Here is a 144,179-nt window from a genome sequence, read left to right as displayed (position 1 = left end):
TGAAAATAAAGAACCAATTCTCAGGCCTATTCTCTTGATCTCATGTGTTGAGTACATCAAGTAGAATCACAAATAAACTATCATTCATTCTCTAAGTGCCCACACATTTCTTGAGGTGTAGAGAACGCTTTGGAAGATCTTGGTGTGAGTACGTGGGAGCGGTTTGGATAGGAAGATCGTTCCAAATACGGAAAGATAGCAAGGACACTTGATAGGCTTCAAGAGGTATGAATTCTATCCTTACCTTGTTTATGATTAATGTATGTATATTAATGGATCCGCATATTTAAAGGTAGTTTAAATATGTTACAAAATTTTTGTTGTACACTGAGCCAACCATACCACCATTCCGCTGCGTATTAGGAAACTTGTTCCTAACAATTGGTACTAGAGCGGTCATTAATCTCTGCATACATTAATTATTGTGTGGGCATAATATGCATTCTTATGTTATTGTAATATATGTGAATGGATGGATGTATGTATGATGATAGTTTATTCTTAAGGGTCGTTAATTATATGGTGTTTTGGGTTTAGGAAATGTTCTTAAAATTCTAGATGAAAAATGTAAGCCATTTTGGGGCATATGAATTTTTGTAATTTTAATTTTCAATGTTAAAATTATTTGAAAAATTCTGTAAGGCCCGAGCCCCGGGTTCCGAGCCCTGAAGCCCGAGCCTCACCCAGCTGGACTGCTGCGTGCTGCCTGCCCAGGGTGCCCCGCGCCCCTGCGCGGCCCTGCGCACCTGCCCAACGCCTCGTCCAGCAGCTCACCCAGTCCGCGCCCCTGCCCAGCCTGTGCGCCTGATGCTGCTGCACCCCAGCCGCATGTCCCATGCCGAGCCACCATATGCAGCCGCCCCTAGGGTTTTCTAAACCCTAGGGCTTGCATCCAAAAATTGTCCATTTAAATTATGGGCTTAAATAAGTTAACCCATAATTAAAAATTCTTTTATTTTGAATTAATTGTATGAGCCCAAATTCAAATCCGGGCCTAATAACTTATCGGGAATTAAACCCAAGTTAATTATTCTTAAAATTTGTTTAAGATAATTAAAAGTTATTTTAATTCAAAATTAAATGGATAAGTGGCTTAATGGATCAAGACTACTTATGAAGGCCCTAAGTAATAGATAGAGATCTATTTAGGTCTTATTTAGTTTCTTACATTTTTGTGTATATTTTTGCAAGTGTTGTAATTTTTCTAGAAATACCCAAGATACCCGACCCCGCATTTATTTATTTATTTAGCTAGTATTTATTTACTTAAATGTTTGAATGTGATTAAATTGTTTAATACTTTATCATGAATTTTTTGTATGCCATACATATAACCCACACAGTATTTAAAATTGTGCATGCATCTCATATGAGTAGAAACATGCCTTAGGATTGTCCTATGTGATTATATGCTGGTCCATATAATAATAAATCTAGTTTTTAACTAGTTCAAGAGTGGAAATAGATTTTAAAAGTTGTTTAATTTCTAGTATTTAATAAAATTGTTTTGTTAACTTATAAATGATATTCTTAGTAATTATGGCAAAATAAAATTGAACTAATTAGGGCATAGTTCTATAATTTTAATTTTGCTTAATTTGATTAGTAATTATTAGAATATCATTTGGTAAAAATAGATCACTTTATTTTTACAACCAATTAAAAAGCATAGGATGTTTTGAGAAAACACATGTTCTAAAATAGTGAGTGGGAGAGGGAGTTATGACAATATGTCCCATGGTCTCCATTATTAGTTAGCACCGAGGTAACATGGAGAGGGCCTCGCGGCACCATTGCTTGTGTCCCCCTAAGGAAGGCTTCCGACTGTGTTATTCTCAAGGAAAACTTCTTTTTCAAGAATAAGATTTAATGATGTATTTCAAGTTTAACTGACCCTAAGGCACACTCTTGAGTTAAGTCATTAATCTAAATTAATGGGTTACACTCACAAGGTACATTAGGCTTTCAAGCGGACTAATGTATTCTTGACCAAACAAGCGGTTGTTTATAAGTCAAAAGAGAAATATTGATTTAAGTTTTAACTTATAAATTTGAGAGCTTGTCTCAAAATTAATTTGGAATAAGTCTAACCTACCCTAAGGCTGGTCCATTAACGTTCAAATTAATTAATCGTGGAATTAGTAATTAATTTTTATGTGTTTTTTGTTGCATTCATGCATCACATTTACTATTATGAAAATAACTGCTATTTATTATATGCATAGATTCATTTTGTTTATTTATTTATTTTCAGCAATTATGTCTAGCTCAAATCCTGTATTTTCTTTACTTGCTAATGAAAAGTTGACTGGTGAAAACTACATGAAATGGAAATCAAACTTGAGCGTTGCATTAATATGTGAGAAGCCTAAAAAAGTCATCCAAAAGCAAAGAGAACAAGAACACTAAAACCTCCAAAAGGAAGACCCCAAAAGGGACTTTCATTGTGGAGAAAATGGTCACTGGATGAGAAATTGTTCAAAGTATCTAACTGACCTCAAAGAGAAAAATACAAGTAAATTTGATTTACTTGTGTTAGAAGCTTGTTTAGTGGAAGATAATTCCTCATCCTGGATAGTAGATTCAGGAGCCACTAACCATGTCTGCTTTTCTCTTCCGATTCTTAGTTCAACGAGGAAGCTTACCGATGGAGAGGTGACTATGAGGGTAGGCAGTGGTCAGATTGTCTCAGCAGCAGCAGTTGGAACAGTCCGTTTGGAATTTGATAATAATAAATTTCTTGTTTTAGAAAATGTTTATTATATTCCTGGATTTTCTAGAAACTTAATTTCTGTTTCTATGTTGCATGAACAAAATTTTAAAATATCTTTTAATAATAATTCGATTGTTATTTCAAGATATGGTTTTAAGATATGTTTTGCAAAATCTATCGATGGGCTTTATAAACTGCAAGCTAAAGAGAAATCTGTAAATAATTCAGAATGATTTAAAACAGCCAATCCAAGATCTATTAAACGACAAAAGACTGATTCCGATAGTGATACATATCTGTGACACTTGAGATTGGGCCATATTGGTCTAGACAGAATAAATAGGCTTGTAAAGGATGGTCCTTTAAGAGAACTATCTATTGGATCTCTCCCTATTTGCGAATCCTGTCTAGAAGGCAAAATGACCAAGAGACCTTTCTCTGCCAAAGGTTCAAGAGCCACAGAACCACTTCAGCTAGTACATACGGATGTTTGCGGTCCACTTAATGTACAAGCAAGAGGAGGTTATGAATACTTTGTCACTTTTATTGACAATTATTCAATATATGGTTACCTATATTTAATACAAAGAAAATCTGAAACTTTTGGAAAGTTCAAAGAATTTCAAGCAGAAGCTGAAAATCAATTAGGTAAGTCACTAAAAGTTCTTCGATCTGATCGAGGAGGAGAGTACTTGGATTTTGAATTCAAGGACCATATGTGTGAGCATGGCATTCAATCCCAACTCACAGCACCTGGAACGCCACAGCAAAATGGTGTTTCGGAAAGACGGAACAGAACGTTATTAGATATGGTTAGATCAATGATGAGTTTCTCATCATTACCACTATCATTCTGGGGCTATGCAATTCAATGTGCTCTATACATATTAAATGTTGTTCCATCTAAGTCTATCCAAAAGACACCCATAGAATTATGGAATGGTTGTAAACCTAGTTTACATCATTTTCAAATTTGGGGGTGTCCTGCACACGTGCTTAAAGGAAAGCCCGGGAAGTTGGAATCACGCTCTGAAGTGTGCATGTTTGTGGGTTATTCCAAAGAGACCAGAGGTGGAATTTTCTATACTCCAAAAGAAAATAAAACATTTGTATCGACAAATGCAACTTTTCTTGAACATGACTATGTGAATAACCACAAACCTCGCAGTAAGATTGTTCTGGAGGAGATGGTCTCAAATGAAGTTGCAAAGTCACCAGCAACAACCAATGAAAAACGGCAAGAGGAAACTGCTAGTTCTAGTCAGAATAGTATTGAACCTCATCGTAGTGGGAGGGTTAGCAAGCAACCCACACGCTATGAACACGAAGTTCAAATGCTTGTGTTTGACACAAACAAAGACGATCCATTGACATTTAGAGATGCAATGAATGATTTTGACAAGGACAAATGGCAAGATGCCGTGAACCAAGAAATGGAATCGATGTATTCCAATTCTGTCTGGGTTCTTGAAGATCCACCTGAGAATATGAAACCCATTGGTTGCAAGTGGATATTCAAGAAGAAAAGAGGATCGGATGGGAAAGTAGAGACTTTCAAAGCAAGGCTTGTAGCCAAAGGTTACACACAGAAAGAAGGGGTTGACTATGAAGAAACTTTTTCTCCTGTAGCCATGCTAAAATCCATTCGTATACTCTTGTCCATAGCTGCGTGCATGGATTATGAGATTTGGCAAATGGATGTCAAAACAGCTTTTCTAAATGGCTACCTTGACGAAACCATTTACATGTCTCAACCAGAAGGGTTCGAGTTAAAAGGTCAAGAGCAAAAGGTTTGCAAGCTTCTTAGATCCATTTATGGACTCAAACAAGCTTCTAGATCTTGGAATCTTAGATTTGATGACACAATTAAAACGTTTGGTTTTGAACAAAACGTTGACGAACCTTGTGTCTATAAACAAATCAAAGATGGTGTAGTAGTATTCCTCGTTCTTTATGTTGATGATATATTACTAATTGGAAATGACATAACAGCATTATCAAAAGTAAAGAACTGGTTAGTTAAACAATTCCAAATGAAAGATTTGGGAGAAGCCAAGTATGTTCTGGGCATTAAGATTCTTAGAGATAGACAGAACAAAACTTTGGCATTGTCTCAAGCAACTTATATTGATAAGGTGCTAGAACGCTTTAATATGCAAAACTCCAAAAAGGGTGATATGCCAACCTGTTCTGGAGTATTCCTTTCCAAAGAGCAGTGTCCCAAAACACCTCAGGAAGAGGAAGACATGAGACAATATCCCTATGCCTCAGCAGTAGGCAGTCTAATGTACGCCATGTTGTGTACAAGACCTGACATTTGTTATGCAGTAGGGATAGTCAGCTGTTATCAATCCAATCCTGGATTGAGTCATTGGACTGCAGTAAAGAATATTCTCAAGTATCTTAGAAATACTAGAGATTATATGCTTGTATATTCAGGTGGAGACCTGAACCCTACTGGTTACACTGATTCTAATTTTCAATCAGACAGAGATAGTCAGAAATCGACTTCTGGATCAGTGTTTACTCTCGGAGGAGGAGCGGTAGTCTGACAAAGTATTAAACAAACCAGCATTGCAGACTCCACCATGGAAGCCGAGTATATAGCGGCTTGTGAAGCAGCTAAGGAGGCTGTGTGGCTCAAAAAGTTCTATTCCGATCTGGAAGTTGTACCAGGTGTGGATAAGCCACTAGTCCTATACTGTGACAACAGTGGGGCAGTAGCTAACTCAAAGGAACCACGGAGTCACAAGAGGGGAAAGCACATCGAGAGGAAGTATCACTTGCTAAGAGAGATAGTTCATCGAGGAGATGTTGCAGTTATGAAGGTAGCTTCTGTAACGCCCTACTACCTTAGAGCCGTTACTAAGTGAGTTTAAAATTTTCAATTAACTCGCTCAGCGAGGTTTTTAGAACAAAAGTGTGATTAAACAAAAAAAACAAGGCTGTAATCTTTAAAAGTACTCCATTTCACTAAAAGTTCCAGTAGTTTAACATTTGGGATCCCAAAACGAGGTTTGTAAACTATTTACAACTCAAAATATATACATAGTTGAAAAATTATCAAAAATAGAGTTTAGTACAGCCATTTCTCAAAAATGCCCCCAACCAAAGCAGTCGGGTAAGCCAAACATGTACGCGCCGCCCCCACGCTCTCCGTACTCATGGCTGGTTGACTTTCTCTTTGCCCTTACCTGCAACACAGAGCACCCGTGAGCCGAAGCTCAGCAAGAAAACTCACACAGCACATAACATATGCCTAATATACAGTCACTATAGCAGATAGCTCATATTTAGTCAGACAGTCCATAAAATCTAAACACACATACGACCATGCCGTCCTAGAAGCGTTACCAAAGCCTGGGATCTCGGTCTTCACCGTAAGGATATCCCATGTATCCATTAGGGTCTCACCCTAACCACAAGCACTCCATGTGCTAAGTGGTATTCCCGGCCCCACTGCCGTTCTTGGCCTTCGCCGTTCTCAGCCCTTCGCCATTCCCGGCCCCTTTGCCGTTCACTCTGCCATTACCACATTTAGCATTCTCAAATAGCAAGCAAATATATAACCATTCAATTAAAGCTACATTCTAGCAATGATACAAACTAGGGCTGCACCCTGCAACAATACTATGGGCCCAAGCCCTGCTCTACGGGTGCTACAGTTTTCTTACCTGTATCCCGAGCTTTCCGATGCACCAAGGCCGCGAGCACGGTCCTCTAACCCGAGCCTCTCCAGAGACCTAGTCACAACACATATAAAACATCCTTTAATACTAACCAATCCAAAACCACTTCCCGGGACCAATCCCACACTCTCGAAATCCCCAAATTCCTAAAACAATTCATCGGAAACATCCCCCGAACCCTCGGAGCAAAGCTCAAAATTGCAAAATTCCATGTTCTGAAGCTAGCCTAGCGCCGCGGTGCTGCCCTAGAGGGCCGCGGTGCCCAGCAAGTCAGAAAGCCCTCCCCTGTCCTAAAGTAGCCACGCGCCGCGGCGCCCAAGAACAGGGCCGCGGCGCTCCTTCGCGAACCCAGAAATCTGAGTTTTCCTCTGCATTTTCCCTGAGCCAAAACACTCCCAATTCAACCCAAACACATACCTAAACCCCAAAATCAGTTTAAAACCCCAAATAAACCATTTAACAACCTATAAACATCATAAACCAGCTCAATCATAAGAATCACACCCCAAAATCCACCCTTTGGTTTCAAATTTCAGAAACTCAAACCAAAACTTGAAAAACTTAACCCGTGCTTCAATATACTCAAACCACACCAGAAACGAAAATTCAAAGGTGAAAAAAACTCTTACCTCGATCAATAACTCAGCTTGAGCTTCTTCCAATCCCAACTTTAGACCAACTCCTCTTGATTATCAAGCTGAATTCTCATAAAAACCAGCCATAACCATCCTTAAATTTCCATTCTTACTTTCTAAAATCAAGCTTAAAACTCAGTAAAAGAGAAGCAATTCTTACCTCAGAACAAATCTTGATTCTTATTTGACTTCAATTACTTCAACCCACGTTAATTCCTCTCCTAAATCTCATAATTCCCAACTCCCTTTCTTTCTTCCTTTTCTTCTCTTTTCCTCTAGGTTTCTCCCAATTTCAGCATAAACAAAGCATATGACTAAGTGTAAGACATATCCCCTTTTTCCTTCAGCTAAAGTAATCTAAATCCCTGCCAAATTACTATCCTATCCTCCCATAGTTATCCTCTCCTAACTAAACCTCAAGGGCACTCTTGTCCTTTCACTTATATTACAATTCTACCATTTTTCCATCTAAACTTGTTACTCTCAGCAGTTACTAATGGTTACTCAGGTTACCCAATCACCAATAACCATTAACCACAAATTCACAACTCAACTCATGAAATTCACCAAAGTACCCCTAGGCTCCTCCCGAGCCAGGTATAAAATCCCGTTGTGACTTTTGAGTTATTAAGCTCTCTAGGACCGTCTCGGCACGTGCATCACAATAATATCACCACACTCACGTGGTACAAATCACATAACGCAATTATCACATTTATGCCCTCATCGGGCTAAAATTACCAATTTACCCCTAGCATACAAACGGGGTCCACATGAATATTTATACCACCTAAACATGCATTCTAATCACATACTCATTCAAATTCATATATTAACATGTTAATTCACTTATTGCCCTCCAAGCATGCTAATCAAGGTCCTAAACCTTATTAGCAAGTTGGGGTATTACAGCTTCAGAGCATAATCTTCCAGATCCTTTCACAAAGACTTTATCAATAAAATCTTTTAAGGAGCATGTAAGAAACATGGGAATGAGAGAGATGCATCATTTGCTTTAGGGCAAGTGGGAGATTGTTGGAAATGTGCCCTGAAAGCATATGTAGTAGACATTGCTTTTATGAAATAAATAAATTAATTAAATTTGTTATGCATATATTTTATGGACTATTCTATGATAATATTATGTAAATATCAGGAAAATTCCTAAGTTCATATATGTGATCTCAAACACGTATTAGTACGGGAGGATTGTGTTTGAGATAAATGAGCTTGAATAGTTCGCAGTAAAATAAAGTTATGGAATCTTTAGATTAATTACTGCAAGTACGGTCCACTAGTATTATGAATACATGTGATCTAGATCCGGATCACTAGTGTGGTAGGACACTTTAGTGGAGGTGCTTTATATATTAGAGAATATATAGAACTGGACCAGATATGTTTATTAATACTTAGTTAAATACCGTTCGAAGTATTAATTAAATATATCAACTGATGATCATATACAAATAGATCTTAATCCTGAAGTTACTATGAACTCCTGTATATGTTATATGAGTTCTTTGATTCACTTGTTAGGGTCTGTCAGAATGATCAGGCTAGAAACTTTTGTTTTGGGAACTCATTAATATAGATGGTTGGGGACATAGTAGACAGATATGGAATCTATACCTTCTCACAAGAGATTGAATGATGGTTCTCTTAAGGGTTGACTTTTGGGAGTGAAAGGTTATTGAGCTCAAATTCATAATTTAGTTATGAATTAACCTTCACTAGTAGAGTCAATGGTACTTAAGGAAACAAGAGATAATTAAAAGGGCAAAACGATAATTTTATTCCCGATTAATTATGAACCATTATTAGAGGGTTAAGTTGTATGCAATGATTATATCAATGGACGCTTTATGATTATAAAGTACTCAGTAAATGAAATGTCTATAATTACAAGAGTGCAGTCTCATATTTATAGTGGAATAATCATGAGATTAATAAATTAAGATTATTTAATTAAAGAGTTTAATTAATAATCTCAAATTTATTGGAGCTTGGAATTATAGGTCCATAGGTACCCATAACGGCTCTATCAACACTGTTCAAGGTAAGAGTTGATATGAAGGGAAAATAGTTTAAAGACATATTTAAGAAGAAATTTGTTCTTCAGGCCAAATATGCAATTATATGATAATAGTGATTAATTAATTAATTACAAATTAGTTGTAGTTAATAAAATTAATTAATATTTAATTATTGTATAATTTTTGAAATTATATTAAATAATTAAATTAATTTTGAAATTTAATTAAATATTTAATTAATTATAATTTTTGAAATTATAATAAATTAAATATTTATTTTCGAAAATTTGGATTTAATTAATTGGTAGAATTAATTAAATATCTTTATTTGAGTGGGAGATAATAATCTGATAAGTTCAAATTGGATTTGAATTTAAAAGATTAATGTTTATTCAAATAATTAATTATATTTGATAATTAATTAAAAAGATAATTAATTTGAATTCAAATTTGAATTAGTTATCAGGTTGTTAGATCTTATCTGACAAAGTAATTTGAATAAATAATTAAATAAAATTTGAAAAACCAATATCCCTAGAAATTAGGAAGCTACACGTTCACACACAGTCCATGGACTATGTGTGGCGTGTAGGGCCATCATTTTCAAGGATGGGATTTTCAATTTTATTTATTTAATTAATTAATTAATGGATAATTCAAAAATTATTTTTTTGGATTTTTTCATTAATAGAATAATTAATTAATTAAAAAGTAAATTGTAAAATGGTTACATTTTTTTTTTTTAAATTTGAATATTTTCTTTTAAGTATGACTAATCAGAAAATTATTCAGATAAGTGTGTGTGAGACAACTCAGACTATTTGCTCTGTGAAAAATAGAACGATAGTTTTCTCTCCCTGAAAATAAAGAACCAATTCTCAGGCCTATTCTCTTGATCTCATGTGTTGAGTACATCAAGTAGAATCACAAATAAACTATCATTCATTCTCTAAGTAGTGCCCACACATTTCTTGAGGTGTAGAGAACGCTTTGGAAGATCTTGGTGTGAGTACGTGGGAGTGGTTTGGATAGGAAGATCGTTCAAAATACGGAAAGATAGCAAGGACACTTGATAGGCTTCAAGAGGTATGAATTCTATCCTTACCTTGTTTATGATTAATGTATGTATATTAATGGATCCGCATATTTAAAGGTAGTTTAAATATGTTACAAATTTTTTGTTGTACACTGGGCCAACCATACCACCATTCCGCTGCATATTAGGAAACTCGTTCCTAACAGATTGCTGCATAGAAAAATAAATTTCATGTCAAGACGCTAAACATCATTTCTCAGAATTTGTTACATAGTAACGACCAAGCACCTCACCTAAGTAGGTCGTTTGAGTTAGAACCAAAATTCAGTTATGTTTGTCCCTGGTGATTTGGATACCAAGAACACGACTTGCTACAATGAAATCTAGAATTTTGTTTCCAGCTAGTTCTTTATGTCTTATAATTCTTGACATTGTTTCCAATGAGTAAGATATCATCTACATAAAGTATTAAGAACACCACAATGTATTTTCCCTAAGTGGTTAAACACAAGGGTCAAATACATTTTGTTCAAAACCATAGGTCTTAATGTTTCCATTTAACATTAAGTTCTAGGAGCGCGAAGCTTGTTTAAGTTAATAGATTGCCTACTCAGCTTGCCGACTTTCATGTCAAACGACTTTAAATCCTTCTGATTGATCCTTGTTAATGGTCTCATCAAGATAGTAATTAAAAATGCTTCTTTGATGTCAATTTTCCTTATCTATTAATCAAGAGTTGTGGCTATGGATAAGAGTATACTAAATGAATTCTAAGATGACTACCAGAGAAAAAGTTTTCTCTTGGTCAACTTTCTCTCTCTGCCACAAGTCAAGCCTTTAATGTCTCGAGCGTTCCATCAGCTCCTCTATTCTTCTTATAGATCCACTTGCACCCCATGGGCCTAAAGTCAAATGGAAAATCTACAAGATCTCAGACAAATTAAGAGTACTTAGACTCTATTTCCTGGTACTTGGCTTCGAGTCAAAGATCCCTTTCAGACTTACCCATTGCCTGTTTAAAGGCCAACAGATCATTGTTACTTGTGTCCCTAACCAACTTGTGGGTTTCACTATCCATATCATAGGTAGCAAGTTCTGAGAAACCCTCCAACTATGATGAGGCACCGTAACTTTCTGACTTGGATTAGTGGTTTTTATATCTACCTTGTTTTCATCGACTTGCATCGGTGGAGATGGAACAATAGTTTATCATTTTTCCATCTAATACTATTTTTCTACGATAATTGAAATTCATTATGTAGTCGTTATCCAGAAAAGTAGCATTTGTATAGCCAAACACTTTCTTGTCTACTGGACTATAAAACAGACCACCCTGAGTACCTTTAGAATAGCCAACAAACAAGAAAACCTCAGTTCGTTGTTCTAACTTTCCTACCTTTTTCCTCAGGACATAAACAGGACACCCCCAAATTCCAAAATGACCTAAACCAGGATTAGGACCATTCCATAATTCTAGTGGTGTCTTGGAGACAACTTTGAGATGGCACAACATTTAAAAAAAGTCACATGTGATCTAGGTAGTATGTCTCCATAAAATATATGGGTAAGAATTCTGTACAGTTGAATAGCTTATCATAAAACACATATTTTAAAAAACGCTCGATTCATGCCGCTCAGCAACACCGTTCTGTTGCAGAGTCATTGGGGCAGTTGCTTTAGACAATTCTCCAAGTTCAATTAAATGATCTTGGTTCTGATTATCCAAATATCCTCCACCCCTATCAGATCGCAAGATCTTTAACATTTTACTTAATTTGGTTTTAAAGCCATAGCAATGAATTCTTTGAATTTCTTAACAAATTCTCACAATTCCTATGATTTAGGTACTTACATGAGTCTCTAGAGCAATCGTCAATGAAGGTGATGAAATACTCATAACCACCCATTGCTTGAACATTCATTTGTCCTTTGGCCCTTTCTCCTATCACGGAGAATGGACAGTTTGTCATTATGCCCTGGAGACTAGATTCACAAACAGGTAGGTCACACTAGGTAAGTTCCTTCAAAGGCCCAACCTTTGTTAGTCTTTGAATCCTATCATAGCAAATATGACCAAAGTGAAGATGCCAAAGGTACATCATTTCTAACGTTATTGACCTTTTGTCATTTAATGGTCCTAAATTTAGCTATCTTAAACAACCCATTATTTAGAACATAAGGTTCGTTTAGTTGCAATAGGTATAGCCCATTTTTCATACATCCACCCCACAATCCACATCCATTTAAAGAAATAGGATTTTATTACTTGTGAAAGTAACTACAAATTGTTGTCGATGTAATAAGAAAAACTGAAATTAAAAATTTTCATTGAAAATCATAATAAAATAAACATTGTCTTATAATAATATATTTATTTCCAAAATTCATTCAAGCTTATCATTTTTCCTTGTTTGATATGAACAACCCTTGATGGATTCCAAGTTGTGGCTTTTTATCCTTCATGGCTTTCCTATTGCTAAAAGGTTGTAAAAAGGACATGCATGTTTAGTAGATCCTGATTCATTGATCCAAAACTGAAGTATCATCCTCTAAAATCACATGCATCTAAGAAAAAATTCATTATCTTGGGTTCTAAATGCCTTGAGTGCCAGGAAATCTTGTTCCAATTCTCAATCTCCTTGCAGTTGGAAACACTCCCCTTTAGTGTACTTATTATCAGACCTTGCTCCAAGATGTTTTGCAGCATTTGGTGCCTTGCCAATGGACTTCTTTTTTTTTTTTTAATTTCTTCCTCATTTTCTCTTCAAAGAAGAAGCTTAAAGCAGCTTCTCCTTGAGCTTGTTTAGTAGTATTTGCCTTCTTTCCTTTCCTTGAACCACCATTAAAAATCCTCTTTGAAGGATTTGGTGATCGTTGCAAAAGAAAAATAGGAATATCTTTGATTATCACGAACTCGATGTTGTCCATGATCAACACCATGTTGATGTTGGACAAACATTTTGTGAGGTTCTCACCATTGAGTAACCTTTTAGAGATTAGAGAGAGCATGGGGTGGGAAGCCAAGAGCTGCGATTATCAACTAAGTAGAAATCAACGCATTGCTTGACAAATATTTATTCATCAAATTTTAGAAATATCAGAACATACAAAGTGTTTTGAGATAAGTAAAATACTAAAAATACTAAAACGCATATCTTTTATTTCTTAGGTACTTTAACTAGCCATGAATCAATGTGTCTAGGTATGCGAGAGTCACATATAATCACTTAGTTAAGTAGAGAAACATCTCAATTAATAAAACACCATAGACTTTTATTAACTACCTATCCATCCAATCAAAGTCACGAAAACTCATGTGTCCCAGTAGACGAGAGTCACAAATATTTCTTACTTTATGAGTTTGACCCATGATTTCGATTATTATAGACTTAATTCCTATAGTCACCGTAGGGATGACTCTATGGAAGGTTCATCTATAACCATCTATTCCAAAGAAATTTAACCATGTTAAGAAGTCTAGTGAACACCTTCCGTAGGGAGACGAAATCAAAGCGCCATGAGGCACCCACTGAACTCTAACCTTGTGTAGAGTCCAAGAACTTTACTTAGCTAATTGTTTAGTAGTATTATAGTATGTTTAGTGTTATCTTTGTGACTGTGGATTTTTGGTTCAGACCGGGAATTATTTGGACACTCATAGTAGTACTTATAGATTTTCTAAGTTTAACCTATAGTTTAAGAATATTAATTTTAACCTAAGGTTGATTAATATGACTGATATTAAGGATTATATTTATTATACTATAAGGTTTAGATATCAACCAATAGGATTTTAAGCACATGTTATGAATGAGTAATTAAAGATTAAGTATTTTTGAGGCTTAAATTAAATAAGGGTAAAGTTTGAATGTTATAGGGTCAGTCAGCAGCTTTGAATACGTTGAAGGCTTAGTCAAGGCTGTTTACTCCATTCAAACTTAGCTAAAAATGTGTAATTTCGTGTTTAAATATTCAGCGTGTGCCGATATATCGCAGCTATAGGGGGCGATATATCGCAGCACGTAGATACGGAAAACACGAGACGATGCACGGTCGCCTCAGGCATACTGGCCCAGGCGATATATCGCCTACAGGGGGCGATATATTGCCTCCTCCAGCATAAATTCAAACATTTTTGAATTCTTTTCCTTTCAGCCATTCAAACTTCTTCATAAGTCCAGCATCTTTTGAACGATTCTTCAGCCTCTGCTGAACGATTATTCAAATGATTTTCACCTAAAAAGCCATTATTTTTATTCAAGTAAAATCAAGATACTTTCATTCCCAAACTCTATAAATAGGACCTAGTACCCAGCCATTATTCACCTTTTACTCTAAGTTCAGAAGCTGCTAGTGCTAAGTGAGTGTGAGAGTGTAAACACCTGGGTTGGGAAATCATAAGCTTAAACATCATAAGCTTATCAAACACTTTGGGAAGTAAGGTTCTTTAGTGTAGAGTCCAAGAACTTTACTTAGCTAATTGTTTAGTAGTATTATAGTATGTTTAGTGTTATCATTGTTACTTTGGATTTTTGGTTCAGACCGGGAGTTATTTGGACACTCATAGTAGTACTTATAGATTTTCTAAGTTTAACCTATAGTTTAAGAATATTAAGTATAACCTAAGGTTTGATTAATGTGACTGATATTAAGGATTATATTATTATATTATAAGGTTTAGACATCAACCAATAAGATTTTAAGCACATGTTTTGAATGGTAATTAAGGATTAAGTATTTTTGAGGATTAAATTAAATAAGGGTAAAAGTTTGAATGTATAGGGTCAGTCAGCAGCTTTGAGCACGTTGAGGGCTTAGTCAAGGCTGTTTACTCCATTCAAACTCAGCTAAAAATGTGTAAATTCGTGTTTAAATATTCAGCGTATGCCGATATATCGCAGCTATAGGGGGCGATATATCGCAGCACATAGATACGGAAAACACGAATCGATGCACGGTCGCCTCGGGAACAAAGGTCCAGGCGATATATCGCCTATAGGGGGCGATATATCGCCTCCACCAGCATGTTTTCAAATACATTTGAATTCTTTTCCCTTCAGCCATTCAAACTCCTTCAACAGTCCAGCATCTTCTGAACGAGTCTTCAGCCTCTGCTGAACGATTATTCAAATGATTTTCACCTAAAAAGCCATTATTTTTATTCAAGTAAAATCAAGATATTTTCATTCCCAAACTCTATAAATAGGACCTAGTACCCAGCCATTATTCACCATTTGCTCTAAGTTCAGAGGCTGCTAGTGTTAAGTGAGTGTGAGAGTGTAAACACTTGGTTTGGGGAAAAACTATAAGCTTAAACATCATAAGCTTATCAAACACTTTGGGAAGTGAGTGCTATAGTATTTCGGTGGATGTTAGATTGGTCTTGCAATCTTTGAGGTAAACCCAAAACTATAGTTCTTTTCTGTATTTTTATGTTATTTCCTTTCTCAAAACCTTCTACTCAGTCCCCTAATCTTATTCTTATTTTGGTTAGGGAATCCAAGCTTTTAAGCATATAAGTCGGTAAGTATGTTTTCTATGGTTTAGTCTTTCCATCTCTTTCATTTCATCTCCTTTCTTTAGACTTACTCTTTCTTATGGTTTTAGGAGTGTTCCAACAATCCCAACTCAGTCCATAATCTCGGTAACTTTGGTAAGGAAATAGGCTAGAATCAACATGTTATGTGATTATGTTATCTATATGTTTTATGTTATTAAAAGTGTTATGATATATGTGTATGTTTGTAGGCTTGGGCATATGACCCATATGACTAACAAGACCCCAAATGGGTTATGGGCATATGACCTACTTAGCTAGTAGGACCCCACTAATCCCATGGGCATATGCTTGTTTAGTCTATGGGACCCCAAGTAATAATGGCCATTATAATAAGTGTATGTTATATGTGTTATGTTAAGTCTTTATGTTTTCTTATGAATTTATGTATATGATTTTGTGTTAGATTTTCCTTACTGGGCATTAGGCTCACTCCTTTCTGTTTATGTGCAGGAAAATAAGTTTAGAGGCGGAAAGATTCGTGACGCTTGGAGAATGTGTATCGATGATGAATGGAGTCAAGGGGCCGAACGTTATTCGATTCGAGGATATAGTCTCCTTTTATGTTTTTATGGTTTTTATGTGTATTTTCCGCATTATTATGTAATGTCTTTTATTTTAAATCTTGTTTTGTTTTAAAGACAATGGGATCCCAAAATCCTTCTTAGTATTCTGTTTATTTGTAAATAACTCTTATTTTCAAGTTACTCAATAAATTATGGTATTTTCGTAAAAATGTAAGTTTTATGTATAGTTTCGATAATGGTCCAATTAGTCTAGATTAGTGGGTCATTACATTTAGTATTTCGGTTGTGGATAGATTGGTCTTGCAAGTCTTTGAGGTAAACCCGAAACTCTATTTCATTTGCTTCATGTTGTTTTCTTTCTCAAAGCCTTCTACTCAGTCCCCTAACCTCATTCTTATTTTGGTTAGGGAATCCAAGTTCTTAAGCACATAAGTTGTGGTAAGCATATTTCTCAATGGTTTAGTCTTCCTATTCATTTTCATTTCTTCTTCTTCATAAGACTCACTCTTTCTCATATGGTTTTAGGAGTGTTCCAAAAGTCCCAACTCAGTCCATCATATCCCGGTAACTTTGGTAAGGAAAATAGGATAGAATCTATATGTTCATTGCTTATGTTATCTTATGTGTTATGTTATGAAATATGATATGTTATGAATATGTTATGAATGTGTATGTTTGTAGGCTTGGGCTTATGCCCTATTTGACTAACAAGACCCCAAAAAGATTATGGGCATATGCCTACTTAGCTAGTAGGACCCCACTAATCTCATGGGCATAAGCTTGTTTAGTCTATGGGACCCCAAGTAATAATGACCATTATAATAAGTGTATGTATTAAGTGTTATGGTATGTCTTTACGTTTATTATGAAATTATGTTTATGACTATGTGTTAGATTTTCCTTGCTGGGCATTAGGCTCATTCCTTTTTGTTTTGTGTGCAGGAAAATAGCTTTAGAGGCGGTAAGATTCGTGACGCTTAGAGGATGTGTATCGATGGTGAATGGAGTCAAGGGGCCGAGCGTTATTCGATTCGAGGATGTAGTCTTATTTTTACCTTTTTATGGTTTTATATGTATTTTCCGCATTTCTTATGTAATTCTTTTCATTTAAATCATGTTTTTGTTTTTAAAGACAATGGAATCTCATATCCTTCTTAGTATTTTATTTTGTAAGTAACTCTTATTTTTACAAGTTACTCAATAAAATTATGGTATTTCCGCAAAAATGTAAGTTTATGTATAGTTTCGTTAATGGTCCAAAAGTCTAGATTAGTGGGTCATTACACCTTGTTAAATCAACGGTGGAGATCGAATTCAAATTTTTAAAACTCACTATTAAATCTTTTAGTATTTTATTATTTTTGAAAAATACCAACTTAGATTTGCCAAATTATTAAAATAATTAATAAACCAACTTAGGTTTGACAAATTATTAAAATAATCAATAAACCATAGTTTATATTTTTCCCATTAATTCTAAAATTACTATTGAAAATTAATCATAAAAAAAATTAATTTGTTTCTAATCAATTATTAGGTCCACCTAAAAAGAATAACCTAATACAATTAAGTCCAACTTAGGTAAATGGGCCTTAACAATTCGAGCTTTCATGGAGGAGAGTTGGGTTCAGTATGTCGGACTCACTACTAAGGCTCCCTAACTTCCACATAAAGCCCCAAAAGACAAGAATTTGAACCTTTGTTTTATTAATTGTTATTCAATTGATTATACTCAATCTAGTAATGCAAAGCAAATGAGCTTTCACAAGTGGAACCACCCACAAGAGAGGAGTTTAAACTTGGATTTATATATATATATATATGGGGATTTTAAAGGCCATTTTTTAAAATCTGGGAAAATAAGTAAATTTTTTAAAATATGGAATTCTAATTAAAAGTTACTATGTATGGCAAATTTAAATTGGGACTAAATAATGAATTTCAATAATTGGCAACCAAGAAAATCTCTTCCAACGATAGCGCCATTTTCTCATGCCGATCCAAATTTGAATGCTTCCATTTTCTTTGGCCAAGACCACCATTTTTTCCAGTTGTTTTCTGGTGAAATGTTCAGTTGAAGCGAATCGGATATAGAGCAATCCTCAAGATCACCACATCATTTCTCTTTCTTAATTAGGACTGATTGGGAATAATATAATTTTTGTTGATTTATTTTGTTATGATATAACTCGAATTACTTTATCATTAGATTTTATATATTTCCTAATCATCGGAATTCCACATTCCAGAATATCTGCATTTTAAATTCTATTTTGCTAGGGCTTCAGTTTTTTCTTAAAAAGTAACTTGGAACTTTATTCCCTCCATTTTATTTAGTTTTCTGGAGTAACATGATATCTGCCTTCCTTATGTTGAAATAATTTCATTTGCTTACTTTGAATTTTGACAAAAGTAGCCTAAAAGGTGGAAACGTAACCTGAAACTGTATTCCCTGCATTTCATTTAGTTTTATAGAGTAACCGGGTAACTGCATTCCTTATGTTGACATAATTCTATTAGCTTACTTTGAATTTTGAGAAAAGTAGCTTGAAAGATGGAAAAGTAACCTGGAACTTTATTCCCTGTTTTTTATTTAGTTTGATGAATTAACCTGGTACCTATATTCCTTATGTTGACATAATTTCATTAGCTTACTTTGAATTTTGAAAAAAAATAGCCTGAAAGATGGAAAGTAACTCGGAACTTTATTCCTTGCTTTTTATTTAGTTTGCTAGAGTAGCTTGTTACTTGCATTCCTTATGTTGACATAATTTCATTAGCTTACTTTGAATTTTGAGAAAAGTAGCCTGAAAGGTGGAAACGTAACCTGAAACTTTATTCCCTACATTTTATTTAGTTTTCTGGAGTAACTTGGTACCTGCATTCCTTATGCTGACATAATTTCATCAGCTTACTTTGAACTTTGAGAAAAGTAGCCTGGAAGGTGGAAACGTAACATGAAACTTTATTCACTGCATTTTATTTAGTTTTTTGGAGTAACCTGGTACCTGCATTCCTTATGTTGACATAATTTCATTATTTTACTTTGAATTTTGAGAAAAACATTTGAAATACATAAAACTGACGTGATATTTGAATCCTTCAATTTGTTTTAAATTTGATTGTGGAACCTAGTACATGATTGCTTTAATATGGTATAATTTTATGGATTATCTTTGGTTTTGTGTAAAGTAGCTTGAAAAACATTAAAAGTAACCTCTAATTGAATCCTTGCATATTTTTTAAGTTGTATTGTGTAACCTGGTACCTACAATCTGCTCTATGTTTTCAGGAATGGATTTCATTAAAAGATTCATTATGGAGGAAAATGGGATGAAAACAACTGTTACTCAAATTATGAAGTGGCTGGAGTACATATTCCACCAAATTGTTCGCTTCAACATCTCAAAAACTTGATAAAAAATAGATAAAAGTGATCGACCAATCAAGTTATCAACTGACAACTCTATGATTTTTTATATGGACATGAAGAGAAGTTACAACTTTATAACTCAGTTACCATTGTGTATACAAGAGTGTAATCATACTTCATCCCAAAATGTGGCAACCATTTTACATTTATTCTTGTAAATTTATTTTATATTGCCAATAAAAAACATAGCTATTTTTTTGTACCAGGTTTCTACACAATCGTTGGTCCAAACACATGGACAACTTTCGGCAAAGCCCCAAGGCTTAATACATAATATGGGAGTTGATTTCTTGCTACTCCAACAAAGCACAAAAGAAGGAAATGGATGATCCCATTTGAAGTAGGAAGCTCAAGTAATCAAAATTGTTCTTTGCCATCTATTACTGAATATGCCAATGAAGTTGATGAATTTATTTTAGAAGAAATTAATAGAAACAAAAGAAAAAATGAGGAACAAAGGACACTCATTGCAACTCACAAGGTACAAATAAGAGAAGAATGACAATTTTTCAAAGACATGAGAATGTTTAAATCTGCACTAAGCTATTATGCCATGTTGAACAACTTCTAGTTTAAAACGAAGAGATCATAAAGTAACCAGGTCTGTAAGAAAGAAACCTGAAACCTGTGAGACATTAGTTTATTTGAATATTGATATAACCTGACTATTGATTAATTTCATTTCATACCCTACAAATGTAACCTAGTACTTGACATTTCTTGTTCATTCAATAAAAGTAACTTGGTACTTGACCTTTGTTGTTCACTCAATATCTTACGAAAGTAACGTGACATTTGAAATTTGAATTTGAATTACTTATTGAAGTAACTAGGTACTAGAATAATTCATTTTCTAGACACCAAAGTTTTTAAAGTTTCTAAAATAATTCATTACCTGTTTAAAGTTTTTAAAATGTAACCTAAAATATTCATCTATTAATTTTATGCAATTGTTTTGCTTTTAAAAAAAACATGGAGCTTGTGAATACTCATATAATCTCAAAATTATATGAAAACTACATACTTAATATATACATGACTTTGAAAATGTTCTGTTGACGGTGAGAACTCGTCAACAAAGTTAAGTTAGAAGAATCTGAGTCTATTGCTTATCAATGAAGAACTTCAACTATGTAATCAGAAACTTAGAAACTTAGAAAATAGTTGCAGATGAAAAATGGGGAAAACAACTTGTATTCCTTTGTTGCCTCAAGCTACAGTGTTTTTTCCAAAACCCCTTCCATGTGGAAGTGGGGTTCCCTTTATAGTGGGCTCTAATGGCGCCTAATACATTATGGTCCCGGGGACCAAATTGTACACAAGTACGGTACCAGGAGAGTGGTATCAGGTGTAGTGGTGTTAGCTTCAGTACATGGTCAGAGTCTGTTGGAGCACCTCCACTTTAGTACACGATGGTGCCTCCACTACCCTGTTGGGGTTTTATGCCCTAATTAAAACCCAAATTCCTTGTAATCTCATTTTATTATCAATAAAAGAATAGAAATCATTTTTTGACTTGGTTAGTCACTTTGCTCACATGTTTTATTTTCATGATTATTTGTTTAATATAAACATCTATTAAATCCCGAGCATATAGCTAATCTTATTTATAGTGACGTAATCACAGTGGAATATAAATATGATTATATGTTCAAAATAAGTTAGTCCTATGATTAGTCAGTGCACCAGATTTACGCTGACTTGCCAATCTACAATATGATCTACTTACACATTACAATGTTATGTTCTTTCCAGAACATTATCAAAGTAGATAAGATCGGATGTATTTGTTACATCGGACAGGACCGATACTGACAGTTGATAAGATAAGTAAAGATATCGTTATTATCTATTCTAGTCATATCATATAGTTGACCATAGGTCAATTCAATCTCAATTTTGAGTGGTTAGTATTCTAACTGATTGTATATTTTGAGTTCTTTGACTTGTTCGTTATCAGCTTACCCTACGGACTAGCCCATACTTACATCTTGGGAACTCGGTAGTATAATTGAGTGGGAGTGTTAATCATAGATATGAACATCTATAGCTTCTGATGAAGAAGTGAAACGATGGTTTACTTTTAGTTTGGTTCAAGGTGTTAAATGATAGAGATCTCATTTCAGTAATTAAATTAGTTTATTGAAATATCATTTACAAGGAACTAAGTGCTTTAAGGATAAAATACAATGAGGGTTAAAACAATATTTTAGTCCTATCTCATTGTAGACCATCTATAGATGATTGAGTGACAATTATGGTTGTAACAATGGATAATTAATAGCGTATCTATATTTTTTATAGAGCATTCTATTAATTCAAAGTGCAATTCCGAGTCTATGATGGAGTCACGAGGAATTAATAAGATAGTAAATCTATTTGTTAGATTTATGATAACTTATTGGAGCTTGATTTCATAAACCCATGGTCCCCATTGTACCTTGGATAAAATCATCTAGAGAGTCTCAATTAATTGATTTAATCATCAATTGGAATTATCAAAGTTGACCAGGTCAATTTTGGATAGTTTCACAGAGTTGTGTAATTTTGAGAAGAAAAGAGAAATTATGGCAGATTTATTAATTAAGATAAATTGGTATCTAAATTAATAAATAAGTTTAAATCAAAGGTTCAAATTATAAATAATTAATTTTATAAAGGATTTAAATAATAATTTAATTAATTAAATCAATAAAAAATAATGTAGGCCTTGATTTTAAGTCCAATGGGCATATAATCAAATGGAAAATTTCACGGGCCAAAAGCCCATGATAATTTCGACCTAGGGCATTAAAATGGCTATTATTTTATTTATTTTTAATTAAATTAAATGGTCTAATTGAGTCTATAAAAAGGGTGCTTCGAGAGAAGTCATCAGTTAAGATTTCTGAGATGACAAATAAGTTTAATCACTGGTTTTCGATAGTTTTAGATTCTCTATAAACACAAGTCCTTTTCTAAGCCCCTTTGATTATTTTCTCTTCTTCTTCTCTGTATCTATCTCATATGTTGAGAATTTCCCACACTAGTCTAGGTGATTCTAAGGATACATTGGAAGGTTGTGAAGAAAATAGAAGATCGGTTCAGTTTCTTGATAATACTCTACGACAAAGAGGATACAAGAGTTAGAGAAACTAAAGGAAGGACTCTTTCATTCCGCTGCGTATACTGTAAGTATTCTATTCTTTGTTTCTCTTTGAATTCAATTTTAGAAACATGTTTTAGGCTATCTCGTATTAATTTGTTTAATACTAGATATACATGAAAATAAATAAAGATCATGTAAAAGAAATTCCTAACAACTGGCCTCAGAGTCTTTGGTAATCTTTATTTTCATGCATGGACATGTTAAAAATTGGATTATTTGATGTGTTTGAATAATTGGATGGTTTTCATGTTTTTATGATGCATATTGATTTTATGTGATTATTAGCAATTTTTAGGTTATTTTTTTGTGTTTTATATGATATTAATTTTTATATATGCTTTATTTTGTGTAAAATGTGTTAAAAATTAATTAGAAAATGGTTTTGGTTTGAAAAATTGCTCAAATTGTTTTTTGGAAAAATTTGGCCTGGCTCCCCATGCACGCCTTCGCGCCCAGCCACGTTGAACAGTACCCACATGTACTATTCATCCAAATTTTTTTAATTTTTTTAATTTTTTTTAAATTAAAGAAAATTAAAATTGTGGATATTTATTATTTATAATCAAAGCCAAAAATATCAGATTTGTTTTGTATTTAAAATTGTTTTTTAAAAATAAGATATTTTTGTTAGTTGAGATTTAAATAATTAGATATTTTCTACAAAGATTCAAATTCAAATTTAAAAATAGACTAACAACTTAATTTTAAATATTTTAATATATTAAAATATTAGAATTATGATATCAGATATTTCAGATATTTTCATTTAAATTCTTGATTTTTTTTATTAAATCTTTATTTGAAAATATAAATATCTTTTTTATTCTATAGTTTTTAATATTTAAATTATTTGAAATTTGAATATTGTTAGTTAGATATTTTTATGGATATTTGAATTTGTTATAATTATTTTGAGATATTTTAGGGTTGTTATAACTATTTATATATATATATTTTTTAAATGGTTAAAATATTAGCTAATAATTGTAACAACACAAGATATTTTTGGAAAATAATTAAGATATTGATTTTAAAATTTAAAATTGGTTAAATTTTGAAAAATATCATTTTTTTCAGCCAATTAATAAAATATTTTTTTTAATAAATGGGAATATTAACTTTGGTTAATTGTTGATAAATCCTATTTAAATTAAATTAATAATTTTTTTTTCAAATTAACCTAAAACCAAGTTGATTGTTGATAAATGAAATTTAAATTAACTATTGTTAATTGTTGATAAATTTCATTTAAATTGACTTACTTTTTATAAAAATTTAATTAATTTGAATTTTTTTTATAAATTCTAGATAATTAATTGTGGTATTTTTGCAAATGAAATCAATTGTGGTTTTTTTTGCATAAATTCATAGAATTGCTCATATAGTAACATGATTAGGCCCATCTAATTATAGCATGTCTGTTTGCACTATATGCGGTATTTTTGCAATTGGGCTTAGATGCATATAGTGGCCCATATGTTTGTTAGATATATGGTATTTTTGCCAAATAAAATATTCATAAAATGATAGGTTTTATTTTGACCCATTAGAAAATGTAAAGTTTAAATTCTTCTCTTGTGGGTGATTCCACTTATGAAGGCCCATTTGTTTTGCATGACTATAGTGGACCTAATCAATTAATAAAACGAATGTTTAAATTCCTGTCTTTTGGACCTTGTATGGAAGATAGGGGGCCTTTGTAGTGGGAACGATATACTGAACCCAGCCCTCCTCCATACAAGCTCAATTGTTAAGACTCATTTACCTGAGTTGGACTTAATTGTATAAGTTCATTATATTAGTTAAACATAAATATTGATTAGCAACAAATTAATTCTAAATTAATTGAATTTGTTTCAATGTGAAACTTTAGAATTAATAGGAAATTATAGGGGGCTTTTATAGTGGGAACGATATACTGAACCCAGCCCTCCTCCATACAAGTCCAATTGTTAAGGCTCATTTACCTGAGTTGGACTTAATTGTATAAGTTCATTATATTAGTTAAACATAAATATTGATTAGCAACAAATTAATTCTAAATTAATTGAATTTGTTTCAATGTGAAACTTTAGAATTAATAGGAAATTATAAGACTTTGGTTTTAAAAAATTTAATTTTTTTAATTTTTTTTTTGGAAAACCATAGTCATTAATTTTCTAAAAATACATAATAAAAATAATATTTTTAATTTTATAATGAGCTTATTTTAAGAATTTAATTCGATCTCCACCGTTGGTTTAACATAGTCAATAGCTTAATGGGGCCTCGAGGCGCTTTGATTCGCCCCCCTACGGAAGGTGTTCATTAGTTATTTTGACAAGGTTAGATTTTGAAAGATAGATAATTATAGGTCAAATTCTACTAGACTCTCCCCTACGGTGACTACTAGGACTAAATCTATGATTATTGAAACCGTGGGTCTAGCTCATAAAATAAGAGATTTTATTTTCTTATTTTGATCGAATAGTAGGTTGTTAATGGTGGTGTCCATTATTAAATGAGTTTACAACTCTATTTAACTAGTGGTATTTTTGACTCTCGCCAACCGGGACAAGGATATCATAGATTTGTTAAAAACCTAAAGAAATAGAGATATGATTGTTTTTGGTATTTTTTCTCATATCTTACATATTTTGGTATATATTGTGCTATTTCTTGAAATTTGTGTGAATAGAAGTTTTATTGAGCAAATGTGATTGATTTCTATTTTATTGATAATTTGTAGTTTTAAGCTAAGTAGTATCTGTGTCTACTCCCATCCTTTCTCAAAATTCGATGGAGAAACTCACCGGAGAAAACTTCCTTAATTGGAAGCAGAATATCAACATAGAGTTGATTGGTGACAACTCTGAATTCGTCATGATTGAGGAATCCCCAGAACGAGCATTGTGTCCGCACGTTTGTGATGGCACCGTCAATGCTCGTGATGGCACCGTAAATGCTTGGATATCACTATCTCTGCACATTCATGATGGCATTGTAAATTCTCGGATGGCACCGTGTCTGCATGTTCATGCTCAACTCAACTATGGTCTAACGCAGCTCATGAACGAGCTTCAGATTATTGAACCTGTCATGGTGGACCTAGTAAAGGAGGAGAAAATAAGACTACTAATGTTGCTGTTGATCTAGCTAAGGCTGAAGCTAACCCAGTTTCATCTTTGAAAGCTAGAAACAAGAGGAAAGGTGGACCAAACAACAACCCCAAGCCTGCAAAGGCTGCAAAGACGAGTGCACAACCACGTGCACAGACTCCTAAGGGGAAGAACATGAAAAAGAAGAAAGGTAAAGATAAATGTTTTCACTGCAAAGAGAATGGGCTTTGGAAACGAGATTGCCCCAAGTTTCTAGTAGCGAAAAACAAAGGTAATGATGACAGTTCATTTATCTTAGAAACATGTGTTTTAGAGAATGATAAATCTGTTTGGATTATTGATTCTGGATCTACTAGTTTGTAACCCTTTACAACTTCTTGAATCATGGGAGGAAGTGGACGAAGGTGGCTTAAAGCTTAGAGTTGGGAACGGAGCGTTCGTTAAGGTCCAAGCTAAAGGAATAGCTCATTTGAAGTTCGGAAATAAATACTTAATTTTAAAAGATGTATTTTTTATTCTGGATTTTAGTAGAAATTTAATTTCAGTTTCCATGTTGCAATTAGAACAATTTGTTATGACTTTCACAAGTTCTAATATATCTATTTCCTTCAATGGATCACAATTGTGTATTGCATGTTTGGAAAACAGGCTTAATATTCTGCGACCTAACGAACCTCTTGCTCTTAACAATGATTTATTCAAAGTAGCTAAACCTAGGACAAATAAAAGTCAAAAGACCGATAACGATAATATGACATATTTATGGCACTTGAGACTAGGTCACATTGGCTATGATAAGATTCAAAGACTTACAAAGGATAGACCTTTGAGGGAACTCACCTTAGGTGAATTACCTATCTATGAATCTTGTCTAGAAGGTAAACTGACCAAGTGTCCATTCTATGCAAAGGGTGATAGGGCCAAAGAACCACTTGGTCTTGTGCATTCAAATGTTTGTGGACATTTAAATGTACAAGCCAAGGGTGGTTTTGAGTATTTTGCCACTTTCATTAATGATTACACGAGGAATTAATAAGTTAGTAAATTTATTTGTTATATTTATGATAACTTATTGGAGCTTGATTTCATAGGCCCATGGTCCCCATTGTACCTTGGATAAAATCATCTAGATAGTCTCAATTAATTGATTTAATCATCAATTAGAATTATCAAAGTTGACCAGGTCAATTTTGGATAGTTTCACAGAGTTGTGTAATTTTGAGAAGAAAAGAGAAATTATGGCAGATTTATTAATTAAGATAAATTGGTATCTAAATTAATAAATAATTTTAAATCAAAGGTTCAAATTATAAATAATTAATTTTATAAAGGATTTAAATAATAATTTAATTAATTACATCAATAAAAAATAATGCAGGACTTGATTTTAAGTCCAATGGGCTTATAATCAAATGGGAAATTTTACGGGCCTAAAGCCCATGATAATTTCGACCTAGGGCTTTAAAATGGCTATTATTTTATTGATTTTTTAATTAAATTAAATGGTCTAATTGAGTCTATAAAAAGGGTGCTTAGAGAGAAGTCTTCAGTTAAGATTTCTGAGAGGACAGATAAGTTTAATCATTGGTTTTCTGATAGTTTTACATTCTCTCTAAACACAAGTCCTTTTCTAAGCCTCTTTGATTGTTTTCTCTTCTTCTTCTCTATATCTATCTCATGTGTTGAGAATTTCCCACACTAGTCTAGGTGATTCTAAGGATACATTGGAAGGCTGTGAAGAAAATAGAAGATCGGTTCAGTTTCTTGATAATACTCTGCGACAGAGAGGATACAAGAGTTAGAGAAACTGAAGGAAGGACTCTTTCATTCCGCTGCGTATACTGTAAGTATTCTATTCTTTGTTTCTCTTTGAATTCAATTTTAGAAATATGTTTTAGGATATCTCGCATTAATTTGTTTAATATTAGATATACAAGAAAATAAATAAAGATCCTGTATAAGCTAATCCAACATACCCGCCTAGTACGAGTGTCAAAGATGGATTGCTAAGAATCGTAACAGCTACCTCACTTGTACGACCACTACTTGTCTGGCATGGATGTTGTCCTTGTATTCAAATGCCTCTTGATTGGTATGTACATTACGTACTCTTATGTGTACCCTGCACCTATTGGATGCTTTCACCTTCCGAAGATGTGCATGTTGATCTAGCCCCTCCATGTCTATCTAAGCATCTGATTGCTTATTGACTGGACAGGATACATACAGGAGGTAAGCTTTGTTTGTTGGATAAAAGAGGCAAGGTGTGAGAGGTCCCATGGGGTGCTCAAGCACAAGGCCAGCTCATAGGTAAGCTTGGGTGCGAAGCCGTCTCACAGGGTCTTACGCACGAGGCTATGCAAGGTGTGCTCCTCCTGGGCAGGAGACACACTCCCCATGTGCGCGAGGCGAGGCCATCTCTCGCGAGGCCCCTCGGCTATCTGGGCAGGCACGGGGCGTGCGAGATGCCCCTTCTCGTGAGGTATGGCTATGGCGAGGTGAGGTCATCTCTTGCGAGGCCTTAGTGGCACAGTTATGGCGAGGCGAGGCCATCTCTCGTGAGGCCCCTCAGCCATCTGGGCAGGCACGGGGCATGCGAGATGCCCCTTCTCCCGAGGCGTGGCTGTGAGAGGCGAGGCCGTCTCTCGCGAGGCTTTAGTGGCGTAGCTGTGGCAAGGCGAGGCGAGGCCATCTCTCGCGAGGCCCCTCGGCCATCTGGTCAGGCACGGGGCGTGCGAGACGCCCCTTCTCACGAGGCGTTAGGTGCGGGACAGCGGTCTCGCGAGGCGTGGCTTCGCTATGTGCGCCAAGGGGAGGTAGGTGCGTGTCTCGCGAGGAGCGAGACGATGGTCCTGCCAAGGTTCATGGGTGCTAGGCACGCCGAGGTTAGCCTCATGTGCCTCTCCGCGAGACGATGGTGGCCTGAGGGCCTCGCGGCACAGGCATGTATTTAGGCGTTTATGGGACCTTAGCGTGTGCTTTAGACCTTTTCAAGCATGGGATTTCGAGCATCCACACTTGCCCCCCAGTCTAGGAGAGGGCCTTCAGGCGCTCTTGTAGACTTTTCGATATGGTGTCTTGAAAGCATGGGTGGTGTTAGTGGTGATCCTTGTGATTTCTTAAGATTGATTGTGAGCCTATCGTCTTGCTTCGTGGATCCCAATCTAAATGCCAAGCTCCCTTCTTGGCCATTGATCAATCTTTAGGTTCGATGGTCAAGATGAGCCTATGGCTCCTATAAATAAGCCTTCACATCTAGCCTATTATTTACACCTTACCTCTTCAGCTTATTGGTTTTGAGATCCTTGCTCCTTTCAAGAGGTAAGTGCCCTATTTCCACCTCACCTTTTTCTTTTGGTTATGTAGATATGCCGAAGAGAGCACGGCGACAGGTGACCGCTGAGGATCAAGACACTGGCCCCCTATTGGCATCCACCCTAGTGTCCCATGTGTCTAAAAATAAATTGTTGGAATTAATGGGGAACTACCGTGTTAGCCTGGAGTATAAATTATACGTTCCTTCGAACAAGTGTCGGGCTGATCGCCCAAGTCCGGGTTATGTGGCCATGAGCGAGCATATCTTGAAAGCGGGTTGCACAATCCCATTACACCCATTTTTCATCATGGTTCTCAACCATTTTGAACTTGCTCTGCTCCTGTTGCCGCCCAACAGCTGGCTGACCTTGAGTTGCCTCTTTATTGCGTATATGGAACGCTTCGGGTGTGCTCCCACGGCCCAAGAGGTGCATTTCATGTACAACCTCATGCCCTCTCCTAAATCCAAAGGCTTTTATTTCCTGCAAAAAGCCAATACTTCGATCTCCTTGGTAGAGGGTTCTGTATCCAACCCAGGGTCTTGGAAGCAGGAGTTCTTCTTTGTGAAGGGTCCCCTCTCTGTTCGTGAGCACTTTCGTTCAACTCCTAGTAAGTACTTCAAGTTTTTTTTTATTATTATTTTTTGGAACTTACTGTTTTGGAACTTATGTTCGTGTCGGCAACTGTGTTGATTGTGCAGAGAATTTCATCGTGCCTGAAGTTCTCGGGTCGGAGGGGGATCCAATGGATAAATTTCTCGAGGCTGACCCTGCCGAAAAAATGGTTGTACGTGATGAGGACACCAAAACTAAAGATCCAAGTCTAGTTCCAGTTGGTCTGGTGACGAGGGCGCGAGCCAAAAGACTCAGTTTAGGAGCTTGATGAGTCTTATTGTATTTTGTCATCTTGTATTTTTTATTTAGTCTTTGTTTATTTTGTGAAAAGTCAAACACTTGACTTGTGTGAGTCCAAGAGTCCTTTTGTCTTTAATTTCGGTTTTCATTAGGAAGACAAAAGGCTTGTTTTCTTTAATTTCGGTTTTCATTAGGAAGACAAAAGGCTTGTTTTCTTTAATTTTGATTTTCATTAGGAAGACAAAAGGCTTGTTTTTAAATTTCGGTTTTGCTTTAGGAAGACAAAGGGGCTTGTCTTGATGTAATTTTCGCCTATATTAGGCCTTGAAAACATTTGGAAAGATCAGATTATGTTGAATGAAATTGTGAGTTTATTTCTTCTTGAGTTCTTGAAGAAACTTTTGAACTTATCAAGGAGATTCCTTGTGGCGTTCATCCTGACTTATCATACGGATTCCATCCCCGTTTGTGGCGTCTTCCTCATACCAAGGTTCGTGCTTGGCTAAGCATTGGGTCGCGGTTCCATTCCAATCTCGTATGTTCTTGGTGGCTGTTCCATATTTGGTGTCGGGTTTCATCACAGTGTTGGTGTGGTTCGTATCAGTACGTCTCTTCACCGTGACCAACCTCAACTATCACAAGCTGTCCCCAGTTTCGGAGCCTGAGTTGTTGAGGACTATTTCTGGAACGCGGAAGAAAAAGGCTGTTTTGGTTGAACCTCACCCGAACGGGGGTGAGGCAGAGTGTGTGCCAGAGTGGGTCTCCCCAGGACATAGGCAACCCCACCGACAATCTTTGTCTCCCAGGGGGTGCCCTCCTTTAGCCCCTACAGATCATGACATGGCCTCCCACTCCCACGATCAACAGGCCATGCCGAGGGGCTTCTTCTATCCCTATTGTGAGGACTTCGATGCTTTCCCTCAGGCTTCCCTTGATCCTGGTCCATCGGGAGCTCATTTTTCCGATCTTCTGGCGCCCTCTCCTGGTCCATCGGGGGCTCATTTTTCTGATCTTCCTGTGCCCCCTCCTGGTCCATCGGGGGCTCATTTTTCCGATCTTCCTGCACCCCCTCCTCCTTCGACGAGCGGGTCATCTATCCCTACCCAGCCAAGCGCCCTTGGCTCGGAAGGGGCACTCTGGGTGGGCCACATGGCGGCCTCTTATGGGAAACGGTATGTCCAGGTCGCCACGGATCTTCCTGAGGCTAATTGGAGAGGTCTTGGGCTTTTTTTCCATGTCGGATCTCGGGGAGACTCTTGTGCGCTCCGCCACTTAGGTGAGTTCATGCATCTTACGACGGCCTTATCCTTTTTCTCTCTCTTTTTTTTTTGCTTATCATCATTATTGTTATTTTTCTTGTGCATACCTATACAGTGGCTCATCGATTTTTCGACTCGACTCAGGACCTTTCCGCGTCGAATGTTGAAAGGGACCATCTTACAGCCCAAGTCTAGGGGCTTGAGAGGGAGCTTGCAGAAACCAAACTTAAGCTGGAGAAGGCTCTGGTGAAGGCCTCTTCATCATTAAAAAAGAAGAAGAGGGTGATTGGCAAGGCTGTGATGCTGCAGGAGAAAGTCACTTGCTTGGAGGCTGACCTTGAGGGTGCAAAGGCTACCATCGCAACGTTGCAAGGGAGGGTCGCTTCCTTAGAGGCGGATAAGTCTGATATTGAATATAGATCCATAAAGCGCAACCTGTATGGAGTATGGAGGCAAAATCCAAACTTCGATTTTTCCTCCTTTGGTGAGCATGCCGTTGCCAGGGCGGCTGAGTGGAACGCCTATGGCAGAAGGCCTTGAGATTATCATTCTGCGATTTTTGCCGTTTCAGTCGAATGTGGTTTTATGCTCATTTGAGCCTTATTTTGCTTGTAATTTCTCCAAGTCCTGTTACATTATCAAAACTCTCTTTTATATATATATATACGTATGTGATCATTCATCTTTATTCCTCTATGTTAGAGGTCCTTTTGAGCCCGCACAATGGGGTTCGATAGGTTCTCTTTTTTACTTATCAGGCTTAAGGTCCTTTGGAGCCCATGCGAAGGGGTTCAATAGGTCCCTCTTTGGTGCCTCCTGATTGTACCTATAAGGATATATTGACCCCTTGGGTTCTAGTTATCCTTTTATATATTTTTGCGCGCGCTTATTATCTTTTGCGAGAAGCGTCCTTCTCGTCATTATTCATAGTACTATTTTTGCAAGGGTCTCTTTTAGGACCCTTTTTGGCTAGACGGCATGGTGGCCGTTCTAGGCTTATTGGTGGGTGCTTCTCCTGAGGCACTTCCTCTTGCGGAAGCATTTTTATCTTATTAGGATGCTTTTCTTGTAAGACCTTTCGACCTCCTTGATGTTCATAAGGGTAGCTAATCCTTGTGAACTCAAGCGATGTCTTACAAGGTCTTCTTCTTTATTTGTAAGGGGGGGGTCCTTTTAGGATCCTGATATAAGGGGTCCTTTTAGGGTCCTGATATAAGGGGTCCCTTTAGGATCCTCCTGATATAAAGGGTCTTTTTAGGATCCTCCTGATAAGTGGTCCTCTTAGGATGAGGAGTCCTTTTAGGACCCTCCCGATAGAGGGGGCCCTTTTAGGATGAGGGGTCCTTTTAGGACCCTCCTCTTTGCTATATATTCTGCCCCTAAGTGATTGGTGAGATTTATCTTGGCAAGCACTTTGATCATTCTATTCACACATCTCGATAATCATCTTGGTTAAATAAGAACTTTTGCTACACGTTTGTCTAATGTCACATCATATTCATTGGAAGCATGTAAAATACATGGTAATTTAATGCGACTTCATCCTTACAACATACTAAGTAATCTAATTTAGCCTCCTATGGCATAGCTATTACATTAGACTTGCACGCTAGAATAATAACACTCTTGCCTCAGACATGGGGGTCTCATTGATAATATTTTTTTAGATGCTCCACGTTCCATGCTCTAGGTACCATGGTATCATCCAAGCGTGCGAGCTTGTAGGTGTTAGGGGGCACAACCTGAGCAACTTGATAAGGCCCTTCCCAGTTTGCTCCTAACACACCCGCGCTCGAATCTCGAGTGTTGGGCAGGACTTTTCGCAACATGAGGTCTCCAACTCTGAATGCTCTCTCTCGCACCCTCGAATTATAGTATCTCGCGGCTTGTTGCTGATATGTGGCTAGCCTCAGTTGTGCCCAGTCTCTCTTAGTTTCCAACAGGTCCAAATTCCCGGCCAATGCTGCGATATTGGCCTGGTCATCATACGCTTTAGTGCGGATGGAGTTAATCTTCATTTCTATTGGAAGGACAGCCTCACAGCCGTAGGCAAAGGAAAAAGGCGTCTCCCCCGTGGTGGAACGAGGTGTGGTCCTGTAGGCCCAAAGCACATTGGGGAGTTCTTCGACCTAGGCCCCTTTCAACTTTTCCAACTTTGTTTTCAAATTCCTTTTTAGGATCTTGTTGATGGCCTCCACTTGTCCATTGGCTTGTGGGTGTACCACAGCGGAGAAACTCCTCTTGGTTCTTTTTTCCCTGCAATATTCCTCGAATACTCCTCCTTCAAATTGCGTCCCAATGTCGGAGACTGTCTTGTAGGGTACTCCAAACCTGCAAACAATAAATTTGTTGACGAAGGTGGTGATTTGCTTAGCCGTTATGTTGACTAGAGGTTCTGCTTCCACCCACTTAGTAAAATAATCGACTGCTACCACCGCGTATTTTGCTCCTCCTCTTCCTGCCGGCAACGGTCCAATCAAGTCAATCCCCCACACAACAAAGGGCCACAGACTGGTCATGCTCACCAGCTCATTTGGTGGCTGTCTGGGGTAGTTTGCACGCCTCTGGCACTTGTCACACCTTTTTTTGAAATCGCTCGCATCCTTTTCCATGGTAGGCCAATAGTACCCCTAGCGGATGGCCTTTTTTGCCATGGACTACCCCCCAGCATGATTTCCACATTGCCCCTCACGAATCTCTTGCAGAATTTTTAAAGCCTCTCCCTTATTTACGCATCATTGGAGCGGGGTAGAGAAGCCTCTCTTATATAAGACCCCGTCTACTAGGGTGTATTGGGCAGCTTTGTAAGTTACCCTACGGGCATCTTTTTTTTCCAAAGGCAAGACCCTGTCAGTTATGTACTTCGTGATGGGTGCAAACCATGACTCCCCCGGGCTATTGACCATATGGATCATTTCTTCAGCTATGCTCGGCTTGGAGAGGTATTCGACCGGGATGGACTCAAGCATGTCTTCGTCTCGAGTAGAGACGAGTTTTGCAAGCGCATCAGCATTTGTGTTTTGCTCCCTTGGGATCTATTCTATGGTGCATTTTTCGAACTGATCCAAATACCCCTTCACCTTGGCGAGATATGCAGCCATTTTTGGGCCTCTTGCTTGATATTCACCTTTCACCTGGAACACCACAAGCTGTGAGTCGCTAAAGACATGCAAATGGGTTACCTTTAACTCCCTAGCTAGCCGTAGGCCAGCCAACAGTGCCTCGTACTCTGCTTCATTGTTGGAAGCTTCGAATTCGAATCTCAAGGCACAATACATATTGTGCCCCTTAGGTCCCGTCATTTCTATGCCAGTGCCGGCTCCTCCTTCGTTAGATGCCCCGTCTACATGGTGGCTCCATTCTTCAGGGTGCTTTTCCTCTTCATGCGTCGGTTCATTCCCTTCTATTTCTCCCTCCTCACGGGGTCGGTCTGCAAACTCAACTATAAAGTCTGCAAGTACCTGCCCGTTGATTGAGGTCCTTGGGGTGTAAGTGATGTCAAATTGACTTAATTCAATCGACCACTTTAACAATCTTCCTGAAGTTTCTGGCTTGTGCAAGACTTGATGTAAAGGGGTATTGGTGAGCACCTCCATGGCATGAGCATGAAAATAGGGTCTCAGCTTTCTAGAAGCCACTATCAAGGCATATGCTAACTTCTCTATTTCTGGGTATCGGGCTTCTGCGTCTACCAGCAGTTTGCTCGCATAGTACACAGGCTGCTGATGCTTCTTTTCTCCTTTGGCCAAGGCGGCACTTATAGCATACTCTGATACAACTAGATACAAATACAACATCTCCCCTTTTTCTGGCTTGGCCAAAAGAGGTGGTTTTCCAAGGTGTTCCTTTAGCTTGGTGAAGGCATCCTAGCATTCATCATCCCAAGGGAACTTTTTGCTCCCTTTTAGGATGTTGAAGAAAGGGAGGCATTTGTCAGTGGACCTGAGAACTTTGTATTGGTGGACGGGGATGAAGGGTGATGTAACAGAGTAGCCAAGTGTCTGATGTGTCAGCAGATCAAAGTTGAACATCAGAGACCAGCTGGACTGCTACAGCCCTTGGATATTCCACAGTGGAAATGGGAAAACATCACAATGGACTTTGTGGTGGGATTGCCCAAGACAATGCGTCAACACGATTCGGTATGGGTGATTGTAGATAGATATACCAAATTGGCTCACTTTCTACCAGTGAAGACGACTTATAATGTTGACCAGTACGCAGATCTCTATGTAAAAGAGATAGTACGTCTTCATGGAGCCTTGAGGTCGATCGTGTCGGATCGAGACCCCACATTTACTTCCAAGTTTTAAGGAAGTTTACAAAGAGCAATGGGCACACAACTGAAGTTTAGTACAGCCTATCATCCTCAGACTGATGGTCAGTCTGAGAGGACTATCCAGATACTGGAGGACATGCTGAGAGCATGTGTACTAGATTTTGAGAGGTCTTGGAGTAAATATTTACCCCTGATAGAGTTTTCCTACAACAACAGCTACCAGGCGACCATAGGAGTGGCTCCTTATGAGATGTTGTATGGTAGGAAGTGCAAATCACCTATTCACTGAGATTAGTTGGGTGAGCGCAGATACTTGGGTTCTGAGGCAGTTCAGCAGACCAATGAAGCCATTGAAAAGATTAGAGCTTGGATGCTCGCATCACAGAGTAAAAAAAGAAGTTATACGAATCCAAAGCGTAGGAACGTGGAGTTTCAGGTGGGAGACTATGTCTTCCTTAGAGTCTCACCACTCAAGGGGGTGAAGAGATTTAGGAAGAAGGGCAAGTTGAGCCCTAAGTTCGTAGGACCTTTTGAGATCCTGGAAAGGATCGATCAGGTGGCCTATAGGTTGCCATTACCTCCGGCATTGTCAGCTGTGCACAATGTGTTTTATATTTCAATGTTGTGGAAGTATGTATCTGATGAGACTCATGTACTGAGTTATGAAGATCTGGAGCTGCAGACGGATTTTTCCTTTGAGGAGTAGCCAGTCCAGATATTTGACAGAAAGAACAAGGTCTTGAGGAATAAAACCATACCTTTAGTGAAGGTATTATGGAGGAACAACAAGGTCGAGGAAGTGACCTGGAAGTTGGAATCAACCATGCGGGACCAGTATCCCGAGCTGTTCAGGTAAAATTTCAAGGACAAAATTCCTGTAAGGAGGGGATAGTTGTAACATCACAAATTCCCTAATATGGCTTAGTGCCTGAATTAGGGGGCCGGGGGGCAATAATTGTTTTAATTATGTGTTAATATTGTATGAGCATGTTATTATATGAATTATATTATAATATAATTCTGCTTGTTTGTTTAGAAATATTAAATGTGTATGTGGGCTCGTTTCTTATAAGAAGAGAATTTTAGTAATTTGACCCGCTGAGGGTATAATTGTAAATTTTAGTATGTGTGATTGAGATCACATTATTATGTGGATTTATTTGGGTTACTCGACGCAAGGCGATCCTAGTGAGCAAGTTAGCGAAAACATCACAACGGGGTAAAATACCCGGCTCGGGGTGAGCACATGGGTATTTTGGTAATTCAATACATTGTCGGGAATTATCGGGTAATGGGAGATTAAACGATTATTATTTTGAGATAATTGGGGATTTAGAGGAACACCCGGGGATTCACGAGAAGTGGCAATTGACAAAATATCCCTTGGAGGGCATTGGAGAGATTGGATTGGCCTAGGGGCATTTTGGTCATTTGTGCCTAATTAGAGACTTAAGTTAAGTGTTTCTTCAGCTGAGGGAAAACTAAAAACAAAGCAAACAAACCAGAACCATTTCTCTCTCCCGTATCTATCTCTCTCTCTTCTTGGAAGCTTTAGAGTTTTGAGGAAATTGAAGAACAAAGCTTAGGAAATTGAAGGATTAAGCGTGGGAAAACTTGGGGATTAGCTCAAGGGTGTTATCATCTCAGAGGTAAGGGTTTAAATTCGAATTCTTCATGATGCTTCTGTGATTTTATTGAAATCTTTGGTGTTTGCATGTGTGTGAGTTGGGAGAGTGAATTTTGGGATTCATGGTGAGTTTTTAGTCAATTAATTAATTAGGTTTTGTAGCTAAAAAAGAGTTATACTGATTATGGGGATTGAATTAAAGATTTGAGTGTGATTGGGTTGTTTTTATTTGGGTTTGGTGAAAGGAAAAACCCAGAATTTTGGATTCGAAGGGTGATACGAACCACACCAACGATTGTGGTGAAATCCGACACCAAATATGGCAGCCACCAAGAACACACGAAATTGGAATGAAGAACCGCGACCCAATGCTTAGCCAAGCACGAACCTTGGTATGAGGAAGACGCCACAAACGGGGATGGGAATCCGTTTGATAAGTCAGGTTGAACGCCACAAGGAACCCCTTGATAAGTTCTAATAGTTTCTTCAAGAACTCAAGAAGAAAAACTCACAAATTTCATTTCATCATAATCTATCTTTCCCAAATGTTTACAAGGCCTAATATAGCCGAAAAATTACATCAAACAAGCCCCTTTGTCTTCCTAATGAAAACCAAAAATTAAAGACAACCCCTTTGTCTTCCTAATGAAAACCGAAAATTAAAGACAACCCTTTGTCTTCCTAATGAAAACCGAAAATTAAAGACAACCCTTTGCCTTCCTAATGAAAACCGAAAATTAAAGACAAAAGGACTATTGGACTCACACAAGTCAAATGTTTGACTTTCACAAAATAAACAAAGACTAAATAAAAAACGTGATTAAAAATAAAAAGACAAGATGACAAAATACAATAAGACTCATTACAAGAGGCTAAATATTGATCAAGCTCCTAAACTGAGTCTTTTGGCTCGCGCCCTCGTCACCGGACCAACTGGAACTATACTTGGATCTTTAGTCTTGGTGTCCTCATCATTCCCCCCCTCTTGAGAAGGATTTGTCCTCAAATCATCACCTGCATCAAAAGGACTCAAATCAGAAACATTAAAAGTAGCACTAACAGTATACTCACCTGGTAAATCGAGTCTGTAGGCATTGTCATTGATCCTTTCTAGCACTTGAAACGGACCATCTCCTCGAGGTAGCAATTTGGAACGTCTTTGTGCTGGGAATCGCTCTTTCCTCATGTGTACCCATACCCAATCACCGGGGTCAAAAACCTACTTGTGACGACCTTTGTTAGCATCAAGTTGGTTAGTGTTTAAAAGAGCCTCCTTAACCTCACTTTTTTTTGCATAAAAATTATTTTGTTTTCTCTCTAATTTTCCCTCATTGATCGAACTCTTCTCTATCTTTTCTCTCTCACTTGATTCGACCCTTTTCTCTCTTTGTCTCTCTTTTTTCTCACTCTTATTCATCTTTTCACTCTCATTCTTTTGCTCACTCAATTTTTTTTTATCACTCAATTTTTGCAACCTCACTTGGTCTTCATATACTTGTTTTGGCGTCAATGGAGCTAGAGTGATTGTTCGTTGACGGAACGTGAATGAGTACTTGTTGGTGAAGCCATCATGCTGGACTCGCCGATCAAATAGCCAAGGCCTTCCTAGAAGGAGGTGTCCAGCTTGCATGGGAACCACATCGCACAATACCTCATCCTCATACTTGCCAATTCGAAATGATACCAGCACCTGTTTTGTAACCCTCACTTCACCACTATAATTCAACCACTGCAACTTGTATGGACAAGGATGTTTAAGCGTTGGGAGCCCTAGCTTTTCAACCATGGAAGAACTAGCAACGTTAGTGCAACTACCACCATCAATAATAACACTGCATACCTTGTCTTTCACATGACAACGAGTGTGAAAGATGTTCTCCCGCTGCACCTCTTCTTCCTCTTCTTTTGCTTGCAAATTTAAGGCTCGTCGTGTGACTAGTGCAAGCATCTCACCAGATTCTGCCCCAAACTCCTCACCACCCATAGAAGCGTCCTCCAATGGTGGCATGTCATCAAGATCATCTTCCTCTTCGGAAGCTATCTCCCCGTTATCCCGAATTACCATAACTCGCTTGTTTGGACATTGGCTAGCTATGTGTCCTCGCCCCTGACATTTGAAACACTTTATCTCACTAGAATGGGATAAAGTAGGGGCTGTGGTTGTGGTGGCTGGTTTTGGTGTAAAGGATGAAGTAGGTTGGTCTTCTTCCTTCTTTGGATAGTTCGACCGCCAAGGTGTTGCACTTGAATTGTGTGGGCTCTGTCTTGGCTTTGAACTTGTACTATCCCTCTTGAGCTGCCTCTCAACTTTGATTGCCATATGCACCAAATCTTCCAATTCCACATAATGGTGTAGCTCAATTAGATTAGCAATCTCTCGGTTCAACCCATTCAAAAACCTTGCCATTGTTGCCTCCCGATCCTCTTCAACATTGGCTCTAATCATAGCCATCTCCATCTCTTTGTAATACTCATCAACACTTTTGTATCCCTGACGAAGACCTTGCAACTTAAGGTACAAATCTCGATAATAATGAGGTGGTACAAACCGTCGCCTCATCACCCTCTTCATAGCCTCCTAAGTGTCAATGGCACGATCTCCATTTCGCCTCCTGTTGATGCACAACTGATCCCACCAAACAATAGCATAATCAGTAAATTCAATGGCAGCTAGTTTTACCTTCTTCATGTTAGAGTAGTTGTGACAATCGAAAACCAACTCCATCTTCTTCTCCCACTCAAGGTATGCTTCAGGATCGCTCTTCCCCTGAAATGCTGGAATTCTCATCTTGATATTTCCTAAATAATTATCTACCTGGTTCCTAGCTTCTCTATCCCGACCATACCTCCTATGGTTACCCGCCGACATCCTATCAAACTCTTCATCAGAAACTACCCCTTCCAAATCCCCTTCATTCTCATCCTCCCTTTAGTACACCCTATTCCTCTGTGGCCTCCGTTGTGTTCCCTCTTCTACCCTATCCAACCTCTCATGTATCTGCTCACACTCCGCCCTCATCATCCTTCGCATCTCCCCAATTAATGCTTGCATTTGTAGATTCGGAACCTCAGGTAGCGGAATATCATTGCTTGGATTTTGTGCCATGATGGAAATCTGCAAAATAAGGTTAGAATAATATGGAGAAAAGACCTCACCACACTCCCTCACGTGTTTCACTCGAACAATATTTTCACCCAAATCCCCTCGTGTTTCACTCAATTTCAATGGCTTTTACCCTCAAATAGGCTCACACCTCTGCCTTTTTCCACTCGTATTCTTCTTTAAGTTCTTTCAAAACTAATCCAACGGTAATATGGAGTATTCAAGCAGCAAATCCAACCAAACAAACCAAACGAACACCGATGAAAAATTGGCAAAAAATGATGATTTTTGGAACACTTGACTGGGGTTTTGGCAAAAAGGCCTCTAGACTATAGGGAACAAGAATAGAACAAAAATTTTTAAGAGAGGTTTCCAGACTCTCTTGACTTTTTTTTTTTTTTAGATCGGTTCCTCTTGATTTTTTTTCTTCTTCTTTCTTTTCTGTCTTTTCTTTCCTCTTGATCCTCAAACGCAGTTACAAGACACAAGAAAAAAAAATCAAACTTGGATTCGAAAACAAAACAACTCGGATTTCACAAAAGAGCAAGAGAATTTCAATGCAAATTCGAATTTTCACAATGAAAAACAAGAGAAACTCACTATCAATTCAGATTTCACAATAAAACAAGAGAAACTCGATGTCAAATCAGATTTCACAATAAGAACAATAGAGACTCAAGGCCAAATTCGGATTGTACAATAAGAACAAGAGAAAAACTCAATGCCAATTCGGATTGAATAAGAACAAGAGAAACTCAATCCCAATTCAGATTTCACAATAAGAACAAGAGAAACCCAAGGTAAAATTCGGATTTCAAAAGCAAAGCAAGAGAAACTTAATGAAAATTTCGGATTTCACAATAAGAACTAGAGAACTCAATCCCAATTCGGATTTCACAACAAGAACAAGAGAAACCCAAGGCAAAATTCGGATTTCAAAAGAAAAGCAAAAGAAACTCAATGAAAATTCGGATTTCACAAAATGAACTAGAAAAAAAAACCAATGCAAATTCAGATTCCACAATTAGAACAAGGGAAACCCAAAGCACATTCGGATTTCACAACAAAACAAGAGGAACTCTATGAAAATTCGGTTTTTTTACAATAAGAACCCTAATTCACGAATTCATAAACAAAAAGAAAACAAATTAGGGGAAATTTCATAAACCCTAATTCAATTGCACGATTTGAACAATGAAACGAAAAAAAAGAGAAACAAGGAAACAAATGAAATAAGGAAATTAACAAGCTCTATAATAGTTTCGGATTTCACAAGGAAACAAGGACAAAGAAATCAAAACACGACTAGATGATGAATTTTTTTTTTCTAATATAAAAACACGAATTAAAAGAAAAACACAAAGTAAAGGATAGGCCCAAACCGGATGATCCTAAGCTCTGATACCAACTGATACGAACCACACCAACGATTGTGGTGAAACCCGACACCAAATATGGCAGCCACCAAGAACACACGAAATTGGAATGAAGAACCGCGACCCAATGCTTAGCCAAGCACGAACCTTGGTATGAGGAAGACGCCACAAACGGGGATGGGAATCCGTTTGATAAGTCAGGTTGAACGCCACAAGGAACCCCTTGATAAGTTCTAATAGTTTCTTCAAGAACTCAAGAAGAGAAACTCACAAATTTCATTTCATCATAATCTGCCTTTCCCAAATGTTTACAAGGCCTAATATAGCCGAAAAATTACATCAAACAAGCCCCTTTGTCTTCCTAATGAAAACCAAAAATTAAAGACAACCCCTTTGTCTTCCTAATGAAAACCGAAAATTAAAGACAACCCTTTGTCTTCCTAATGAAAATCGAAAATTAAAGACAAAAGGACTATTGGACTCACACAAGTCAAATGTTTGACTTTCACAAAATAAACAAAGACTAAATAAAAAACGTGATTAAAAATAAAAAGACAAGATGACAAAATACAATAAGACTCATTACAAGAGGCTAAATATTGATCAAGCTCCTAAACTGAGTCTTTTGGCTCGCGCCCTCGTCACCGGACCAACTGGAACTATATTTGGATCTTTAGTCTTGGTGTCCTCATCAAAGGGGTCGGGTCGCGGCCCTGTTCTTGGTGTGCCACGGCCCTCTAGAACAAAAAGGAGCCAAGGAGGGCTCTGTCACGAAGGCACACCGCGACGCCTCTTAGGTTGGGCCGCGATGTGTGTCTGGTGTTTTGGGGAGGCTGAGCCTCAAATTGAGGCGGGCCACAACACAAGAGCATAGGGTCGTGGCTCTTAAGGGGTTTTTGGACCCCGAGAAGGTTTTGAGTGCGGGAGCTCAACCTTATGAGCTTGGGATCGATTCTACTACCGTGTTTGGTGGAATTCGATGTCCTGGAGGCTAGGACTTGATCCGGAAGCTTTTATTCACTCGTTGTTGATGGAATTCTTTATCATGGTTGTGACTAGGTCAACGCTAAGGGCTCTGAACAGGGATCGTACTCAAGAGTCGTTCGTTGGTAGCTTGCACTTGGACCGAAGGTAAGAAAACTGCACCCAGAATACATGATTGGAACTCGGCCCGAATGCTGAGTATAATCTTGATTTAGGCATTAGGCCTGTGAATGCGCATTATTATGATTATGCCTATGTATGTTGATTAAATGTATTATAATACATTGTATCTGTATATGTATGATAAATGGAATATAAGATTGTCTGCTGTGACTAGGGAGCTCGGTTTATAAACCAGGGAATTGTTGTGATATCTAGTTAGAGATCGACTTATTAGTCGAGGGCATATCTGATTTGAGCGACTTCTCTTATAAGTCGACGGTCTTAAAGCTTCGACTTATAAGTCAAGGGGATGTGAGGCTTGACTTATAAGTCAAGGACCTGTATGACTCGGCTTATGAGCTGAGATTGGCATTACGCATGTGGAGTGTAGGCCACCATGGCTGGGCCACCTTGGGGGTGCGCCAAGCACTTGACTGGCTCAGATGCCAAACAAATTGGAAGGGAGTGCGACACGCACTTGTGCAACTCTATGGTTGCTTATTTGTATAATGTGTATGCTAGATTCAGTTATTACTGTTAGTCAGATATATTACTCCATGAATTTCTTAATATGTTTTGTTGCTGAGTCTTTTGGCTCACGGGTGCTTTGTGGTGTAGGTAAAGGTAAAGAGAAGATTGGCCAGCCATAAGTCAGAGGGCGATAGCAGTGACATGTACATATGTAGGCCGCTCGACCGCCACGGCCGAGATACTTGAGGAAGCTAGGGTTGAACCCAACTTTTGCCGCTTAGGTCGGCTTGTTATGTAACCTTGGTGTTGTAACCAACTTTTAAACTTGTGTTTTTAGGATTCCTTGTAAGAACACAGTTTTTGATCAATGGAAATGTTTATGACTTGACAAAAAAATTTAATACCTAAACCTTTAGTGGCTTAATCACATGTTTAGTCCAAATGACTTATTTAGCAAGTCCAGCACTAATTTTAAACACACTTGGTAACGGGACCTAATTAGCAGGGCATTACAGTTTATCTATTTCTAGAATAACACCAAGATCCAAATAGAACTTCTTTAGCCAGACTATTTCTTTAGCTGCTTCTGACGCGGCTAAATACTCAGCCTCCATGGTGGAATTTGAGATTGCAGACTGCATTACGGTTCTCCATTCCAGAAGTAGACTTCCTGTCATCGACATCTGTTTGAAAATCTGAATCGGTGTAGCCTACAAGGTTCAAAACACCACCCTTGTAGACTAACATATAATCCCTAGTTTGCCTTAAATACTTCAGGATATGCTTAATTGCTATCCAATGTTCCCGTTCTGGGTTTGACTGATACTTACTCACTACTCCCACTGCATAGCAGATATTGTTAGGAGTGTGTCCTAAAAGCATGTAAAGACATTTGTTTTTTCTGTGAATAAATAAATACAATGGTTTATTATTATTGTCATATTTAGATTGTTAAATTATTGTTTGAATAATTTTGTAAATATCAGAAAAATTCCATATTCATTATTGAGGATGTGATCTTGTATTAGTACGAGAGAATTAAGATCACATGAATGAATAAAAATGGTCAACAACGACAAATTAAAGTTATGGAATTCTTTAATTGGAGTTGTAAGTACGGTTTACTGAGTATCATAATGATACAAATAATCTAGATTCGGATTATTGATGTGGTAAGACATCTCGGTAAAGGTGCTTTATATAATATGATTATATATGACATGGATCGATGTGAATTAAAGTCTTTATCCAAAAACCATTTAACAATAAAGACTTGTAATTCATATCATAACAGATGATCATTTATAGATCAACCTAAATCCTGAGTGTTCATGAACTCCTGTTCATGTTTATTAAATCTTTTGATTCACTCGTTAAGGTCTCTTCAAAGAATGAGGCTAATGACTTTTGTTTTGGAGATTTAATATCATGGATGGCTGGGAACATGTATCAACAACACGGAATCTAATCTTTCCTAACGGATCGTATATTAGTTCCCTTAAGGGTTAATTCTGGAACTGAATGATTTTGAGCTCAAATCTATAATTAGATTATAGATTAATTATTCACTAGTGAATTAATGGTACTTAAGGAATAAGAAATAAATTAGAAAGGTTAAATGGTAATTCTTCCATTCTAATTTATGAACTAATTAATTAGAGGGTTGAACTATTGTAAGATGGTTATATCAATGGACGACTTAAGAAAAAGATTTCTGTAAAAGTATATCTATAACATAAAGAGTGCAATTCTGAATTTATAGTGGAGTAATATCAGAATTAATAAATTAACTATTATAATTAAAGAGTTTAATTATTTAGTTTCAATTTATTGGAGCTTAATGTTATAGGTCCATGGTCCCCAGAATGGCTCAAACAATCACTGTCAAAGGCAAATACAAAAATGGGTAAAAAGGACTTATGTGATAAGTAAAATATTTTTCTATGTATCAAACATAATTATTGTTTAATTTTGTGTAATTAATTAATTAAGAATTAATTAATTATTTGATTTAACAAAAATATAATTAATTTTGAATTAATTTATTTTTGGGATTTTTGGTATTTAAATAATAATAAAAATTGGGAAAAATCACATGCATGCACATGCATGTGGTACACGTGTGGCACAGTGCACATGCACTGTGCAACACGCATAAGAGATAGACTTGGTCTCTTGATTCCACAATTTTAGTTATTTAAATATTAAATAAATAATGAGATATTTTGATTTGATTTAAATATTATTATTTAAACAAAAATCTGATAACTGATCAGTTATTTTGAATTTGTTTAAAATAACAAATATTTTAATATATTGGATATTATTAAATATTGGATATCAGTTTTCAAAGAACGTAAGTTTTCAGGGATAGAAAAATATCTAGGATTCTCTCAGAGAAAAAGATCAGTGACAAAACAAAGGTCATTGTTCTTCACAAAACCTAGGTCCAAACTTTATCAGATCTCATGTGTTGAGAATATCTGATAAATAGTTATTGCCTATTATTTGTATAGCGAGCCCACACTCGTTCTTTGGGTGACTGAGAACATTTTGGAAGATCTTGGTGTGAGATCTCAAGGATTCAGCCATACGAAAAGATAGCAGCAAGGAAGGACCTGAGGTAATGTTTCTATTCTTGTCCTTGATTCAATATATATATGAGTGTGAAGAAGTAGATCTAGAAATCTTATGGGATTAATCTGACAATTTGATTGTTGTTCCGCTGCGCATAATCTCTGATTTGATCAATAAAAACCAACAGATATCTGGTCTAGTACACAACATGGCATACATCAGACTTCCAACTGCAGATGCGTAAGGAACATTTCTCACTGCATCTTCCTCTTCGGGAGTCTGGGGAGACTGATTCTTTGAAAGATGAATTCCATGGCGGGACGGTAAACATCCTTTCTTGGAATTTGTCATTGAGAAATGTTCAAGCACTTTATCTATGTAAGCTGCTTGAGATAGAGCTAAGAGTTTGTTCTTTCTATCCCTGATGATCTGGATACCTAGAACATAACTTGCTTCACCCAAATCATTCATCTGGAATTGAGTGCTCAACCAATTCTTCACATCTGATAATTTCTTAACATTGTTTCCAATGAGTAAGATATCATCTACATAAAGAACCAGGAATACCACTATTTGATTTGCCTTTAGTTGGTAAACACAAGGCTCATCAATATTTTGTTCAAAGCCATAGGTTTTGATTATTTTATCAAACCTAAGATTCCAGGAACGAGAAGCTTGCTTAAGTCCATAAATGGACCTATTCAACTTACAAACTTTTCCTTCTTGTCCAGCTACTTTAAAACCTTCTAGTTGATCCATATAAATGAGGTCAAGCTTCCCACTAAGAAAAGTTGTCTTGACATCCATTTGCCAGATCTCATAGTCGAGAGCGGCTAAAAGTTTCCTCATAGTCCATGCCTTCTCTTTGGGTATAACCCTTTGCCATTAATCGAGCTTTATAAGTCTCGATATTTCCATCAACACCTCATTTCTTCTTGTAGATCCACTTACACCCAATGGCCCTAAAGTCATTAGGTGCTTCCACAAGATCCCAGACAGAATTTGAGAACATGGACTCCATTTCCTATTTTATGGCTTCGAGCCATAGTTCCTTTCCAAGACTAGTTGTTGCATGTTTGAAAGACAACAGATCATAATCACCAGTGTCACCGACAACCATATTGGTTTCACCATCCAAACCATAGCGAACTGGGTTCCTAAAAACCCTCCCACTACGACAAGGCTCCGTGATTGTTTTCTCAGGAACAATGGTACTATCTTCATTTAAATCGACTTGCGTTGGTTGGACATGAAGAGTGGGAATTTCATCATCAACTCACATTGATGACGATGGAACATTGGTTGGAGTCAATTCTTTAACCATCTCCTCTAAAACTACTTTGCTGCGTGGTTTGAAGTTTTAGACATAGTCATTTTTTAGAAAAGTAGCATTCGTAGAAGTAAACACTTTCTTTTCTAAATGACTATAGAAAAGTCCACCCCGAGTACCTTTAGGATAGCCAACAACATGCTAACTTCAGTTTACAGTTCTAGCTTTCCTTCCTTTTTCCTCAGGATGTGGGTGGGACACCCCCAGATTCTATGATGGCGTAAACTAGGTTCACGACCATTCCAGTGTTCTAAATGTGTTTTGGGGATTGATTTAGACGGTACGACATGAGAATTTCGCTCGTGTTTTCAATTGCATGTCCCCATAACGAAGTTGGTAGAGTTGAGTAACTAAGCATGCATCGAACCATTTCCAATAAAGTTCTGTTTCGGCGCTCCACTACACCATTTTGTTGCGGAGTACCTGGGGCAGTAAGTTGTGATAAAATCACAAGTTCAGTTAAATGATCTTGGAACTGCATATCCAAACATTCTCCACCCCTATCAGATCGCAAGATCTTTATTGTTTTACCTAATTGGTTATGAACCATCGCTAGGAATTCCTGAAACCTTGAAAGTGTTTCTGATTTCTTATGCATTAGGTAAAGACATGAGTATCTAGAGTAATCGTCAATGAAAGTGACGAAATACTCAAAACCACCCCTGGCTTGTACATTCAAAGGTCCACAAACATCTGAATGCACAAGTCCAAGTGGTTCTTTGGCTCTATCACCATTTGCAGAGAATGGACGCTTGGTCAGTTTGCCTTCAAGACAAGATTCACAGATAGGTAAGACCCGTCCTTTGTAAGTATTTGAATCATATCATAGCCAATGTGACCTAGTCTCAAGTGCCATAAATACATCATATTATTGTTATTGGTCTTTTGACGTTTATTGGTCCTAGGTTTAGCTACTTTGAATAAATCATTGTTAAGAGCGAGGGGTTCATTAGGTCGCAAAATATAAAGCCCGTTTTCCAAACATGCAATACACAATTGTGATCCATTAAAGGAAATAGATATATTAGAACTTGTGAAAGTCCTAACAAATTGTTCTAATTGTAACATGGAAACTGAAATTAAATTTCTACTAAAAGCTTAAATAAAAAATACATCATTTAAAATTAAGTATTTATTTCCGAACTTCAGACGAGTTATTCTTCTAGCTTGGACCGCAACGAACGCTCCGTTCCTAACTATAAGCTTTAAGCCGCCTTCGTCCACTTCCTCCAAGGATTGAAGAAGTTATAAAGAGTTGCAAACATGGTTGGTAGATCCAGAATCAATAATCCAAACGGATTTATCATTCTTTAAAACACATGTTTATAAGATAAATGAACTATAATCATTACTTTTGTTTTTCGCTGCTAGAAACTTGGGGCAATCCTATTTCCAATGCCCCTTCTCTTTGCAGTGAAAGCACTTATCTTTACCTTTCTTGTTTATCCCCTTAGGCGTCTGCACATTAGGTTGTGCACTCGTCTTTGCAGCCTTTGTAGGCTTGGGGTTGTTGTTTTGTCCACCTTTCCTCTTATTTCAAGCTTTCGAAGACGAAGCTGGGTTAGCTTCAGTTTTAGCTAGATCAGCAACAACAACAGTAGTCTTATTTTCTCCTCCTTTACTAGGTCTGCCCATGATAGGCTAAAAAATCTGAAGCTCATTCAAGAGTTGCGTCAGACCATAGTTGAGTTGATCACGAACGTGCGGACACGGTGTCATTCGAGCATTCACGGTGTCATCACGTATGCGGGGAGACGGTGCTATCCAGCATTTACGGTGCCATCAAGAGCATTGACGGTGCCATCACGAATGTGTGGACACGTTGCTCGTTCTGGGGATTCCTCAATCATGACGAACTCGGAGTTGTCACCAATCAACACAATGTTGATGTTCTGCTTCCATTTAAGGAAGTTTTCTCCAGTGAGTTTTTCCATCGAAAGTTGAGAAAGGATGGGAGTTGAAACAGACACTACTTAACTTAAAACTAAAAATTACCAATAAAATATAAATCAATCACATTTGCTTAATAAAACTCCTATTCACACAAATTTCAAGAAATAGCACAACATATATAAAAAATATGTAAGATATGAGAAAAAATACCAAAATAATCATATCTCTATTTCTTTAGGTTTTTAACTAATCTATGATATCATTGTCCCGGTTGCGCGAGAGTAAAAAATACCACTAGTTAAATAAAGTTGTAAACTTATTTAATAATGGACATCATTATTAACAACCTACTATTCGATCAAAATAAGAACAAAATCTCTTATTTTATGAGCTAGACCCACAGTTTCGATAATCACAGATTTAGTCTTAATAGTCATTGTAGGGGTGAGTCTAGAAGAATTTGACCTATAATTATCTATCTTTCGAAATTTAACCTTGTCAAAATGACAAATCAAAGCGTCTCGAAGCCCCATTAAGTTATTGACGTTGTTAAACCAACGGTGGAGATCGAATATAATTATTAAAATAAGCTCATTATAAAATTAAAAATAGCATTTTTATTATTTATCTTTAGAAAATTAATAACTATGGTTCTCCAAAAAATTGAAAAAGATTAAATTTTTCAAAACCAAATTCCTATAATCTCTATTGATTCTAAAGTGTAACACTTAAACAAATTCAATTAATTTGTTGCTAATCAATATTTAGGTTTAACTAATATAATGAACCTATACAATTAAGTCCAACTCACGTAAATGGGCCTTAACAATTGAGCTTGTATGGAGGAGGGTTGAGTCCAGTATGTCATTCCCACTGCAAAGGCCCCCAATCTTCCATACAAAGTCTAAGAGACAGAAATTTAAACTTTCGTTTTATTAATTGATTAGACCCACTATAGTCATGCAAAGCAAATAGACGTTCACAACTGGAATCACCCACAAGAGAGGAATTTAAACTTTACATTTTTTAATGGGCCCAAATAAAACCTATCATTTTATGAATATTTTATTTGGCAAAATCCATATATCTAACAAATATATGGGCCACTATATGCATCTAAGCCCAATTGCAAAAATATCACATATAGTACAAACATACATGTTATAATTAGATGGGCCTAATCATATTACTATATGAGCAAGTCTATGAATTTATGCAAAAATACCACAATTTATTTTATTTGCAAAAATACCACAATTAATTATCTAGAATTTGTCAAAAAATTCGAATTAATTAATTTTTTACAAAAAATAAGTCAATTTAAATGAAATTTATCAACAATTAACAATAGTTCATTTAAATTTCATTTATCAACAATCAAATTGGTTTAGGTTAATTTGAAAAAAATATAAATTTAATTTAAATAAGATTTATCAACAATTAACCAAAGTTAATTTAAATCTCATTTATTAAAAAAATATTTAATTAAGTGTTGAAAAAAATGATATTTTTCAAAATTTAACCAATTTAAATTTTAAAATCAATACTTAACTGTTTTTAAAAAATATCTTGTGTTGTTACAACAATAAGCTAATATTTTAACCATTAAAAAAAATTAATAGTTATAACAACCCTAAAATATCTTAAAATAGTTAAACAAATTCAAATATACATGAAAATATCTAACTAACAAATTTCAAATAATTTAAATATTAAAAACTATAGAATAAACATATATTTATATTTTCAAATAACGATTTATAAAAATTTAAAGTATTTTAAAGAAAATATCTTAAATATCTGATATCTTAATTCTAATATTTTAATATTTTAAAATTTTTTAAATTAAGTTGTTAGTCTATTTTTAAATTTGAATTTGAATCTTTGTAAAAATATTTAATTATTTAAATCTCAACCAACAAAAATATCTTATTTTTTAAAAAACATTTTTAAATAAAAAATTAAATATGATATTTTTGGCTTTGATTATAAATAAATAATTTTCACAATTTTTATTATTATTTTTTTAAATTCGGATGAACAGTACCCCCCGAGACGGGTAGTGTTCACTGTGCGCGTGCACGAGGCCTTCTAGCTGTCGAGGTGTGCGCAGGGGGTGGCTGGGTTGGCTGCCTAGTGTGCGTGCACGGCTGGGGGGACGCGCGCAGGCACGCTCACGTAGGGAGTGTGCGACGCCGAATGATGGTTGCACGGGCTGCCTAGTGATGCGCGCGCGCGACTGGCAGCCAGAGGAAATTTTTTTCGAGCAATTTTTCAAACAAAAAACGTTCTCTAATTAATTTTTAACATGTTTTACACAAAATAAAGCATAAATAAAAATTAATGACATAGAAAACACAACAAAATAACCTAAAAATTGCTAATAATCACATAAAATCAATATGCTTCATAAAAACATGAAATCCATCCAATTATTCAAACACAAATAATTCAATTTTTAACATGTTCATGCATGAAAATAAAGATTTCCAAAGGCTCTGAGGCTAGTTGTTGGGAAAATTTATACATGATCTTTGTTTATTTTCATGTAGATCTAATACTAAACAAGTTAATATGAGACAACCTAGAACATGTTTTTAAAATTGAATTCAAAGATAAATAATGATAAGAATACTTACATTATACGCAGCAGAATGAAATAGTCCCTCCTTCAGTTTCTCTAACCCTTGTATCATTTCTGTCGCAGAGTGTTACCAAGAAACTAAACGATCTTATATTATCTTCACAGTCTTCCAAAATATCCTTAGAATCACCTAGACTAGGGTGGGCAATTCTCAACACATGAGATAAATACAGAGAGAAGAAGAATAGAAGATAAAAATTGAGGCTTAGAAATGACTTATGTTTAGAGAGAATCTAAAACCTATCATAAACTTGTGTTTCAACTCTCACTTAACATTCTTTTATATACTCATTTAGGTAATTTATTTAATTAAAAAATCAATACAATAATAGCCAATTAATATCCCTAGGTCAAAATTATCATGGGCTTTAGGCCTGTGAAATTTCCAATTTGATTATAAGCCCATTGGACTTAAAATCAATGCATGTATTATTTTCTATTGATTTAATTAATTAAATAATTATTTAAATCATTTATCAAATTAATTATTTATAATTTGAACATTGATTTAAACTTATTTATTAATTTAGATACCAATTTATTCTAATTAATAAATCTGAACTAATTTCTCTTTTTTTCTCTAAATAACATTACTCTGTGAGACTATATCCAAAATTGACCTGGTCAACTTTGATAATTCTAATTGATAATTAAATCAATTAATTGAGACTATGTAAGTGATTTTATCCAAGATACACTGAGGACCATGAGCCTATGAAATCAAGCTCCAATAAGTTATCATAAATCTAACAAATAAATTTACTAACTTATTAATTCCTCATGACTCCACTAAAGACTCGGAATTGCACTATTGAATTTATAGAACGCTCTATAACAAATATAGATACGCTATTAATTATCAATTGTTACAACCATAATTGTCACTCAATGGTCTACAATAAGATGCGACCAAAATACCGTTTTACCACTCATTGTATTTTATTCTTAAAGCACTTAGTTCCTTGTAAATGATATTTCAGTAAACTAATACTAATTACTGAAATGAGATCTCTATCATTTAACACCTTGAACCAAACTAAAAGGAAACCATCGTTTCACTTCTTCATCATAAGCTATAGATGTTCATATCTATGATTAACACTCCCACTCAATTATACTACTGAGTTCCCAAGATGTAACTATGGGTTAGTCCGTAGGGTAAGCTGGTAGCGAACAAGTCAAAGAACTCAAATAATACAATCAGTTAGAATACTAACCACTCAGAATTGAGATTGAATTGATTTATGGTCAACTATGTGATATGACTAGAATAGATAATAACAATATGTTTACTTATCCTATCAACTGTCAATATCGGTCTTGTCCGATGTAACAAATACATTCGATCTTATCTACTTTGCTAATGTTCTGGAAAGAACATAACACTACAATGTGTAAGTAGATTATATTGTAGATTGACTAGTCAATGTAAATCATGTGCACTGACTAATATTATGAATAACTTATTTTGAGCATATAATTATATTTATATTTCACTGTGATTACGTCACTATAAATACAACTAGTTATATGCTCGGGATTTAATAGATTTTTATATTAAACAAATAATCATGAAAATAAAACATGTGAGCAAAGTGATTGACCAAATCAAAAAATGATTTCTATTCTTTTATTGATAATAAATGATATTACAAAGAAATTGAGTTTTAATTAGGGCATAAAACCCCAACATAGAATAGTCGACTTTTGTACGCCCTGGTTTTCCCACGGGCTGTTTAGCAGGGCGAGCCTCGGACTAAACCTGATTTAGTCCGAGGCTCCCGCAGGCTGGAGGCTCTATTTCCAGGACGGGCCCTTGTCAGCTCGAGGGGGTCCTGTTTCCAGCTCGCATTTGTTGCCCCAGGAGCTGAGAATGACATCCGAAGGCCACGGACGGAGCAGCTCGGGTTATGAACTGCTCCGGTCACGAGCTTCTCAGGAAGCTCCGACCCTATGGGAAGTCAACACGCAAGATAAACGTGCATATTCCTGCCATCACGTGTCCGATATCCCCCTGACTTCTCGGACACGCAGCAGGAACGTGCGTATTCAGACACCCACGGACGGGTTGGGCCGTGCGGCCCATTATCTCCTTCCATACTGATTAGACCACACTTGTGTGTCAGGTTTAGGAATTAATCATGAATGTCACAGATTTGATATGACAAATGGTAAGGTCACGGGATGACCTCCCTACCAACTTCCAGGTGCCTTCTCCTATAAATAAGGAGACCCTGGGAGTTGATAGGGGTTGGAAAAAATAGTCTTTGAAGAACTATATACTTTGTAAACCAAATACCCAGAGAATATCAATAATACTGACTAGTGGAGTAGAAGGATTTTAACCTTCGAACCACTTAAAAACGTGTCTTGAGTCACCTAGTTCTGGCACAAAGATTTCATATCTGCGACGGTTCTACTTTTAGTACTAATCTCTTTCTCTTCTTCTCTTAATTATCTGTTGCCGAAGAACCGCGTCAACAACTTTAATATAAAATTTTAAAATATGTGATGGAAAATTATTATGGCTCGTTTATTATTATTATTTTTTGTTTTCAATTAGTGTACTTTATTTAGATAACTTTAAAACTAACATTGTTAAAAAATAATAAAAAAATATTAAATCTAACCTAAACAAATAATTTTTATTAAACTCACATTTATAATATATAAAGATATCTCCAAAGTTTAACCCGGTGTTAACATCGTGATATCATTATATGTATAATGCATATCTATTTAAGTTGCATCTTCTCCTCTTTTTACGAAGCATCCTACAACAAGACAACTCGTAAGAAAATATTATTTTATTAATCAACTTTTTTATTTCTTCTACATTTTTAAATGACTATTTAGGATTTTTACCCCCGAACTATTACCACTACCGTATCGTGCCCCTAATTTTTTCAGGCTGTTAAAAATTCCCCCCGAAATATTCACAGTAATGTAAAGAAGAACTTCCGTTAACTTTCAACACATGTGGCTAACAGAATGCTGACATGACCCTTTACATGCTGATGTGTCTTGGCCATGTCAGCGCCATGTATGTAATTTTATTGTTTTTAAATATGGTTTTTATTTTTTTAATGTATAAAAAATGGTTTAATTTATTAATTATAGTTTTTAGTGTTTAATTCATTAATTTTTAATATGATTATAGATTTTTTAATTTAAAATTACACACATGGCGCTGACATGGCCAAGACACATTAGCATGTAAAGAGCCATGTCAGCCTTCTGTTAGCCACATGTGTTGAAAGTTAACGGAAGTCATTCTTTACATTACTGTGAATATTTTGGGAGAATTTTTAACGGTCTGAAAAAATTAAGAGGCACGATACGGTAGTAGTATAGTTCGGGGGGTAAAAATCCTAAATAGCCTTTTTAAATTAATATATAAATTCAATTTTAGCTCCAGTTCCTTAATATGGTATTAGTCTATGGTCACATTAACTTATAACAATGAATCAAAAAAATCTATCAAATAATCAGTTTCTAAACTTTAGAATAGATCACATCCATATATAAATATAATTAGTATTATATATTGATATGTATCCAGTATCCACGTATAAATATATAGATTATATATTCTTCTCAATCTTATCTTCTCCCTAGCTTGAAAGTTGAAAAGTTAGGTGTAAAGACAAAAAGCAAGTCAAAAAATGCCACCTTACCATCTGACTCATACACAGTGAGCCAATTAATCTTATACCCCTCATACACCTCAATTATTACGATTGAGCCCAAGGTGATTTTCTGCATATGAATCAAATCGAACGAGGGTGAAAATGACATTTCGTCCGACCCATCAAAGTGGGCCCCACACACCTCCTTTCTCCCCCTAACCCGGGCATGTTTTCATTACCCGACGCCACCAACCTAAAGAACCCAATACTATACAACCAAACCCTTGCCAACCAGATAAGGCCACGTGTTGCATCATGACGTCAGCAGCAGCGTAATCTTTTTTATTTCTTTGTTGCTCGCTCATTATCCAAACTCTCCATATTACATGGCGCCACGTGTCGTGACTCCAGCTGGGGAGAGGTGGTCCCCTTCTAGTTCTCCCCAGGTAGTCAGGTGCACTGGGGACCACTAATAATTGGTCCGAGTGAAATGGCACGGACATGTGTCGAAATGTAGATAGTTTCCAGAGATCTCATATGAAGCGCGTCGCAGGGGATTACTTTTAGTTTTGAAAGGATTTTACGATGAGGTTGTGGGGCCTAGAGGGGTCTAAGACGAACGTATTACGCGAGCAGAGTAGGACTTGTTTGAGCGGTCAATCACGTGGAGACGTGTCAGTGTATGATGAAGACACGTAAGCCTAAAAGCCGGGGAATAAGAGCGCGTGACGAACCTTCTTCATTGCCAGTTGGCATTACTGGGTAGTCTACTGGCCGACCTTATCCTCTTCTTTATTTAATATTACTTTGTTTTTATTTTTTATTTTATTCTCCTTAAAATAAACTCATTGGTATTATTTCTATATTTCCAAATTGTTCTCTCCAAAAGTGTGCATTCATATTTTTAGAGAGAGAAAAAGAGGAGAGATAGAGAGAGAAATTGGAAGTGGCTCTTGGGCTGAAGGAGAGGGCCAAAAAACCAAACCCTAGAATTTGTTTTTGGGAGCTGAAATCGAAAAGATACTATTTTTTTTCTTCTGATCCAAAACGATACGTGGGAAAGGTTCAGATTTTGTTCTTTCAACACAGAAGCAGGTTTTATTATCATTTGTTTGTTTTGCTTTGGTTTGGTTTGAATGTGTTAACAATTTGTTTCTTATGTAAGGAAAATTTTGATGTTATTCTCTGATTTTGTTGTTGGTAATAGGGGAAAAAATTGAATTAATAGGTCACTTTTATAATATTTGAATCTCATTTAGAAATGGGTTTATAAATGTTTTTGATTTCAGGGGACTGGTTGATGTGATTCGTTTAAAAAATCAGGAGGAAACCTACACTGTGTTTGGTTTCATTTTTATATTGTTTTGAGATCTTGGACTTTGGATTGGTACCCTTTTGAGAGAAAGATAAAAAAAAAAGTGATTCAATATGATGTCCAAATCGTATACCAATCTTTTGGATCTGGCTTCAGGGAATTTTCCTGTAATGGGTCGAGAAAAGAAACGATTGCCTCGAGTAATGACCGTTCCTGGTGTTATATCTGAGCTTGATGATGATCAAGCTAATAGTGTTTCGTCTGATGTTCCTTCCTCAATTATTCAAGACCGCATTATCATTGTTGCTAACCAGCTCCCTGTAAAAGCTAAGCGTCGACCTGATTATAAAGGGTGGTCTTTTAGCTGGGATGAAGATTCGTTGTTGTTACAGTTAAAGAATGGTTTACCTGATGATATGGAGGTTTTGTATGTAGGGTCTTTGAAGGTTGATGTTGATGCAAATGAGCAGGATGATGTATCACAGCTTTTATTGGATAAGTTTAAGTGTGTTCCAGCATTCTTACCCGCTGACATCTTGTCGAAGTTCTATCATGGGTTCTGTAAGCAGCATTTGTGGCCCCTTTTTCACTACATGCTTCCTTACTCAGCGACCCATGGCGGCCGGTTCGAACGATCTTTGTGGGAGGCTTATGTTGCGGCAAATAAGATTTTCTCGCAGAAGGTTATTGAGGTTATAAACCCGGAAGATGATTATGTTTGGATTCATGATTACCATTTAATGGTGTTGCCCACATTCTTGCGGAGGAGATTTAATAGGCTCAGAATGGGTTTTTTTCTTCATAGCCCATTTCCCTCGTCAGAGATTTACAGGACTTTGCCTGTGAGGGAAGAGATTCTAAAGGCACTTTTAAATTCAGACCTTATTGGTTTCCATACTTTTGATTATGCTCGGCATTTCTTATCTTGTTGTAGTCGGATGCTGGGTCTGGAGTATCAATCAAAAAGGGGTTATATTGGGTTGGAATACTATGGGAGAACGGTTGGAATTAAAATCATGCCTGTTGGGATCCACATGGGGCAGATCGAGTCAGTCTTGAGAAATCCGGATAATGAGTGGAGAGTAAAGGAGCTTAGACGACAGTTTGCAGGAAAGACTGTATTGCTTGGAGTTGATGATATGGATATCTTTAAAGGTGTGAACTTGAAGTTGTTGGCAATGGAACAGCTGCTGAGGCAGCATCCCTCCTGGCATGGAAAGGCAGTTATGGTCCAAATTACAAACCCTGCTAGGGCAAGAGGGAAAGACCTTGAGGAAATTCAGGATGAAATATATGCTAGCTGCAAGAGAATAAATGAGACGTTTGGTGGAACTGGTTATGAACCAATCGTCTTTATTGACAGGCCAGTCTCTCTCAGTGAAAGGGCTGCTTATTATGCAATTGCTGAGTGTGTCGTTGTTGCCGCAGTGAGGGATGGAATGAATCTTACACCATATGAGTACATTGTATGTAGACAAGGGGTGTCTAGTTCAGATACTAACACAGACTTTGATGGGCCTAAGAAGAGCATGCTAGTAGTATCAGAGTTCATTGGATGTTCTCCTTCTTTGAGTGGTGCAATCCGTATCAATCCATGGAACATTGAAACCACTGCTGAGGCAATGAATGAGGCGATTTCTATGGCTGATTCTGAGAAGCAAATGCGGCATGAAAAACATTATAGGTATGTCAGCACCCATGATGTAGCTTACTGGTCTAAAAGCTTTTTTCAGGATATGGAGAGAACGTGTAGAGATCATTTCAGAAGAAGGTGCTGGGGCATTGGTCTTAGCTTTGGTTTCAGGGTTGTTGCTCTTGATCCCAACTTTAAGAAGTTGTCAATTGATCATATTGTTTCTGCATATTCAAGATCCAAAAATAGGGCTATACTTCTGGATTATGATGGTACTGTAATGCCTCAAACATCCATCAATAAGGTCCCAAGTCCGACGGTCATCTCCACCATAAATATGCTCTGCGCTGATGATAAAAACTCTATTTTTGTTGTCAGCGGGAGAGGAAGAGATAGCTTAGGCAAGTGGTTTTCTCCTTGCAATAAACTTGGTATTGCAGCAGAACATGGCTATTTTATGAGGTATGTAATTTCTGTTATCTCACTCGTTTATGCCTTTTCTAGCATATATACATATTTGGCTTCTAAATATGTTTGATTTATTAGGTGGTCTGCCGACAAGGATTGGCAAATTTGTGGCCCGTGTAATGATTTTGGGTGGATACAGATAGTTAAACCTGTTATGCAACAATACACAGAATCCACTGATGGTTCTCACATCGAAGAGAAAGAGAGTGCCATAGTTTGGCATCATCGGGATGCAGATCCTAGTTTTGGATCTTGCCAAGCTAAAGAGTTACTGGACCATCTAGAAAGTGTCCTAGCAAACGAACCAGTTGCAGTAAAAAGTGGTCAGTTTATCGTGGAAGTAAAGCCACAGGTATGTGATTGTGCTTCCATCCACTTCCAGTTTATATATAATGACAGACTAACATTAACACTTTCCAAATTTTTTATATATATTCATATTCTCTTTAAGAAATAAAATTCATTGTTTATTCATAGCTAACCTACCATAAAAATTTATCTCTTGGAATTTTCACGTACAAACATAGGTTGACAACTTTCAAGATGCGACTGTGAGCCACATAACTTTTTTTTTCCATCTCTCTTTATTTTTATTTTTGGTTTGCAAGTCTTTAGACTTACATATTCGTTCACCCTTGGAGAATTAGTTTGGTCTAGAGTACGTTTCCGCTACAGTTGAAGATCAATCTTTGTTGCGATGTTTTGTTACAAGGAGGGTTTGTCTTTAATGTAGGGGGAGATGTCTGGAACATGATCCCCCAATTTCATTGGCTTTTCATAGTGATTAGTGAAGGTAGCTGTCTAGCTGATATAGCTAAGAAAATAGACAAGGTGCTGATGCTGACACTTGACAAGAACAGTAAGTTGTCAGGGAAATGGACAGCGGTACTTGCTACCGTATCATGCCATGAGAAAACAAAGGAAGAGAATATTCACCTATGATCTCAAAGGGAGAGTATTACATTTTTCATTAATCAATTCTACAATTCAGGGTCCATGTAAGTTTGGTGCACTTCAAACATATGAACTTTCAAGATACCTCAAATCAATATAGTTTATGGTTTTGACAGCGGCAAGCATATTTCTTCTGTTTGTCTATTTCTCTTTTGTTGTTTATAGTACTGTTGGTGTGGGGACAATTGTTGTTGTTTTTTCTTTATGTGGTAAGCATATTTTGCTCTGTAATAACGTGCATGAACTGTAGTGAAATAAAACAATTGTTTCTTTTGTTTTTCCATGATTTCTCAGGGAGTAAGTAAAGGCTTGGTTGCTGAAAATATCTTCACAGCAATGAACGAGAATGGAAGACAAGCAGATTTTGTACTGTGTGTTGGTGATGACAGATCTGATGAGGACATGTTTGAGATTATTGGCAGTGCAATGTCAAGTGGTGTACTCTCATCTAATACATCGGTCTTTGCATGCACGGTTGGACAGAAACCAAGTAAAGCCAAGTACTATTTGGATGACACAAGTGAAGTCATAAACATGCTTGAAGCTCTAGCAGAAGAATCAGATTGTTCACCCTTGGAATTCGGAACAGTTAGTCCTGCTTGAACTCTTTCCACCACGGCTTTTCAAAGACCCTGGAAGAAGTTACCTATACTTCTGTTTATTTCAAACGTGTGGGGAAGGTAAATTTTGTTTGAAGAAAACATTGGACGCTACTTATTTTGCCTGTGATTTGTGGTCATTTTGGAAGCGAAGAGCAACATGGAACTTTTCTGTGATAGAACAAAACAGTGTCATCTTAAGGCGTGGAATGTCTGGCCAACTAAAGATAAAAGAAATGAGAATTTTGAAACAGCCAAGTCAACTAAAAGGGTTGTTGAATCATAGGACCAAGTGTTTATTGATGGAGAACTGACGTGGGAAATGGGAAGAAAACAAAAATATTTGCACATCTTATACTTGAAGACTGCCAAGTCTGTGTAATGGAAGTCATGTCATTCATTCTTATTCAAATAAGAGCCCGACAAACACACTTGAATTCCAACTGGAGAAAGATGACTTTAATGGCAGAAAGATGGGGTTTTCTAGTGGTAATTAGCAAGAAAACACTGGCGGTAAGATCTTTATTTGAAAAAAAACAGTATACTGTAATCTTTTTTTTTAATTTTTTATTTTCTCCCCTCCCCTCCCCTCTATTTTGGGCTTGAATCTTCCTTTGCCATTTGTTCTCAGATCGATTCCTTTGCTTATTGAATCTGTAAATTATTATATAGCAAAATTGGCAACTTTAGCTTTTAGTACCATTACTCTTTAGTGCAAGTGGTATGTGTTGTGGTCGCGCCTGACTGATATTTCAGGGATAGATGGGTTGCTTTTGAAATGCCGAGTAGTGGTCTAAACATTTGGAAAGACCTCCCTTGACCAAATATTAATCCAATTTGCTTATATCATATTTTTGTTTGGTTTTAATCAAACAAGAACTAGTGCGTTAGAAGACACTAAGAATTCAAATATTTTTAATGTAAATATGTATTTTTGCTTGATTTTATTTATATAATTTATTAAATTTATATCATTGTTATATAAATTTCAAATAAATAAATAATTATATATAAAAAATGATACAAGTATATTAAATGAAAAATTAAACTAAAATAATTAATAAAAAAATAGAATTATATATTATTATAATAATATTTATAACATTTGAATTTAAATAGAAATAAAGTTTTATATTAAATATTATTATAATAATATTATTTTAATTTATATTAATATAAATGATAAATATTTATTTTTAAGTTAATTTTAAAGGTATATTTTATTAAATATTTATAATATTTTATGTTAAATTGTTAAAGTTAATAATTTTTATTATCTGCACACTATAAAATAGAAAAAATTTGAGAATATTATCATCTTTATCCCAAAAAGAAAAAAAAATGAAAGAAGCCCTCTGAAACAGATGCATAAACAGTTTTGTATAATGAAAGTACGGAGTTTGGTGGCAACATAATTGGCTATAAGTTGATTATTCACATAAAAGAGTAACAGATGGAACTTTTATCTCTGTGCCTGTGCCTGAGAGCTAGTGCAGCTTATCTTTAAAATGCCACTTGTTGGTTGTTGTTGAGGAAATGAAGTGAGAAGGGACTGCTGCTGCGTCTGCAAACAACAGAAGGGAAAGGATATATGTATATAAGAAATTATATAATTTGTGGCTGCAATAATCTCTTGTTCCTTAGTAGCTTCAAATAGAGAAATTCTTACAGTTGTTATGTTAGATGCTGCTTCTTTATTGTTCAGGCAGATCTCCAAGGGAGAGCCACTAATCATCATGAGTAGTCCAAACGCATTTGATGGAAGAGAAATCTGGATTGTGTTAGTTGGAGGAGGAGGAGGAGGAGGAGGAGAAGGTGAATGAGGAAGAGAAGGAAGGCGAGAAAGAGGAGGATGAAGAGTTGTCCAATGACCAGGTTGTGCTGAAGTATTTCGAGCTGAGCTGTATCAATCCACCGTGGTGATAATCGGGAGATGAGGGAATACCAATACGGAAGCGATTTGCTGAGGATGTTGATACAAACATTGTCACAAATACTGCTCTAAAGCAAATGAAGATAGTTGAACAAATACCTCTACTTGCTCTCACGTACTCTGCCCGCTTGTGCCTTAATTCTTTGTGGATATTTTTCTCGTAGCGAGGGTATGGTCCTATAGAAACTGTGTTCTTCAAAGTCGTCGTTCTAGTCTTCTTCATTCTAGGGGTGAGCAATGGTCGGTTTGGGCGGTTTTTTCACAACAAAAAATCCAGAATTCGGTTTTCGGTCTGGATTGGTGCAATCCAAAAACCGACCGAACCAAACCAGTTTAAAAAAAAACCGACCGTTTTGGACTGCGGTTTGGTCGGTTAAACCGACCAAACCGAATTGATTTTTTTTTTTGAAAGTTTTAGTTAAAAAATTAAAAATTTTGGATTGTTGGAATCCATTTTTGTGCGTTTTTAAAACATAAATATATAGAACATAATTACATTTACAAATTTTAAAGTTTGAAACATAATTAAAAGTCCATAAGAGCATAACATAATCTCAAATCACAACACATCATCAAAAGTCTAATACTCCAATATCTATTAGTTCAATCCAAGACACAACCCAATTAAAATTTAAAACCAAAAGACTACAACCACAAATCTCAACACATGATTAAAGTTTAAACTTAAAGTCCAAAGTCCATAGTCCATTACAACACAAATTAAATCTAAGTCTAATCGACTACAACAACACAAATCAAGTTCAAATTTCAAAAGAATAGATAGAAAACAAAGTCCAATCCAAAATCCAGCATTCATTCATTTCATGGCCTGCATCAAGCAACCATGACCACCTGCTCCTAAGACAAAAGAAAGAATAAAATTATAATGTATATATAACACATGCTACATGGTACTTTTGAGAGAAATAAAGCTACTAAACTACAATCTTAGAATTCAACTAGTTACCTTGAGATTTCAATTGTTCTTATCGGTCCCACTCCCAGACCCACTGCCAAGATTCTCAGGTACATAGGTAATACACGAGCCATCACCTGACAAATATTCAATTAATACAAATAAGCTATAATATATATATATATAATATTTCAATTAGAATAAGCTATTAAGTAAATAAATACCTGGAAAAACTTGTTCACATGCCTCTAAACCATCAATCTCATCCATGTATTGTCGAAGCACAACAGGCTCTTCAGACTCACAAGTATACCAATTTTTAGAACAAATCAAAGCCTCCACCATCCTCGGGGATAAGGAACTCCTAAATGAATCTAAGATTCTTCCCCCAGTAGAAAAAGCTGATTCAGATGCTACTGTAGACATCTGAACAGCCAATACATCTTTTGCCATGCGCGCAACTATTGGATACTTGAATCCATTCTGTTTCCACCATCGTAGAATATCAAAGGTAGGATCAAGTTTCTCACGACGATCACTCAAGTAGTATGCAAGATCATCTTCTTCAATATCATCACTAAGTTGTAGTTGCCCTTGAAGAAATGATTCTGTAGTGGAATTGATAATAGGCTGAGATGGCTGAGACTGAGATTGAGATGGTTGAGCTTGAGATGACTGAGATGGTTGTTGTTGTTTATAAAAATCATATAGCTGTGCCAAAGTATTTGTCACCAACTTTATCATTTTTTCAGCCTCACTTGAAGTGTACACAAATTTAAAACCACGATTCACAACCTCTAATTTATACCTTGGATCAAGGATATTGGCAATAAATGTCAACATATTCAGCTTCTCAATCCTTCCCCAGTACTTGTCATACTTTCGTTTCATACTAACTGCCATAGCCCCTAACAAAGTATCAGGATTAGAAGCCATAGTAGTTAAATCAGCTTGAACCTTCAAAATATCTGGAAGGAATAGATTGGATGTGACATATAATGACCCACTAAATCGATTAGTAAGATCATAGAATCTCCTCAAAAAGTCGACAAATACAACTGCTTTTTCCCAGTCTAGGTTGGTTGGTGGGCCATCCATTCTTTCTTCATCAAAGTACTTTGTGTAGTTCGCATCTGCTTCCAAATTCTCAAAAGTCTTCTTGAATTTTATAGCAGATTCTAACATCAAGTAGGTGGAGTTCCACCTAGTAACCACATCCAAGCATAACAAGGCATTTGATTCAATGTTTGCATCCTTGCAACTTTCTTTAAATCTTTTAAGTCTAGCTGGAGATGACCGGACATATCTCACCGCATTTCGAATGCTTGAAATTGCATCATTCAACTCTTTCAACCCATCAGTTACTATCAAATTCAAAATATGAGCTGAACACCTCATATGAAACATTTCGCCATTCAATGGAATGGTATTGTCTTTGTCCAACAAGTGCCCCTTCAATTTTCTAAGAGCAACGTCATTTGAGGAGGCATTGTCAACCGTCACTGCAAAAACTGAGGAGATACCCCACTCATTAAGACAATTTATCAACTCTTTCCCCACCAAGTCCCCTTTATGGCTAGGAACTTGAATAAAGTAGATAATTCTCTTATGCATTTTCCAATTATCATCAACCCAATGTGCAGTCAAACACAAATAACTAATATTCTGGATTGATGTCCAACAATCGGTGGTCAACGACACTCTGTGCTTCACCAAAATCGACTTCAACTCTTTCTTCTGATCTAGAAACGCATTGTAAATATCTCTTGCAACAGTAAATCTTGATGGGAACTGAAATGTGGGAAAGAAATGTTTAATGAGCTTTTGAAATCCTTTTCCGTCCACGTGCCTAAAGGATAACTCATCCATAATGATATATTCGGCGATCACTTTCCTAACAGCATTTTGATTAAACCTTAGCGGCAGCCCACTTGAAGCAACTTCTTCTTCATTGCAGGTTGTTGTCTTTTTAGTAAATCTATCCATAGTTGATTGTTGCTTCTTACTTTGCTCAACCCAGTCACTGAAAGGACACTTCTTACATTTTCTCTCCACATGTGCCCATAGTGTGCTAGTCCCATTCAACTTTGTAACAGCCGCATAATCGGTGCCACAATAATTGCAAGCAGCTCTTGGCTTCTTAGGATCACAATCAGGCAACATAGTGTAATGATCCCACACGCTCGATGTTTTCTTTCCAACCCTTTGCTTCTTTTCTGGTCGTTCAACCTCTTTCTCCTTTTCTTTTTCATTATCCTCTTTCTCTGTCTCTTTGTCTTTTTCCTTATCTTGATTTTGTTGATCATTCCTCTTCTTTCGTATGTTCTCTTTTTTCCTTTCCTTCGCTTGTTCTTCTCCATCAGAACTTGACAAATTAGTTTCAGCATACTCCAACCACTCCCCCATCATCCCTTCTAAATTTTCCTCGTTATCCATATTAATGATCTATTTACATATTTATAAACACAATTTCAGCAACAAATATAAAACATAATATGAATGTGCCCATAAATGAAAGTTGTGTTTCTTCTTGTTAGTTTAACTTGTAAAACATAATAAATATAAAACAAGACCTTATCATATTGGAAACACCTTATCTATGCACGTATGGTTGTGTTGTTATCTTGTTGATACGAAATTATAATTTTTTTTCTTGTCTTTGTTAACAACATGGTTTTCAAAATGGTTGAGGCATTATATAATGAAGTCTTCTTTGAGCAAACTCTGACAAATTAGGAAATGCATGTGATAAAGACACCAAACGTAAAAACTCATCATAACAGGAAGCAATAAGCAATCCATTTCCAAGGATATGTAAAATTTATATTAGTAGCCTAGCTGCATATATGTCCAAAGAGGATGTTCTAAATAGGGTTATGTACTCATCTATACCATGGTACATGTCCATAGACTTCTAAATATGGTTAATTTCCCTTGAGGAAATGGTATAAAGTTGAGGAAATATAATACTCAATATAGAGACTTTATTTGAGAATTAATCTTGAATCGGATTTCTTGTGTTGCTCGTTTGAGTTACAGAATTCTAAAATCCAGTATTATATAAAGATCCATAGGTGCTACAAACCATTCTATCCATTGGCAAAGGATAAAAGTGGAAAACTTAACGAATTCAAACACTTTGATATCATAAATGGTCAGCAAACATTTTAACAAAATCAAGTAAGTATTACACATCAAAGTGAACTCTAAAGTCCACACAAACTCTTCTGGGACAAACTCTTTAAACTAATAGAAATAAATTAGTTGACTTGTATTGCAAAATAGGGCAGTAGGAACCTCATCCTCATCCACCACAATTAATACACCATGTGGACAAATGGACATTATACATACTGAGTGCAAAAGAGAATGTAAAACACATTTTTCTTAGCACTCATCTAGTCATCTTCATTATCATATATCACGTTAACTTTCTCTGATCGCAAATTTATTTATACACGCAATGCCATGTTCTTGCCAAATATATACAAATACCAGCTATCTTTTTCTCTCTAAATTATGCAAAGAATGATGATGATGATGATGATGATATATAGATACACTTTTCAGCTTCATATATGGCTCAAATTAAAGGCTTCGCCATTCAATCTCTCTCAGCTTTTTGTATATAAGAGATCAGAATATGCGCATATCTAAAAGTACAAGCTTATTATATAATTAGTCATGGCAAAATCGTCCAAAAAATGTCTTGCTTTTTTGTCACTAAACAAGTTTCTATTTTTTAAAACAAATTGCATTACAATTACAAATTAGAATACAAACCAAACAAATCCTTAGTTTAAACTATCTGTAGGAGAAGAACACATCAAGGGACACAGCAACTACCACGGGAAGGCGAATATAATATCTTAATTATACATATATATATATATATATATATGTGTCAATCTGTTTTAACGAAGCTATAATGATATATATATAATAATACAATGGCATACCTCCGTGAAGCGGTCGCCGGAGTGGGAAGGGAAGGCACTGTGTCCGTGAAGCTGTCGCCGGAGTGGGCTGGGCAGTGCTGCCGCCGAGTCGCGTTTGCTCGGTCCGTTCCGTTCGCGAAACAGAGAGGAAGAGCAGAGGAGGAGATGAGGAAGAGGCTGGGCTGGGCTGGGCTGTTCCGTTCCGTTCGTTTGGGCAGTCGCCGGAGGGAGGAGACAGAGAGGAAGGAACACAGTAGGGGCTGAGAGAGTATATGCGATAGAGAAGAGATAGAGAGACCGAGAGATGCCCTAGTAAAAAAAGATATCAGATTTTATTTATTTTTTTAATTAATAATTATATAATATTATATTATTATATATAATAGTGCTCGGTCAGTTTCGGTTCCGTTCGGTCGGTCCGGACAATATTTCCAAACCGATCGAACAGTGGCGGTTTGCGCCGTTGGCGGTTTTTTCGGTGTTCGGTTTTTTCGGTTTCGATTTTTTCGGTGTTCGGATGGTCGGTTTATCTGGTTTTTCGGATTTTATGCTCAGCCCTAACTTTGTGAGTGTAACCCATTATTTCAGAGTTCATGACTTAACTTAGGACATGCCGCCTTAGGGTCGGTCAAACCTAAAATACATCATTAGTTCCTATTTTTGTAAGAAATACAACCTTGCTATTGATATGTCTAGACACCTTCCTTAGGGGGATGAAAACAAAGCCGTCGCGAGGCGCTATTCATATCTCACGGTGTTATATTAATAATGGAGACCACGGGTTATGTTTGAGATATCAACCCTCTCCCACTCACTATTTTGAAATAAGTGTTTTTAACCTAATTAATTCCAAATTAATTATAACATCTTTAAACCTTATGAACATAATTAAAATTGGAAAGAAAGCAAGTTTCTAGGTCCATATCAAATTTTAAATTACCAATTATCTTCATCTAAACTTTACTAAAAAAAAACAATTTTAAAATAAAGTTGGTTTAAAGAAATTAAGTCATAAAGACTTAAAAATTGGTGTGATATTTTACCAATTTTTTAAAAAAACTAAGTAATTTACATGCAATTGATTTCGCAAAACAATTCATATAAACATATAGGACAATCCTAATAATCATGTTTCTACTAATGAGATGCATGATTATGACTGTGTGTGTTTTATGTATGGCATAAAATGCATGAACATGTTATCAATCACATCAATCACATGAAAATAATTATTTAAATAAATAAACAATAAATGTTGAACCGGGTGCTTTTGGGTATTTCTAATTTTACAACCACTTTATAAAATTTAAAAAATAAAATAAAACCGCCTTGATCTCCATCGGACTTCTTTACTTTACTGTCGGTAGGATATGTGTCGTTGTTGGTCCAGAATAATAATAAGAAAACAATTTTCTAATTATTTTGATTAATTCAAACAAACTTTTAAATAATCATTATGTTTATTTTTCTTCTTAATTTAAACAACTTTTAATTAAAATTAGAAACTGAAATATTTAATTAAAATCTGTTATTTTTAAAATTAAATTTTGAAATAAGATTTTCAAAAAGTTTGTTAGGATAACAAAATTATCACATTATTTAAATATCAAATTTCTAATAAATATGATATTTAACATTTTAAAATTTTAAAAAAATAACAGAATAATTTCAGAAAAAATAAAAAAAATTCTGGACCAGCAGGATTGGGACACATGGTGTCAAACAGGGCTGCCGGGACTGAACTGTACAAAACCGTACGGATCTGTACGGACCCGTCCGTACGGTCTGTACGGACGTCCGTACGACGTCCCCGCAGCGGCTCGGAGGGCGGCCTCGGAGGAGCGGTGGCTGAATTCTTAATCCCGGGCTCCGTTCTGACTTTTGTGTGATCGGAATTACAATTTTATGGTGTCAAAACCCAAATAAAATTACATAAATCCTATGCCCTTTAATGGCTTACATAATCATAAATAAATCTTAACCCAAAAACACCATACAATTAACGATTCAACATTCCCATGCATTCAATCATATTAAGACATCCATTCATTCATCAAAATAAATAAATGCATAAAAGTAAACCTACACAGATTCAATATATATATGTGTGTGAAGATGGCTCTGGTACCATTTGTTGGTTTTTATAGATCAAAACAAAGATTATGCGCAGCGGAATAACAATCAAATTGTTAATTTAATCCCACAAGATTTTTAGATCTACCTCTTCACATGCATATATATATATTGAATCAAAGACATGAATAGAAAATTACCTCAGGTCCTTTCTTGTTGCTATCTTTTTGAATGGCAAAATCTTTGAGATCTCACACTAAGATCTTCCAAAATGTTCTCAGCACACAAAGAATGAGTGTGGACTCGCTATACAAAATAATAGGCAAAATCTATTTATCAGATGTTCTCAACACATGAGATCTGATAAAATTTGGACCTAGGTTTTGTGAAGAACAGTGACTTTTTTTTTTATCACTGTTCTCTTTCTCTGAGAGAGATTTCAAGATATTTTCTATCCCTGAAAAGTTACGTTCTAAAAAACTGATATCCTATATTTAATATATCCAATATATTAAAAATAAAATATTAGTTATTTTAAACAATTTGAAAATAACTAATTAGTTATTAGATTTTGTTTAAATAATAATATTTTAATCATATTACAATATCTCATTATTTATTTAATATTTAAATAACTAAAATTGTGGAACCAAGAAACTGCTCAGAGTCTCTTATGCGTGTAGCACAGTGACTGTGCACTGTGTTACACGTGTACCACATACCAGGGATGTCATGTGATTTTTCCCAATTTTTATTATTATTTAAATACCAAAACTCTCAAAAATAAATTAATTCAAAATTAATTATATTTTTGTTAAATCAAATAATTAATTACACATAATTATACAATAATTATGTTTGATGCATAGAAAAATATTTTTCTTATTAAACAAGTCATTTTGCCCATTTTTGTATTTACTTTTGTCAGTGTTTGTTTGAGCCATTTTGGGGACCATGGACCTATAACATTAAGCTCCTATAAATTGAAACTAAATAATTAAACTCTTTAATTATAATAGTTAATTTATTAATTCTGATATTTCTCCACTATAAATTCAGAATTGCACTCTTTATGTTATAGATATACTTTTACAGAAATCTTATCTTAAGTCGTCTATTGATATAACAATCTTACAATAGTTCAACCCTCTAATTAATTAGTTCATAAATTAGAATGGAAAAATTACCATTTTACCTTTCTAATTTACTTCTTATTCATTAAGTACCATTAATTCACTAGTGAATAATTAATCTATAATCTAATTATAGATTTGAGCTCAAAATCATTCAGTTCCAGAATTAACCCTTAAGGGAACTAATATACGATCCGTTAGGAAAGATTAGATTCCGTGTTGTTGATACATGTTCCCAGCCATCCATGATATTAAATCTCCAAAACAAAAGTGGTTCTGTGACCAAGAGACCTTTCTCTGCTAAAGGTTCATGAACACTCAGGATTTAGGTTGATCTATAAATGATCATCAGTTATGATATGAATTACAAGTCTTTATTGTTAAATGGTTTTTGGATAAAGACTTTAATTCATATCTGTCCATGTCATATATAATCATATTATATAAAGCACATTTACCGAGATATCTTACCACATCAATAATCTGAATCTAGATTATTTGTATCATTATGATACTCAGTAAACCGTACTTACAACTCCAATTAAAGAATTCCATAACTTTAATTTGTTGTTGTTGACTATTTTTATTCATTCATGTGATCTTAATTCTCTCGTACTAATATAAGATCACATCCTCAATAATGAATATGGAATTTTTATTATATTTACAAAATTATTCAAACAATAATTTAACAATCTAAATATAACAATAATAATAAACCATTGTATTTATTTATTCATAGAAAAAAAAACAAATGTCTTTTACATGCTTTTAGGACACACTCCTAACATAATAAATGAAAGAAAATGTGTCATTAGTAAGCATGTTATGTTTTATGAAAATTCTTGTTACAAAACTAACTTGCAGGGAAAAAACATTACTGAAAATTCACAGTTTGAGGTGGAAAATAAATCTGATGCTGGTCTACAAGATCAAACATATACAAACTTTGATTTTTCAGCTAACAATGACACAATTAAGGTGGAGCATAGTGAAGAAAATTCAAGGGGAGATCCTACCGAAACAGAAAATGAGGTGGAGCAAGTTGATACCAATGAAGATCTAAGAGACTTCTTGCTGGCCAGAGATAGAACAAGAAGAGAAATAAGGAAACCTGATAGATATTTAGCTCGGTATGCACAATCTGAGATCACTTCATATGCTTTAAATATTGGGGACTCAATAGAGCTTGGAGAGCCAACCTCTTTTGCTGAAGTAAGCAAGAACAGATATAAAAGGGAATGGACAGCTGCTATGCAAGAAGAAATGAAGTCCCATTAGAAAAACCAAACTTGGAAGCTTGTTGACAAACACGAAAATAAGAAGATAATTGGATGTATGTGGATTTATAAGATCAAGCCTGCTATTCCTGGTGTTGAAAATCAGAGGTTTAAAGCTAGAGTTGTGGCAAAAGGATTCTCTCAAGTTGAGGGGGTTGACTATCATGAAGTTTTCTCTCCAGTAGTGAAACTATCATCTATAAGGCTTGTGCTTGTTGCTATAGAAATTCAGAATTTAGAATTAGAGCAACTCGATGTGAAGACTGCTTTCTTACATGGAAACCTTGAAGAGAGTATATACATGTCTCAGCCTGAAGATTTTGTTAAGAAAGGGACAAAAGGAAAAGTTTGTTTGCTCCAAAGATCTCTGTATGGATTAAAACAGTCACCAAGAATGTGGTACAAAAGGTTTGATGATTTTATTCTAACCAAAGGATATAGTAGAAGCCATTATGATCACTGTGTTTATTTGATAAAAATAAGAGAATGTGTGATGATCTACTTGTTGGGGTTTATGCCCTAATTAAAACCCAAATTCTTTGTAATCTCATTTTATTATCAATAAAAGAGTAGAAATCATTTTTTGACTTGGTCAATCACTTTGCTCACATGTTTTATTTTCATGATTATTTGTTTAATATAAACTTCTATTAAATCCCAAGCATATAGCTAATTTTATTTATAGTGACGTAATCACAGTGGAATATAAATATGATTATATGTTAAAAATAAGTTAGTCCTAAGGTTAGTCAGTGCCCAGGATTTACACTGACTTACCAATCTACAATATGATCTACTTACACATTATAGTGTTATGTTCTTTCCAGAACATTAGCAAAGTAGATATGTAACGACCCAAATTCACTAATAAGGCTTAAGGGCCTTGATTAGTGTGCCGGGAGGGCAAGATGAGAATTATGTGTGGTTATTATGATTAAGATGTATGATTATGATTTTAAGCATGTTATATGACTATGTGAATTATATTATGTGATAATTATGATATGTGAATTGTACTGTGTGGGTGATGTGATACAAACGTGATGCACGTGCCAAGACGGTCCTAGGAAACTAGATAATGGTAACTGGTGATTTGGTAACCTGCGTAACCGTTAGTAACTATAGAGAGTAACAGGTCTTATTGGGGAAGTGGTAGAATTGCAAAGTTAGGGAAAGGACAAATAAGCCCTTGAGGTCTAGTTAGTAAGTGATATTAATGGAGGGTTAAAATGGTATTTTGGCAGTTAGTAGATGAGTTTCAGCTGAAGGGGGAATATCATATACGTGTAACACTTTGGGAGTTGGTTATGCTGAATTGTGGAGACCTAGAATAAGAGCAAAAAGGAGATAGAAAGGAGAAGCAGAAATCTAAACTCTTGGAAGGAGAATCAAGGGATGTTTGAAGTTATCAACCAAGCTTAGGCCAAGAAAACTCAGAGGTAAGATTTTGATTATGTTATATCCAAGTTTAAAGTCTGAATTTTAGTTAAGGAAGGTGAATTGAGATGAGTTGGTGGCTGGTTTTATGTAATTTCAGAGAATTGGGAACCAAGGGGGAAGGAGGTCAAGAGCTGGAGGTTGAACCTATCACTTAAGGTAAGGTCTCTGTATGTTTATTAGGTTTGTTTTGTTAAGGTATAGGGAGTTTGAAGTGTGGGTTGTGCTTGAGTTCAAGCAGTTCATAATTTCTCTGGTTTGAGTTGTCAAGTGGGAAATTCAAGAGTGAATTTTAGGATTGAAGGTGTGAGTGAGCTTGGGCATGATGTCTTTGAGTTGTTGTGAGGTTTGTTAGGGGTTTAGAGTTGGTTTTGGGGCTTAGGATAGAGTTTGGGGTGATTTGGAGAGGTTGGAGCTCGGGAAAATGCGAAGGGAAACCCAGAAATCTGGGTCTGCGATGGTGTGCCGCGGCATGGCTTTTGCTTGCCGCGGCCTAGGGGTCTCTGGAGGTGGGTGCCGCGGCACAAGGCAAATTTCAGGGAGTTAAATTTTGCAATTTTTGGTCTTTGCTCTGGGGGTTCGGGGGATGCCTCCGGGGTGTTATTCTAAGGTTTTGGGGGTTCCGAGAGTGTGGATTAGGTACCGGGAAGGTAGTCTTGGATTGGTTAATGACAAAGAATATTATATTTGTGTTTTGATTAGGAATTTGGAGAGGCTCGGGGTAGAGGACCGTGCTTGTGGCTACGTGGCATCGGAAATCAGTAAATTGAAAGGTAAGAACACTGCACCCGAGTGTATGATTGTGATGGGACTAAGTGCTCCCGAGAACTGTTTTGTGTCATCGTTGGTATTATGCCAAGGGACACGTATAAGCGGTCTAAGAGTACCGTTCATGATTTCTAGCGCACGGGGCGCGAATTGGCCACTGGGAGCCAGAAATAATAGGATAACAGAGGGAGCAGCTTGCGAGCGCTAGCCCTGGTTATCATTTGTGCATTGTGTTATATGAGCTGATATGCTTTGTATATGAAATACTTGACTATTGATATGCTTGAAGTTTATGAGATGCCATATGTGAGATTGACTTGACAGCTAAATGTGCATGTTCTATTGTTGCTATGTGTTCTTGCTGGGCCTTGGCTCACGGGTGCTACGTGGTGCAGGTAAAGGCAAGAGTAAGCTGGACCAGTCCTGAGGTGGAGAGCTCCGAAGTGAAATGTACATAGCCAGCCGCTCGATCACCACGATCGAGGAGTGTGTCAGGACGGAGATCACCTAACTGCTCATTTTGCCTTAGTATGGCTGTTAACGTATATAAACTTTGTAACTTTTGTAGTATGGCTTTTAAACTGTCATTTTTGGGATCCCATGTACATAAACAATGTTGAGCAGTGAAAGTGTATCTTTTGAGACCAAAACGCTTTTAACCCTAGTTCCTCTACTATTTCAATAACACGTTTTCACTTTAATGACTTGATTAGCAAGTCTGGCACTTTATAAACACACAGTGTAGCGGTCCTGGCTATCCAGGGCGTTACAAGATAAGATCGGATGTATTTGTTACATCGGATTGGACTGATATTGACAGTTGATAAGATACGTAAATATACCGTTATTATCTATTCTAGTCATATCATATAGTTGACCATAGGTCAATTCAATCTCAATTCTGAGTGGTTAGTATTCTAACTGATTGTATTATTTGAGTTCTTTGACTTGTTCATTACCAGCTTACCCTACGGACTAGCCCATACTTACATCTTGGGAACTCGGTAGTATAATTGAGTGGGAGTGTTAATCATAGATATGAACATCTATAGCTTCTGATGAAGAAGTGAAACGATGGTTTCCTTTTAGTTTGGTTCAAGGTGTTAAATGATAGAGATCTCATTTCAGTAATTAAATTAGTTTACTGAAATATCATTTACAAGGAACCAAGTGTTTTAAGGATAAAATATAATTAGGGGTAAAACAGTATTTTAGTCCTATCTCATTGTAGACCGTCTCTAGAGGATTGAGTGAAAATTATGGTTGTAACAACGGATAATTAATAGCATATCTATATTTGTTATAGAGCATTCTATGAATTCAAGAGTGCAATTCCAAGTCTATAGTGGAGTCACGAGGAATTAATAAGTTAGTAAATTTATTTGTTAGATTTATGATAACTTATTGGAGCTTGATTTCATAGGCCCATGGTCCCCATTGTACCTTGGATAAAATCATCTAGATAGTCTCAATTAATTGATTTAATCATCAATTAGAATTATCAAAGTTGACCAAGTCAATTTTGGATAGTTTCACAAAGTTGTGTAATTTTGAGAAGAAAAAAGAAATCATGGCAGATTTATTAATTAAGATAAATTGGTATATAAATTAATAAATAAATTTAAATCAAGGTTCAAATTATAAATAATTAATTTGATAAAGGATTTAAATAATTAAATCAATAGAAAATAATTCAGACCTTGATTTTATGTCCAATGGACTTATAATCAAATGGGAAACTTCACGGGCCTATAGCCCATGATAATTTCGACCTAGGGCTTCAAAATGGCTATTATTTTATTGATTTTTTTACTTAAATTAAATGGCCTAATTGAGTCTATAAAAGGAGTACTTAGAGAGAAGTCAAAACATAAGTTTGATAAGTCACAAGTCAGATTTTCTGATAGTTTTAGATTCTCTCTAAACACAAGTCCTTTTTTAAGCCTCTTTGTTATTTTCTCTTCTTCTCTCTATATCTATCTCATGTGTTGAGAATTTCCCATACTAGTCTAGGTGGTTCTAAGGATACATTGGAAGATTGTGAAGAAAATAGAAAATCGGTTCAGTTTCTTGATAATACTTTGTGACAGAGAGGATACAAGAGTTAGAGAAACTGAAGGAATGACTCTTTAATTCCACTGCGTATACTGTAAGTATTCTATTCTTTATTTCTCTTTTAATTCAATTTTAGAAACATGTTTTAGGCTGTTGACCCAGATTTTGGTCAACTGACACGGAGTCGGAATATGCTTGATGTGAATGAATATGTTGAGAAGAATCCAATGACAAAAAGTAAAAGAACACGATATTTTATAGTGGTTCGGCCCCAGGATTTGGTAATGACCTACGTCCACTTAGACTGTTATTGATATAAGAATCAAAGGAGTGATCAAAGAACAAGGGTTCAATGAGTTTCACTAACCTCTGAAGAACAATACAATATTCCAAGGAGAATTACTCTAATCTTCAATAATTCCAAAGCCCAAAGTCCCTTCCTTGAGCTCTCTTTTTCTATTTATAGGCTCAAGGGGGATTACATAAGATCGTTACAGATATTCTCTCCTGAATAATCGGATACTCAGGAGATTGTGCGAGTTAAATTCGAGATTTACAAAGATCTTCACAGTAATGTTACATTGCATGCGGAACCATCGACCAGACTGGGCTGCTTACTGCTTCTAATACGTCTTCTGGTCGATGCACTAGCAGAGTTCCTCCAGATGTCAGCCACGTGTCCAGGGATCAGTTGCCACGTCATCAATGCCAATTTTTTGGATAACATTTGCCCCCCAAGTTTATTTATTACGAGCAATAAAAAAAACTTTTGAGCGAACAACCCTTCGGTAACCCCGCCTTACGTGTCAGAACCCTTCGTGTGTTCTTGGAAAAAGCAACCTACTCCTGTCTAATCATGACCTTTCGGTTCCCCAGTAATAATTCGGCGGCCATTCCTCTTCCCCATATTTCGAAAAAGGGAAACTGATGATTACACCTTTTTAATGCCACAGACAAACTTATATAATATCTTCGAAATCTTCCTTTTCTTTTTACGCACGCCACTACTCTTTCCAGAAACCCTAAAACCAGAGCTCTCGTCTTCTCCCAGAAACCGTCCTTCTGCACCTTCCAAGTTCATCTTGAAAGCACCTTGACTTCCGAAGACACTCTACCCTTCTCAACGATCTTTTTTCTGGTAAGTCTTCGAATTTTTATGTTTTGTATTTTCGCAATGCATGCTTCTGTATGTCGACTGTTTGAGTTCATCTGTTTCTGGTTTGAGATGCTTGTGGGTAAAAAGATTTACGAGTTAGTTTGATAGTTAGGATCGTACTTTTAGGACGTAAAATCGAAGTAAAAATTTGATCTTTAGGCTAGTTGGAAAATAGGTTTTTCCCGCCCTAAGGGGAGTTGAAAAAGCTTTTTTGAAAAACTTTTTACTTTCACCCTTTGATCCGTTTTCAAACTGTTCGTGTGGAAAAATTGAGCTTTTTGTTAGAATGCTGTTGTATAAAAGCTTGGCTTTTATACTCGACCATCGTTATTCTAAAAGCCTTTAAAAATTCTGCATCCTCACCTCCCCATTCTTCTGTTTGCAGACATTGATGCCATATTTGTGGGGAGGTGAACGGCCCATCGACGACGATCTTCTCGCCCAGCTGCTCGAAGGCGAAGAACAACCGGCCGCCCGAATCCACGAGATTCCTTTTTCTTGATCCTCATCCAGACCTCGTCCTTCTCCTCCTCAAATGGCTCGTTCCAAATCCATAGGCAAGAAAAGACCTGACTCCGACGATAATCCAAACCTTCCTGCTCAGCCTGATTCGCAGGCTAGGGTTCCCTTGACCAGCGGTCGAAACAATCCTGTTCCTAACCCTAATATCCAAATTAGAGCCCGCCCTCGCCATCAGAATCTACCTGATGTCGAGTGGTATATTTCCCCGACCAGCGTAGTGACCCTTCGGATGGTTGCTAACTATTTCAGGAAGTATCCCCTCACAGGGGTTTCCATCAAAAATCCTGCCGCAGACCAAAGGGCTAACCTCCCCGGAGGTATATACAGTGCCTGGACCTCCTCAAGGTCCTCGACGGGTCCAACGTTTTCTTCAAAATCCCCAAAGCGAGGATCCAAGTCTCTATCCTCACTTTGGGCAACACCCTATTTGGTGACTTCATCCCCATTGGGCTTGTGTATCAACTGTCATCTGCAACCTATCGGAGGTAGTGCTCTTTGGCGTTCCATTCTTCGCCTTTGTGATTGAGGCGTTGTAGCACTCCCTGGCTTCTCTCTGGTTCCCCAACATGCGTCCTACCCCCGTGTCTGTTGGGAACTTCATGGACAAGTGCCACATTGAGATGACGGCCCATAGATCAACCAGTATAGGCCTTCCAATGACGGCATTGTACGCTGAAGGAAAATCGACCACTACAAAAGTGGCGAGTAATGTCCTTGTTGCAGGCGCTGTACCCGTCGTCACTGGTAGTTTGATCAATCCGGCGGGGGCAAGTCCTTCTCTAGAGAAGCCGTATATCGTTTGGTTGCAGGGCTCCAAGTGCTTAACAGACAATTTCATGCGTTCCAGTGTAGACTTATACAGGATATTGACTGAACTTCCTGTATCGACCAGCACTCTCTTCACCATCATGTTGGCCATCTGGATGTCCACGACCAGCGGATCAGAATGCGGGACACGGACATGTTGGGCATCGCCGTCAGAGAAGGTTATTTCACCTTCCTCTGCCCGAGCCTTTTTTGGTGCACGGTCCTCCACAGTCATCATCTCGATTTCCTGGTCGTGGCGCAGAGTCTGAGCATATCGTTCCCTGGCCTTTCCGCTATTTCCCGCGAGGTGCGGACCTCCACAGATGGTTAAGAGTGTGCCAGTCACGGGGGCAAGCTGTAAGGGTGGCGAGCGTTGGCGCGTGGGTGCCTGCTCGTTGCTACCCGGAGCTTCTCGTTGGGAATTTCCCGAGGCCAGTACGTATCTTCTCAAGTGTCCTTGTCTAATAAGGAACTCGATTTCGTCTTTCAACTGGTTGCATTCATTGGTGTCATGTCCGTAGTCGTTATGATAACGACAGAATTTGGTAGTGTCTCTCTTCGAAATATCCTTTCGGATGGGGCCAGGTTTTTTGTAAGGCACACTAGAATTTGTGGCCTGATAAACCTCTCCCCGTGACTCAACGAGGGCATTGTAGTTAGTGAACCGAGGTTCATAACGATTACCCTTGGCTCGTTTATTGTCGGAGGTGGAAGGCTTATTATACGGCCGTTTTCCACCATTCTTGCCATTGCCGTTGCCTTTGCCGTTGCCATTAGGTTTGGAACCATTGGTGGCTTTGGCGGGTTCGGAAGCCTTCTTATCCTTGCTTGAGGGTTTTCCATCGTTGGCAATGGCTTCTTCGAGCTTGATGTAGCGATTAGCCCGGTCCAAAAATTCCTGGGTAGTTCTCACTCCTTCCTTTCGGAGACTTTTCCAGAGGGGAGAACGACGTTTAACCCCTGCGGTTATGGCCATCATTTTGCCTTCGTCCCCCACCGTTTTCGCTCCAGCCGCCGCTCGCATAAAGCGCTGGATGTAGTCCTTCACTGATTCTCCATCCTGCTGGCGAATTTCAACCAGCTGGTTTGCTTTGGTCGGATGCACACGTCCTGCATAGAACTGTCCGTAAAACTCCCTTACGAACATTTCCCAGGAAACTATGCTTGCGGGAGGGAACTTAAAAAACCATTCCTGCGCGGCTTCAGAAAGTGTTGCAGGGAAGATCCTGCACCAAGCGTCTTCGGACACTTTCTGAATGTCCATTTGTATCTCAAATTTATTGACATGAGATACTGGGTCTCCGTACCCGTCAAAATTTGGAAGTGTAGGCATTTTGAACTTGCTTGGAGTTTCTGCATTAGCTATCCTCTGTACAAAAGGAGTGTCTTTCCTCCTATCGTGGTTGATATACGACGTCCTTCCCCCGACCAGCTGCTACACTGCTTGGTTGAGGGCATCTATTTGGGCCTGTACAGCGGCAGGAATCGCTGTGGCCTCTGTTGCTGGGGGGACGTTCTCGCCATGTCGCTCGTGGCGATCGTTGAGTACGTCACGCAAATCTTCGTCTCTTCTCCGCTGCTCGCTACCCCCGAGCCGGTTGAAGACATTATTTTGCTTGGGCTGCCCCCCAGCGTCCCGTCTATTGGGCCGGTCTTCTTGAGGTACCTGGCTCCTGCCTTTACCTCTTTCTTCAATCCTTCGGCCAGCGTTTCCCTTGCCTGAGTCGGCCTCATTATATCCATGGCCATCTCTGAACCTTGATTGGCTATGGTGGGATTGACTGTTCCCTCGATTTCCGTCCCTGGTTGAAACGTCCCGAACGTTAGAGGGCGGCCTGCGCTGGTCGTGGCGTCCCCGTGCATTATCATGCCGTGGGGGACCCCAGACCGCAAAGCCTAACTCTGAGTCCCTCCTGTTACCAGGGGATACTGACCTCTATTCGGTAGGTTTGGCTCATCGCCCCTACGGCGTCTAGGACTATGAGGCTGATGCTCGGCCCTATTCTGCCTCTGTTGCGGGGGATTGCCGCGACCAGCTTGGGATGGTGGCTGCGCCTCAGGGTCCAGCGGGACATCGTCATGGGGCACCTGAGGCTGCTCGGGCCTTTGCGGACTCGAAGGCTAGATCGGTGGGCTGGGATTAGGACCCCTCTAGGGTGGCCCATTGACAGGTTGATCAGGCTGCGAAATAGGTGCGGCCTGATTCCTTGCCAGTTGCAAGGCCGCCTCAAGGGCTGCTATGGCTTTGCTCTGGCGGCGGTCCATCTCCGCCTGCCTTTCGCTTAATTCCACGCGCTGCTGTTCAATCTCCTGCTGCTGCCGCGCCACAACTTTGGCAGCAGTCTCTTGACTGGCTTTCAGACTAGCCAGCTCCTCCTGCAACGCCCCCAGGGTACTCTTCAGCGTTGCATCATCCATCTCTTCCTCCTCAAAGTCCAGATGTGGCTCATCCTCCGCCACGCTCGCAGGGGGAGGAGGAGGTGGGTTTGATGACGCAGCAGCGGCTGTCTGTCCAGCTTTCCTTCTAGTTTTCGCCATTAGTTTTCTCAGTAATGATAAATCAAGCTCTCAATGAAAGCACCAGAATGTTGACCCAGATTTTGGTCAACTGACACGGAGTCGGAATATGCTTGATGTGAATGAATATGTTGAGAAGAATCCAATGACAAAAAGTAATAAGAACACGATATTTTATAGTGGTTCGGCCCCAGGATTTGGTAATGACCTACGTCCACTTAGACTGTTATTGATATAAGAATCAAAGGAGTGATCAAAGAACAAGGGTTCAATGAGTTTCACTAACCTCTTAAGAACAATACAATATTCCAAGGAGAATTACTCTAATCTTCAATAATTCCAAAGCCCAAAGTCCCTTCCTTGAGCTCTCTTTTTCTATTTATAGGCTCAAGAGGGATTACATAATATCGTTACAGATATTCTCTCCTGAATAATCGGATACTCAGGAGATTGTGCGAGTTAAATTTGGGATTTACAAAGATCTTCACAGTAATGTTACATTGCATGCGGAACCATCGACCAGAATGGTCGCAGGTAAGACTGGGCTGCTTACTGCTTCTAATACGTCTTCTGGTCGATGCACTAGCAGAGTTCCTCCAGATGTCAGCCACGTGCCCAGGGATCAGTTGCCACGTCATCAATGCCAATTTTTTGGATAACATAGGCTATCTCCTATTAATTTGTTTAATATTAGATATACATGAAAATAAATATAGATCATGTATAAGCTAATCCAACACTAATTACTATTATATGTTGATGACATGCTTCTAGCATGTCAAGATAAGGAGGAAATTCAAAAGTTGAAAGAGGTTCTCAAGGCAGAATTTGACATGAAAGACCTAGGGCCTGCTAGAAGAATACTTGGCACAGAAATCAAGAGAGATAGAAAAAGGGGACTGTTGAAACTATCTCAATCAGGTTATATCAAAAGGATTATAGAAATCTTTGGTAAAAAAGATGCTAAAGTTGTTTGCACTCCTACTGCTGCAAATGTTAGATTAGATGGTGTCAAAGGTGAGTTATTGTAACGCCCTGGATAGCCAAGACCGTTACACTGTGTGTTTATAAAGTGCTAAACTTGCTAGTCAAGTCATTTAATTAAAATCGTGTTGCATAAACTACAAAGGAACTAGGGTTAAAAGCGTTTTGGTCTCCAAAAGCCACATTTTTCATTAAGAAACATTATCTGATTACACGGGATCCCAAAAATACAAGTTTTAAGATCGTTTATAGAAGTTGTAAGACTCAGATACATTAACCAGCCATACTAAGGCAAAATAAGCAGTTAGGTAGTCCTTGTCCTGGTCCACTCCTCGATCGTGGTGATCGAACAGCTGGCTATGTACATTCCACCTTGGATTTCTCCACCTCAGGCTTGGTCCAGCTTGCCCTTGCCTTTACCTGCACCACGTAGCACCCGTGAGCCAAGGCCCAGCAAGAAAACACAGTATCAACAGAGCATAAGCAATTATCAGTCAAGTCAATATCTCACGTTGCATCACATAGCCTCAGTCAAATAACCATTCAATATAGTCAAGTATTCCACATACTAGGCATATCAACTCATAACATGTACAGTTTATATACGATAACCAGGGCTAGCGCTCACAGGCTGCTCCCTCCGTTATCCCAGTGTTCATGGCTCCCAGTGGCCAAATCGCGCTCTGTGCACTAATAGTATGTACGACACCCTTAGGCCGCTTTTACATGTCCCATGGCGTAATACCAACATTGACACGATACAATTCTCGGGAGCACTTAGTCCCATCACAAACATATAACCGGGTGCAGTTTTCTTACCTTTAGCTTTCAAATGAATTAGTTACGGGCGATACTCCTTGAGCGCGATCCGATCCTCAAGCCTTAGCTTAATACCTAGTCACAACCATGATAAAGAATACCATTAACAATCTTAAATGAGTTCCCAAGCCAAGTTCTAGTACCCGGAACATTGAACTTCATCAAATATGGTAAAAGACTCAACCCCGAGCACCTTAGGTTAAATTCCCAAGCCTAAAATCTCAAAATCCCAAAATCCCTTAAGCGCCGCGGCATAGGCCACCCATGCCGCGGCATGGCCCCCAAACAGAACCTCCAAAGGCTCAAAAACAGGTAAGGGCCGCGGCATTGCTTGGGCCATGCCGCGGCCCGCCCTTCTTCTTCAGCATGCAACCATTTCGAAGGGCCGCGGCTCTCCAAGAATCATGCCGCGGCTCGACCCTTCGAACCCAGAAAAAACCACCATTTTCAATCCCCAAACCTCACCTTAAGCCACCCCAAAGCCCCTAACTCAAAACCAACTAATATTAACAACATTAGAATGATTAAAACAACGTAATCCAACCAGAAATCCAGCCTAAGACTCACTAAAATTCCAATTCTAATTTCTGAAATTTCAAACCCACAGAACTCAAAACCAGCCATGAAAACTCTCAAATTCAACCATCAAACTTTGAATTAAACCTTACCTCAGCTGTAGAACCGTTTCTCCAAGAGTCCCCTGACCTATCTTCAAAATTCCAAGCCTCAATTTCCACCTTGAATATCAAAACCATAACCATTTAAAACTCAGCCATTCCTTTAAGTTCCTAACCCCAAAAATGAAAATTCAAAGCTTACCTTAGCACTAGCTCAGACCTTGATCAGTTCCTGAGCTAATCCTCCTATTTATTCCCTTCAATTCCCAAGAACACAGCTCAATTCCAGCTATTTCCTCTCAAATTCAGAAGTTCTTCCTTAGCCAAGAGAAAAGAGTGAGAGAGAAAGAGAGTTAGGGTCGGTTTATAATTTTCTGTCTAGTATCTTCCTAAGTCTTCCAAGTATACCCTTAGTTTATTAAACTAATCCCAAAGCTCAGGGTGCCGGAAGCGTCCCCGAGGCCAAAACGGTAAAATCCCCCAATAATCCCGCCTAGACATCCTAACCTCAAATATATCTCCAATTATTTATTTTCATCACCCGATAGTCTAAACCACTACCCGATACCTAAAATACCCCTGACTTGTCCAAAGTCAATTATAATGCCCCGTTGTGACTTTTCCTGCTATCTAGCCCTAGGATCGCCTCGAGTCGCCGGCTGCAGATTTATCCACATCATAATGTGGTTCTCGCATATATCACATATCATATTACCACATAATATAATCAATTATCATATAAGCATCATGAAACATATAATAACTCATTAAATCACAGTTATTCCAGTAATGCCCTCCTGGCACACTAATCAAGGCCCCTAAGCCTTATTAGTGAATTTGGGTCGTTACAGTTATCAAATGAAGAGGCTGCATATATGGATAATCTTCCCTATTCTAGTGCTGTGGGAAGTATTATGTATGCAATGATAGGAACAAGGTCTGACATTGCTTATGGAGTTAGCCTTATTAGCAGATTTATGAGCAAACCTGCCCGATCTCACTGGCAAGCTGTTAAGTGGCTGTTGAGATATTTAAAGGGAAGTTCAGAACAGGGATTAGAATACAAAAGAGGAGAAAACACAGGTTATAGGCTACTGTGACTCAGATTATGCAATTGGTCTAGACAAAAGAAGGTCTTTAATTGGTTTTGTCTTTACATTCGGTGGAAATGTCATCAGCTAGAAATCAAACTTGCAACACATTATGGCTTTGTCTACCACTGAAGCCGAATATGTGGCTCTTACAGAAGCAATAAAGGAAGCAATGTGGCTGCAAGGTATAACAAAAGAACTGGAACTGAATTCAGCAGAGACTAAGGTGTATTGTGACTCACAAAGTGCCATACACTTGTCTAAGAATAGTGCTTACCATGAAAGGACCAAACACATTGATGTTAGGCTGCACTTCATAAGAGATGTAGTGGCACAAGAAGAGATAAAAGTAGAAAAGATATCTACTTTAATTAATCCAGCTGATATGTTAACCAAGGGAATACCAACAAACAAGTTCAAGGAAGCTTTGGACTTGTTAAATTTTGGTCCTACTTAGTTACTACAACTGGAGCAGGGTTCCCTATGTCGATTCCATCTAAGTCCTATAGAAATGCCAGTCAAGGTGGAGTTTGTTAATGTATGACTTGCATTTCTTGGCTGTTAGTTAAAATCGTTACCTTGGGCTGCAGACTAAGTAGTTGTTTTATTCTGTTAAGTCAAGATCAATTAGTTAGATTATCTATAGGTCTTTATTTGTAAGCCTTATATCTATAAAAGGCATAGATTAGTTCAGAGAAAAGATTTGAGAGAGTTTTTAGTGTGCTATAGTTGTGTTTTGTCTACTCGGTTCTTGTGAAGAAAGAAAACAAGAGTGATTGTGAGCTTTTGGGGTTTGGCCTGGTGAATGGCTTGTAAAAATCTGTAACTGGTGAATTCTAGTGCTGTAAATCTCTCTTCTACATAGTGGATTCAACTAGGGAAGATAAGTTCCTTGCCTTGGATGTAGGAGTTCCTAATTGGAATCTCTGAACCAAGTATATTGGTGTATTTTTGTTACTGTTTACTTTTTTTCAATCATTATTTTTCTTGTTCCTTTGTTGTGTGTATTGTGTTGTGTTCAATTCAGATATCAAGCAGAACTCTCGCAGGGTAATTTTTTGATTAATTATTTTAATACACATTATTATTGTTTATATATTTGGACGGAGATGGGATAGTGTAGTTAAATGTAGAAAATAATATATGATATTTTATGTAGATTATTACTTCTTTAATAAAAAAAAATTATGCATTTAAATGTTTTCTATTAAATCTCATGTCAGGGGTTAAAATTATTGATCACACAAAATAAATAATTTCGCAATATCTTTGTCCTATATACCATTACTCCACCAACCATACATGTCCCAATCTCTTAACCAAAACTCTTTTGGAGTCAATTTTAAGTTTAATCATCATTATTGATTTTCTGATATCAAAATTGTCTGAAAAGACGAATTTGTTTTCTTTTCGTCCTAAAACAGAGGAAAAAACAACTATTTCATATTTTAGAAAGAGAAATAAGAGTTCAAAGGGTCTCTTTTTTTTTTTTTCTCTCGTTCATTACATATTTATAAGTAGATACTTGTACAATAACGTTACAGTAATCATTAATATCCTTTAAATCCTTCCCCACCATTTTCCACTATCTAATATTTGTAATAGAATAAAGAAAAAGACAATGAAGAGCCCGAGTCCCACAGGCCGAACCCCATTAAACCCCTCTCCTCCTCCATTAATTATAATTTTATAATTTCCACGTCATACCCCTCTTTATGCCACGTCACAATGTGGACCCCACATAGCCCCTATTCTCCAACCGCAACAGTTACTACTAAACTCTACTGCTACTATTAAGCCACCAGCCTCAAGAAACCAAAATCCTACACGAAGTTCGTGCAGCTCACGCGCCGCCGCACTCCTCCAATCATGTTGGAGATTAGTTACCCGCGCCACCGTCTGATAGCCGACCACGCTATATACAATTCCGTAGTCGCCAACTATCACCACCGTTACACTGTCTGATCATCAACTTGTCTTAAACCGACGGCCCACATTCCAGTGGGCAGAGTCTCCAAGTATTTGTTACCGGAGCATGCAAATGAGCGCGTGGAGACGAGCCTTTCGAGAGCCGGTAATGAAACTTTCTTTTTAAAAATAAAATAAAAACAAAATAAAGGCTGAAGAAAGAAATCACCGTCGGCGATTCGCCGGAGATAAATAAACCTGGCTCTGAATCACCGATTCTCCGATCTTAAATCCCGGAACAACCGTGAAATTTACTCGGAGCTCCGCCTCCGGGTTGGCGTCGATTTCGCTGGAGGAGAATAGTACTTCTTGGTTCACACACTCCATGTAAACCTCTGAGAATCTGGAGTCTTTTCTCACCTGAAAAATCGTAACTTCTCCCTCTTCTTGGCCAAACGAGAAAGCTAAAGAGTGGAGAAGCCAAACCCGCTTTGACATCTCGGCGAAGGCCGTGAAAAATGACGTTTCCGGGTACCCGCATGACGTCACCATCTTCCTCTGGTTTAAGTTTCCGAAGAATGAACACTCCATTTTCGCATGAACCAGATGGAGATACTTGGTCCTCAAGAATTTTCCGAATGAGGAGTTTGGGTTCTGGGTAAAGAGGTGTTTTGGGCTTACTGGTTTTAGCTTCTTGAATCGGTCGAAGAAACCTAAGGCGTCGGAGCAAAGAGGAGAATCGCCACCGTGAATGTTGAAGGTCGGGTAGTTAAAGCCTTCGAACATGGTTTTGCAGACAAACGATTCGAAAACGAAGCACCGGTGGCTCTGTTTTGAGAAGGAAGCTTCGGGCTCGATGAACTTGATGGCGGCATCGAGATCCCAATTCGCCGATTCCATTTCCCGTACCAAGATCTTGACGAAGCTCCTTATCGATCTCAGAGTCAACTGGTTGAGAAACTCAACAAAATGGGTCGGGTTCAGACCGGAAATCAGGAGATTATCGAAGATCGAAAGCGACCCACTTAAGTTAAGCTTTTTCTCCAAGGATTTGTTCAAAGAAACAGAGTCCTCAAGCTTTTTCTTGAGGCCAGAGATATTTAAATCTTTCCGATCAACCTCGGCCTCGAGCTTTTTAATGGTGATTTGGTAAGTCTTCATTAAACCCTGTTGTTCTTGAATCTCAGCGAGCATTATAGTCACCTGTGGAGACAGGTCAAGCTCTTTCTTTAAAAAGCTTCGTTTGAGCTCTGATATGGCTCTAAGCTCGTCGACCACTGCCAAATCAGCCACCTGAATGGCATCACTATTATAAGGGTTCTGGGCCATTTGGAGTTCTGCATAAGCTGCTTTAATGGAGGTTATACCAGCAAAAAGCTTGGCCACAAGAGCTTCCATGACTGCTCTGTTTCGAGCCCTGGTAATGTCTTCATTGGCCCTATCAAAATGCTTTGACTTATTATCAAACTCACCATCATCATCTTCATGTTCCTTGACTCTACAACCTTGTGGTGTAAGTAAGCAAATGCCATTGTTGGAGGAGATTCTAGTCGCTGTTCTAAGATTGATCACTTTCTGAAAAGACCGAGCTAGTTTGCTTTTGCTGGACAGAGCAGATTTTGGTCTCACTGTATCCATGTAATCAAATAAACAAAAAGATTAAACAATCTGAAAGTAATCAGATGAAAAACGATGAGGGGTACTTAAGAGTTATACTTGTATAGGCATAAAAGAAGAAGAAGAAGAAGAAAAAAAAAAGATTTAATGGGGTTTTAATAAGGAAACAGTTCTGGAGAAGACGATGAAGTTGAAACTGAAAGTGGTTTGAAAGAAAGAGAGTGATTTTAATGAGAAAAGGCAGAGCACAAAACTTTGACCACATGAGATTTTGGCAGAGACGAAGAATAAAATAAAATAAAAATAAGGGTAGGGTTTTTAAAGCGCGGGAAAAAAATAATAGAAAGATAAGAGGAAATTTATTAATATATTTTTTATTTTTTATATTAATGATTTTTGAAAATTTACTGATTTGTTAACTTATACTTTTACAAATATTTTCTGATTTTAATAATGTTTTTATATAATTATGTATTTTAAAATTATACATGTTTATATCTTAGAGTTCGACTTACATTGGATAGATACATTTTTATCAATATAATTAAATTATAATCAATTATATGTAATTAAATAATTAAATTTAAAGTTTATATAATTGATAATAATTTAATTAAATTAAAATTTAAAATACTAAATATATATAATTTTAAAATATAAATATCAAATATATATAATTTTAAAATAATAAATATCAAATTAATATTATGACCCGACCATGTTACTAAAATGATACTTTCCTAAAACAAAAACATCAGTAACCATTCAAAAACTTTTTCTTTTATATATATATAATCAATATTATCTTTTGAGTTGGGTTGAGGGGATTTAAATTCGTTTAGGTGGTGGTATACAGAGGGATATGATAATGCTTTGTGGACCCTATAGAGCCTGTGAAGCTGTTGATGACTACCATCTAATCATGGGTCCTACCTACCAATGTACGTCTCTCTCTCTCTCTAGTGTTTGACTGTAGGACTACATGATTAACGACTTGATGGTGCATGAACTAGGAATTTGTATGGTTATGGTATATGCTGATTTTATTCTATTTAAAAAAAAAAAAAACAGAACACATACCTTCAAGTTTTGTTTTATATATTTGATCTTTTAATATTTAACATCAGTTTAATCAATCTAACAATTGATAAAATTGCATAAGGGAACTAAATTGTAAAAAATTAGAGAACAAGAATTAAATTGTAAAAAGGTTTAATATTATTTTAGACTAAGAATTTTATCTTATTATTTGTTTAGACCCTATATTTTAACAAATTATTTTTTGGATCATGTGTATTGTAAATTTGTTTAAATTAAATAGATCCTTAAATTTAATTTTGAGGAAAAAAATTGATTATGACAACATAATTGTTATCCAAAAAATTGGCATTGATGACATGGCAACTGATCCCTGGACACGTGGCTGACATCTGGAGGAACTCTGCTAGTGCATCGACCAGAAGACGTATTAGAAGTAGTAAGCAGCCCAGTCTTACCTGTGACCAGTCTGGTCGATGGTTCCGCATGCAATGTAACATTACTGTGAAGATCTTTGTAAATCCCGAATTTAACTCGCACAATCTCCTGAGTATCCGATTATTCAGGAGAAAATATCTATAACGATCTTATGTAATCCCCCTTGAGCCTATAAATAGAAAAAGAGAGCTCAAGGAAGGGACTTTGGGCTTTGGAATTATTGAAGATTAGAGTAAATAATTCTCCTTGGAATATTGTATTGTTCTTCAGAGGTTAGTGAAACTCATTGAACCCTTGTTCTTTGATCACTCCTTTGATTCTTATATCAATAACAGTCTAAGTGGACGTAGGTCATTACCAAATCCTGGGGCCGAACCACTATAAAATATCGTGTTCTTATTATTTTTTGTCATTGGATTCTTCTCAACATATTCATTCACATCAAGCATATTCCGACTCCGTGTCAGTTGACCAAAATCTGGGTCAACATTCTGGTGCTTTCATTGAGAGCTTGATTTATCATTGCTGAGAAAACTAATGGCGAAAACTGGAAGGAAAGCTGGACAGGCAGCCGCTGCTGCGCCATCAAACCCACCTCCTCCTCCCCCTGCGAGCGTGGCGGAGGATGAGCCACATCTGGACTTTGAAGAGGAAGAGATGGATGATGCAACGCTGAAGAGTACCCTGGGGGCGTTGCAGGAGGAGCTGGCTAGTCTGAAAGCCAGTCAAGAGACTGCTGCCGAAGTTGTGGTGCGGCAGCAGCAGGAGATTGAACAGCAGCGCGTGGAATTAAGCGAAAGGCAGGCGGAGATGGACCGCCGCCAGAGCGAAGCCATAGCAGCCTTTGAGGCGGCCTTGCAACTGGCAAGGAATCAGGCCGCACCTGTTTCGCAGCCTGACCAACCTGTCAATGGGCCACCCCATAGGGGTCCTAATCCCAGCCCACCGATCCAGCCTTCGAGTTCGGAAAGGCCCGAGCAGCCTCAGGTGCCCCATGACGATGTCCCGCTGGACCCTGAGGCACAGCCACCATCCCAAGCTGGTCTCGGCAATCCCCCGCAACAGAGGCAGAATAGGGCCGAGCATCAGCCTTGTAGTCCTAGACGCCGTAGGGGCAATGAGCCAAACCTACCGAACAGAGGTTAGTATCCCCCTGGTAACAGGAGGGACTCAGAGTTAGGCTCTGCGGTCCGGGGTCCCCCACGACATGATAATGCACGGGGACGCCACGACCAGCGCAGGCCGCCCTCTAACGTTCGGGACGTTTCAGCCAGGGACGAAAATCGAGGGAACAGTCAATCCCACCATAGCCAATCAAGGTTCAGAGATGGCCATGGATATAATGAGGCCGACTCATGCAAGGGAAACGCTGGGCGAAGGAATGAAGAAAGAGGTAAAGGCAGGAGCTAGGTACCTCAAGATGACCAGCCCAATAGACGGGACGCTGGGGGGCAGCCCAAGCAAAATAATGTCTTCAACTGGCTCGGGGGTAGCGAGCAGCGGAGAAGAGATGAAGATTTGCGTGACGTACTCAACGATCGCCGCGAGCGGCATGGCGAGAACGTCCCCCCAGCAACAGAGGCCACATCGATTCCTGCCACTGTACATGCCCAAATAGATGCCCTCAACCAAGCAGTGCAGCAGCTGGTCGGGGGAAGGACGTCGTATATCGACCACGATAGGAGGAAATGCACTCCTTTTGTCCAGAGGATAGCTAATGCAGAAACTCCAAGCAAGTTCAAAATGCCTACACTTCCAAATTTTGACGGGTACGGAGACCCAGTATCTCATGTCAATAAATTTGAGATACAAATGGACATTCAGAAAGTGTCCGAAGACGCTCGGTGCAGGATCTTCCCTGCAACACTTTCTGAAGCTGCGCAGGAATGGTTTTTTAAGTTCCCTCCCGCAAGGATAGTTTCCTGGGAAATGTTCGTAAGGGAGTTTTACGGACAGTTCTATGCAGGACGAGTGCATCCGACCGAAGCAAACCAGCTGGTTGAAATTCGCCAGCAGGATGGAGAATCAGTGAAGGACTACATCCAGCGCTTTATACGAGCGGCGGCTGGAGCAAAAACAGTGGGGGACGAAGGCAAAATGATGGCCATAACCGCAGGGGTTAAACGTCGTTCTCCCCTCTGGAAAAGTCTCCGAAAGGAATGAGTGAGAACTACCCAGGAATTTTTGGACCGGGCTGATCGCTACATCAAGCTCGAAGAAGCCATTGCCAACGATGGAAAACCCTCAAGCAAGGATAAGAAGGCTTTCGAACCCGCCAAAGCCGCCAATGGTTCCAAACCTAATGGCAACGGCAAAGGCAACGGGAACGGCAATGGCAATGGCAAGAATGGTGGAAAATGGCTGTATAACGAGCCTTCCACCTCCGACAATAAACGAGCCAAGGGTAATCGTTATGAACCTCGGTTCACTAACTACACTGCCCTCGTTGAGTCACGGGGAGAGATTTATCAGGTCACAAATTCTAGTGTGCCTTACAAAAAACCTGGCCCCACCCGAAAGGATATTTCGAAGAGAGACACTACCAAGTTCTGTCGTTATCATAACGACTACGGACATGACACCAATGAATGCAACCAGTTGAAAGACGAAATCGAGTTCCTTATTAGACAAGGACACTTGAGAAGATACGTACGGGCCTCGGGAAATTCCCAACGAGAAGCTCCGGGTAGCAACAAGCAGGCGCCCACGCGCCAACGCTCGCCACCCTTACAGCCTGCCCCCGTGACTGGCACACTCTTAACCATCTGTGGAGGCCCGCACCTCGCGGGAAATAGCGGAAAGGCCAGGGAACGATATGCTCGGACTCTGCGCCACGACCAGGACATCGAGATGATGACTGTGGAGGACCATGCACCAAAAAAGGCTTGGGCAGAGGAAGGTGAAATAACCTTCTCTGACGGCGATGCCCAACATGTCCGTTTCCCGCATTCCGATCCGCTGGTTGTGGACATCCAGATGGCCAACATGATGGTGAAGAGAGTGCTGGTCGATACAGGAAGTTCAATCAATATCCTGTATAAGTCTACACTGGAACGCATGAAATTGTCCGTTAAGCACTTGGAGCCCTGCAACCAAACGATATACAGCTTCTCTGGAGAAGGACTCGCCCCCACCGGATTGATCAAACTACCAGTGACGACGGGTACAACGCCTGCAACAAGGACATTACTCGCCACTTTTGTAGTGGTCGATTGTCCTTCAGCGTACAATTCCGTCATTGGAAGGCCTATACTGGTTGATCTACGGGCCGTCATCTCTATGTGGCACTTGGCCATGAAGTTCCCAACAGACGCGAGGGTAGGACGCATGTTGGGGAACCAGAGAGAAGCCAGGGAGTGCTACAACGCCTCAATCACAAAGGCGAAGAATGGAACGCCGAAGAGCACTACCTCCGATAGGTTGCAGATGACAGTTGATACACAAGCCCAATCCGGTGATGAAAGTCACCAAATAAGGTGTTGCCCAAAGTGAGGATAGAGACTTGGATCCTCGCTTTGGGGATTTTGAAGAAAACGTTGGACCCGTCGAGGACCTTGAGGAGGTCCAACTCGACGAAAAAGACCCGACCAGAGTCGTGAAGGTTGGGAAAAACTTAGAGCCTACCACGAAGCACGCACTGGTGGAATTTTTGCGAAAGAACCAGGAGGTTTTCGCCTGGTCGCATAAAGACATGGCTGGGATAGATCCTGCAGTCATCAGCCATGTCCTGAATATAGACAAGACCTTTTCACCCGTGCAACAGAAGAGAAGGCTGCTCGATAAGGATAGATCGAGAGCCTTAAAAGAAGAAGTTGAAAGGTTAAAGGAGAATGGGTTCATCTGGGTGGCGTTTTATCCATCATGGGTCTCCAATCCAGTGCTGGTTCCCAAGCCAAACGGCAAATGGCGAACCTGCGTGGATTTTACAGACCTCAATAAAGCCTGCCCAAAGGACTGCTTCCCACTCCTAAGAATCGACCAGCTGGTCGATGCAACTGCAGGGCACGAGATCCTCTCGTTCATGGATGTGTATTCGGGCTACAACCAGATTAGCATGCATCCCCCCGACGAGGATCACACCAGCTTTCGGACCGATACGGGTTTATACTGTTACAAAGTAATGCCCTTCGGACTGAAAAACGCAGGTGCGACTTACCAACGGCTAGTCAACCACATGTTTAAGGAGCTGATCGGAGTAAACATGGAGGTATATGTGGACGACATGCTGGTAAAGTCTAAAAAAGGAGAAGGACATGTAAGGGATTTACAAAAGTGATTTGATGTATTGAACAAATACCAAATGAAGTTAAATCCCCTTAAATGTTCCTTCGGAGTTGGATCAGGGAAGTTTTTGGGGTTTATTGTAAATTCAAGAGGAATCGAGGCCAACCCCGACAAGATAAAAGCCCTGATCGATATGAAGTCGCCAGAAAGGATCAAAGATGTACAAAGTTTAACCGGGAGAATCGCAGCCCTAAGTAGATTTATTTTGAAATCAACAGACAAGTGCGTTCCTTTTTTTAATCTACTTAGGGGAAATAAGAAGTTTGAATGGACAGGAGACTGCGAGCAAGCATTCCAAGCCTTGAAAGCCCATATGGCACAACCTCCCATCTTATCAAAGCCGATCGAAGGAGAAACTTTGCTTATTTACCTGGCGATTACTGAAGTTGTTGCTAGCGCGGTACTAGTGCGAGAGGAAAAAGGCGTACAAAAGGCAGTCTATTATGTCAGTAAGAGACTGATCGGGGCAGAATTGAGATATCCACCAATCAAGAGGTTAGCATATTGCCTAATTCTGGCCTCTAGAAATTTACGCCCCTACTTTCAAGCCCATCCTATTACAGTTCTAACTGACCAGCCCCTTCGACAAGTCCTCCAAAAACCAGAAGCGGCTGGACGATTATTAAAATGGGCAGTCGAACTGGGGCAGTTCGATATAACTTATTCACCGTGAGCAGCAGTCAAGGGACAAGTCTTGGCCGACCTTATTGCGGAGTTCACCGAACTCCCAGACAGCGAGCAGTGCAAACAGCCTAGTGCGCCTGAGCCTCAAGAGAAAGCCCCTTCGTGGAAATTATTCACGGATGGGTCGTCTAACGAATCCCACGCAGGAGCAGGAGTGATATTGATAACGCCAGAAGGGCATCGATTTCACTGCGCTATTAGGTTCGACTTCACCGCATCAAATAATGAAGCCGAATACGAAGCACTCCTCGCTGGATTGAGGATGGAGAAAGACATGAGCATAAAGACGCTTGATATTTACAGTGATTCACAACTGGTGGTGAATCAAGTTCTAGGAGAATATCAAGCGCGAGGCTTAAAAAATGGTGGCTTACTTGAATAAAACAAAAGACTTGCTAGCCCAATTCATGGAGTACACCCTTCAGCAAATTCCGCGGGATCAGAATTCAAACGCAGATGCCTTAGCCAAACTCGCGAGCGCGAAGGATGCTGACACTTTGAACATTGTGCCAGTGGAAAGACTGAGTAAGCCAAGCATACAAGCGGTCGAATCCAGTATGGAGATTCGAATGGAGGATACATGGAGGGCACCTTATTTGGAGTATCTGACAAACGGTACGCTACCACCGGATAGAAACAAAGCCAGAACTCTACAAAGGCGAGCTGCTAGGTACATACTGGTCGATGGTGTTATGTACCGAAGAGGATATTCCTTGCCACTACTCAGATGCGTTACACTAGAAAAAGCTAAGGAACTCATGAAAGAGGTGCATGAAGGCTTCTGTGGGGATCACGCTGGGGGGCAGAGTTTGGCGAAGAAAATTCTAAGGCAAGGCTACTTCTGGCCAACTATGAATGAGGATTCGATGGAGTTTGTACAAAGATGCGATAAATGTCAAAGGTTCTCCAAGATTCCACGAACAGCTCCGAACGAATTAAAACAGATGCAAAGTCCGTGGCCTTTTGTAGTATGGGGGATAGATTTGATTGGATCCCTACCTACAGGGAAAGGCGGAGTAAAGTACGCAGTCGTAGCAGTCGATTACTTCACCAAATGGGCCGAAGCTGAACCGCTCGCTACCATCACGACCAAGAAAGTTCTTGACTTTGTTATCAAGAACATTGTCTGTTGATATGGCTTGCCTAGAAAGATAGTTTCAGATAACGGAACCCAATTTGACAGCGACTTATTCACCGATTTCTGCGAAAGACATGGAGTTATCAAAAGCTTTTCTTCAGTTGCACACCCCCAAGCGAATGGGTAGGTCGAAGTCGTGAATAAACTCTTAAAGATACCCTAAAGAAGAGACTTGAAGAAGCTAAGGGAGCGTGGCCAGAGCAGCTACCTGAAGTCCTCTGGTCGTATAGAACGTCTCACCGAACAGCGACAGGACATACCCCATTTTCCTTAGCCTACGGATATGAGGCGATGTTGCCTGTCGAATTAGATCCCCCCTCACATCGACGATTAACATACGACCAAGACCAGAACAGCCAACTGATGATGGAGTCCCTAGACTCGATTGACGAGATACGGGAGAAAGCCCAACTCCGAGTTGCTGCGTATCAGCAAAAAGTCGCCCGGTACTTTAACTCCAAAGTTAAAGAAAGAAAATTCAACGTCGGAGATTTGGTGCTACGACGAGTTTTCTTAAACACCCGCGACCCCACTGCTGGAGTACTCGGACCTAATTGGGAAGGACCTTACCAGATTGAAGAAGTCCTTCATCCGGGCACCTACAAACTTGCACGCTTAAACGGGGATCTTGTTCCACGTTATTGGAATGGAGAACACCTGCGCAAGTACTATCAGTGAACAATCCTTTTTAAAGGACTGGCTTGTATTAATTTTACTTTTTACAAGTTTTGCAAAGAGGGTTAGCCACGCTGTATGGCTAATCGCTCGTATATGTAAGATTCTATCTTAGAATCACTCGTAAAGACATGTTTAGTCCATTTTTAATATGAGATTATAAGGGACTGTGCGCAGCCAGTCATTCTTGCCAACCTTTGTGAATTTATATTTACAAGTATTTGTTCATTACATGTGTTGTTTTGCTGTATTACAAGTATTACTTTTTCTCTCGAGCAGAAATGTTCGAACAGGTCGTGGTCAAGGCAAGTGACCAAGGACCTAAAAGCTCCTCGATCACTTGGGGGGCATATAAGGCACATCGATAGCAAAGCGTACCATGAGGTATGTAAACACATGAACAAAATGAGTGAAAGCATGCTAAGGTACTTAGAGTATTTTTCAAAATTTATATTTTGTTAAATCAAGCCAAAGTACTATGCTAAATTCGGTCATACGGACAAATGTTATAATAAATGAAAATGTTATAGCATCATGATGTAATCTTTTACACCGCAAGCATCACTTCTTGGATGTAACTGTTCAAATAAAAGAAAAGGTTTGCTGCCCATGCAACAAATTCAAAAAAGGAATTGTCTTTACATCATGACCCGTGGGTCGTATAAACAAAAGAAAGAAAAAATATTAAAAAAAGCTCAAGAGGCATTGGGAGCAGGAGGGTCTTTATCAGCATTCTGGTTGGCAGCATCCTCAGCAACTCCTTCTTCCTCTACGCCAGCAATGCTTGGGGAAGCAGGGACCCTGGCTCTTGCCTCCTCTTCAGCCAGTTGGGCAGTGCAACGAGCCAGCTCAGCAATCCTGACATCTTCTGAAAGATAGCTGAAGTCGGCACCCTAATTGTGTTTCCAGAAATTGTAAAAACACCGGAGCGTCGTCCTCTTATATCTTTCCAGATTCTTGGAGTTGTCAAGCTCCAGTTGCTTTACTTTGCCCTCAAGAGTAGCAATGACCTCGTCTATGGACTTATGCTCCTCTTCCAATCTCTTGACTTCGCGATACTGGGTGCGGCTGGCATCTTGATACTCCTCCCTTTGCTTTATTATAGCTGCCTTCGTAGCTTCAGCCTCTGATAGCTTTGTCACCGCGGCATCCCTCTGCTGAGCCAGCGCCTCCAACTCCTTTGCGTGCCTGGCCTCTGCAGCCGAAAGTTCCTCGGCTGCCTTCACCTGGTGCCTCTCGATAGCCTTTGCCCGAGTCTGTTCAATGGTGGCTTGGGTGCGGGTACGAGCAGTAGTGGCAGACAGCAAAGCCTGAGGACAGAGGATAAAGTTAGAACCTGTGGCAAAGACTAAAAGACTAAGGCCGAAAAGATAAAGAAGTACTTACGCTGGCTATTTCATTCAGGGTCCTGTTCAGAATTAGGTCGACCGTCATACTCTCTGCCTCAACTATTGCATCCTTGACGCGGTCGTTTTTCTCGATGTGCGCAATACAGTCTTTGGCTGCTCGTACGGCACGGCTCGAGAGTCTGGCCCCAAGAGTTTCTTCCCGCTTGTCTTGTTCCCTGCTGGGCGCAGCCGGAGGAGGGTTCATTGGAGCAGGGGGAGTCTCCTTCTCAGCAGGGGCCGGAGGATGAGCAGAAGTTTGCCCAGTTGGCACGCCCCTAGGAGGGTCTTCTGTTCGACTCTTTTTGGCAGGCCCTTGGCTCGTCTCGCCGTGGTGTCTCCGTGACGACTTTCGCCGAAGCTGAGGAACTTCCTCTTCCTCCTCAGCCTAGTATAAGTCGAAGACGTTGGGAGTGGCCATATCTGCACACAAGTAAAAACGTGCAAAGGGTAAAGATAAAAGCAGATGAAGACTCTTTATCAAAACGGAAAAGAAGGTCACAAAGTTAGTACCCGAGCTAGAACTACTGGTCGCTATACTATTGAATCTATTAGTCACACACTCACTATCTGGCATGAAGAAGTCTGGCCCTAGATTTGGAGTATATGTAAAGTTGTCCTCCCCGTCAAACAAATGACAAGGAATTGGCAAGCTATTTAAAAGCAAAATAACTTTACCATTTTCATCAGAGGATTCCCCCAGGTCCACAACTGGCTCTTTGGCCTTTTGTTTCCCCTTGCCTTGGGGAGCAGAAGGCCTTTCTGCGGAAGGATTGCCCGTGGGCTCCCTGATTGTAACCCCCGTCGGCCTCCTTTGAGGAGGGGACGCAGGAGGTTGCTGCTCGGGAACCCCCTCGGCAATGGCATCAGCTACCACGGACCCTCTTGTTTCATGGCGAGGAGCCAGGAGGCCAGACAACCTCAGGTTTTCATCAGTAACCAGGGACTTGACGCTTTTTTCTGCGTCTGTCATCCTGGCCAGTCTATTGGACCTCAACGCCATGTCTGGTGTTGGGGTCGGACGTAACCATGGGCCTGAAAGACAAAGTACAGTTTGAGAAAAATGAAAGGAAACTCCTTGATTAAAAGTATCGACCAGTCAAAGACGGTACTTACCTCCTCGAGTGAAGGCCAGGTTGTTGCTGGTTATGTCTAGAGTAAGGAAGTACTCCTTACTGTACTGCCCCACGTTAGAAATGTGCGTAGTGTCACTCAGGAACGTCCGGTTTGTCTCCTGGTGACAGAAGTGGAAGAAACCTGTCCCATATTGTTGCGGGTTGGATTTAAGGTCGAAAAGATAATTGACCTCGTGGGGAGTAGGTTCTGGCCATTTTTTAAGTTTGTACAGGATATAGAGTGCGGCCAGCATTCTATATCCGTTTGGAGTAATTTGGAAGGGGGCGACATCGAAATAATTAGCCACCCCCTGGTAAAAAGGATGTAGAGGGAGGAAAGCCCCCGCCTCTATGTGATACCGAGACCAGGCGCTGTATATACCTCCGGGGAGGTTAGCCCTTTGGTTTGCGGCAGGAATTTTGATGGAAACCCCTGTGAGGGGATACTTCCTGAAATAGTTAGCAACCATCCGAAGGGTCACTACGCTGGTCGGGGAAATATACCACTCGACATCAGGCAGATTCTGATGGCGAGGGCGGGCTCTAATTTGGATATTAGGGTCAGGAACAGGATTGTTTCGACCGCTGGTCGAGGGAACCCTAGCCTGCGAATCAGGCTGAGCAGGAAGGTTTGGATTATCGTCGGAGTCAGGTCTTTTCTTGCCTACGGATTTGGAACGAGCCATTTGAGGAGGAGAAGGACGAGGTCTGGATGAGGATCAAGAAAAAGGAATCTCGTGGATTCGGGCGGCCGGTTGTTCTTCGCCTTCGAGCAGCTGGGCGAGAAGATCGTCGTCGATGGGCCGTTCACCTCCCCACAAATCTGGCATCAATGTCTGCAAACAGAAGAATGGGGAGGAGAGGATAGAGAATTTTTAAAGGCTTTTTAGAATAACGTTGGTCGAGTATAAATGCCAAGCTTTTATACAACAACATTCTAACAAAAAGCTAAATTTTTCCACACGAACAGTTTGAAAACGGATCAAAGGGTGAAAGTAAAAAGTTTTTCAAAAAAGCTTTTTCAACTCCCCTTAGGGCGGGAAAAACCTATTTTCCAACTAGCCTAAAGATCGAATTTTTACTTCGATTTTACGTCCTAAAAGTACGATCCTAACTATCAAACTAACTCGTAAATCTTTTTACCCACAAGCATCTCAAACCAGAAACAGATGAACTCAAACAGTCGACATACAGAAGCATGCATTGCGAAAATACAAAACATAAAAATTCGAAGACTTACCAGAAAAAAGATCGTTGAGAAGGGTAGAGAGTCTTCGGAAGTCGAGGTGCTTTCAAGATGAACTTGGAAGGTGCAGAAGGACAGTTTCTGGGAGAAGACGAGAGCTCTGGTTTTAGGGTTTCTGGAAAGAGTAGTGGCGTGCGTAAAAAGAAAAGGAAGATTTCGAAGATATTATATAAGTTTGTCTGTGGCATTAAAAAGGTGTAATCATCAGTTTCCTTTTTTCGAAATATGGGGAAGAGGAATGGCCGCCGAATTATTACTGGGGAACCGAAAGGTCATGATTAGACAGGAGTAGGTTGCTTTTTCCAAGAACACACGAAGGGTTTTGACACATAAGGCGGGGTTACCGAAGGGTCGTTCGCTCAAAAGTTTATTTATTGCTCGTAATAAATAAACTTGGGGGGCAAATGTTATCCAAAAAATTGGCATTGATGATGTGGCAACTGATCCCTGGACACGTGGCTGACATCTGGAGGAACTCTGCTAGTGCATCGACCAGAAGACGTATTAGAAGCAGTAAGCAGCCCAGTCTTACCTGCGACCAGTTTTGTCGATGGTTCCGCATGCAATGTAACGTTACTGTGAAGATCTTTGTAAATCCCGAATTTAACTCGCACAATCTCCTGAGTATCCGATTATTCAGGAGAGAATATCTGTAACGATCTTATGTAATCCCCCTTGAGCCTATAAATAGAAAAAGAGAGCTCAAGGAAGGGACTTTGAGCTTTGGAATTATTGAAAATTAGAGTAATTCTCCTTGGAATATTGTATTGTTCTTCAGAGGTTAGTGAAACTCATTGAACCCTTGTTCTTTGATCACTCCTTTGATTCTTATATCAATAACAGTCTAAGTGGACGTAGGTCATTACCAAATCCTGGGGTCGAACCACTATAAAATATCGTGTTCTTATTACTTTTTGTCATTGGATTCTTCTCAACATATTCATTCACATCAAGCATATTCCGACTCTGTGTCAGTTGACCAAAATCTGGGTCAACAATAATTATTAGGCAGAATAAATATTTTTTGGTTCTGAATTGTTGGTTTGGTGAATTATTTGTGATTTTAGTTAAAAAAAGCTTTGAACAAAATAGAGTTTAAGAGTCTATTTGAACCATTTGATAAAACACAGGATCCAAAAAATAATTTGTCAAAATACAGGGTCCAAACAGGTAATAAAACAAAAGACAAAATCCAAAAATATATAAACCCTAAAAAAAACTATCTTAAAATTTTAAAAAAAAAATTATGGAGGCAACTCTCGTTCGGCCAGTGTTTATATATATATATATTTATATTTATACTAGGTAAAAATAACATACAATGTACGTTTACTTAATTTTATTTAGAAATGTAATAATTTATTTTCACTATGTTTTTTAATTGTCATATAAAATTTAAATAAACATATTTTAAAAAAATAAACTAAAATATTGTCTATGATTAAAAAAAAAAAGATAATTTGTTTTAAAATATAAAATTATTAAAGTAGAATTCATTAGATACACATTTTTTATATATATAGATACGATGCATTTTACTTTTAAATTTAAATGATTTTTTATTAATTTTATTTTAGAAAATATACTCATGAATTCCAATATAATAAAATATTAAAAAAAAATCTAAATTAAAACTATGAATTTAACAAAAAAATATTTGATTAAATTTTAATTATTAATTTTAAAAAATTTTAAAGTCAACAAAAAGTTATATATAAATATATATTATTTAATTAATGGTTAGAAAATTAAAATAAGTAATATCTCATTTAAAAAAAATTAAACAAAAAAATAAGAAAATATGTATATTTATGTCTTATTTCACTATTACATATAGTTTGGAATAACAAAATATGTTAAATAACAAAATAAATAATTAATAAAATAAAGAAAAAAGTTTAAGCACATAAAATTTTAGTTTTGGAAACAAAATTGATAGACTAATTTAAATACTTTCATATGAAATTTTAAAATATGTGGTAATAAATTATTATGACTTATTTATTATTATTATTATTTTTAATTTATTTAGATGATTTTATTATTTTTTATTTATTTTTCAACTTAAAACTAGCGGTGTTAAAAAAACAATAAAAAATTTAGATCTATTAAAAAACAACAATTTACGTTTCACTTACATTTATAAAATATAAAAATATATACTATATAAATACATATATATGAGTATGAACTTCTATTTGAGAGGAAAATTAATTTCAGAATGCAAGATAAAGTGAGGAAATTATGATATGGCTACAACATAAAATAAATGATTTATATATAGAAACTTGATTGATAGTAAAGAATGTCATTTCTCATTACGAATTTATCAAGAATAATAGTAAAAAAATAATAAATAAATTGTAAGTTATATTTTCTTATTTTTAATATTATTTATGTTATGACTTTTTAAAAAAAAAAATATATATTAAGTATGTCTTGAATATATATTAGGTTTATTTTAAACTTAAATTTTTAAAGTTTTATTTTCAAAGTATAATTTTTTTTTGTTAAAAACAATAAAAGTAAGAAGAATATATCCCATAAATATACAATTATTATATGGGACTCCTTTTTTTTCTCCACGCCCTCTAATTAATTAACTAGGAAATATAGTCGCAGTTCGCGCAGTTTTGTAATAACAAAAAGAGATATTTGCGGCGAAAGTACCAAAAGTATTACATTTGTAACACTTCAGTACCCAAGTTATTTTTTTATCAGCGAAAGTACCTTCTGTCCATATTTTGTTGCAGTTGTTTATTTTGCTGCTAAGTCCACGTGATGTAAAATTTGCTTATAACATTGGTACTTTTGCCGTAAATATCTCATAACTTAGGTACTTTTGTCGCACATATCTATTAAATTAGGTACTTTCACCACAAATATTCATTTAATGTGGTACTTTCACCAACATGTCACAAAGATACTTAACGGTTGGAACTGACAGTTGCAACAAAACATGGACGAAAGGTACTTTCACCGGCAAAAAAATAACATGGGTACTTAAGTGCTACAAACTTAGTAATTTGGGTACTTTTACTGCAAATATCCCTTTTGGTTATTAGAAAACTGTGCGAATTGCGGCTATATTTCCTAGTTAATTAATTAAAAGAGGGTGTGGAGAAAGAAGAAAAAGAGGAGTGTCCCATATAATAATTGTATATTTATGGGGTGTGAGGGCTAGATGAAATTGACATCAAGAGGACTATGACAATGGTCCTCGGGACGTATCACACTTGAAGACATAGCTCTCTAGAGGCAGATCACAACATATTGGGAAAGACTTACCTTTCGAGAAACTCTAGGTGGGCTCTAGGCTTTATCAAAATCCTGTGGAGCTTAATTACTTCTCTAATGACTACCACGTGTCAATTGGTGAAAACACAGACAACATTTGCCCCTCAAGTCTTCACTTGTCCTCAGACAATGGAGACTTAGACTGAGAGGAGTAATTTCAAAGGACGTACTGTGTAACGCCCTACTACCTTAGAGTCGTTACTAAGTGAGGTTAAAATGTGCAATCAACTCACTAAACGAGGTTTTTAAAACAAAAGTGCGATTAAGTGAAAGTCTAGGCTGTAATCTTTAAAAAGTACTCTATTTCATTAAAATTTCAAGAGTTTAACATTCGGGATCCCATAATTCAGTTTATAAAATATTTACAACTCAAAACAAGTTTATAAGTAATTAACCATCAAAACTAGGGTTTGTACAGCCATTTCTCAAAAATATCCCCAACCAAGACAGTCGGGCAGACCGAACATGTACGCGCCGCCCCCACGCTCTCCGTACTCATGGCTGGTTGACTTTCTCTTTGCCCTTACCTGCAACACAGAGCACCCGTGAGCCGAAGCCCAGCAAGAAAACTCAAACAGTACATAACATATGCATAATATACAGTCATTACAACAAATATCTCAAATCTAGTCAGTCAATCCATATAATTTAACACATATATGGCCTTGCCGTCCCAGAAGCGTTACCAAAGCTTGGGATCTCGGTCCACACCGTATGGATAACCCATGTATCCACTGGGGTCTCACCCTGGCCACGAGCACTCCATGTGCTAAGTGGTGTTCCCGGCCCCACTGCCGTTCTCGGCCCTTCGTCGTCCATTAAGCTATTTCCACATTTAGCGTTCTCAAATAACAATCAAATATATAATCATTCATGTAATGCTACATCTTAGCAATAATACAATCTAGGGCCGCGCCCTGCAACAAAACTATGGGCCCGAGCCCTGCTCTATGGGTGCTACAATTTTCTTACCTGCATCCCGAGCTTCCGATGCCCCAAAGCCGCGAGCACGGTCCTATAACCCGAGCCTCTCCAAAGACCTAGTCACAACACATATAAAACACCCTTTAATGCTAACCAATCAAAATCCACTTTCCGGGGCCAATCCCATACGCTCGGAACCCCCAAATCCCTAAAACAATACACCAAAGGCATCCCCCGAACCCCCGGAGCAAAAGCTCAAAATTACAAAATCCCATGTTCTGAAAATGGCCTAGCACCGCGGCGCTGCCCTAGAGGGCCGCGGCGCCCAGCAAGTCAGAGAGCTTCCCCTGCCCAGAATTAGCCTTGCGCCGCGGTGCTCCTTTGCGAACCCAGAAATCTGGGTTTTTCCCCTGCATTTCCCCGAGCCAAAACCACTCCAAATCATCCCAAACTCATACCTAATCCCCAAAACCAACTCAAAACCCCAAATAGACCATTCAACAACCTATAAAAATCACAATCTAGCTCAATTACTCAATCACACCCAAGAATCCACTCTTGAGTTTCATGCCTTAGTAAATCAAACCAGAAAGTTAAAAGCTTAAACCCAAACCCAAACCACACTTCAAATTCCCTAATTCATAACAGAAATAAACTTTATAATTGCACAGAATCCTTACCTTGAATGAAGAACTCAACCTTAAGCTCCCTTGCTTCCAGCTCCAAGCCAATCCTTATGATTCCACAAGCTGAATTCTCACAAAACCAGCCATAGCTATCCTTAAATTTCCATTCCTACCTTCTAAAATCAAGCTTAAAACTCAGTAAAACAAGAATAGTTCTTACCTCAGAACAATTTTGGCCTAAGCTTGATCTTGATTACTTCAAATCTCTCAATTCTCCTCCTAGGGCTCACATTCAGCTTCCTTCTTCTTTTTCCCCTTTCTTTCTAGCTCTTTCTTTCAAATTCAGCATAAGCTAAAATATAACCAAGTATAATACGTATTCCCTTCTCCTTCAGCTGAAACTTATCTATCCTTAGCCAATTGACCATTATACCCCTTCCTTTAATATCCCTTTCTTGACTAAACCTCAAGGGCTCTTTTGTCATTTCTTATCCATTACAATTCTACCATTTCTCCATCTAAACCTGTTATTCTCAGTGGTTACTAACAGTTACACAAGTTACTAAATTACCAGTTACCATTGTCACCAATTCTCAACTTAACTTACATAATTCCCAAAGATACCCCTTGGCTCCTCCTGAGCCGGGTATAAAATCCCTTTGTGACTTTTGAGTTATCTAGCTCTCTAGGACCGTCTCGGCACGTGCATCACATTAATATCACCACATCCGCATGGTACAAATCACATAATATAATTATCACATTTATGCCCTCAACGGGCTAAAATTACCAATTTACCCCTATCATGCAAATGGGGCCCACATGCATATTTATACCACCTAAACATGCATTATAATCACATATTCATTTAAGTTCACATATCATCATATTAATCCACTTATTGCCCTCCAGGCATGCTAATCAAGGTCCTAAACCTTATTAGCAACTTAGGGTGTTACATACTGCGAGGGTGACGTTTAGGCTCATCGAGGCATCATGTTTCAAAAAATGTAATGTCACATGCCGACTCTCCATTGTTGGGCCTATCAGTCGATGCAATTAATGAAGAGTCCATTTCACGCCTAAGACGTCTAATCCTTACCCGAGATGTCCTTTTCACCCTATCCATGAGGCATATTTTTCCAATGTTTTGATCGTGATTCGTGCCTTGATATCTGTGACCATTGGATCATGCTCGGTTGCCTACCTCATGGGTGATCAACGATCAGGGAGGAGTTGCTTCCCCTAGCTCTAGAGTATGAAACTCGAATTTTCCCCCAATCCAGTCACTTTTAGCATTTGAAACTCTCAAAAACCAGGGCTCCCTAACTTCCTTCTTCCTTATTCCTTCATGACTTGAAAATTTCACAAGAATATCCCTTCCCGAGACCTGGACGATTGGAGAGAATCAAGCTTTTTCTGGATCAACGACGTGAAATACTTTCGAGTTCGAACGTGTTACATCACTTATTGGAGGTTCATTTCGAGTAAGTCACTCTTTCTCTCCCCTTTCTGTTTGGGTTTTCAAATGGATGTAGTTGTATGCTTAGGTTGTTGTGGTTTCCAGGATTTAGAGGTCAGAGACCTCTCTGGTCCTTTTAGGTCCGTTTTGGTGTGAAAATCAGCCAAAATGACCCATTTGGGATTAACTGCATTTTTTCGCATTTCTGGACATTCAACTGGAATCTGGAAATTTTCCAGATTCCGATGAAGTTCATAAATTCCAATGGTGTCCTCCAGTACTTGATTTTTGGTTCTAAGGACACCGTAGTCCATTAGGCTCCAATTTCTCCTCCATTTCCCGAGCAGTTGTCTTAGGGTTTCTTGTGTTTTGGCATATCTTCCTTTTGGTCAAGATGCTAACTGCTTAGTTTTGCTTATTTCAGATGTCCGAGGAGTTACACCACCTTCACCAGCAATACTTTTATTACTTCGACCGAGAGATTATCAACATGGCCCAAGAAGTGGGACGGATCTTGGAAGAGAAGAGGTTGCTAGCCCCGGAGCAGAGCCGGGCACTAGTGGTTAGAGAAGGGCTTCTGGCAGCGGAGAGGCCGATTCGACGTGGCACCTCCTCCTCGGAGGTAAACAAGGGTCCCATATATAGTTACACACATTACGAAGCATACGCCTTCAAGGAAGACCATATTCCCAACAAGCTGAGGCATCAAGTGGCACCGAACAAAATCCTCTCTCACTACAGTGTCAATAGAGAAATCCTTGCGCGCCTACCCTAGAACTCAGACAGGGAGCATTAGAGTGTGAACAGCCTCAGAGTCTTGAGCGTTTGCACCTCCAAGCAGGGGTGGCCTTGCCCCTGGATCAGTATTATGTCGACTTCTTTAAATACGTTGGCATAGCTCCCTTCCAGCTATCCCCTGAAGGGGTATCGGGTCCTCGCTGGATTGTATGTGTTGTACAGGAGGAAAAACTGGCCCATGCTCTCTCTGGTCGAAATACTGTACGTCTACAATTTTTGGGCTTGTCCTCAGAAGTAGAGGTTCGATGGGTATTACACCCTAATGAAGTACACCTATCCGAGGCTAGTGTATAAGGCTCCCTGCCACAATGAGAGCCACATGCAGGACTACAAAGATCACTTCTTCTTCACAAGTGGTTTTCCCACGCAAACCAACCCTGCCCTTCTCCTGTAATTTTCAAGGGTTGGCAAGTGTCTCAAACCTCATCTCTAGTTTAGTTCTCCGATGCTAGTCAATCCATACTTAGAAATATTTTCTAGATAGGTCCTTTTCGCCATACTCTGTTCGTCGAGGCTTACAACGACTGACTCCAGAAGATGAAGTGTCTTCTGGACACGGCGATGGAGCTCAGCTTCTTCATCACATAAGCTCACCTCCGCCAGATAGGCCTTATCCAGGAGGGTCAACACTTAGGCTCCGTGGACCTCTCTTCATTCCGGAACTCGAAGAAGGCCCGAGAATGGTGGTGGGTTGGCCTAGTGTACAACAAAAATTTTGTAACATATTTAAACTACCTTTAAATATATACAGATCCATTAATTTACATACATTAATTATAAGCAAGTAAATAGAAAGCATACATCTTGAAGGCTATCAAGTGTCCTTGCTATCTTTTCATAATTTTGAACGAACTTCCTATCCAAGCTGCTCCCAGGTACTCACACCAAGTTCTTCCACAATATTCTCTACACCCCAAGAAGTGTGTGGGCAATTAGAGAATAAAGGATGGTTAATTTCAGATTCTACTTGATGTACTCAACACATGAGATCAAGAGAATAAGGCCTGAAATTGGTTCTATATCTTTTCAGGGAGAGATAGAAAAGTATCGTTCTTTTTCACAAAGCGAATGACTTGAGTGTCTTGAATTAATCTGATAAGTCTTCTTTAAAAGAAAATATTCAAATTTAAAAAATAAATCTGTAACTAATTTACAATTTCTCTTTTAATTAATTAATTATCTTGTTGACCCTCGATTTGGTCAATGAGACAAAGTCAAATAAAACGACAAAAAACAAGATGAATTCAAGATCAAAAGATAAATGACACCAAAGATTTATAGTGGTTCGGCCCCAGTGATGATAATAACCTACATCCACTTAGTGTTCTTATTGATGTAGAATCTCAAACACTATGATCAATGAACTAGGGTTCACGAATTTCACAAGCCTCGGGTTGAATACAATTTTGGTGGATAAAAACACTATAATTCTCTCTCAGAATTACAAAGTTCAAAAAGTCCCCTCTCTTGAGCCCTTTGATTCTTATTTATAGGCTCAAGGAGTTCTACATGGGCCGATGGGCCTTAATTACATTTGATACATGTGTATCTCAATAAATGGCTCATGGCATCATTTGGGGGGATAGGATCTTTTGGAGACTTAGAGACTCTCTAATTTTGAAACTTTGGGACTGTTACTTGGGGCATTTTCTGAGAGAGCCTAGAGAGAGAAAACTTGTATTCTTGAGAGAGAAACTCTATATTTTTTCACTTACACTTAAGAAACTCAGTTGGCTCAGGTTCATCTGATATTAAGTGTAGGCTACATATATCACAACTCCAAGTGGATTAGGCTATTACCAACAAATTGGGGCTCAACCACTATAAAATTATTTGTGTCGTTATTTTCTATTCAAGGCTTATTGTAGTTTTGGCGTCTACTTGTCATTGGCCAAAATCGCGGTCAACATTTTTGGTGCTTTCATTGAGAGCCTGAATAGAAGAAACACATTAATATCCTACCAATATGGCGCTCAGGAAGCCTGGTACGTCAAAAGAACCTGTTAGATCAGAAGGTCCTGCACCTAAGAACCTTGACATTGAGCCCAGGGTCTTTCTTGAGGAGATGACTCTAGAATTCAAACAACTCCAGGAAGCAATGGGGTCTTTCCAGGAGGAGATGATGAAATTCAATGCTTGGCAGGAGTCTTTCGTTGAGGAAATGGCCAGGAAGAAAGCTTCATTCGAGCAGCAAAGGCGCAATATGGAGGCCAGAAGCGAAGAGATCAAGCAACGGTAGGAGGAAGCCGACCGACAACATCGCGAGGCACCACTTGCTCTAGAAACAGCTACTCAATTGGCCCAGGCCAATGCCCAAACTGCAGCACAAGCAGCCACCCAGGGAGCACGAAATAATAACACTAGTCAGAAGTCCCTTGCTGGCAGAGTCGATTCTCGGGGGCCAGACAGAAGTAGAAGTAATCTCACTGGTAGAAGAGATGATGGGATCCGCTCTGGGACTACCTCGACGCAATAGGAGAATTCTAGAACCCCTTCTAGGAGCCACCGGTCAGAAACTTCTAGATCAGGGAGTCACCAGTCAGGCGGTAAGAGGACTCCACCCAGGCATAATCAGACCAGGACTCCTCGAGATAAGAAAACCTCATAGTTTAAAGAAGGATATGGTCAGAATGAGGTTGATAGTCATCACACTAATTAGTCAAAGGAGAAAAAGAGCAACGACCAACAAGGAGGAAGAGACTGCCCGGGCCGTGCCGAGAAGCCGTCACTACATCCTAGCCAACAGTGTAGTGGGAGAGAGCAGGTCCAGTGTAGTAAGCCCTCTAAAAAGTCAAATTGAGCAGTGTTCAACTGGTCGGTAAACTGGGTAGTGTTCAACTGGTCAGTGAATTTGAAAAGTTGTCAACTAGTCAGTAAAAACTAGGCAGTGTTCAACTGGCCGATATCTACCTGGTCAGATAAAATGATAGTGATTGGGCAGTGTTCAACTGCTCAGAAATTCTCCATGTACTCTATGTGTTTCATGAGTAATTAATCATCGATCACTTGGGGGCACATAGGTATACTAGTATATAATTTATCTTGCTACAATTCCAGGGTGAAAGATCGAAAGTTCTAGGTCGGAGATTTGGTCCTGAGAAATGTGTTCATCAAAGACCCAGTAGCTGGAGTGCAAGGACCAAATTGGGAAAGACTTTATCAGATAAAGAAAGTTTTGCCTCCTGACACTTACAACAAACTTTATTTGCTGAATGGAACTTGATCATGAACCACTGGAAAGGCAAGCACTAAATACCGCTTTCAGAGTGGTAGCTTAATTTCAAGCTGTTTAACTTGTTATTTAAGTTTGGTTTATGAACTGTTTATTTGCTGACCAGTCATTTAATTTTGAACAATTTTTGTTGTTTAAGACTCGTTATTAGACATGTTTTGTACTTTTTTAATTTACTAGTAATAAAAGAGACTACGCGCAGCGTGGTCGATTCTTGCTACAAATATGCATGTGTGTTAATTATTCGAACAATGTTCAACTGGTTGATACTTTCAAGCAGTGTTCAACTGCTCAAATATTTTACATATACTTTATGTGTTTCACGAGTAATTAACTGCTCGAATAGATTCAGTCAAGTAGCAAGTGACCAAGGATCTTTCAACCCTTGATCACTTGGGGGGCACATGGGGTATACTGGTATATAATTTAACACAAGCAATAAGAGCATGAGTTAAGATATTTGATTTTAGGCTGACTTGTAAATTTTCAAAGTCAAAAAAGGCCATTAAGCTAACTTGTTTGACAAAGCTTAAGTAACTTGGAATTTTCAAAATTTCAAGTTAGAAGCAAATATTCATGTGACAATAAACATTATGCTCATAAAATGTTAGAGCAATAAGAGTGTGAGAAAGTATACTTAGTAGGGACTTATGAAATGTCTAGAATTTCTAAGTTAGAAAACTAAGTACTCATGCGAAAATATAAGGCATAAATCAGAGTGACTTTACCATTAAAAAAAAGCATATAATGTTTTAACTCTAAAAAGACTTAGAATGTCTCAAGTTAGCAAAGAAAAGTAAAGTATAAATGCCAATAGCTCGGTCGTACGAGATAAATATCAAAGTTGCTAAGCAACAACTATCTCCACAAGAGTATAAGAAAAAAAAAAGTATACTACTGGCTGGGAACAAAGTTTTCACTTTTCAAGTTGAGCATAGCCTCTGGTCGACCAAACTTGCTGTTCTCATCAACCAACTCCTTCAATGATCTATCTCGGTCAGCAATTGTTTTCTCCGCCTGCTCAGTCTTTTCTTGGAGATCTTTCTTAGACTTAGTTAGACTTTCAATCTTTGTCTGGGCTTCCACCAATTGATCATTCAAGACCTTGACCAACTCCTTATAGTTTATTGCTCGGTGTTGAGCATGACTGATAGTGATAAGTCCTTGAAATAAATAATAGAAAACTATTTAGAATAAGAACAATTAATAAGAAAGTGTGAGGTCTTGATGATAAGATGCTTATACTCATTATTTGAGCAAGGCCTCTCTGCAGGACAACTTCAACACTGTGTCGAGGTAAAGTTTCGAAGATTTGAGTTGTTGTTGCATGATGAAGAGTGTGGTCCAATAACTCCTTTCCATATTCACCAGCAATGCGAAATGGATCACTTAAGTCAGCTGGTCGGGTAGTTGTTAAGCTAGCTGAAGGAGGAATAGATGGAGGAGTCAATCGTGGGATAGCGATAGGCTGGTCAGATGATCTCCCCTGGTTGGTCGGTATAGTCTTCACAACCTTGCTCAGAGGGTTTGAGCTACTACCTTCACCAGATTTCCTCTTTTGGGCAGAAGGAAGTGTTGAATTGCTTAAACATGTCTGGATCTGCAAAAAAGTGAAGCGCAAAACTGGTCAGTGGAAATGAGAGATAAATATAAGTAAATGAAAATTTTACTATGACCACATGACTTTACAGATTTCACATAACCAGTCTCAAAAAAGTTATCTACACCAAGAAAAACTATGGTAGAAAAACCTGAGTTCAGGATTTCATCGAGAATGTCGTCTTCATCTTCAGACGATGAGTTGTCTTCTCTAAGGAGTTCAATGTTTTTTCCTTTCCTAGGTCTAGTAGGAAAGGCATGTCTATGAGGATCTAGAGGAGCCCATTCCCTAATAATAAGATCACCTGGTCGGCGTGACTAGGGAGATGGTTCAGGAGAGAACTGGTCAGTCACTACTTCGGTATCAACATTTGACTGGTCGGTTGTGTTTGCTTCATTAGTAGTCATGCCTTCTATAATGTTTTGATTGTTTGGTAACAACCCCACCAATTGAAAGTTTTCCAAGTTGACCAACTCCTTGAAATCTTTCTCTTCTATGGGCAAGTTAGCAAGTTCTTCTGGTCGGGAATACATTTCCCTGGTCGGTAAAGGTTGATGAAAAGGGTATGCATTCGTAAAAGCCAAGTTGTTGGCCCTAATTTCTGAAGTAAGAAAGTATTCCGTGTAATATTTTCCAGGATTTGATTTATGAGCGATACCATGAAGGTACTTAACCCCTTTTTTCCTATGAAAGAGGTGGAAAAAACATGTGTTCTTGTGGCTGGGGTTAGTCATAAAATCAAACAAATAATGTACCTCGTGAGGAGTAGGTGGGTTCCAGCCCTTGAAGTGGTAGAGAATGTATAGAGCAAACAATGGTTGAATTCCATTTGGAGCTATCTGGAAGGGAGAGACATTGAAGTAATTTGCTACTGGCTGAAAGAAAGAATGCATAGGGATAGTAGCTCCTACATAAACATGGTATCTAGACCAGGCGCAAAAAGCTCCACCACGATTATTAGCTCTCTATTGAGGTCGCGGACATTCACATTAACTCCTTCAAGACCCAAAGTCTGAATACGCTTATCAAACATTTTGGAGTTTAGCTTAGAAGGCTTAGCAATGAACCAAGAAGGCGTGCCATCTTCATCTTTTCTTAATTTTAGAGCAGTTGTTTGTTGAAACTCAGTTGTAAAAGTCTAGGTAGCCTTTTTCCTGGGTTTACCAGCTTTCCGGACCTAGCGAGGAGGCCTTGAAGAAGCTTCAGCTTGAGCTTCTTCTACCAAGTGTTCTCTAGCTATTAGATCGTGTTCCACTACCTTTTGTGTTGCTCTTCGAACTACTTGAGGGTCTTATTCCTAAGGGAGTCAATTGAAAATTTTCACCCTCATTGGTTGATGCTGACGTAGCTGCTTAAGGAATTGATCTTCGTGAAGGAAGTATAAAGCTAATCGTGGAAGGCTTTTCTTCAGACAACGAAGACGGTCTTCCGAGGTTCGTTGGCTTGGAGAATTGGGAGAAGAATCACTACTCGGAAGGGTATCACTTGAAGTGGAAGATGAGGAATCAGAGTCTGTTTGGTTGTCACCTCCCCTGTAGTCAAAGCGATTCATCTACAAAAAATAAGGGGAGGTAAGTAAACCAAACAAAAAATAAGTGCAATGCAAAAATATTCACCACTAATTCACAAAGAAAAAAAGTAAATTGTTTCGAATGACATGTGATGTTCAAGCGACAGCGTGTGTCCGAGTAGCTGGTGCATGTATGAGCAACTGTGTGCATGTCCGAGCAGCAGAGTGTGTGTCCGAGCAGCTGGGTGGTGTCCGAGTGGCTAAGGGCCCAAGTAGACAAAACACCCGAGGGCCAAACAGGGGTCTGAGCAGCTAAGAAATTATTTGGGTTCCGAGGGGCCAAAGGAATCCGATCGGCTGGGAATGGCAAAAGAAACAAGTTTGATGGGCTAAAGGGTATGGAGCATAATGTGATGCATAAACATATTTTTTTATTCTTGGGCTATGCAAACAAGATCAAAAAGTGGAATTTCAAGGGTTCAACAAGTCTCAAGAAAATATCAAATGCTAATCTTAAACCCATGAACCCAAAACTACAATGTGGAATGGGAAATCATTTTTCCTTCAAAACTTCATGAAATTGAAGGAAAAATGATTAACCCAAAGCCTAAACTACACTAAAAGAGCCACAAAATCTCTATTTTACAAAGATTTATCACAACAATTCCAAGAATGCATTCCAAAAGGAGGGTTTCGACATGTACAAGTTCTAACAAGTTTTTGTGTAGAATTTTAAAGCTTAAAATGCTTGAAAGTAAATATGAAGAAGAGAGAACTTACTCAAATAGGTGGAAAAGCTTTAGATTTCTTAAGAATTTCCTTTGAAATTGCTTGGAGAGACACAAAGCTTTGATGAGGAGTTGGCCACGACAAGGAAGAGTCTTTTTTGTGATGTTCTTTTTGGCTTGAGAGGGATAGGCATGCATGGGCCTATTTAAAGGAAAATGAGGAGCTTTTCAATTACCCAAAAACCCTTAGTATTCTCCGTCCCATGATTGGGACTGATAAGAGCCATTTTTATGGATTGAAAAGTTCAATCGTGGGTTTACTTCAAAAAGCGGGAGAATATAGAAAGTTATTTTTTGGAATGGTGAGATGTAGAGAATATTAAAGTTACTGGTGAGTCACCACGTGGAGGCAACTGCTAGGATATTCTCTGAATTTCTGATTGGCTATTCAATTTTTGGAGATTTAACTGGTCAGACTTTTATTATTAGTGAAAGTTACTGACTGGGTGGAAGCTTTTGGACGACGTGAATAACTATCAGCTAGAGAAAAAGTTTATCATACGAGTAAATCATATAATAAACTTGGGAGGCAAATATTATCCCCAAAATTTCAGTTCGATGACGTGGAAATCAGAAGTGACAAGTGGCAATGCATGGTCAGTAAATGACACATTAATAGTCAATAAATGTATTATTTAAAGAAGTAAAAAAAGTTGAGAGTTGACCTGGGGAGTTGTGATATTATTGGTCAGGAAATAAATTTAGCTGGTCAGTAGTGATTTGCCCGACTAGTGATACGCCATGCCCGACCAGTGATGTACCATGGCTGACCAGTGATACGCCATGCCCGACCAGTGATGTGCCATGGCCACCCAGTGATGTGCCATGCCCGACCAGTGGTGTGCTTTGGCCGACCATTAATGTGTCTTGGCCGACCACTAATGTGTTTTGGCTGACTAGTTACTTCAACAACGTGATAAAGCTGACCAGGCATACAGTCATTGGATGTGTCAGAATCTCAGGAGTTAACTGCCCAGTGACTTATTTACAGAACCTCAGTAACAACTTCAACCCGAATCACTTGTAACTACTGCGCGAATCTCTCAGATATCCCGAAGTAATAGCTATATTGTTGTAATTTAAATTTGTTTATTATTTATTAATTAAAGTTGGTTGAAACAACCAAGGACCCTGTCAAAACGAGATATTCCTCATGTACGATCCATGAGCCTATAAATAAATGACTCATGGCATCATTTGGGGGGATAAGATCTTTTGGAGACTTAGAGACTCTCTAATTTTGAGATTGTTACTTGGGGCATTTTCTAAGAGAGCTTAGAGAGAGAAAACTTGTATTCTTGAGAGAGAAACTCTGTATTTTTTCACTTACACTTAAGAAACTTAGTTGGCTCAGGTTCATCTGATCTTAAGTGCAGGCTACATATATCACAACTCCAAGTGGATTAGGCTATTACCAACAAATTGGGGCTGAACCACTATAAAATTATTTGTGTCGTTATTTTCTATTCAAGGCATATTGTAGTTTTGACGTCTACTCGTCGTTGGCCAAAATCGTGGTCAACACTAATTATCAAATATAATTAATTATTTGAATATATATCATTCTTTTAAATTCAAATCCAATTTGAATTTATCAGATTATTATCTCTCACTCAAATAAAGATATTTAATTGATTCTACTAATTAATTAAAACCAATATAAATTTCGAAATTAAATATTTAATTTATTATAATTTAAAAAATTATAATTAATTAATTATTTAATGTAATTTCGAAATTAATTTAATTATTTAATATAATTTCGAAAATTACATATTAATTAATTTTGTTAATTACAACTAATTTGTAATTAATTAATGAATATTATCACATAACTGCATATTTGGCTCGAAGAACAAATTTCTTCTTAAGTATGTCTTTCAACCATTTTTCCCTTTATGTCAACTCATGCCTTAAATAGTGTTAATAGAGCCGTTGTGGGGACCTATGGACCTATAATTCCAAGCTCCAATAAATTTGAGATTATTAATTAAACTCTTTAATTAAATAATCTTAATTTGTTAATCTCATGATTATTCCACTATAAATATGAGACTGCACTCTTGTAATTATAGACATTTCATTTACTGAGTACTTTATAAAATAAAGCGTCCATTGATATAACCATTACATACAAATTAACCCTCTAATAATGGTTCATAATTGATCGGGAATAAAATTACTGTTTTGCCCTTTTAATTATGTCTTGTTTCCTTAAGTACCATTGACTTTACTAGTGAAGGTGAATTCATAACTAATTTATGAATTTGAGCTCTGTTGACCCTCGATTTAGCCAACTGACACGGAGTCAAAATATGAATGATATAGACGAATATGTATAGATAATAACGTAATGACAAAAGTAAAGAAAACACAGTAATTTATAGTGGTTCGGCCCCAGAATCTGGTAATGACCTACGTCCACTTAGAATGATATTGATATGGGAACAAAAGTGTGATCAGAGAACTTGGGTTCAATGAGTTTCAACACTCCTCATAAACAATACAAGTTTTCACAGATAATTTCTATATCTCTATGATTTCCGGGCTCCAAAAGTCCCTTCCCATGAGCCATCTCCTGCTTTTTATAGGCTCATGGAGGGTTGCCCAATATTGTTACAGATATTATCCCCTGAATCATGGGATATTCAGAAGATTGCATGAAATAAATTCGGGATACATAAGATCTTTCCATAAATGTTGCTTTGCCAACGGAACCACCGACCAGTCTGGTCGTGGTAAAAACAGGTCTGTCCTGCTTCTGGTGTGTCTCCTGGTCGATACTCTAGCAGACGCTCCAGGTGTCAGCCATGTGTCAAGAGATTATTTGCCACGTCACAAATGCTAATTTATTGGATAACATTTGCCCCCCAAAGTTTATTTACCACGAACAGTAAATAAACTTTGAACGAACGACCCTTCGGTAACCCCTCCTGACGTGTCAGAGCCCTTCGTGCGTTCTTGAAAAAAGCAAACCACTCCTGTCTAATCAAGGCTTTTTAGTTTCCCAGAAACAACTACGACGGCCATTACGCTTCCCCATACTTCGAAAATGGAAAACTAATGATCACGCCTTTTGAACACCAAAGACAAACTTATATAAGGTTACTTGAGGCACTTCTTTCCTTTTTTACGCATGTCATCTCTTTGTCGAAAAACCCTAAAAACCAGAGCTTTACTCTCTCCGGCGAACCTTCCTTTGTGCTGTAGGATCAGACGGTGGGCTCATTGACTCCCGAAACTTTCACTTCCATCTTCACGACCACTTTCCTTGGTAAGTTACTCTGAAACTCCATGCTTCTAACCTTTTGTGGTGCATGCTCTTAAATGGTGTACTGTTTGAATCTCTTGGTTTCTGGTTTTTTTTTTTTTTTGAACGCCTGTAGATAAGATGTCTTTGTAGGCAACGTAGGCTTATGAGTAGGTTTAAAACCCAGGATTAGTGCTTTTTAGGACGTAGGATCGAAGTAGCATTTCGATTTTTTAAACCAGTTGGAAATAATTTCTTCCCGTTGTGAGGGGAGTCGAAAAAGCTTTTCAGGAAAACTTTTCACTTTCACCCTTTTGGTCCATTTTTTAAACTGTTTGCGCAGAGAGACTTAGTTAGAATGCTGTTATATAAAGGCTTAGCTTTTATACTTCGACCAGCGCTACTTTAAGAATCTCCTAGATTCCTCTGACCTCGCCTCCCCATTCTTCTGTTTGCAGATTTTAATGCCAGATTTGTGGGGAGGTGAGAGACCCATCGACGATGACCTCCTTGCCCAACTGCTCGAGGGCAAGGTGCAGTAGTCGGAGCTTGACAACTCCAAGAATCTGGAAAAGTACAAGAGGGCAACACTCCGATGTTTCTATAACTTTTGGAAACACAATCAGGGTGCTGACTTTAGCTACCTTTCAGAGGAGGTCAGAGTTGCGGAGTTGGCTCGGTGCGCTGCTCAACTGGCTGAAGAGGAGGCGAGAGCTGCGACTCCTGCAACCCCAAGCGTCGTTGGTTTGGACGAAGAAACCATCGAGGAAGAGACTGACCAGGTTGTTGCCCAGGATCCTCCTGCCCCCCATGCCTCTTAATTTATTTAGCTGTTCTTCTTTCTTTTTAAACATGCGACCCACGGGTCGCAATGTAAAGACAATAATTTCTTTTTAAACTTTGCTGCACGGGCAGTAAATCTTTTTGTTTGAACAATTACATCCAAGCAGCAATGCTTGCGGTGTAAAAGCTTAACTCTTGGTGTTATAATATTTTTACTTATTATAACGTTTGTCCGTATGACCGAACTTAGCATAGTACTTTGGCATCATATATTTTGAAAAAATACTCTAAGTACTTGAAGCATGCTTTCACTCATTTTGTTCATGTGTTTACATACCTTGAGAGTATGCTTTGCTATCGATGTGCCTTATATGCCCCCCAAGTGATCGAGGAGCTCTTAGGTCCTTGGTCACTTGCCTTGACCATGGCCTGTCCGAACATTCCTGTTCGCGCGGAAAAATGATACTTGTAATACAGCAAAACAACACACGTAATGAACAAATACTTGTAAATGTAAATTCACAAAGGTTGGCAAGAACGACTGGCTGAGCACAGTCCCTTATAATTTCGTATTAAAAATGGACTAATCATGTCTTTACGAATGATTCTGAAACAGAATCTTACATATACGAGCAGTTAGCCATACACCGTGGCTAACCCTCTTTGCAAAACTTGTAAAAATTAATGGGAAAATTTGAACAAGCCAGTCCTTTAAGAAGGGCTGTTTATTGATAATACTTGCGCAGGTGTTCTCCATTCCAGTAACGTGGAACGAGATCTCTGTTTAAGCGTGCAAGTTTGTAGGTGCCTGGGTGAAGGACTTCTTCAATCTGGTAAGGTCCTTCCCAGTTAGGTCCGAGCACGCCAGCAGTGGGGTCGCGGGTATTCAAGAAGACTCGTCGTAACACCAAGTCTCCGACGTTGAATCTTCTTTCTTTAACTTTGGAGTTAAAGTACCGGGCGACTTTTTGTTGATAAGCAGCAACTCGGAGTTGAGACTTTTCTCGTATCTCATCAATTGAGTCTAAGGACTCCAGTATTAGCTGGCTATTTTTCTCTTGATCATACGTTAAACGCCGATGTGAGGGGGGATCTATCTCGACGGGTATCATGGCCTCATACCCATAAGCTAAGGAAAATGGGGTACGCCCTGTGGCTGTTCGATGAGATGTTCTATACGACCAGAGGACTTCCGGTAGTTGTTCTGGCCATGCTCCTTTCGCTTCTTCAAGTCTTTTCTTCAGGGTGTCCTTGAGGGTTTTGTTTACAGCTTCGACTTGCCCATTCGCTTGGGGGTGTGCGACTGAAGAAAAGCTCTTGATTACCCCATGCCTTTCGCAGAAATCGGTGAACAGGTCGCTGTCAAATTGGGTTCCGTTGTCTGAAACTATCTTTCTGGGCAGACCATACCGGCACACAATGTTCTTGATGACAAAGTCGAGAACTTTCTTGGTCGTTATGGTTGCGAGTGGTTCAGCTTCGACCCATTTTGTAAAGTAATCGACTGCCACAACTGCGTACTTTACTCCTCCTTTTCCTGTCGGTAGTGATCCAATTAAATCTATTCCCCATATTGCGAAAGGCCACGGGCTTTGCATCTGCTTTAGCTCGTTTGGAGCTGCTCGTGGGATTTTGGAGAACCTCTGACATTTATCACACCTTCGTACGTACTCCATTGAATCCTCGTTCATCGTTGGCCAAAAATAGCCCTGTCGAAGAATTTTTTTCGCCAAACTCTGCCCCCCAGCGTGATCTCCGCAGAAGCCTTCATGCACCTCTTTCATGAGTTCCTTAGCTTTTTCTGATGTAATGCACCTGAGCAGTGGCATTGAATATCCTCTTCGGTACATAACACCGTCGAGCAGTATGTACCTAGCAGCTTGTCTTTGCAGAGTTCTGGCTTTGTTTCTATCTACTGGCAATGTCCCATTTGTCAGATACTCCAGGTAAGGTGCCATCCATGTATCTTCTACTCGAATTTCCATGCTGGCTTCGGCCGCATCAATGCTTGGTTCACTTAATCTCTCTACTGGGACTATGTTCAAGGTGTCAACATCTTTGGCACTTGCAAGTTTGGCCAAGGCGTCTGCATTCGAATTTTGGTCTCGCGGAATTTGCTGGAGGGTGTATTTTGTAAACTGTGCTAGCAAATCTTTTGTTTTATTAAGGTAGGCCATCATTTTTAACCCTCGCGCTTGATATTCTCCCAGGACTTGATTCACGACCAGCTGAGAGTCGCTGAAAATATCGAGCGCTTTTATGTTCATCTCCCTGGCCATTTTCAGTCCAGCGAGGAGTGCTTCGTATTCCGCCTCATTGTTTGACGCTGCGAAATCAAACCTGATTGCGCAGTGAAATCGATGCCCATCAGGCGTTATCAATATCACTCCCGCTCCAGCGTGAGATTCATTAGATGATCCATCTGTGAATAGTTTCCACGAAGGAGTCTTGTCTTGAGGCATGGGCGCCTCAGGTTTTTCGCACAACTCGTTGCTGGGGAGTTCGGTGAACTCCGCAATAAAATCGGCTAAGGCTTGCCCTTTTATTGCTGCTCGCGGTGAATAAGTCACGTCGAACTGCCCCAATTCGACCGCCCATTTTAACAGTCGTCCAGCCGCCTCAGGTTTTTGGAGGACCTGCCGAAGGGGCTGGTCGGTCAAAACCGTGATAGGATGGGCTTGGAAGTACGGTCGCAACTTTCGGGAGGCTAGAATTAGGCAATATGCTAATCTTTCGATCGGTGGGTATTTTAATTCTGCACCGATCAGCCTTTTGCTGACGTAGTAAACAGCTTTCTGCACGCCTTCTTCATCCCGTATCAGTACCGCACTAGCAGCAACTTCGGTAATCGCCAGATAAATATACAAAGTCTCTCCTTCCATTGGTTTTGATAGGATAGGAGGTTGTGACATATGAGCCTTTATTGTCTGGAATGCTTGCTCGCAGTCTTCCGTCCATTCAAACTTTTTATTTCCCCTAAGTAGATTGAAGAATGGAACGCACTTGTCAGTTGATTTTGAGATGAATCTACTAAGGGCAGCTATCCTTCCGGTCAGGCTTTGGACATCCTTGATCTTTTCTGGCGACTTCATATCGATCAGGGCTTTTATCTTGTCGGGGTTGGCCTCGATTCCCCTTGAATTCACTATAAATCCCAAAAACTTTCCTGACCCGACTCCAAAGGAACATTTGAGGGGATTCAACTTCATATGGTACTTGTTTAACACATCAAAGCACCTTTGCAAATCCTTCACATGTCCTTCAGCCTTCTTGGACTTTACCAGCATGTCATCCACATATACTTCCATGCTTACTCCGATCAGCTCCTTGAACATGTGGTTGACCAATCGTTGGTAAGTTGCACCTGCGTTTTTCAGTCCAAAGGGCATTACTTTGTAACAATATAAGCCCGTATCGGTCCGAAAGCTGGTATGATCCTCATCAGGGGGATGCATGCTGATCTGATTGTAGCCTGAATACGCATCCATGAACGAAAGGGTCTCATGCCCAGCAGTTGCATCGACTAGCTGGTCGATCCTCGGGAGTGGGAAGCAGTCTTTTGGGCAGGCCTTATTGAGGTCTGTAAAATCCACACAGGTCCGCCATTTTCCGTTAGGCTTGGGGACCAACACCGGATTGGAGACCCATGATGGATAAAACGCCACCCTGATGAACCCATTTTCTTTAAGTCTTTCGACTTCTTCTTTCAAGGCTCTTGATCTGTCTTTATCGAGCAGCCTTCTTTTTTGTTGCACCGGTGGAAAGACTTTGTTTATGTTCAGGACATGGCTGATCACCGCAGGATCTATTCTGACCATGTCTTTATGTGACCAGGCGAAAACTCCCTGGTTCTCTTGCAAGAATTCCACCAGCGCCTGTTTCGCGGTAGGTTCTAAATTCTTCCCAATCCTTACGATTCAGGTCGGGTCTTTTTCATCGAGATGGACCTCCTCCAGGTCCTCGACGGGTCCAACATTTTCTTCAAAATCCCCAAAGCGAGGATCCAAATCTATATCCTCACTTTGGGCAACACCCTATTTGGTGACTTTTCCACCTGATTGGGTTTGTCTGTCTTCCGTCATCTGTAATCGTTCTGGAGTAGCGCTCCTCGATGCTCCACTTTTTGCCTTTGTGATCGAGGCGTTATAGCACTCCCTGGCCTCCCTTTGGTTTCCCAAAATGCATCCTACCCCTGCGTCCGTTGGGAATTTCATGGCTAGATGCCACATGGAGATGATGGCCCTTAGTTCAACCAGTATGGGTCTTCCAATAACGGCGTTATACGCTGAAGGACAATCGACCACTACAAAAGTGGCGAGTAATGTCCTTGAGGCAGGCGCTGTACCCGTTGTTACTGGGAGTTTGATCATTCCGGCTGGTGCGAGTCCTTCTCCAGAGAAGCCGTATATGGTTTGATTGCAGGGCTCCAAGTCCTTCACGGACAGCTTCATGCATTCCAGCGTTGATTTATACAGGATATTCACTGAACTCCCTGTATCGACCAGTACTCTTTTTACCATCATATTGGCCATTTGGATATCCACGACCAGCGGATCGGAATGTGGGAACCGGACGTGTTGGGCATCGCCCTCAGAGAAGGTAATCCCGCATTCCTCTGAGCGGGCCTTTTTCGGCGCTCGGTCCTCCACAGTCATCATCTCGATGTCCTGGTCGTGGCGCAGAGTTCGAGCATATCGTTCTCTAGCCTTTCCGCTATTTCCAGCGAGGTGTGGGCCTCCACAGATGGTTAAAAGTGTTCCGGCTATGGGGGCAGGCTGTAATGGTGGCGAGCGTTGGCGTGTGGACGTCTGCTCGTTGCCACCTGGAGCTTCTCGTTGGGAAGTTCCCGAGGCCCGTACGTACCTTCTCAAGTGTCCTTGTCTAATGAGGAACTCGATTTCATCTTTTAGCTGGTTGCATTCATTAGTGTCATGTCCATAGTCGTTATGGTAACGACAGAATTTGGTAGTGTCTCTTTTTGAAATGTCTTTTCGAATGGGCCCAGGCTTCTTGTAGGGCACACTAGAGCTTGTGGCCTGGTAAACCCCTCCTCGAGACTCAACGAGGGCAGTGTAGTTAGTGAACCTAGGTTCATAACGATTACCCTTGGCTCGTTTATTGTCGGAGGTGGAAGGCTCATTGTGTTGTCGTTTCCCACCATTCTTGCCATTACCGTTGCCATTTCCGTTGCCCTTGCCGTTGCCATTTGGTTTGGTGCCATTGGCGGCTTTGGCGGGTTCGGCAGCCTTCTTGCCCTTGTTCGAGGATTTTCCATCATCGGCAATGGCTTCTTCGAGTTTGATATACCGATCAGCTCGGTCTAAGAATTCCTGGGTGGTTCTAACCCCATCCTTACGAAGACTTTTCCATAGGGGCGAACGGCGCCTCACTCCCGCGGTTATAGCCATCATTTTTCCTTCGTCCCCGACTGTCTTTGCTCCGGCTGCCGCTCGCATAAAGCGTTGGATGTAATCTTTTAGTGATTCTCCATCTTGCTGGCGGATCTCAACCAGTTGGTTTGCTTCGGTCGGGTGGACACGACCTGCGTAGAACTGTCCGTAGAACTCCCTTACGAACATTTCCCAGGAAACTATGCTTGCAGGTGGGAACTTAAAGAACCATTCCTGCGCGGCTTCAGAAAGTGTTGCAGGAAAGATCCTACACCGAGCGTCTTCGGACACCTTCTGAATGTCCATCTGGATTTCAAACTTATTCACATGCGAGACGGGATCTCCGTATCCATCAAAGTTCGGGAGCGTGGGCATCTTGAACTTGCTGGGAGTCTCTGCGTTGGCTATTCTTTGGATAAATGGAGTGCCTTTTCTTCTATCATGGTCAATATAAGAGGTCCTTCCTCCGACCAACTGTTGCACAGCCTGATTTAGTGCGTCTATCTGGGCTTGCAACGCAGTAGGAATAGCTACGGTCTCTGCTGCTGGGGGGATGTTCTCACCATGCTTCTCTCGACGATCATTGAGTATGTCTCTTAGATCTTCCTCTCTTCTCCGTTGCTCGCTACCTCCGAGCCGGTTGAAGACATTATTTTGCCTGGGTTGCCCCCCAGCATCTTGTCTATTTGGTTGATCATCTTGAGGTATTTGGCTCCTGCTCTTACCTTTATTTCCGTTCCTCCCATCAGCATTGTTCTTGCCTGAGTCAGCCTCGTTGTAGCCGTGGCCATCTTTGAACTTTGACTGGCTATGGTAAGACTGGTTGTTCCCTCTATTCCCGTCTCTGGCAGAAACACCCCGAGCGTTAGTGGGTGGCCTGCGCTGGTCGCGATGTCCCCGTGCATTATCATGCTGTTGGGATCCACGGACCGCAGAGCCTAACTCCGAGTCTCTCCTGTTACCAGGAGGGTAGTGACCCCTGTTCGCTTGGTGTGGCCCATCATTCTCGCGGCGTCTAGGACTACGAGGCTGTCGCTTGGCCCTATTCTGCCTTTGCTGCGGGGGATTACCTCGAGCAGCGTGGGATGGTGGATCTGCCTCGGGGTCCTGTGGGACGTCGTCATGGGGCATCTGGGGCTGTTCAGGCCTTTGCGGACTTGAAGGATGGACCGGTGGGCTAGGATTGGGACCTCCCTGGGGTGGCCCAGTTTCAGGTTGATTAGGCTGCGAGGCAGGCGCGGCCTGATTTCTGGCCAACAACAAGGCCGCTTCAAGGGCTGCCATGGCCTCAGTCTGGCGGCGATCCACCTCCGCTTGTCTCTCGCTTAACTCCGCCCTCTGACGATCAAGTTCCTGCTGCTGCCTTGCCATAGCTTCTGCGGCAGTCTCTTGATTGGCTCTCAGACTAGCCAGCTCTTCCTGCAACGTGCCCAAGGTGCTCCTCAAAGTCGCATCGTCCATTTCCTCCTCTTCAAAATCTAGTTGCGGCTCATCTTCCGCCATGCTTGCAGGGGGAGGAGGAGGTGGCGGATTCGACGGTGCAGCGGCAGCGGTCTGAGCAGCTTTCTTCCCTGCTTTCGCCATTAGTTTTATCAACAATGATGAGTCCTCCTCTCAATGAAAGCACCAGAATGTTGACCCTCGATTTAGCCAACTGACACGGAGTCAAAATATGAATGATATAGACGAATATGTATAGATAATAACGTAATGACAAAAGTAAAGAAAACACAGTAATTTATAGTGGTTCGGCCCCAGAATCTGGTAATGACCTACGTCCACTTAGAATGATATTGATATGGGAACAAAAGTGTGATAAGAGAACTTGGGTTCAATGAGTTTCAACACTCCTCATAAACAATACAAGTTTTCACAGATAATTTCTATATCTCTATGATTTCCGGGCTCCAAAAGTCCCTTCCCATGAGCCATCTCCTGCTTTTTATAGGCTCATGGAGGGTTGCCCAATATTGTTACAGATATTATCCCCTGAATCATGGGATATTCAGAAGATTGCATGAAATAAATTCGGGATACATAAGATCTTTCCATAAATGTTGCTTTGCCAGCGGAACCACCGACCAGTCTGGTCGTGGTAAAAACAGGTCTGTCCTGCTTCTGGTGTGTCTCCTGGTCGATACTCTAGCAGACGCTCCAGGTGTCAGCCACGTGTCAAGAGATTATTTGCCACGTCACAAATGCTAATTTATTGGATAACAAGCTCAATAACCTTTCAGTCCCAAAAGTCAACCCTTAAGAGAACCATTATTCAATCTCTTACGAGAAGGTTTAGATTCCATATCTGTATACTATGTCCTCAACCATTTACATTAATGAGTTTCCAAAACAAAAGTTTCTAGCCTGATCATTATGACAAACCCTAACGAGTGAATCAAAGAACTCATATAACATAAACAAGAGTTCATAGCAACTTTAAGATTAAGATCTATTTGTATATGATCATCAGTTGATATATTTAATTAATATTTCGAAACGGTATTTAACTAAGTATTAATAAACATATCTGGTCCAATTCTATATATTCTTTAATATATAAAATACCTCCACTAAAGTGTCTTACTACACTAGTGATCTGGATCTAGATCACATGTATTCATAATACTAGTGGACCGTACTTGCAGTAATTAATCTAAAGATTCCATAACTTTATTTTACTGCAAACTATTCAAGTTCATTTATCTCAAACACAATCCTCCCGTACCAATACGTGTTTGAGATCACATATATGAACTTAGGAATTTTATGATATTTACATAATATTATCATAGAATAATATAGTCCATAAAATATATGCATAACAAATTCAATTTATTTATTTCTTTCTTTCTTAAAACAATGTCTACTACATATGCTTTCAGGGCACAATTCCCAACAATCTCCCACTTTCCCTAAAGTAAATGAGGCATATCTCTTATTCCCATGTTTCTTACATACTCCTTAAAATATTTTATGGATAAAGTCTTTGTGAAAGGATCTGTAAGATTATGCTATGAAGTTATCTTCATAACTACAACATCTCCTCGTTGAACTAGCTCTCTAAACAAGTGATACTTCCTCTCGATGTGCTTTCCCCTCTTGTGACTCCGTGGTTCCTTTGAGTTAGCTACTGCCCCACTGTTGTCACAGTATAGGACTAGTGGCTTATCCACATCTGGCACTACTTCCAGATTGGAATAGAACTTTTTGAGCCACACAACCTCCTTAGCTGCTTCACAAGCTGCTATATACTCGGCTTCCATGGTGGTGTCTGCAATGTTGGTTTGTTTAATATTTCTCCAGACTACTACTCCTCTTCCAAGAGTAAACACTGATCCAGAAGTCGATTTTCGACTATCTCTGTCTGATTGAATATCAGAATCAGTGTAACCAGTGGGGTTCAGGTCTCCACCTGAATATACAAGCATATAATCTCTACTATTTCTAAGATACTTGAGAATATTCTTCACTACAATCCAATGACTCTATCCAGGATTGGATTGATAACAGCTGACTATCCCTACTGCATAACAAATGTCAGGTCTTGTACACAACATGGCATACATTAGACTGCCTACCGCTGAGGCATAGGGATACTGTCTCATATCTTCCTCTTCATGAGGTGTTTTGGGACAATGCTCTTGTGAAAGGAATACTCGAGAACGGGTTGGCATATAACCCTTTTTGGAGTTTTTCATATTAAAGCGTTCTAACACCTTATTAATATAAGTTGCTTGAGACAGTGCCAAAGTTTTGTTCGTCAATGTTTTCTTCAAAACCAAACATTTTAATTGTGTCATCAAATCTAAGATTCCAAGATCTAGAAGCTTGTTTGAGTCCATAGATGGACCTAAGAAGCTTGCAAACTTTTTGCTCTTGACCTTTTAATTTGAACATTTCTGGTTGAGACATGTATATGGTTTTGTCAAGGTAGCCATTCAAAAAGGCTATTTTGACATCAATTTGCCAAATCTCATAATCCATGCACGCAACAATGGACAAGAGTATACGAATGGATTTTAGCATGGCTACATGAGAAAATATTTCTTCATAATCAGCCCCTTCTTTATGTGTGTACCCTTTGGCTACAAGCCTTGCTTTGAAAGTCTATACTTTCCCATCTGCTCCTCTTTTCTTCTTGAATATCCACTTGCAACCAATGGGTTTGATATTCTCAGTTGGATCTTTAAGGACCTAGACAGAATTGGAATACATTGATTCCATTTCTTGGTTCATGTCTTCTTGCCATTTGTCCTTGTCAGTATCATTCATTGCATCTTTAAATGTCAATGGATAGTCTTTGTTTGTGTCAGATACAAGCATTTGAACTTCGTGTTCTTAGCGTGTGGGTTGCTTACTAACCCTCCCACTACGATGATGCTCTCTACTATTCTGACTAGAACTAGCAGTTTCCTCTTGCCGTTTTTCATTAGTTGTTGCTGGTGACTTTGCAACTTCATTCGAGACCATCTTCTCCAGTACAACCTTATTGCGAGGTTTGTGGTTATTAACAGTCATGTTCAAGAAAAGTTGCATTTTTCGATACAAATGTTTTATTTTCTTTTGGACTATAGAAAATTCCACTTCTAGTCTCTTTGGAATATCCCACAAACATGCACACTTCAGAGCGTGATTCCAACTTCGCGGTCTTTCCTTTAAGCACATGTGCAGGACACCCCCAAATTCAAAAATGGTGTAAACTAGGTTTACAACCATTCCATAATTCCATGGGTGTCTTTTGGATAGACTTAGATGGAACAACATTCAATATGTATAGAGCACATTGAATCGCATAGCCCCAGAATGACAGTAGTAATGATGAGAAATTCATCATTGATCTAACCATATCAAATAACGTTCTGTTCTGTCTTTATAAAACACCATTTTGCTGTGGCGTTCCAGGTGCTGTGAGTTGGGATTGAATGCCATGCTCACACAAATGGTCCTCAAATTCATAATCCAAGTACTCTCCTCCTCGATCAGATCGAAGAACTTTTAGTGATTTACCTAATTGCTTTTCAGCCTCTGCTTGAAATTCTTTGAACTTTCCAAAAGTTTCAGATTTTCTTTGCATTAAGTATAGGTAACCATATCTTGAATAATCATCAATGAAAGTGACGAAGTATTCATAACCTCCTCTTGCTTGTACATTAAGTGGACCGCAAATATTCGTATGTACCAGCTGAAGTGGTTCTGTAGCTCTTGAACCTTTAGAAGAGAAAGATCTCTTAGTCATTTTGCCTTCTAGACAGGATTCACAAACAGGGAGAGATCCAAAAGATAGTTCTCTTAAAGGACCATCATTTACAAGCCTATTAATTCTATTTAGACCAATATGGCCCAATCTCAAGTGCCACAGATATGTTTCATTATCGGAATCCGTCTTTTGTCGTTTAATAGATCTAGGATTAGCTGTTTTAAATTATTCAGAATTATAAAAAATTTGTCATTCATTATAAGTATGTAAATTATGTTTATCCCAAAGCATTTGCATAACAAGTAAATAGATAATTTCTTTAAATAATAACTACTTTATTAATAAAAGAAATAAATGTTATGCAAAAATAGAAATAAGTTTCCAAACATTAAAAATCAAAATTACTAATAATAAACTAAAATTCTAGACTGTTGTTTTCTTTGTTCAAAGAAATCTACAATTTCTAAAAAAAAAAATTTAAATTGTTCAACTAACAATAAAATTTCTAAATAAAACTACTCTCCAACTCATCCAGCTTTACTTGCTATCAAAATCCTCATCAATCTCTTCCTCCTTTTCAGGGTTCTAATTCTACAAAAAGAAAAAAACAAAGAAAAATATATTAGTGGCATATATTTTTGAATCTACTATCCAAAAATTTGAATATGCTATTCATAGTATTTGAATCTACCATTCAAAATTGAAAAAATATATGTAAATCTCATTTACCTTTTTCGTTTGATACAAAGGATGACACTCAGCATAGACTTCCTTTGTCATTGCTTGCCACATCTCATGGGCTGAGTCATAGTGTATATATTTTTCTTTTGTTTCGTCAGGCATGGTTGAAAGCATGCAATAATGTGCCAACCGATCAGATTTCATGCAATTTACATATTTTTCTTCTGCTTCATAGCTAGTTGCCAAAGGTGGTTTTGTTGGAGGTTTGTTACAGACAGTTGACATTAATTTCTTATAAGAAAAAATGGTCAAAATTCCTCGAAACCAATGTCGCATGTTTTCAGGTTCAAAAACAAAAGATTTGAGAAAGGCATCGGTGTGTAGTTCACTAATAGACATTTTTTGTGGGAATAAATAAATAAATAAAAAATAAATTTATGCATATAATAAATATAAGCTATTATAAGAATAGTTTACGTGATGCATGAATGCAACAATTAAAGAACACATAAAAAATAATTACTAATTCCACGATTAATTAATTTGAACATTAATGGACCAGCCTTAGGGTAGGTCAGACTAATTCAGAATTAATTTTGAAACAAGTTCTCAAATTTATAAGTGAAAACTCAAATCAATTTTTCTCTTTTGACTTATAAACAACCGTTGGTTTGGTCAAGAATATACTAGTCCGCTCAAAAGCCTAATGTACCTTGTGAGTGTAACGCATTATTTTAGATCAATGACTTAACTCATGAGTGTGCCTTAGGGTCAGTCAAACTTAAAATACTTCATTAAATCCTATTCTTGAAAAAGAAGTTTGCCTTGAGAATAATACAGTTGGAAGCCTTCCTTAGGGGGACACAAGCAATGGTGCCGCGAGGCCCTCTCCATGCTACCACGGTGCCAACTAATAATGGAGACCATGAGACTTATTGTCATAACTCCCTCTTCCACTCACTATTTTAAAATATGTGTTTTCTCAAAACATCCTATGCTTTTTAATTGGTTTGTAAAAATAAAGTGATCTATTTTTACCAAATGATATTCTAATAATTACTAATCCAATTAAGCAAAATTAAAATTATAGAACTATGCCATAATTAATTCAATTTTAATTTGCTATAATTACTAGGAATATCATTTATTATTTAATAAAACTATTTTATTAAATACTAGAAATTAAACAACTTTTAAAATCTATTTCTGCTCTTGAACTAGTTAAAACTAGATTTATTATTATATGGTCCATCACATAAAGCATATAATCACAAAGGACAATCCTAAGGCATGTTTCTACGCATATGAGATGCATGCATAATTTTAAGTACTGTATGGGTTATATGTATGGCATGTCAAAAAATGCCTGATAAAGTATTAAACAATTTAATCACATTCAAATATTTAAATAAATAAATAAATGCGGGTTGGGTGTCTTGGGTATTTCTCGAAAAATTACAACACTTGCAAAAATATACACAAAAATGTAAGAGATTAAATAAAACCTAAATAAATCTCTATCTTCAACTTTGGGCATTCACAAGTAGTCTTAATCCATTAAGCCACTTATCCATTTAATTTTGAATTAAAATAACTTTTAATTATCTTAAACAAATATTAAGAATAATTAACTTGGGCTTTAATGCCCAATAAGTTATTAGGCCACATTTTGAATTTGGGCTCATACAATTAATTCAAAATAAAAAAATATCTAATTATGGGCTAAAATTAATTAGGCCCATAATTTAAATGGATAACAATGTGCAAACCCTAGGATTAAAAATCCTAGGGCAGGCGACATACAAAGGCTCGGCATGAGTCTGCTAGGTGGTGCGCGGCTGTTGGAGGGTGCGGTTGGGGCGTACGGTGGGCATGCGACAAGCGCTAGCGCAGGGGCGCACTGGGCGTGCGGCAGCAGCAGGTGCTGGGCATGGCTGGGTATAGGCTCGGGCTTCGGGGCATGGAACCTGGGGTTCGGTGCATACAAATTTTTTTCAAATAATTTAATGTAGAAATTTAATTACGAAAAATTCCTATGCCCCAAAATGGCTTACATTTTTCATCTAGAAATTTAAGAACAATTCCTAAACCCAAAACACCATATAATTAATGACCCTTAAGAATAAACTATAATCATACATACATCCATCCATTCACATATATTACAATAACATAAGAATGCATATTATGCCCACATAGTAATTAATGTGTGCAGAGATTAATGACTGCTTTGGTACCAATTATTATGAACGAGTCTCCTAATATGCAGCAGAATGGTGGTGGGTTGGCCCAATGTACAACAAAAATTTTGTAACATATTTAAACTACCTTTAAATATGCAGATCCATTAATATACATACATTAATCATAAATAGAAAACATACCTCTTGATGCCTATCAAGTGTCCTTGCTATCTTTTCGTAATTTTGAACGAACTTCCTATCCAAGCTGCTCCCAGGTACTCACACCAAGATCTTCCACAACGTTCTCTATACCTCAAGAAGTGTGTGGGCACTTAGAGAATATAGGATGGTTAATTTCTAATTCTACTTGATGTACTCAACACATGAGATCAAGAGAATAAGGACTGAAATTGGTTTTGTATCTTTTCAGGGAGAGATAGAAAAGTATCACTCTTTTTTCACAAAGCGAATGCCTTGAATGTCTTGAATTAATCTGATAAGTCTTCTTTAAAAGAGAATATTCAAATTTAAAAAATAAATCTGTAACTAATTTACAATTTCTCTTTTAATTAATTAATTATCTTGTTGACCCTCGATTTGGTCAATGAGACAAAGTCAAATAAAACGACAAAAAACAAGATGAATTCAAGATCAAAAGATAAATGACACCAAAGATTTATAGTGGTTCGGCCCCAGTGATGATAATAACCTACATCCACTTAGTGTTCTTATTGATGTAGAATCTCAAACACTATGATCAATGAACTAGGGTTCACGAATTTCACAAGCCTCGGGTTGAATACAATTTTGGTGGATAAAAACACTATAATTCTCTCTCAGAATTACAAAGTTCAAAAAGTCCCCTCTCTTGAGCCCTTTGATTCTTATTTATAGGCTCAAGGAGTTCTACATGGGCCGATGGGCCTTAATTACATTTGATACATGTGTATCTCAATAATAATGGAAATCACAATTATTACATAAATGCAAAATTACATATCTGAAATACAGCGACCAGACTGGTCGCTCATAAAATATGCTGTCTGCTGAGTGAACTCTCTTCTGGTCGATGGCCGAACAGATCGTACTCACTTAAACGATCACGTGTATCTCACGTGCTTGTTAATTCTGCCACATCATCAGGTAAATATTTTTTGGGTAAACATTTGCCCCCCAAGTTTATTTTACTACGACCAGCATATAATAAACTTAATCGACCAACTCGCCGTTTGACCTGTCACGTTTGTCAACGCCTTCTTTGAAAAAGTAAATAATAATGACTGTTGTAGTTTCCCAAAGATGTTTTGACGACTAACACGATTTCCCAAACATAAAAAATTTACCCCCATCATTACCTCTATTACTGTGCCACGATCAGTATAAATAAATCACTTGCCTCATTTTTTACTTTTTACCAAACCTTCCTCTCTCAAGAACTCAGAAGAAAAATCCTCAAGAGAAGCCCAGAAAATTTTGGTTATGTGAGGTGTGTCCGACCAATCTTGAGCAGCAACACCCGTGACTTCTACATAATCTGCCATCCAAGTAAGTTTCTTGAACCCTCGATCTCTGTTATACCATGCAAAATAAATTTTATGAGTTTTCTGGTATTCGGGTATGAGTTTTTTAATGTTCTTTGAGAAAATTTCTCGGGGTAATCTAGTTCATAGGCAGAATCATGATAGGATAGGAGTTTTAAGTTGTAAAAGCATTAAGTGAGGCTTAGAAATCGATTTGGGAATTAAGAATATTTTTTTAGGGCCCAAAATCGAAGTAAAAATTAGATTTTTATGCTTTCGGAAAAATCTGGGATTTTCCCGCCTGTTTTTTAGAAAAACTTTTCATTTTTGCTTTTAAATCTGTTTTTCCAAACTGCTCGCATACGTTTAGTGTTTACATTTGGATGGTGTTGGTCATATAAAAGCTTAACTTTTATACACGAGCAACGTTATCTCAACGTTTCCTCTTCTTCTACCTGTTGGCCGTAGATTCTCATCTCCCCTTTTCTGTTCTCAGATATTCATGCACGATCCTTGGGGAGGTAAGAGGCCAATTGATGACGATCTTCTCGCATTACTGTTCGAGGATCAAGAACAATCGTCACTGTTGTTTTCGGAAGTCCCCTTTTCACAACAAAACCCAGCGACCAACCTTCCGACCAGTCAACCAAACATGGGTCGCGTGAAATACACCATCCATAGAAAAAAGAAAACAACCAGTTCTCCTTCTAACCAGCCTGCCCCTCGCACGGTAGAGACGTTAGTCTAGTGAGTACTGATTTAGAAAATATGAACGGTAGAGATTCGTCATATCCTAGACGGTTGATCCCCGTCACACTGCTTGATATTTTTTTATGTCTGGTTCACTACCTCGACGAGTGTCCAAGAGGTGAGGATCTCTGGTTAAACCTAGGGGTGCCAAAATGAATGGGACCTAGGGGCCCTCATGCTTACTTAATCAGTGAATGGTTAGAACCTAAGCAAGTGCTCTGATAAGTTATTCTCATATAGCAGCCGTGAATATTATTGGCCATTCAGTGAGAGTGCCTAGAGATACTAGGGGTTACCAAGATTGAGTGAGGCTGAACACCCTAGGGTCAACTGCTCACTAGCAGCACTGATTAACATAGAAGTCTCTGTAAAACTGTGTAAATTCGATTTTACTCTTGGATAAGTAGTGATGCCCTAGGTAACACGATAGTTACCCTTGATGGGGATATTTATTGGCTAGATCTTAGTGTTGAGACTTGGTTCTCTCTTACAGATTAGCATTTATGTTGGAGGGCATGTTATGCTCAAATTGTTGGAAGTTGTCGAACGTTGGTCTCGAATTATATTGTGATATGATACATCTGCTTGCTCTGGGATTTTCTGAGTGCAGGGGTATATTTGTTGATAAGATATAGTTGTGAAATAATATATCTGCTTGCTCTGGGATTTTCTGAGTGTAGAGATATATTTTTTAATAAGAAATAGTTGCAATATAATATATCTGCTTGTTCTGAGATTTTTTGCGTGCAGGGTTTTATCTGTTTATAGGAAATAATTTATCATTGGTTATCAGGCATGACCATAAGTTTGCCAGGATGCTTTTGTGTTCTTGAAATTGATTGTGTAGGGTCCGGATGGATCCGGAACTCTAATTATCTGCATGCTTTGTTTTAAGGTTGAACTTACTAAGCATTTTTGCTTACCTAGTTGTTTCATGTTTTAGGTAAGAACAAGGGCAAGACAGAGCAGTGAGCGCTGGAGTCTACCTTGCAAATGTACACGTGGACCGACCTTTTGGGAAGCCATTTTATTTTTGGAAATGTTGTGTAATTTTCCTAAACTAGGCTCACTCTAGTCGTTATAAAATATGTTTGTAAATAAATGTTAAGTATGGCCATAAAAAAATTTAAAAAGTTTTTTTTATACGGGTTTTTGAGACATTTTGTTAAATGAAAACATTTATATTTACGCTTTATCGAGTCTTGAAAATTCGGGTCGTTACAGTAGTTCCGAGTCTTTAGTGGAGTCACAAGGAATTAATAAGTTAGTAAATTTATGTGTTAGATTTATGATAACTTATTGGAGCTTGATTTCATAGGCCCATGGTCCCCATTGTACCTTGGATAAAATCATCTAGATAGTCTCAATAAATTGATTTAATTATCAATTGGTGGTTACTCAAAAATGGTTGTTGATGACGTGGTAAGGATTTCTCATACATGGTTGACACGTGGCAGAGTCAAAACAAAGGGGTGCTGTTCGACCATCGACCAGCTACCCGTTTCTTCGTCAAACCTCACGATTAGTGCGACCAGGCTAGTCGTAGGCTTCGGTTTATTTCCTTAAAAGATTGTAATCTTATAATAACTACATTGATTATCTCCTCTTTATTGCCTTGATACACAGATATTAAGGATAGTTAAGTCCCATTGGCCCATGTAACCCCCCTTGAGCCTATAAATATGCATGAGAGAGCTCAAGGAGGGGACTTTTTGACTTTTGAATCTTTTTTCTGAATACTGAGAGAAAGGGCATACAGTGTGATTATCCTCGAAACAGTTGTATTTCCCCTAAGGCTTGTGAAACTCAAGAACCCTAGTTCTTTGATCACGACATTGGGATTCAATATTAATAATAACACTAAGTGGACGTAGGTCATTACCATTCATTGGGGCCAAACCACTATATTTCGTTTGGGTCTGTTCTTTACCATTAGATTCTATTCTTAATCATCATCTCAGTTCTTGTCGTATTTTTGACTCTGTGTCGTTGGCCAAATCGAGGGTCAACAATTAGAATTATCAAAGTTGACCAGGTCAATTTTGGATAGTTTCACAGAGTTATGTAATTTTGAGAAGAAAAGAGAAATTAGGGTATATTTATTAATTAAGATAAATTGGTATCTAAATTAATAAATAAGTTTAAATCAAGGTTCAAATTATAAATAATTAATTTGATAAAAGATTTAAATAATTATTTAATTAATCAAATCAATAGAAAATAATACATGCATTGATTTTAAGTCCAATGAGCTTATAATCAAATGAGAAATTTCACAGGCCTAAAGCCCATGATAATTTCGACCTAGGGCTATTAATTTATTGATTTTTTAATTAAATTAAATGGCCTAATTGAGTCTATAAAAGGAGTGCTTAGAGAGAAGTCAAAACACAAGTTCTGCAAGTTTGACAAGTCAGATTTTAGAGTCCAAGAATTTTTACTTAGCTAGTTAGATTGTAGTAGTAGTAGTAATATCTAGTAGAAATTATAGTATGTTTATTACTGTGGATTTTGGTTCAAGCCGGGACTTAGTTGAACACTTGTAGCAACACTTGTAGATTTTATAAGTTTAACATATAGTTTAAGAATATTAATTATAACATAAGGTTTGATTAATATAGCTGATTATGAAGATGATGTTTATTATACAATAAGGTTTAGATAGAACTAATAAGATCATGACACTTGTCATGTGCATGTTTATTGAGAAATTAAGTATTTTTGAGGAATAGTTTATTAAGAGTAATATTTGAAAGCCCCAGAGTCTGCTAGCAACTTTGAAATCGTTATAGGACTTAGTCAAAGCTATTTATTCAATTCAAATTAGGCTGAAAAAGTGCAATTACATGTATAATATTTCAGCGTATGCCGATATATCGCCACTCGGGGAATACGAAAAACATGTAACTTCGCACGAACACTTCGACGAGCCTTGGGAATATAAGCCCAGGCGATATATCGCCTACCATGGGTGATATATCGGCTCTAGGGCAAGGTGTTTGAATAATTTTGAAACGGAGCTCATGTTATTCCATAACCTCTTGATAAGCCTCAAAATCTTTTTGATCGAGTCTTAAGCCTCTGCTGAATGATTATTCAAATGTTTTCAATTAAATAGTGATTATTTTTATTCAAGCTAAAAGAAGATCTTTTCATTCTTGAACTCTATAAATATGACTTAGTACCCATCAATTTCTTTCATTCTTCAGGCTGAGTTCAGAGCCTTCAAGCTGCTAGGTTTACTTTAGAGTGTTAAACACTTGGGTTGGGGTTATAAGCTTTATCATCTTAAGCTTATTAAACACTTGGGAAGTAAGGTTAATAGTGTGTATTTCGATATCGAGGTGTAGTTCGATTATAGTTCATTCAAAGGTATTCCTATTCCTAATTCATTTCTCTATGTTTCATTAGTTCTTTTTATAGTTTTTCTCTACTCAAATCCTAACTCAATATTTTCCAATCTTGGTTAGGCATCTAAGTTCTTTGAACTTGAGGTTTCTTGTCGATAAGTATCTTCTCGGTGGTTTAGACTCATTTCTTTTCATCTCTTTCTTTTAGAAATACTCAACTTCTCATTATTGGTTTTAGGAGTGTTCCAAAATCCCGTCCTTATTCTCACATTCCGGTATTTGGTAAGGAAAATAGGATAGTTATTATATGCTTATATGATTATGTTATAATATGTTTTTATATGTTATGATATTTATATGTTTTAGGACTTATATTTGCTTAAATAGCAAACCCCAGCACTTTTATGTTCTTGGAGCTTATAGTTGCTTAGCTAGCAAACCTCATTGTGTGTTGAGGCTTATAGTTGCTTAGTTAGCAAACCCCAATGTTTACCATGTACATGGGTTAGAATTCTGATATATGTTTATAGTATATGTCATATGTTTATAGTTTATGTGTATGTTTATGTTTTATGCTTTTAGTAGATTTTCCTTGCTGGGCATTAGGCTCATTCCTTTATTTTATATGTGCAGGAAAATAGTTATGGTGGCAAAAAGATTCTTGGCGGCTTGGGGTTATGTATTGAGGGAGAATGGATTCGGTGGACTGCGTGAACGATTTCAGGACAAAGTTGTTTTTAGTCATTTCAATCATATTTTCTATGTATTTTTCGCACCTGATCTTGTAACGAATTTATTTATAATTCAAAATATGTTTTATTTTCAAAACAATGGGATCCCATATCATACCCCAAATTTTATGTATGTTAACCTTTGCTTTACAGTTTTTAATAAAGTCATGACTATTTCGTATGTATGTTTTGTTAAGATTAGTGTCTATGTATAGTAGTTGTTAATGGTCCAAAGTCTAGAATTAGTTGGGTCATTACACAAATTTTCTGATAGTTTTTGATTCTCTCTAAACACAAGTCTTTTTCTAAGCCTCTTTGCTATTTTCTCTTCATCTCTTTGTATCTATATCATGTGTTGAGAATTGCCCACTCTAGTCTAGGTGATTCTAAGGATACTTTGGAAGACTGTGAAGAAAATTGAAGATCGGTTCAGTTTTTTGATAATACTCTACGACAGAAAGGATACAAGGGTTAGAGAAACTAAAGGAATGACTCATTCATTCTGCTGCGTATACTATAAGTATTCCTATCATTGTTTCTCTTTGAATTCAATTTTAGAAACATGTTCTAGGTTATCTCATATTAATTTGTTTAATATTAGTTCTACATGAAAATAAATAAAGATCCTGTATAAGCTTTCCCAACAACTGGCCTCAGAGCCTTTGGTAATCTTTATTTTCATGCTTGAACATGTTTAAAATTGGATTATTTGATGTGTTTGAATAATTGGATGGTTTTTCATGTTTTTATGAAGCATATTGATTTTATGTGATTATTAGCAATTTTTAGGTTATTTTGTTGTGTTTTCTATGCTATTATTTTTTTTTATATATGCTTTATTTTGTGTAAAACATGTTAAAACTTAATTAGAAAATGGTTTTGATTTGAAAAAATTGCTCAAATTTTTTTTGGAACATTTTTCCACTAGCTGCCATGCACGTGCACCCGCGCGCGTCCTGCGCGCCGTCCGCGCACACCAACCAGCCGCATGCGATGAACAATACAACGGTACTGTTCATCCGATTTTTTATTTTTAAATTAAAGAAAAATTGTGAAAATAAATTATTTATAATCAAAACCAAAAATATCATATTTGTTTTATCTTTAATTTTTTTTAAATAAGATATTTTGTTAGTTGAGATTTAAATAATTATATATTTTCTACAAAGATTCAAATTCAAATTTAAAAATAGACTAACAATTTAATTTAAAACATTTAATATATTAAAATATTAGAATTAAGATATCAGATGTGACAGTCAGAATCCTGTGATCCGTAAGGGGAAAGACTGGGTAAAGCTGTGCAATTCCACACTGCCAGAGGAAGGTCAACTGTGATGATTCTAAGACTGTGTAGGTATGAGACTACACAGTTGAAGATGGCTTAAAATGATTGATGAGTACTACCTATATCAACAAGATGCATCTTCTTTTCGGTAGCCCATCTCTTGAGAACTCCAAAGTTAAGCGTGCTTGACCTGGAGTAATCTCAAGATGGGTGACCTCCTGGGAAGTTTTCCTAGGAAGTGTGCGAGTGAGGACAAAGCACGCTGGAAAGACTCGTGTTGGTTTATAGGGCCAGTCGTCATTCCAGGAAGCAACCATAGTGACGTGGGGCGTTACATCATATATTTAAGATATTTTCTTTTAAATTCTTGATATTTTTATTAAATCTTTATTTGAAAATATAAATATCTTTTTATTCTATAGTTTTTAATATTTAAATTATTTGAAATTTGAATATTGTTAGTGTTATACCCAAAAATTGGAGATCAATGACGTGGCAATAGAGGTGACAAATGGCAGTACATGGTCCGTAAAAGACACATTAAATAGTCAATAAATACATTGACTCCTCAGAGTTGTGATAAAGTGACCCGGTAGACTGACGAAGGATTTGGACTGCTTGAAAGATGTCATAACCAAGCCAAGTGCACCTTGGTCCGAGGAAAGCTAAGGAGAGTGCATCCTAGGAGGCTAAGGAGAATGCATCCTAGGAGGCTAAGGAGAATGCATCCTAGGAGAGCTAAGGAGAGTGCATCCTAGGAGGCTAGAATACAAGAGTTCTTTCAAATATCAGCACTTTCTCTCTCTAGAATACTCAGAACCAAATTTTCTCTCTCTAGAAAGAAGAAGCAGAAGAAGCCCCTCTCTCATCCCATAAGCCCTCTATTTATAGGCTTAGGGTCATACATACGGTATCCCCTAGAACCGGGATATTTAAAATATAAAGGAGAGCTAAGGAGAGTGCATCCGAGGAGAACTCAAGAGAGTGGTCCTAGGAGACCCCAAGAGGGTGGTCCTAGGAGACCCCAAGGATTTGGTCCGAGGAGAAACATGGCATGCTAGAGGAGAGTGCCATGTTAGAGGAGAGAAGTGCATGTCCTACCACCATGCACGTCCGACCAACAAATGTTTGTCCTACCACCATGCACATGTTCGACCAGCACTTGCATGGGTGGTCAGTAGGAGGTGGATCAACTAGCTAGAGGAGACTAAGTCAAGATTCCCAGAAACAACTTCAACAAGATACGCATGAATCTCTCTTTCTTCCCACAAATGGGGGGTTTGTTACATTTTGAATTTTGAATGTTTCTTTGTAATTTAAATGTAATAAATATAATAAAATATCCCGGTTCTAGGGGATACCGTATGTATGACCCTAAGCCTATAAATAGAGGGCTTATGGGATGAGAGAGGGGGTCTTCTGCTTCTTCTTTCTAGAGAGAGAAATTTGGGTCTGAGTATTCTAGAGAGACAAAGTGCTGGCATTTGAGAGAATTCTTGAATTTTTGCAATCTGTACTGAAGAAACTCAGTTGGCTCAATCCATCTGATCTTGAGTACGGATCTATAAATCACAACTCTAAGTGGATTAGGCTATTACCGACAATCGGGGCTGAACCACTATAAAAATCTCCTGTGTTATTTACTTTTCCTGTTTAAACCGTCTGTGTCGTTTTTATTTCTCTTGAAGGTTTGTCGTATTTGACGTTCTCACGTCGTTGGCTAAAAACATAGTCAACAGTTAGTTAGATATTTTTATGGATATTTGAATTTGATTAACTATTTTGAGATCTTTTATGATTGTTATAACTATTAATATTATATATTTTTTAAAAATGTTTAAAATATTAGCTAATAGTTGTAACAACACAAGATATTTTTTGAAAAACAGTTAAGATATTGATTTTAAAATTTAAAATTGGTTAAATTTTGAAAAATATCATTTTTTTCAACCAATTCATAAAATATATATTTTTAAAATGGGATTTAAATTAACTTTGGTTAATTGTTGATAAATCCCATATAAATTAAATTAATATATATTTTTTCAAATTAACCTAAAACCAAGTTGATTGTTGATAAATGAAATTTAAATTAACTATTGTTAATTGTTATTAAATTTCATTTAAATTGACTTATTTTTTGTAAAAAATTTAATTAATTTGAATTTTTTGATAAATTCTAGATAATTAATTGTGGTATTTTTGCAAATGAAATAAATTGTGGTATTTTTGCATAAATTCATAGAATTGCTCATATAGTAACAAGATTAGGCCCATCCAATTATAACATGTATGTTTGCACTATATGTGATATTTTTGCAATTGGGCTTAGATGCATATAGTGGCCCATATGTTTGTTAGATATATGGATTTTGCCAAATAAAATATTCATAAAATGATAGGTTTTATTTGGGTTCATTAGAAAATATAAAGTTTAAATTCCTCTCTTGTGGGTGATTCTACTTGTGAAGGTCCATTTGCTTTACATGACTATAGTGGATCTAATCAATTAATAACAATTAATAAAACGAATGTTTAAATTCCTTTTTTTATGGACCTTGTATGGAAGATTGGGGGCCTTTGTAGTGAGAACGACATACTGGAACCAACCCTCCTCCATACAAGCCCAATTTTTAAGTCCCATTTACCTAAGTTGGACTTAATTGTATAGGTTCATTATATTAGTTAAACCTAAATATTGATTAGCAATAAATTAATTGAATTTGTTTCAATGTGACACTTTAGAATTAATAGGAAATTATAGGACTTTGGTTCTAAAAATTCTGATCTTACAAAATTGATTGATATTTTTGTTATATATTGTGCTATTTCTTGAAATTTTGTGAATAGAAGTTTTATTGAGCAAAAGTGATTGTTTTTTATTTTATTGATAATTTGCAGTTTTAAGCTAAGTAGTGTTTGTGTCTACTCCCATCCTTTCTCAACTTTCGATGGAGCAACTCACTGGAGAAAACTTCCTTAATTGGAAGCAGAATATCAACATAGAGTTGATTGGTGACAACTCTGAATTCGTCTTGATTGAGGAATCCCCAGAGTGAGCACCGTGTCCGCACGTTCATGATGGCACCGTACATGCTTGGATAGCATCGTCTCCACACATACGTGATGACACCATAAAAGCTCGCATGACACCGTGTCCGCACGTTCGTGATCAACTCAACTATGGTCTGACGCAGCTCATGAACGAGCTTCAGATTTTTGAGCCTGTCATGGGTGGACCTAGTAAAGGAGGAGAAAATAAGACTACTGATGTTGTTTTGATCCAGCTAAGGCTGACGCTAACCAAGCTTCGTCTTCGAAAGATGGAAACAAGAGGAAAGGTGGACAAAACACCAACCCCAAGCCTGCAAAGATGAGTGCACAACCAAATGCACATACGCCTAAGGGGAAGAACAAGAAAAACAAGAAAGGTAAAGGTAAGTGTTTTCACTGCAAAGATAAGGGGCATTGGAAACAAGATTGCCCCAAGTTTCTAGCAGCTAAAAATAAAGGTAATGATTATAGTTCATTCATCTTGGATACATGTGTTTTAGAGAATGATAAATCCGTTTGGATTATTGATTATGGATCTACCAACCATGTTTGCAACTCTTTAAAGCTTCTTGAATCGTGGGAGGAAGTGGACGAAGGCAACTCAAAGCTTAGAGTTGGGAATGGAGCGTTCGTTGTGGTCCAAGATAGAGGAAGAGCTCGTCTAAAGTTCAGAAATAAATACTTAATTTTAAATGATGAATTTTTTATCCCGGATTTTAGTAGAAATTTAATTTCAGTTTCCATGTTGCAATTATAACGATTTGTTATGACTTTCATAAGTTCTAATATATCTATTTCTTTCAATGGATCAAAATTGTGTATAGCATGTTTTGAAAACGGGCTTTATATTCTGCGACCTAATGAACCCCTCGCTCTGAACAATGATTTATTCAAAGCAGCTAAACCTATGACCAATAAACGTCAAAAGACCGATAACGATAATATGACGCATTTATGCACTAGATACTAGGTCACATTGGATATGATAGGATTAAAAGACTTACAAAGGATGGGTATTTGAGGGAACTCACCTTAGGTGAATTACCTATCTGTGAATCTTGTCTAGAAGGCAAACTGACCAAGTGTCCATTCTCTACAAAAGGGTGATACGGCCAAAGAACCACTTGGACTTGTTCATTTAGATGTTTGTGGACCTTTAAATGTACAAGCCAGGGGTGGTTTTGAGTATTTTGTCCCTTTCATTGACGATTACTCTAGATACTCATGTCTTTACCTAATGAATAGGAAATCATAAACATTTTCAAAGTTTCAGGAATTCCTAGCAATGGCTCAGAACCAATTAGGTAAAACGTTAAAGATCTTGCAATCTGATAGGGGTGGAGAATATTTGGATATGCAGTATCAAGATCATTAAACTGAACTTGGGATTTTATCACAACTTATTACCCCAGGTACTCCGCAACAAAATGGTGTAGCGGAACGCCGGAACAGAACTTTATTGGGAATGGTTAGATGCATGCTTAGTTATTCAACTCTACCAACTTTGTTCTGGGGACATGCGATTGAAACCGCGAACGACATTCTCAATGTTGTGCCGTCTAAATCAATCCCCAAAACACCTTTAGAGCGCTGGAATGGTTGTGAACCTAGTTTACGCCATTATAGAATATGGGGGTGTCTCGCTCACGTCCTGAGGAAAAAGGAAGGAAAGCTAGAACCACGAACTGAAGTTTGCATGTTTGTTGGCTATCCTAAAGGTACTCGGGGTGGACTTTTCTATATTCATTTAGAAAAGAAAGTGTTTACTTCTACGAATGCTACTTTCCTAGAAAATCACTATGTCCAAAACTTCAAACCTCGCAGAAAAGTAGTTATAGAGGAGATGGTTA

At 38.1% G+C, this 144,179-nt stretch overlaps 2 protein-coding genes and 1 long non-coding RNA gene across 4 annotated transcripts; 1 reads left to right on the top strand and 2 right to left on the bottom strand.

Moving 5' to 3' along the window:
* Positions 1-56,244: 56,244 nt before the first annotated feature.
* On the top strand, positions 56,245-61,046 carry LOC133800698 (probable alpha,alpha-trehalose-phosphate synthase [UDP-forming] 7). Of its 2 annotated transcripts, none has more exons than XM_062238726.1 (4): positions 56,245-56,438; positions 56,665-58,785; positions 58,870-59,143; positions 60,040-61,046. In XM_062238726.1, exons 2-4 carry the CDS (start codon positions 56,804-56,806, stop codon positions 60,346-60,348), a joined length of 2,565 nt encoding a protein of 854 aa, XP_062094710.1. In that variant the 5' UTR covers positions 56,245-56,438; positions 56,665-56,803; the 3' UTR covers positions 60,349-61,046. The 2 variants fall into 2 exon arrangements, with proteins under 2 accessions (XP_062094710.1, XP_062094709.1); XM_062238725.1 differs by having other exon boundaries at positions 56,245-56,470.
* A 24,769-nt stretch (positions 61,047-85,815) lies between these two features.
* LOC133800932 (protein GRAVITROPIC IN THE LIGHT 1) lies at positions 85,816-88,206 on the bottom strand. Its single transcript, XM_062239045.1, has one exon. It carries the CDS (start codon positions 87,934-87,936, stop codon positions 86,524-86,526), a length of 1,413 nt encoding a protein of 470 aa, XP_062095029.1. The 5' UTR covers positions 87,937-88,206; the 3' UTR covers positions 85,816-86,523.
* A 15,354-nt stretch (positions 88,207-103,560) lies between these two features.
* LOC133802423 (uncharacterized) lies at positions 103,561-105,118 on the bottom strand. The gene is made up of 4 exons (XR_009877320.1): positions 104,986-105,118; positions 104,820-104,888; positions 104,188-104,255; positions 103,561-103,742 (listed from the first exon to the last, which is right to left on the bottom strand). It is a non-coding gene; the product is annotated as an uncharacterized LOC133802423 (long non-coding RNA).
* Between the last annotated feature and the right edge of the window lie 39,061 nt (positions 105,119-144,179).

This window comes from Humulus lupulus, chromosome 9 (genome assembly GCF_963169125.1).
Source record: "Humulus lupulus chromosome 9, drHumLupu1.1, whole genome shotgun sequence".
NCBI lineage: Eukaryota > Viridiplantae > Streptophyta > Magnoliopsida > Rosales > Cannabaceae > Humulus > Humulus lupulus.
The sequence above is the reverse complement of the archived record's forward strand: the minus strand, read 5'-3'. Positions and strand labels throughout refer to the sequence as shown.

Bases quoted from the DNA above. Each gene is read 5' to 3' on its own strand.
- LOC133800698 (XM_062238726.1), top strand. From the start codon at position 56,804: ATGATGTCCAAATCGTATACCAATCTTTTGGATCTGGCTTCAGGGAAT. The intron at 58,786-58,869 runs GTATGTAATTTC...TTGATTTATTAG, and splicing joins GAACATGGCTATTTTATGAG to GTGGTCTGCCGACAAGGATT. The intron at 59,144-60,039 runs GTATGTGATTGT...ATGATTTCTCAG, and splicing joins TCGTGGAAGTAAAGCCACAG to GGAGTAAGTAAAGGCTTGGT.
- LOC133800932 (XM_062239045.1), bottom strand. From the start codon at position 87,936: ATGGATACAGTGAGACCAAAATCTGCTCTGTCCAGCAAAAGCAAACTA.